This window comes from Barbus barbus, assembly GCF_936440315.1.
Source record: "Barbus barbus genome assembly, chromosome: 39".
Classification (NCBI taxonomy): domain Eukaryota; kingdom Metazoa; phylum Chordata; class Actinopteri; order Cypriniformes; family Cyprinidae; genus Barbus; species Barbus barbus.
In genome coordinates this window covers 5612277-5756455 of record NC_136717.1, presented here as the reverse complement: position 1 = coordinate 5756455, position 144179 = coordinate 5612277, and the positions used below count along the sequence as shown (strand labels likewise).

At 38.4% G+C, this 144179-nt stretch overlaps 4 protein-coding genes across 8 annotated transcripts; 3 read left to right on the top strand and 1 right to left on the bottom strand.

Moving 5' to 3' along the window:
- The first annotated feature begins 7960 nt into the window (after window positions 1-7960).
- On the top strand, window positions 7961-13763 carry LOC306858923 (uncharacterized protein). Of its 2 annotated transcripts, none has more exons than XM_079399729.1 (3): window positions 7961-8031; window positions 8474-8870; window positions 10648-13763. In XM_079399729.1, exons 2-3 carry the CDS (start codon window positions 8525-8527, stop codon window positions 11349-11351), a joined length of 1050 nt encoding a protein of 349 aa, XP_079255855.1. In that variant the 5' UTR covers window positions 7961-8031; window positions 8474-8524; the 3' UTR covers window positions 11352-13763. The 2 variants fall into 2 exon arrangements, with proteins under 2 accessions (XP_079255855.1, XP_079255856.1); XM_079399730.1 differs by having other exon boundaries at window positions 7973-8012; window positions 10648-12868.
- Window positions 13764-49353: 35590 nt separating this feature from the next.
- Window positions 49354-65976, bottom strand: LOC306858861 (zinc finger MYM-type protein 1-like). 2 transcript variants are annotated; one of them, XM_079399631.1, is made up of 5 exons: window positions 65909-65976; window positions 63576-63710; window positions 58022-59555; window positions 57841-57946; window positions 49354-50080 (listed from the first exon to the last, which is right to left on the bottom strand). In XM_079399631.1, exons 2-5 carry the CDS (start codon window positions 63658-63660, stop codon window positions 49553-49555), a joined length of 2253 nt encoding a protein of 750 aa, XP_079255757.1. In that variant the 5' UTR covers window positions 63661-63710; window positions 65909-65976; the 3' UTR covers window positions 49354-49552. The 2 variants fall into 2 exon arrangements, with proteins under 2 accessions (XP_079255757.1, XP_079255758.1); XM_079399632.1 differs by having other exon boundaries at window positions 49461-50080; window positions 58022-59272; window positions 65909-65936.
- Window positions 65977-74642: 8666 nt separating this feature from the next.
- On the top strand, window positions 74643-80924 carry LOC306858907 (uncharacterized protein). 3 transcript variants are annotated; one of them, XM_079399704.1, is made up of 3 exons: window positions 74643-74694; window positions 75196-75320; window positions 79562-80924. In XM_079399704.1, the coding sequence occupies exons 2-3, from the start codon at window positions 75197-75199 to the stop codon at window positions 80641-80643; spliced, it is 1206 nt and encodes a 401-aa protein (XP_079255830.1). In that variant the 5' UTR covers window positions 74643-74694; window position 75196; the 3' UTR covers window positions 80644-80924. The 3 variants fall into 3 exon arrangements, with proteins under 3 accessions (XP_079255830.1, XP_079255831.1, XP_079255832.1); XM_079399706.1 differs by having other exon boundaries at window positions 74676-75015; XM_079399705.1 differs by having other exon boundaries at window positions 74643-75320.
- Window positions 80925-81179: 255 nt separating this feature from the next.
- LOC306858522 (uncharacterized protein) lies at window positions 81180-100542 on the top strand (the record flags this gene model as incomplete). The annotated part of the gene is made up of 5 exons (XM_079399088.1): window positions 81180-81184; window positions 82120-82268; window positions 90836-90943; window positions 94520-94786; window positions 100538-100542. 5 exons carry the CDS (start codon window positions 81180-81182, stop codon window positions 100540-100542), a joined length of 534 nt encoding a protein of 177 aa, XP_079255214.1.
- Window positions 100543-144179: the final 43637 nt, after the last annotated feature.

Below are 144179 nucleotides of genomic sequence, written 5' to 3'. Positions count from 1 at the left end.
AACAATTCCTTTAATAAGATGTTGTAGGGGATTGGTTGATCTGGAAACTCATATTAGTATTTACAGTTATATTTTTTGTTGTTCCAGAAATCTATTCAGCAGAGGATTCTATAGCTGCATGTAGTCATGATCCCTGAGAGCTGTTGCATTGATAATGTCATCTGCCAGGTGCAGAGACTGCTGCAGCAAGGTGCTCTCTAATTTGTTCTCCACCCTGAGGGTCTTGATTGTGTAGCAGTGCATCATTGTTGTCATCTGGCACAAGTGCTGCCTCACCTGGCTCCAAAATGTCACCACTGGTGAGACAAATGTTGTGGAGAATGGTACAGCAAGCTATCACAACAGGGGCAAAATCTGGCTTCACCTCCAAAGCTTTAAAGAAGATGCTTCGCCACCTTGATTTCATGATCCCGAAGGACCTCTCAATGATGTTTCGTGCCTTTGAATGGTGGTGGTTGAATCGAGCTTGTGTTGGACTTGTGACAGGCTCTCTGTATGGAGTTATTAGGGTGATTGGGTGAGATATGCAGGGATACCCGCCATCCCCGAGGATCCAGAAATTCTCAGGTGGATACAGCTGCTGGCAAAATAGTGGGCTGTTTTTAAGAACTCTGGAATCGTGAACTGAACCTGGGTATCCTACAAAGATGTCTAAAAACTTGCCTCTGTGGTCACAAATTGCTTGGAGCTGAATTGAGTAAAATAGTTTGCGGTTGAGGTAGCACTGAGCATCTGTACTAGGTGGCTTGATTCTCACTTGGCAGCCATCAATGCTACCTACAGCATTTTTGAAGGCTGCAGGTCCGGCAAGGTGTGCAAATCCATCCCCAATCTCCTGCAATTCCTCAACATCTGGGAAACTAATTACTTGGGCTCTTTTACTCACAGTCTTATTTGCCACACGGTGAACTATGTCATGTACAGTTGACTGGGGTATGTCAAAGGCTCTGGATACGACCCGATAGGATGTTGCACTGGCCAACCAGAACACAAAAACAAGCACTTCTAGCTCAAGCCCCCAGCCATGATCATAATGGTCACGCAGGAATGTGAAGAGATTTGTCAGTGTCTGCCTTGTAAGCCTGTAGTCTGGTCTCAGATCACTAACTCCATCATAGAAAATAGATAGAACTGGGATGTGATGGTTGATGTGGCAATACTTCATGGGTGGTGGTCCAACCTAAGAAATTGTGAAATTTTCTCAATAAGTCACATGCTTCTTAATTTTGAACTCAAAACATGGAAGACTTTTATTTTTAAATGTGTATAGCTCATAAAAAAAAAAAAAAAATTAATAACTTATTATAATAATAATTATGTACTTATAGCTTTAAATGTAACTCAAACTGATACAAAATGATTGAGGTCACGTTTACCCCTTAGAGTTTATACATGTACAACTATTTAATGTTTTTAAATGAAACAAAAGTCTTTATTTTTACATTAAATGCTTGAGTTAGCCTACGTTATTATTCTGACATTTACCGGTAAGTGCAGTCCTACACAATTAGAGAGCGCTATTGAACTGTTGACCTACAAGTTTTCGGCTGTGTAAGAAAATAGTTTGTCTCAGTTCTTTTCTGGAAGCTTCTTCATTTCGTTGTTTTCTCAGTTGTATAATTTGAAGAACAATGGAAGATACTATTTCGTGAAAGCATGACATAATGAAGCAACAACTGTTCTATTTTGAGAAAAAAAAACTGGCGGGAAATACTCGTGCATGTAAGCACTGTGCGTGACACAAAGTAATCACAAACTGTCAGCATTTTTATTTTTATTTTATCAACCAGCAAAGCACACACACAAAATAAACGGCATCCCTTCCGGTGCACTCAGTGTCCGAATTCACTCACTCGTTTTCATTCACTCCTTCAAGTGAACTATATGAGTGGACTAATGTAGGGAATAGTGAATGAGGGTATAGGGGGCGATTTCGGATACAGCTCTTGTTTCATATCAGCAGTAACCTGCTCTGTCTTGTCTGTCGGTGTGTGTTTCCTCTCTGCTCTGCGATGTGTTTTTCACTGCGTGAGCTAGAGTGTAGTGTGAGTGTTTGTCAGTCATGGCTACAGTAACTATTGGTGGTTAATAAAAAATATAGCAGCCAAAAGCCTGTGAAAGATGCTTATGTGCAAAAATATAAGCCTTTTCTTTAAACGTTGCTGCTGTTTTTCTTCCGGTGACCTCAACCCATGCCTTGCTCTTTCATTGGCTGTAGCTCGTCACCACACCTGACACCACGTGATGTCGAGTCGGCCGACCGGTCCAGATATTTGGCATGCTAGATATTTGTTTGGCGTCGGCGAGGTGTCGGCGACGCGTCAGCGAGCGTCTTTGATGCATCGTTGTGTAGTTCACACATAAAGATCGCGAAGCGCCGATCACCCACAGATTTTCCCCCGATTACAGCCCGACCTGTCGGCTAGCTCATTAACTTGCAAATCGGGCTTAAAATCCTGTAGTGTGAACTAGCCTTTACCCAGTAAAGGAGCGGTTGCTGGCCATTGCTGCTAGAAGCTCGCTCTTCTGTCAGACTGGCGTAAGTGGCGGAAAGCGTAGTGGGCGTGGTCAACCTGTCACTTCAATCGAGAGTGGCCAATAGAAAAGGGCCTTTCATCCTGGTGCGTAGAGACCGCCCACTGACACACAGCTTCACTCGCAAGCAAAACGTTTCAACTCACAAACAAAAGTTTTAGACCCGCAAAAAAAGAAGGCAGGCAAGAGAGCAACATTTGTGGATTAGTGATGAAAAGTTTTTGAAGTGCACAAAGAAAAATATATATTTTTTAAAGATTTACATGCACTGCAAATTATTTTGTTTTCAATTATTTTAATTTTGAACCTTAAGAAGACTTTTTTTTGCCAACTTTTATTTTTTAATTACAAAATAATTAGTTTTGCTCTCAAATACAGAATTTTTGTTTGAATAATAAAGACAAAAATAATTCCATAAGTTAGTCAAGTCAAAACACACTACAGAAAACACTTTCAATGGTTTTAATGGTTAAAAGTTGATGGTTTGTAATGGTATTTTAGTGAAAACCAGAATTTCTGTTATGGTTTCTATTGTTTTTTCAGCAGGGCACTCTGTGCTCTCTTCACGGCATGCACATCTGAACACAGAAAAAGTGACTATAGTAATTAGTAGCAACTCGTGGTGCTGTAGGACCCAAGGCTCTACTGAGCTGAAGTACTACAACACTTGTTCACACGCAATCGCTCTCTCAGTAATGCATTCAAACAAATGTAATCTTACAGTGCTACTTCATCTGTATCCGATTTCGATTGAGCAGAAATCTGTAAGAAATGCATCGATCCGAAGGTCAAATAACTGACGAAAACGTAGTTCATCACAAACAAAATTTGCACCGCAAAAAGCAGCAATTATACCTTTTAATGCTGACAACCATGTTAGCTTTCAAAGTTTGAACACTAGTATTCCAATAAGCCACTTTAAAACTCTTTTGTTATTTTATTTTTTAATATACGTTATGAACAGAACTGTGATATTTCAAACATACTGAAATACTTTAGATGCGGAGTGGTGTGTCTGATGAGCACGGAGTGGAGCGGGAGTGGGAAATGGTGAACCCGGAGCAGAGCTGGAGCGTATCACATATTCTGCCGGACACCGCCACACAAATGTGGCTTTTTGTTAATGACTGTCCTACTACAGGATTTAACACAGAGTAACAGCTCACTACCAGTTACAAAAGACGCTGGGCCTTATTTATCAATCTAACTTAAAAACGAGCGCAGATCCATGTGCACAAATCAACTTACGACAGAGTTCACGTGTGATTCATGAAACATTCGTATGCCACCAATCTCATCGTAAGAATGCTTGGCAGAAAACAATCGTTGTTTGAATATCACGCCCCTAAAAACACCCATGTTTAGAAGCCTCGCCCCCAGAGTTCACGACACGGAGAAACGAAACTCAGCCAAAAGGAGGAAGTAATCTCATTAAAGAGAAATGGATCTTACTCCACAAACACTAATTGCAAACAATTAGACTACATTAATTTATGTACATTTACAATATTATTATATTATATTTTATACTATTAAAGTACTTGTAAGCACATTATAGCCTATTTCCCCTCGTTCAACAACAGATATTTTAAATTTAACGGTATTTAGAACAGAACAAGAATGAAAAATAAGTAGTTATAAAATGATGCATTAGGCTCACAAGCCTATCTCATTCCACAAGAATCCAAATGTTTCCACTTTTGCCATATTTGTAACATTTGGTTGCTAAACTATTATTCATTATGTAGCCTAAATAAGGCTTTATGCTTCACTCATGCTCTAATATCCGTGTAAAATCCTTCACATATGCAAACTTGTTTTTTTGGGCGCTGCACATTGATTTTTAAATGTGACTAACAACAAGCCATGGTGAAATGTTGCTCTTTTCAAACGGGGCGGATTAACGTTACACGGCGTTTCTGGTTTCGTGAATGGCGCTTCGGAAGAAGAGTTCATCCCTCCAAATGAAAATTATCAACTGAATCGTTTCACAAGGCCGTTCAAAGCTTCTTATGCCGAGTTCACACTGCACGATTTTAGCACGATTTTTCACTCGCAGACAGTTTTTGATAAATCACAGACAAATGCCCAAGATCGGAGGCAAATCGGTGCTCGTTCACGAGTGGCAATCACACAGTGTGAATTATCAAAGACGCGATCTGAGGGAATCGTCGATTGCCATGCTAAATATCTGGAGCTGTCGGCGATTCGCAATCACGCTGTGTGCAATGATTTCTGACTGAAAACTACATCGGCGATGACCTTCAGCCAATTAGAGACAAAGATATAGGGCAGAGGGAAGTTCGGGGAGGAGTTATAGACCAGAATATCAGTATTTTAATAGACTGCAAAATTATTATTTACCTCTCTCTGCAGAACACACAATACCTGTTCCCTGCATAATCAGTTTTTTTTTTTGTAGCTGGAAATCATCACACAGACAATTTGCGGGCTATATTTTTTAAATATTTCCGAGAACTCCGGTCTGACGCACGCGGGTTCTCGCGTATTTCCTTATCACTTCTCGCGTGTGTTTTGTTGTGAAAGGTAGTTTGCGGATCAGACAGAGTTGTCGGCGATTCTTCCTATTGTGAAATCGTGCAATGTGAAACCCCCTGTCGCCGATCCATCGTGTAATGTGAACACAGCAGCGACTGAATGCTACCTCAGATAGTCATGCAGTGTGAAAACAACGGCGATCTGACGAGTTTGAAAATCGTGTCAGTTAGCCAGTTCCCTAGGTAGCGAATCGCTCGATCGTGCACACGAGTTCCTGCATTGGGTCTGGGGAGGACCGTGGCTCAGTAAACACTGGGACAACTGATTAATCAATTTGTGAAACGTCACCACTGGTATGCATCAACAACAGGCAGTATATTTTGATATTATTTTTATGCTAATTGAGGTAGCCCTATAATATGAAATGTTCCATAACAAATCCAGTCAGCATCAACTGTTGTGCAGTGGATTGTGGAATGGATTTGTGCCAAAAAAAAGGTTGCAGCTTCTGTTTAATCCCAAATTTAATCAACTGATAATGATACATTGTTAATGATTTAAAAGGCATAATTTCATTTTTTTAACTTATATATTTTTTTCTCCATCAGGGTGTGGCCAAAGGTTTCATTGGTGCGCTTTGTCATCATTACAAGATTTCAGATACAGCCCCGTCAGTTCTTCCAAGGCAGCCAAACACTGGCTCATGACCAGACCGCTCCTCTGCAAGTACATACTGTGTGTAGTTTCAAGACTAGGAGATTATTGTTTTCATTCCAGGTTACATGTGCAAATGTTTAGAGTTTTTACCACAATCATAATCTGCTTTACTGTTCTCGGTGGCATCTACGCTAATATTAGTCTGTTTCATTCTTATTCCGAGGTGAATGTAGCCACCCAGTCTGTATCTGGATCAGATGGTGGACTAGCACCTAGAGATAGCCTCAACAGCCCTGAATGTCAGCTAGATGAGCTCCAGAGACAGATCCCCTCCAAAGACCTCGTTGGTCATCGGGACAAGACCACAAGAACCAGACAAGTCCTCTGCTCAATCTGACCTGTGTTGCAGCCTAGAATTAAACCACGCCGTGCTGGTTTTGTCTGGCCAGAGGAGAACTGTCCCCAGACTGTGCCTGCTTTCTCCCAAGGTTTTCTACTCAGTTTCTGTCTTTGCCACTGTTGCCTTTGGCTTGCTTATTTGGGGACACTTGGCCGATTGCACAGACATTATTGGAAGAGAGCTGAACTGGATGATGTCAACACTGAATCACCAATGAACTGACTTTAACTGGAAAAATTACTTGTTAATGTCCTCTTGCATTATTGACAAACGATTTTCCTGTTTGACACAATCAGTATTGTATAAAGCACTATGTAAATAAAGGTGATTTGATTTTATATACTGTAACACTTACATTTATGTACTATAACACCTGCTTAATTTTTTTTTTTACTTCTGCCTCATTTTAAAGATGTAATTGTGAACAGTAATACTATTTGTAACTTTGTTTGCTAATATTTTGTTCAGCTTGTTTAGTTGTTTTAGTTAATTTAGTTTTTTCTTAGTTCATTAAAGTTTAAACTGAATTTTACAGTTGTAATGTTTGTCAACTGGAGCTTTAAAGGGATAGTTCAAAAATAGTCCAAAAATGAAAATTTGCTGTTAATTTACTGCCCCTTAAGCCATTCAAGATATAGGTGACTTTTTTTTCTTCATTCATGTTTAGTTTGTATGAAACATCTTATAAATGGAGATTGTTATTAAATAAAGGCTATTATGTGTTGTAAACTGTGTTTTTAGTGATTGATAAATACTAGTTAATCAATTTTAATAATTTTGTTAAGCTATAAAAATATATGTTTATGTAGTTCCCCAGCCATTTCTTATGATGCCCAAATAATCAATCTTAGTTGAGGTAACATATAAAACACATGGAGTAAACAGTTACATTTTAATTGACATAACTTGCTGTAGTTTTCTAAATCTTTGATCAATTAAAACATTTTAGTTGAATGGAATAAAAAACTAGTTCACTAAAGGTTAAGCCAACTAATAAAAAATAATTCAGATAACACTTTGAAGTTAGAAATTGACTGAACGTTAAATTTATGTGGAACTAGTTACTAAATAATAATTGGCATCATTAGCAGTTTTTCTCTTCCAGCCTTCATGGACAATTATATATCACTTAGAAATGATTAAATACAAAAGTAATAGTAGTTATTGAGATTGATGTGGTTTGGAACTGGTAAAATGTGCTTGGAAAAAAAAATATGATCAGAATATCAACTTAAATAATTATTATGCATGCACTGTAGTATAATTAAATAATACTAAATTAACTATTCTATTCTGTTTATATAAGATATACATAGATACAATAGATAATATCTAACAGATTCTAAAACCATTGGAATTATTGTACAAACAAGCACTAAAAAATATATTTAGTTTTCACCATTGTCATATTTTAAATACGTATAACCTGCTTAGCTGGGAAAACATCTGTAAATTTAAAAATGTTTCTTTAGTTTATAAGATTATGCATGGTTTAGCTCCTCCTCTTCCTCGGGTTGATTTGATTAAATTTAATTCTATTGAAAATAAAGCTGATTGCATAATTCCACATAGAAAAACCTCGTTTGGTCAAGCTGTTTTTTCATTCAGAGCATCATATCAGTGGAATTCAATGGATGTGGATAAAACATTATTATGTATTAATTTATAAAGTTGTGTTAATTCCTTAACTGTGTATTTATTATATGAATGATTAATATAACTCTGCATTTATATAAATAAAGTTGTTCTATTATTTTCTATTACTTTTTGTTTTGCCCTTGTGTAAGGTTGTAAAGACTGTTTTGCCTGTTAGACAAAATATTACTCTTTTTATTTAATCTTTGTTTCCTGTATGTAAATACTATACAGGACTTTTATTTTGTACTGACGGTGTGACGTCATAAGGCTGCGCTGCGCTCCGGTGATTCGACAGAAGAAAGGTTTGTGTTTTAAGCATTGATGCGGTTTAAATCGATATAGAGAATTCAGTTGTTGTTTTTTTTAACAAGCGATGTAAAATGAATGAAATCTTATGTTGTGACGCTTTATCTAACGTTAATGCACATTATTTTTGTGTGTGTGACTAAAGCACCTCCACTCATCAGCGCACATGCAACGAGAACAACAAACACCTAATTACAACTTAAGCTGTTAATCATAAATGTTTTAGTGTCTAATTGATTAAATGTGATCTACAAATCATTAAACGCTTAAAAATTATGGCATTTAGATATAAATTGTGTGTAATTAATTTGTAGTGCTAGTTTTAACTCCCTTACTAGTGTGCTGACTTCTGAACTAGGGAGCTGATTGAGATGCACAGATGTAGAATTTAGTATTTATTTTTCTTGCTGATAATTATTCTCATCTTAAACATGACAGTGTCCAAACGCAGAGAAACTGGTGAGATCCACGGAACACACTGTTATAAAGATGGCGTTTATTAAAGTGGAGAGTGAAGACATGAAGATTGAAGAAACATTCAGAGTCAAACATGAAGATACTGAGGAACAAACAAAGATGGCGCTTATTAAAGTGGAGAGTGAAGACATGACGATTGAAGAAACATTCAGAGTCAAACATGAAGATATTGAGGACCAAGCAAAGATGGTGCTTATTAAAATGGAGAGTGAAGACATGAAGATTGAAGAAGTATTCAGCATGAAACAAGAAGATACTGAGGACCAAACAAAGATGGTGTTTATTAAAGAGGAGAGTGACGACTTGAGGATTGAAGAAACATTCCAAGCCAAACATGAAGATACTGAGGAACAAACAGGTCGGTTTTCATTCTCAAAGCTGAACTCACTCATTTGATTCTTATTAAAATGTCCAGCTCTGTCTACATATCTTCTTTGATGAATGTCACATGAGTGTCGTATTTAAAGTGGTTTTATTTGACATGGAGGGGGTCGTCTCATGTGGACAGACATGTTGAGATCACATGACCAGACAAATACTAATGCAGCCTTCAACCTGAGATACATTAAACTCAGTATCTACTTCTGAAATGAAAACCATTACTTATTAATTATACGACAGTATGTATCAAAAACAATGTAAGTGATCGACTTTATATTGTTCAAGTTACTGCTGCTGTCTACATTTGTGCATCATTAAAAGAGCTTTGAGGCAAAAATAACAGCCAGCAGGCACTAATTTTATAAACTGCAACTAAATAGATTTTCATTTGAATGTTTATGACTCAAATGGTTCACTAAAGAAAACATCTGTTGTGGCTTTCACATCTTCTGTAAGTAACATAAATGCTTTTCATTCAATACCTTATGGTAACTGATAACTGAGGCTTCTGTTTGAGTGCTATAATATTTTATGTTTTTCACCCTATTTTTATTTTACAAAATAATTTTGTGATCAAACGTTAATTGGCGGACCCCCAGTTGAAGACTCTTGTCTTAAAGAAAGTTGATCGTTAGCAATATGGCGAAGCACAACGGTTCTCATCTTGGTCCTTAAGTCCTAAACGCACTGCACAATTTTCGGCTGTCCCACACGAAAGATTGTCATCGTGATCGTGGCTCCTAATCGGTGGTCTTGTGTCGTACAGTGAGAGAGGTTCAAAGATGGCCGTTGTCACGGTCTTGCAACCAAAGATAGCCTACGTTACAGCACGATCATCGCACAGCGTGTTTGCTGGTACGACCCACGTTTACTGACCAACCAATAAAAATGCGGCATGAAATCAACGCAGCGTGGCGCTAAAACGTAAAACCGCTTACCTCAAGCTCTTATCCCTTCCACTTCAGCACACAAAATATACAAATGCTAAAGTGTGATTTATCATGCTCTTTTTGTTTAGCACTAGCGCATGCTGATGACGTTTTATTCATCTATAGAAACGTGCGTCGTATTGTACGAGTCAACAGGTGTCATCATCGTATGGTCTACACCAGGGGTGCCCAAACTCGGTCCTGGAGGGCCGGTGTCCTGCAGAGTTTAGCTCCAACCCCAATTAAACACACCTGAACCAGCTAATCAAGCTCTTATAAGCATACTAGAAACTTGCCAGCAGGTGTGTTGAGGTAAGTTGGAGCTAAACTCTGCAGGACACCGGCCCTCCAGGACCGAGTTTGTGCACCCCTGGTCTACACACACGTCATAGCCAAGTTTATTAGATCCATGTCGCACAGTGTGACATGCAGTGATGCTAAAATCGTGCACTGTGTTTGGGCTTTAAAGTCCCCTTTCTTGCAGAGTTTAGCTCCAGCCTTGATAAAACTCACCTGCCTTTAGCTTTCTAGTAATAAAGCTAGAACTTGATTAGCATGTACAGGTGTGTTTGATTAGGGTTGGAGCTAAACTCTGTAGAAATGGGGGTTTTGAGGGCCAGAGATGAGAACTTCAGAAACTTCCGGCTGGTGAATTGGGGCAAGTTGGAGCTAAACTCAGTAGGACAATGGCCCTCCATAGCAGGTCTGCACACCCCTGGTATAGGGTCTAGCATACATGTTGTTGGTTTTCATGCATTATATCTAAATGTTTTGACGTCTTGTGCCATTAAACTGAGGTTTTATTCATTTGTTTTTTCATCTTAGACCTGGTACTGAAAGAGGAGAAAGAAGTTCTCAATGAGACTGAAAAAGATCATCAATATGAGAATCTTCAAAAAACAGGAACTAGAAGTTTCGCTCAACGGGGAACACCTAAAGATCAATCTGGAGAGAGTTTCTCTCATAAAGTGAGTCTTGAGAGGCACATAAATATTCACACTGGAGAAAAGCCTTTCATATGCCTTCAGTGTGGAAAATGTTTCACTCTAAAAGAAAACTTCAAGAGGCATGTGAGATCTCACACTGAGGAGAAGCCTTACGCATGCCAACAGTGTGGTGTGAGTTTTGCTCAACATGGACACCTTGAAATCCACATGAAATTTCACACTGGGGAGAGCCCTTTTACTTGCCAATATTGTGGAAAATGTTTCGCTTGTAAATCAATTCTTGAGAGTCACTTAAAGATTCACACTGGAGTAAAGCGTTTTGCATGCCCTCAGTGTGGAAAATGTTTCAATCAACGAGGAAACCTGAAAGTCCACATTAGAATACACACTAGAAAGAGTGCCTTCATCTGCCAACAGTGTGGAAAGAGTTTCACTCATATAGGAAGTCTTAACGGACACATGAGAACTCACACTGGAGAAAAACCTTTCACATGCCAACAGTGTGGAGACAGTTTTGCTCACAATGGAAACCTTAAACTCCACATGAGAATCCACACTGGAGAAAAGCCTTACAGTGTGTAACAAGTTAAACTCCGTTACCTGCATACAGTGTAGACATATTTCAACATTTAATGCTGCAGCATACAACTTTTTTAGCTGAATTGACCTCGTTTTAAATTGATGAATGTCAGACTGTTATTGACCTCAACTGACTTAAACTAAATAATGACAATATTGTCTTTTAGAGCTGCTTTACAAAAGAATCTGAATCGTCTTCATAGAGTTTCCATGTTAATTCAGTTATTTTATTGTTTATCTCTGTGAAGCTGCTTTGATGCAATCCATATTTGATAAAGTTCTATAGAATAAAGGTGACTTGACACACGAGTTCACACTGGAGAGAATTATTTCACCATCCCTCAAGATCGTGATTTACTCAAGTTCTTTTCATTCTTCTCTTAGGGGTAAAGAGACGTTGAAAATACCTGAGCAGTCCACACATTTTGCTGGGAGTTGCATTTAGATGAATATGTAGTTATTTGCTGCATATTTTCTTTTCACCAACTATAAATGCATGCATCAATCAGAGTGCAAACAGTAAAAGATTTTGAGGCAGGTGCGATGTGCTCTCTATTATGGATTCAAAGAAAGGAATAAAATGTACGGTAATAAGTGTAGTGTCTTTACGTTCACACAGGCATGAACTGATTGGCACGGTCGTCTGTGAGTGACGTCACCTCCCAATACAAACCCGCCCCATAGTATAGTCCTACCCCTTACATTGATTGACAGCTTTCCATGTAGACATCACAAATTCAAATGCAAAAGGAATCGTGATTCCATTTGAGTTTTGGGTGGTTACATGCGCGACGCAGAGAGAGTGAAATAGCAGACATGGTAATTAATATTGCTTTTTAAATATGACTGGCTCATAACTTGTAAGACATGGGAAATACAGTTGCAAAATGACTTTGCTTTTCATTTTAAATTTGATAGTCACTGTGCACAAAAAACATAAACGCTAATGCAAAATTTAGCAATTGCATTTGGATTATGTCACAATTTATGCATCCACGTATGGAAAACACAATTGAAAATACAATTTGCAATTCTTTTTTGAAAATTGGCTGGAATATTGTTACATACCAAGAATTCAGGCCGTCATATAAATCAGAGGAGGAGCAACAAAGTACTAACTGTGTGTTTTGGTGGATGATTCCATTTTTTTTTTTTTTCTTCAGCATTGAACGATTATCTGTGATTCGTTTATTTTTTATGGAGTAAAAAAAATTGTGTAAATGACATCTAAGTGTGGTGATTCCATAATTGTTGCCAAGGGTTGTAATTGTTAAATAACTATTTAACAAGTGATATAATAATGTATCATCACTGCTTAGCTAAAAATGGGAAAATTCAGCATTTAAAGCACGCCATGAGGTAGGGCTGGGTGATATTGCCAGAAAAATCATGTCTGTATTTTTTGGCTGAATGGCGATATGTACGGTATATTCTTGTATTATTATTGTATTTTATTTTTTTGCTAATTGATTAAAAATAATAATTTTAGATCCTGCCCATTAAAGTCCCTATTTCAGTCCAGCACTTGTTGCCTTACTGAATACATTGAGAGCAGGACCAACTTTCATTTTTAGCAAAGTGACTTGGCTCAATAGCTGCAGCTGTTAGATGGGGAGCTAATTTTAATGCCATTCCTTCCTGAAAGGCCATTAAGTCCTTAATAGGGACCACTGAAACCTCATTGGACGGGAGATTCTCTCTCTAAACAACATCTTCAGGAATTATAAATACCTGTCCACAGCTAAGGGCGCTTTTAAGATATTTTTACCACATGTGGACATCAGGCATGAAATAAAGACTGTCTGGTGTTGCTGGATGTGGCACAGATGTTTTGGTATGGTCAACCCCAAAGGAAGCCTAATCCTGGCCTTTTTGGTCCTGGCAAATTGGTCTGCCTCAAAATGTGCCTGCAGAGTGATTTGGGTTTACTTCCCACACACAACTCTTTGTTGTCTAACCACATACTATCCATATCCCATAGTGTTTCAATGCACCATATTAGAGAACACTTTATACATAGTTAAAAGACAACCAAGAACATGACACAATTTTATATGAATTCACATCACATCAGTAACTGATGATTTGCCATTCGATCACAACTAATGAAGTTCCACAACTTGAGCTGAAAAACAAAGACTGCAACTCATCTCTCAAGACAGTTTTCTGTGTAAGCTTATATAAATGTCTAACCATTTCTCTCATCCTTTTCTCATTCTCAGTTTTAGCAAGGGGAATCAAGCCATGATACACTTAAATATGATTACCTCACAATTTTTTTTCTTATAATAGCAGCAGGGCTCAACACTAAGAGATATTAAACAAATTAAAATGTAAAATAACACTAAATAGTCTTCACTGTATAAATGAAATATAGCTACATATTAATTAGCAATAAAGCTACAAAAGTTATTCAAGAGCAGTGAGTGGTTTATTTTATTTTTAGTTGTCTTCTGTGGTTTTATTTAGCAACACTGACAGACTGCAGCAGGTATATTAGCCTGCTGTTACATTTATGTTCATTTAATACATTTTATTTCAGTTATGCTTATGGGAATATGCGGGATAAGATGCAAAACTAAAGGTCATTGCACAGGTCATTTTCGCACGTTAAAAATTAAATACGACCTCATGTTGTGTCAATCACGTTTGCACACTGCCTCCGAAACTTTTGTCCGTCAAAAATTTTTTGGATCAGGTTCAATTTTCTGCGTTTTCGTAGCATGCATTTTGATAGGATGGGGAATATGAAGAAAAATGCATACAAAAATTTCGGACTCAATGTGCACAATGTGACCTTAAGTCAGCAGTCAAATGGGTACTGGCGCATGGAGGCATACAAATTGCAAACGTGAAGAATTTTATTGTAATTTCATTTCACTTAAATTTTACATTTCACTTGTTTGGGATGGATTTTCCTAAGACAATACACTTAGCATCATCATCATCATGCTGCTGCTGCTGCTGTGCTGCTGTTTTGGCAGGCATTTTTGATTTAGTCTTAGTCTTTATCTTGAGACGAAAAAGCTTAATAGTCTTAGTCACATTTTAGTAATTTGAGTCTATCATAGTTTTAGTCTAGTTTTAGTCGACGAAAAGTCATTGCATTTTTGTCAACTTTTAGTCATTACTTTTAGTCAAACTGCAGTTACCAACATTTATTTTGGTAGCTATTTTATATGTAGTATTCAAACAAAAATAGTCATCAATTCTTCTCTCTTTAGACCAAATCAATTAAGCTTAGTTATGAGAAATTTGAATCAAGGATTGAATTTGGAAAAACTGGAATAAATTTTCATTTTTTGGTAGAAATATAAATTAAACTAATTTTTCAGATACAGTAGGTTTACTTAACAAGTATACATTTATTTAACATCTTTTGTTGGTTAATATTTATGACAGATAATTAGGAATGCTGTCCATTTAAGACGGAAGGTATGCATGTAATAGCCTACTGACATACATTCAGTTTTCACCCACCTGTTTAAGCTCACTTAAACCATAACGGACTGTATTTCCGTGAGATACTCTACATGAGAGACATTTGGACTGCTGTGTGTGTATTTGAGCACTGAGACCTGATCACGCGCTGTATGAGAACTGAAGAAGTGGAGCGTGCGCGAGAGAGAGCACTTCTATCAGTGCGTTTCCGTCTATCGCACCTTCACTGACTTTAAGTTAATCGACAATGAATTGTGACTCCTGGGAAAAACGGGACGTCTGGTCACCCACTCCCTAACCCTTCGGTTGCTGAGGCCATTGTTTCAGATCGCTAGTTCGCGTTTTGGTAGCCTATCCGTCCACCGCGGCTGCCATGCAAACGCACCTTATCCAATGACAGAGACGCACATTTTGAAAGACAAGACAATTAACTTAGCCTATAGGATGTATTTTGAATGTCCGGTAGTCCTCAAATAACATTTTAGTCCCGTCTAGTCTTGTTAATGAAGACGCGCATAGATTTCGTCATAGTTTTTATCATCAGATATTAGTTTTAGCTCGTCAACGTCTCGTCTTAGTCACAGAAAAAAGGTTCGTTGACGAATATTTTTCGTCGTCGTCTTCGTCAACGAAATTAACACTGGTATACATATATTGGGGTGGCACGGTACATGTATTCGTACCGAACCGTCACGGTACGGGCATCTCGGTTCGGTGCATGAGGCCTTACAACGAATACAGGCAATTCACCCTCAATCCAGAAGGGGGCGCCCGCAGCAATGCAACGCTGTTTGATAATCGCCAGCAGAAGAACAGCGAATGTCATGAGTTGCGCACTTGAAAACAAAGCCCACTAAACAGTGACCGTGTGCTGATTCTGAACGCGTCTCTCACATAGACTGACAAAGGAGTATACTTTAAAACTACGCATGCTCTGATTTGTGACTGCGTTTTGAGTTTGAGCTCCATCAAGTTGATTATTGTCTATTTTCTATCTTAACTATTTTATACACTATCATTTTTGTTTCTAAACGTGTGAATATATATATCAAGTCAAGTCAAGTTCAAGTTGAGCTTTATTGTCATTCCGCTACATGTGGGGACATACAGTGGAACGAAATGTCGTGCCTCGCAGGACCACGGTGCTACATAAATACAGACATACAACAATGAATGAATGAATGATGCATTTATATAGCGCTTTATTGTGTATTGCTGTACACCCAAAGCGCTTTACAATCATGTGGGGGGTCTCTCCTCAACCACCACCAGTGTGCAGCATCCACTTGGATGATGCGACGGCAGCCACAGGACAACGGCGCCAGTGCGCTCACCACACACCAGCTACAGGTGGAGAGGAGAGAGAGTGATAGAGCCAATCAAGTGTATAGGGATTATTAGGAGGCCATGATAGACAAGGGCCAGTGGAGGGAATTTGGCCAGGACACCGGGGTTACACCCCTACTCTTTACGAGAAGTGCCATGGGATTTTTAATGACCACAGAGAGTCAGGACCTCGGTTTAACGTCTCATCCGAAAGACGGTGCTTTTTGACAGTATAGTGTCCCCGTCACTATACCGGGGCGTTAGGACCCACACAGACCGCAGGGTGAGCACCCCCTGCTGGCCTCACTAACACCTCTTCCAACAGCAACCTAGTTTTCACCGGAGGTCTCCCATCCAGGTACTGACCAGGCTCAGCCCTGCTTAGCTTCAGTGGGCAACCGGTCTTGGGCTGCAGGGTGATATGGCTGTGAAGGGGTAATAATGAAGTAAAAAACACTATAAACCTATAAAAAACACTATAAACCTATACAGTATTACTCTATAGTATTTACCCTATACAAACTAAAAAATAGAAGATAAAAAATACAAACTATACGAATGCTTCACATAAATATTTGGCAGCGGCTATTTACACTAAGTGCAAATAGCATATTTTTTTAGTGACAGATGCTATTTGCACTACGTTAAAATAGCAAGATTTATACTACTTATTGCAAATAGTGGCAATTATCTGCACCTCAGTATTGTAGTACATTATAAAACAGTACGCAATAATAACGTACTGAGTGTAAATTATCATTTTAATTGAAATTTAATTAAATGGATGCCACCTTATTGGGACAATAAAGCCCTTAGACAAAAAGTCGGACACGTTTTCAAAGGACTCATAGTTGGCTCGGGCAATTCTTTTCCCCCACAGATCAATTTTCTTTATGGTTGCCTTTATTTTGTTTTGCACATGAAACATTGTTACTGCTGTCCCCTGTAGGGCTAGATTGAGTCCATTCAAGTGGCTGAAAATGTCTGCCAAGTAGGCCAATTTACAAAGCCAGTCGAAATCACAGAGGCGGTCAGCAAGTTCAAATTTGGAATCAATGAAAAATGTTCTGACCTCGTCACGTAAATGGAAGAGCCGGGTGAGCACTCTGCCACGTGAGAGCCAGCGGACCTCGGTATGTAGTAAAAGCTGGCGGTGTTCACTACTCATCTCTTCACACAAAAGGGAAAACAAAGCAGTGGACGGCTTTTAATGCAATTAACCATTCTGACAGCATCGTCCAAAACGGTCTTTAAATCCAAGGGCATTCTCTTAGCGGCTAATGCCTCTCGGTGAATGCAGCAATGTACGTGAGTGAGCAGCGGGGCCACGTCTCTGACTCGCTTCACCACTCTGCTATGACGGCCCAGCATAGCGCGAGCACCATCGGTGCTGAGTCCAACGCACTTTGTCCAGTTGATGTCATTGGAAATTATGAAATCCTTCAGAATGTCAAAAATAGCTTCCGCAGTTGCGTTTGAATGTAGAGGTCTGCAAAAAAGAAAGTTTTCCTCAATTTCTCCATCACATTCATACCTAACGAATGCGAGCAAATTCGCCATACCCACGATGTCTGTGGACTCATCGATTTGAATTGCATAAAAACGACTCGCTCGAACTCTGCAAATTAGCAACTGGTACACATTCTCGGCCATATCATTAATTCGGCGCTTAACTGTGTTGTTTGATAAAGAAATCAAGTTAAGTTGCTTAACTGCATTATTTCCCAGCATTATGCTGACCATCTGCTTAGCGGCTGGTAAAATTAAGTCTTCACCTATGGTGTGGGGCTTTCCAGATGTAGCTATCAGTCTTGATAACTCATACGATGCTGTCACAGCCTTTTCATTCACAGGTTGACTTGATCACTTTTTTATGTTGCTGGTAATCCTTCAATTTATTTTCAAAAAATTCTCGAGGCTTGCTGGCAAACGATCCATGTTTTGTTTCGAGGTGATGGCGTAACTTGCAAGGTTTCAGTGCCTCATTAGAATACATATATACATATATATATATATATATATATATATATATATATATATATATATATACACATACATACATACATGCATATACATATATATATATATATATATATATATATATATATATATATATATATATACATACACATATATATATATATATATACATATATATATACACTGAACAAAATTATAAACGCAACACTTTTGTTTTTGCCCCCATTTTTCATGAGCTGAACTCAAAGATCTAAGACTTTTTCTATGTACAACAAAGGCCTATTTCTCTCAAATATTGTTCACAAATCTGTCTAAATCTGTGTTAGTGAGCACTTCTCCTTTGCCGAGATAATCCATCCACCTCACAGGTGTGGCATATCAAGATGCTGATTAGACAGCATGATTATTGCACAGGTGTGCCTTAGGCTGGCCACAATAAAATGCCACTCTAAAATGTGCAGTTTTATCACACGGCACAATGCCACAGATGTCGCAAGTTTTGAGGGAGCGTGCAATTGGCATGCTGACTGCAGGAATGTCCACCAGAGCTGTTGCCAATGAATTGAGTGTTCATTTCTCTACCATAAGCCGTCTCCAAAGGCGTTTCTGAGAATTTGGCAGTACATCCAACCGGCCTCACAACCGCAGACCACGTGTAACCACACCAGCCCAGGACCTCCACATCCAGCATCTTCACCTCCAAGATTGTCTGAGACCAGCCACCCGGACAGCTGCTGCAACAATCGGTTTGCATAACCAAAGAATTTCTGCACAAACTGTCAGAAACCGTCTCAGGGAAGCTCATCTGCATTGCTTGTCGTCCTCATCGGGGTCTCGACCTGACTGCAGTTCGTCATCGTAACCGACTTGAGTGGACAAATGCTCACATTCGATGGCGTCTGGCACTTTGGAGAGGTGTTCTCTTCATGGATGAATCCCGGTTTTCACTGTACAGGGCAGATGGCAGACAGCGTGTATGGCGTCGTGTGGGTGAACCGTTTGCTGATGTCAACGTTGTGGATCGAGTGGCCCATGGTGGCGGTGGGGTTATAGTATGGGCAGGCGTATGTTATGGACAACAAACACAGGTGTATTTTATTGATGGCATTTTGAATGCACAGAGATACCATGACGAGATCCTGAGGCCAATTGTTGTGCCATTCATCCACGACCATCACCTCATGTTGCAGCATGATAATGCACGGCCCCATGTTGCAAGGATCTGTACACAATTCCTGGAAGCTGAAAACATCCCAGTTCTTGCATGGCCAGCATACTTACCAGACATTGAAATTATTCAATTTCCAAAAGTCAAATTTGGTGCAGAATCTTTTATTCCTTTTAACCTCCAATAAACACTGTAGTAGAGAAGTTACAGAAGCTTCTAAGCACATACAAGCAATCTCCTCACCTGACAAAGCTTCCAGATCACCGATAAACTTTGGTTTTCACATCGCCACAGCCTTCTTCAAATTCCACTAGATATTTTTAATCAGATTTAAATCTCGAGAATGAACAGGACACTCAAGAACATTCTTCAGGGTTCTTGCACCTTTTCCAAAGTCAAATTCAAGCAGTTTTCAAGCACCCTCAAGGTGAATTTTTCAAGCTTTTCCAGCACTTACAACTATGGTAAATTATATGTTTATATACATAGGCCTACTTGAGTTCTTCACTTTAAATCAAATGTTATTGTGCTTTTAAAAACCTCCTGTCTGGTTTGCATATAACTGCCCAATATAAATAGCCAACATTCAGTATATAAATAACAGAATTTTAAAAAACAAAGAATTTACAGGGAATCTGCAGGATTTTTAAAATAAAATTTAAGGCTTTTTATTTTTTAACAAATAAAATGAATATTGGGCAATGTCTATGGTAACATATTAATGACTGGTGCCATAAAATGACTGTAAAATGCATTATTTGCAATCAAATACAGGTTTTTCACAAATACAAAAAGTTTTATATAGTGGTAAACCTCACATTTCAGCCTTTTAACTATTTAAAAAAAAAAAGGAATTAGTCACAAGTATAACATATTTTCCCAATTTAAAACACACACACATCTTTCTTTGCTAATCTTCTGGATTTTTGTAGGCACATTAGAAATTTTCACATTCACATTTTTCTGAACAAAAACAGCAATTTGCCAGCAGGTGGCGCTATTGGAACGGCAAAAATACACCGGTTTCCCAAGAAACGACTGCACATGAACCAGCACTGTGCTCATTAATGCTACATTATCAAACATATGTAGGCAAGATGAAGTTAAAATGCCATCAAAACTTTTCTGAGGGCAGTTGGTTCCCTACAGAGATACTTTCATATCAAAACACCCACGCCTTTGAGATGGCCAGGCTCAAATTATGGCCAAAGCACCCAAGCCACATGTCTGAGAACCTTTCAAAAACCTTTATCATGTTTGTTGCGTTGTCTGTGGTTATGCAGACCATTTTTTTGTTGATCCCCCATTCTTCCAGCATATTCTTAAATCACGATGTTGTGAGCGGAGTCATCTTCTGGGAAGAATGGAGTTTCGAGGCAGTTTGATTCCAGTTGCCAGTCTGGGGTGAGGTAATGGATAGTGAAGCTTACGCAGGCTTGACCACCACTGCTTTCACTAATCCAGAGGTCAGTAGTTGCAGCAAACCATGTTCCTTGAGCTAATTGTTTTTACCACAGCAGCTTTGACCTGGTTGTACAGGTTTGGCATTTCGGTTTTGAAAATCAATAAATAAACGCAATCTGCGATAACGTCACAATCGTGTTGCATTGTGGTCTATGGAGCAGCCAGAAGTGTGCATTTGAAGCAGACTCGCTCCCTCTGTCAAAATCGAGGGGTCGAGGGTCTGTCCATTTAAACTTCCCTCATCCATTTCGCGAAGTGGATCGCACTTCAAAATGGTAGCGGGGATTCCCCCAAAGGGAAGTGCTTAGGGAAGTTTGCGAGTGCGTGTCTAAAAGTGGAGTGGAACGCAGCCCATCAACTAAATGAGCCCCAGAGACAGATTCCCTCTGAAGACCTCATCACCTTGACCTCATCAGTACAAGACCACAGTAACCAGATGAGTCCTCCGCACAATCTGACTTGTGCTATAGCCTGGAATTAAATCAAACCATGCTGGTTTCGTCTGGTCAGAGGAGAACTGGCCCCCCAACTGAGCCTGGTTTCACCCAAAGTTTTTTTTTTCTCCATTTCTGTCACTGATGGATAAAGATGCACTGATATCAAATTTCTCTGCCGATACAATGCCGATTATTCAGAATGATATCTGCCGAAAAAAATCTCTCCTAACTGATGCTGTTAACTACACAGGGAACCCTATTATTTGGCACATTTCTATAATATTAAAGGTTAAAATCAACAACACAGAGCTATTATATTCAACTGCTGTTTATTTTCAGATATCATAATTACACTCAAATAAATTTAAATGTTTGTTTACAACTCATTTGCACAGCCTTCATAAATACCTGACTATTTATTTATTCAAACACACATATAAAAAAGCTCCTCTTTAGTGTTGTTTTCTAGCTAATTAATAAACTGAACAGCGGAGGTAAATTCCACGTTAAGTTATATACTGGGGTCTACTACATTTTAGTAAGGTATTACGTACATTCTTCTGAACAATAGAAATATATTGCTGCCGCGATGTCTACAATTGAAACCCAAACTTTTATTTTGACGGGTTGACGTGAATACCTTTCTGTGTGTATATGATATGATGATAGTTTTACTCAAATGAAACGGTCAAATGCTCATGAAGTGACTCTCAGAGCAGTTCTGGATATGTTGTTCTGTATTTATGTCCTAGTTAGTGAGGCAGCAGACGCTAATATCACCACAAGCCTCTCGCACGCTTCTGTATGAGTAGCAAAAAAAAAACACGCGTCTGCACCATACATTAACACAGAGACAGGCAGAAGTCATATTTAAATAGTTGTTTTTGCGGCTTAATATTTACAAATACTAGTGGGAGTGGGCTCACTTGTGTGTGTGCGTGCATCGGGGCGGAATTCTGCTGTGTGCATACAGAGTGCGCCAATGTAATGTAACGTTAGAGACAGAAATAACATGCCTTCGTATAAATAAGACAAATAACATAAGGCTATTTAGTTTGTTTAATAAAAGAACAAGGTATAGACCTGTTCTATTGGAAAGGTAACTTTAAATTACTTATGTTGTGCTCTGGCGCTATAGAGAAAATAAAATGAACTTGACCTTCAAGGGGGGGTGGGGGGTGCTGTTGGGAGGGAGGGCGGGCCGCCCTCCTAAGATAATGGCAGGGGAAACACTTTATATTTTTTAACATACCTTCTGATGTTCATTCATGTTTATTTTGCACTATAATTTATTAAACTGGAAGAGACTCGTGCTCAGAATTTTAAAGAACAAAGAATTTACAGGGAGTCTGCAGGATTTTTTAAATAAAATTTAAGGCTTTTTAAGACCTGAACAAATAAAATGAATATTGTATCAGTGGAGTATCTTGTATAAGTCTCTATGCTTGTGCTCGCTGTACCGCCCAGCTCTCCTGCGTCTCCGGTGGGGCCATCCAGCTCTCCTACGTCTCTGCTGGTCCTGTCCAGCTCTCCTGCGTCTCCGCTGGTCCCATCCAGCTCAGCTCCTCAAGAGCGCCCCCAAATGTCTGCGCTTCCAGAGCGCCCTCCAGTGCCGGCTCTTCGCACGTGCCCTCCTGCGTCTCTGCTGGTTCCGTCCAGCTCCGTGCTGCAAGAGCACCCGACAGAGTCCGCGCTGCAAGAGCGCCCCACAAAGCCTGCTCCGCAGTGGTTCCCAGGGGGGGACTTCCCCAATAAAATTTTTTTGGGGGGGGGTAATAGGGTCACGGCCTGTGTGGCCAGGCCAAGGCCACAGAACCCCTCAGGCGGCCCGAAAAAGTAAGGCCGTGGCCCCCCGAGTCCCCTGACCCGCCATGGCCCCCCGAGTCCCCTGGTCCACCATGGCTGCCGGAACGGGCCCCGCTCTGGAGGCAGGTAGCCCTGATCCCTGGAGGCCTCCAGAGCGCCCACTGAATGGTGTATGGCGTGGGGACACACCTTTTGGAGGGGGGCATAATGTCAGTCCTGTGTCTTGTTTCCCCCTCCTCCTGTGTCTCTATTTTGCCTTCCTGTCCCTGTCATTATTAGTTAATTAGTCCTGAGCCCCGTTTGATTAGTCCACACCTGTTCCTTGTTGATTTCCTAGTGTTTATAAGCCCTGTGTTTCCCTGCCCGTGTCCGGTATTGAAAGTCATATGTGTTCGTCTCTCCCCCAAGCTCCTTGTCTATCTGTTGAGTTCAAATAAAGGAATATTTGGAATATCCTGTTCTCCTCGTCCCGTGTTTCCGAGAGGGATCTGACAAACGCGTCAATAAAATGAAGTGTAACTCAGCAAATACTCGACACACAGACATGAGAGTTATATCTATAGAAAGCTTGAAGTGTCTTTTTTCAAATGAAGTCATATCGAAAACAAATATTCTGTGATGAAGTAATCTGTATAAAACCAACACGATGTTCAGTCTGTCCCGTCTAACTCATTATTTTTAATGGGATCCCGCCCCCTCGTGTTCACATGTAAATAACCACGTGATCCGCGTGCGCTTGGAGACGCCCAACATAAACAAAGAGTCAGGAGTGAAGAATTCATCGCTGTTATACTGTTCGTTTCTGGAAGAAGACGCGCTGAGTAAAGGCTGGATTTCCCTCAAAATAAGAACAAGAGTTCATCAAGTAGAGAAAATCGATATAAGTAATGTTTATGTTTTGCATTAGTTAACGTGTTATTGTGACATAAACTTGAACACATTACTAGTTGGGTTTTTCCCAAACTACAACACGATGAATGCTACACATCTAAAAAAGTTTAGACCATGTTTATTATTAATAATCTGTTCACAAATATATTTTAATAGCATGCTAAACGATAACAATTAGTTCTCAGATATAAAATATATTTTTTATAGTACGAAATACATCCTTTTATAGTACAAAGCATGCGTGAGTCTATGACTGCAGAATCATAGTTGGGTTTTCCCAAACTATAATTCCTGACTAAAATGTTTGAAATCCAGTAAAATATTTTGAATATGATGGGCAATTCATTATTTAAATTTCATGCTTTTTTATAAAACAATAAAAGTAATATGAAAGTACATTGTAACATGATGAATGCTACGAGTCTAAGTATGTTTAGAACATGTTTACGATTAATAGCCTACTCTGTTCAAAAATAGATTTTAATAGCGTGCTAAACAATAGTAATTAGTTTCTCAAAAATAAAACTTTTTTTTTAACGATAATACAAAGCATGCATGAGTCTATGGCTACAAAACCTATATATATATATATATATATATATACAGATGCTCCTGATATAAACATGTATTTTTTTGGTAGTTTGTATTTTATTGAATCAGATACCTGCACCACAGATGACCTGCTGACTTTCAGTCTCTTCCAACTGTTTTCCTCTGAGAGCGCTGCACCAACATCAGAAGTTCAACTACACTGATATTCTATGGTAAAACATGATCCTTGACTACTGATAATGTTTTTTTCTTCTTGAATCCATGGAAAGTAGCAGAAACACTTAAATAACACGTATATATCAGGTATGATTTATTTGTTTCACTTGTTGAACAGAATCTGTTGCAGGAATGACTCAAAGTCTGTTCACATCTCTGTTCACATCAGTGTACTGTAACATTTGAACATTTCTCCATGTATCTTTAACGTCGCTTGCTGTTGTCTATTGGATGGACAACAACGTTCGAAAGGGGGGGGGGGGGGGGGTTATGTAACATTTGGACCAATCAGACACACAAATAATCTTTTATGCCCCCTCACCTAACCAAAAGGCCAACTATGAGGGTCTGTGGACCCTTCCCCCCAAAATGCATCTAACACCTAAGAAGGCAGAACAGGTCTCTGGTTCCATGGCAACCCATCTGATAAGACTTGTTTTATTGCTCAAAGGAATGCGGGAACTCACTTCTTTGCCCTTTAGGAAAGAGAAATGGAATCTTCTTTAATTAATTCATAGAAAAACCTTTCTTGGAATGAACACACATATCTTCAGGGCATTGTGTATATTATTAATCTTCTTGTATATGTTTTTGTGTATTGTACACCATTTTATGCATGCTTATGATAGATCACTGGTTAATATCACTCTAGCTGTATCATGTTTAGTCTCTATCAATTCGTCTTCGGATGATCTAATTGAGAGTGAATATTACATGTTGATACTAGTGCTGGGCAACGATTAAATATTTTAATCGCGATTAATCGCATGATCTTCTGCGATTAATCACGATTAATCGCAGCATGCGCCAAATTCAATAATGAAATCAAAAGTAGAGTATTGTGTAACTTTATTCTTTCAAAGTTCTGCTGTATGAACAAAAGTGCAATAACATTTGGTTTGTCAAAACTTTAAACAGATAAAGGGCTTTTTTACAGCAGTTAAAAGTTAACAGTTAACATTTCTTGTAAATCTTAACTTTAACATTAATGTAATCAAATTAAATATAACATTAACGTATAAATAAAACATTAAAACAAAGTTTTTAGTTTGTAAAAAAATAATCTATAGTTCTCCCACATGCTGCATCCAATGTAGCCTGCCGAAGCCTTCCTTCAGTGTTTGTTTGGGTGGGTGATTTGCTGGCATCAACGGTGTGCATTGCATTTAAGTGATACTTCAGACTCGAAGTACTCCGATGATAAGAAAATTCAGCTTTGCAGTGGTTACAAATAGCTTTAGTTCTATCAACTCCACCGTGTGTTAGAGGTTTAAAATAAAAATGTCCATTTAAGATTTCGGTACCTTTTTCCATTTTTCTGTCCGCACCTGATATTTTCTGTTTCGCGCTGTAGCTCTCTTAGGCACACAACAAATGATTTCCTTGGTTGAGACGCGTGATGACGCTCATCCCAAGCAGCCAGTAGCATACTGATAAACATCCCACCCCAGCTGTGACCCAGTAAGTTAACGCGCGATAAACTAATTGTCGGCGTTAATTAATTAATGCGTTAACGCGATAAAAACGCGTTAACTTGCCCAGCACTAGTTGATACCTATGCAACATATTAGTGTCCTAAGAATCTTTAGAAGTTTGTGCATTAACCCAGGCGAATTACCTATGCAAATTACCATGTTCAGAGACAAAGGGTCGTAAAATTTTCCCTCCAAAAATCCAGGACTCCATTGGGTATTTGACACCCCAGAGGTGGGACCTCTATTGCAGATAAAGGTCCCACTTCAGAGATGCCCGACAGTCTGCGGTTTTGTTAGATCCTAAGAGGATGTGAGCTAGAACTTTTTCTGACCCTCTAAGTTTTTGTGCCAGGCCTTTGCGGCCTTGTCTTTCCATTCAACCAAGCTCCTTGGACCTCAGCAGATCTCTTTCTTAGCTCTTTTCCCATTCAATACTTGGAAGAGCATTTCTACCTTCAGAACATCTTTGGAATTCATCACTCTTCAACCCGGAAGAATGTGATCAGGATGTGCATTGATGACGAGCATATCCCCATCATCGCACCTTCTGAAACTGATTACTGTATAGAATGGAAGGATGCCAGATGGAGGGGTAGTACGAGCCATAACCACCACCACAGCTGTTAAACAAATTATTCAAATTTTTTTGGTCATCTTTATTTCCTAATACAAAAGCAAAAGTTATTCTTTTTACTTTTAGATTTTTAGAAATCTTCCAATACTTGAGCATCTCCTCTTCATCTGTCAGTGGTGCTGGTGCAGGTTCTCCCTCGGCCTTCTTGCTGTCGACAAGTCAGTAGTTAATTTTATTACTCTAATTAAAAAATGTAACCGGTTGGATTAGAGAATATTTAATTATGTGAAAAGAGTGTTTTAGACTATGTGGAAAAAGCTGCAGCGCATTGAAATAGATACTGAATGATATTTAATGTCAAATGTCTGTAAAGTCATTTAGCCCACACCCATGAACCTTTCATGTTTAAAGCTTTACCTGGATTGAATTGTGTTTTTATACTTCATTTTTAGCTGCTGCCACATTCTTGTTTCTTTTTCTGTCTTTTTCCTTTTTTTTGTGGCCACGAGATACCATTCAAATGAATATTTGTTCAATAATTTACAGTTTTCACCTCTGATATTATAACAGTTATAGGCAGTTATTAAGAATTAATGTTACGCATTGATGGAAGTATGGGCGCTGACGCCATGGTGAATCGTAATTTCGGCGCTCCGCTGATCATAGTCGTGGTGCACGCGCTTAACTCAGAGTCAACCTACTCAGAGTTGAGTAAACTAACTCAGAGTAAGTCAATTCAGAGTTCAAGTTTAAACTCCCGAGTTGGTTGAACCTCCTTATTGAAACGGGCCCCTGCTGACTAGGATACAGGTTGAATTAAAGGAATGATTTTCAGAGCTATCTAAAACCCAAAGCTATCAATACAGATGTGAGATGAGCTTTATATCTAGTCTTATATCTGAATGTAAGCAAATGTGCTTTCATGATTATGAACATTTGTGATATTCTCAATCAAGGGTATATTTCAGCATCGTGGTCTTCAAATTACAGGATTGGAAAAAATGTGCAGATTAATATTAAATTTGTGGTTGCAGAGTGATTAAACTGCTTAATTTATTAACTGAAACTTTGTCAAATATTCATCATATTCCATCTAGTTTCTCCCCAGAACATAAAGGCAATAAATCAAATTTCATCATTATTTGGTTAAAGGGGATTTCATTAAAGGGCCATGACTGTAAAGGATTACATTGATGGTTGGTTTGAAAGATCTGATTTTGACTGTCTGAATGGAAATATTTCATTAAAATTGTTCAAATAATTTATTCTAAATGTAAATGAAATGTGATTTACATTTCTCCAGATTATCTGTACATTGCACATTATCTGTACAATAACATCGTTTGTGTCTAATTTTCTAATTTTTTTTTGACAAGGTTGGAAAATAACTTGGTTATGTATTTAAAATACAAAAGATGAGTAACTGTATTTTATTACAGTTACATTTGACAGTTTTCTCGAAAAAAAAATGTAATTGCTTATTTAATTGCATATGCTTATCCTAACCAAACAGTTCAACTTTATTGCAAAATGAAGCACTGCATTTTTTGTCTTGTAATGCATTTATTAAAAGTAAATATTAACGTAAAAAATAGATGTGTTCTGTATTGATTATAAAACATATTATGGGTTATAGATGCACAAATTCACTAATGAAAATATATGTTTTTTGTAAAGTTCTTCAACAGGGATATATAGTGCTATAATACATATATACGCTTTTTTTTTAAACGGTTAGTTCCATTCCTTGATTCTGATTGGTCAGCAGCTGTGTTTTATTCATGATACAGCACAGCTATGACCGCTTCACCCAACGGTTCTATGTATCACTGAGCAACACCCTTAGAAACATCAATAATATAATGTCAAAACTGTTCCATATATTTTGTATTTCAGTGAAATTAACTGCTTGTTATTAATTTATTGACGTATGAGTGATCCCTGCTGGCGTTGTGTTGCATCCACACATGCCGTCAAAGTTCCGACCAAAGAAACTTTTAACACCTGAAGCCGTAAGAACCCTAAACAGACTTCCTAAGAGCATCATCACGTCACAGAGAAGCCAACTCTACGCAACGCAACTACAGCTACAGCAGCCAACCCGCAGTCGCGGGCTTCCCTCACCCATCGACTCAGAGCAAGTAACAACTATCTTCATACCTTACTAAGCTGGTGGTCTTAATCTTTAAAAGTACAGATAGTAAGGTTGTCTGCTCTTGATCTGCCCCTGGTAGACCTTTTGAAACAGCAAATAGTGCTATACTTTTAACTTTCTTCAAATCCTATAACGTGTATGTGTGTGTGTGTGTTTTGTTTTATTTATCTTAGTATGTATTGTAGAGTAACAGTTCGCAAATAAACTCGTTTCATTTATAAAGAAATATTTTGTCTTCTGTTGTGTAATATTCAGGTCAAATTTTGCCCAGAGCTCAAAATTTACCCAACCAATTCTTTTATTATTGTCGTAATATCAATTAATCAAATCAATATATTAAAAATATATTAAAATGAGTTAATTCGTTACAATGCCCTTCCCCCCATCAGGCGGAAATATTACTGTATTTATTCGTTTTCTGTTTCAGGTATGATGATATTGTGGCGAGTATCCCGATTCCAGATCAGCGTCGCCCTGGAAACGCCGCTTCCTCACTGATTACACAACAACAACACCTGTGCGTGATGAGTGTCGCACCTGGAGCTCGTTCCCACCGGCCATAAAAGCCAGGAGAAGGGGCACACGAACTGAGTTGCAACCGAGCTCCAGGTGGAACTAATGCTTGTTTCTCCGTCTTTAACACTGGCTTCCAGTTACATTTAGGATTGATCTTAAAGTACTTTTACTCGTTGATAGATCACTCAATGGCCCAGGACCTAAATACATTGCTGATATGCTCACTGAATATAAACCGAACAGACCACTCAGATCATTAGGATCGAGTCCGTTAGAAACACCAAGGGTTCACAATTTAAAAGTTTTTAAATTCCTTGTTTTATAGTTGCGATTGTTTTTTTATGATTATTTTACTTCCTTTTATGTAAAGCAATTTGAATTACCGTTGTGTATGAAATATGCTAAATAAATAAACTTGCCTTGCCTAAACTAGCTAGAAGGCTGGTCAGCTAGCTGAAGCTCTACCTATATTTATTATTATTATTGAGAACATTATATACACAAAGAAGGTAGTTCGACCTGTATTCTGCTACTGTGATTCTGTGACTAACGTTACCACGGGGAAAGAAAAAAAATCTTCGGTCTGTCCAATGATTGTAAACAGCCATTTGGTCGGTCAGACTGAAGATATTTTAGAGGTAATGCTACCAAAAATATTTAAGACCCATCGAATCTGAATTTAAGACATTCAAACTTTTTAAGGCCTTTTATTAGGAAAAAGTTATTTAGCCCTGGAAGCTTCATTTTGTTTTTTAGGCATTCAGATATATATTTAAACATTACAAAATCTTTATTTTTTAAGAATTTGAGCGTTTTAAGTTGTATTTTTTTCTTGATTTATATAATTCAGGGTTGTAAGTTGAGCAGCAACAACAATACCACAATGAACTATAACTATTTATTTTGAGAACAAACTGAAAATGGTAATAAACAGGGAAAAAATAAGAATAGTAATAATAATAATAAATCAGTGAATAATATGAATACACAGGAAATAAAAAAAAGTTACGAATATGAAACATTCATAACAATGAGCCTCGTGCATCCTTGCATATTTAGCAGAGGACAACTATGGCAAGATGTTCTTTGCAGGAATTTATTTATTTTTTGTTAAGAATATGACTGTGAACAATATGAATAAACATTCATAACGATGCCTTACGCATCCTTACAAATTTGGCTGATAACAGTAATAGTAGCAAGTGATTTGCAAGCAAAAGTTGCCTGTGAGTATGAGACCTTTTAAATCAGTCATGTAAGCTAATGAGTTTAACTGAGTTTAATCAGTGGTCACAGGGAGAAGGCCCATCAGTTGAGGAGGATGAGGAGACTGTGTCTGTATGTTCAAGGAGGCCTGAGGTAGTCACAGGTTCCATGCGATACTGTATTGAATATTAAAAAGTGTACTTGTGTGATAAAATGATCATAATGTGTTTTCAGGATGCTGACACTGTTCTAGAGCCCTCTCAGTCTGGGACCACATGTGACAAAGTGAGTATTAAGAAATGAAAACAATGTGACGAGTATTCAATGAAATAACTTAAATCTATGTTGCTACAGAACCCAGAAAACATAAAAGGAGTGTATTAACGCTACCTCCTTAAACAAATGGAAGCGATTGATATCGACATCCAGTATAAAAAACTGAAGATGAGGAAGTTGGAGCTGGAAATTCAACAGCTACAGAAAAATGCAAATAGAACTACCATTTTTAAAAAAGGAAAATAAAAAAAAAACCATAACCTTTTTGATCACTTTCCACAACATTTATTTGTGTGTTTTCACCCCTAACAGGCAGATTCACTCTGAATAAAGACAAATCACATTAAATACTTTGACTTCTGTGTGTTTGTTCAACTAAGGAGAAAGTTGAGGGGCCAGTGGAAAATTTTAAAGGCTACACATGGTTTAGACCATATTAAGCAAAATAATTATGTGTCTCGTATAAGTCTGCCTGTTTCGTTTTCTTCCAATACTGCTTCATTGCCCCAGTCTTCCTCTTCAACAATCCTTGGTTGCCTCTCTCTCCTCAGACAAGCAATGTTATGGAGCACTACACAAGCAACTACAATGTCACATGCCCTAGGTGGAGTCACTCTGAGGTGCTTCAGGCACTGGAACCTTGACTTTATCAGCCCAAATGCCATCTCTATACGACCTCTTGTGCGTGCATGGGCAACATTGTAGTTGTGCAATGGGCAATGTTGGCTGTGCCTCTGTCTGGGGCTCCTGATAGGGAGTCAAGAGGTAAGGCAGGCATGGGTATCCCTTGTCTCCCAGCTTTGTGGCCAGGGAATGTGATGAACACATTGAGTAGTCTTTTTAAAGAAAGGTACACAGTTCGTACAGAGCGGCAAACTGATGCTTTGCTGATATTCTCTGCATCTCCAACTGTGTACAAAAATGTTCCACTGGCAAAAAAGCGACGTGCAATGCACACCGTCTGTGGGACTGTGAGCACTCTGTTGCGGCGTGTATTATTTGCAATGTGTGGGCTTAGTAATCTACAAATATATGCAATCCCATCTCTTGAGAACCTATATCGCTCATACAGGTAGCTGTCATTAAAAGCCAATGGGTCTGAGCTGTCCCTGAAAGTTCTCTCTCTTTGAAATGCCCTCCGCAAGACTATAGCTCCCTCATCCACCACCTCATCTATGAAAGGACACGCCATGGTTAAGTTTGGAAACGAGTTCAGCTCCCTATTTATATACTTTTAATTAATTAATTAATTACTAAACTCACCAATTAAACACACAAGTTTTGAACATTTCTTAGTGTATTTATACCTTATAATTTCTTACATTTATTAGTAAAGTACATTTCCTTATTTATTTATTTTTTATTAATAGTGGTTAAGTAAAATAAAATGACATCGAATTACCAGCAGGTGAGTATAAATGGTATGTTCGTTAAGCCTGAACTCAGACTTAGCCTGACAGTTAGCCTGCCCCCGGACCAGGTTAATTTGCCAGCATAAGTTGCCAGGGTAACTGAGTTTGAACTTTTTTAAGTTTGATTTATGAAACCGAATCTACCAAAAATAAGCCTGACTAACCGAAATAAGCCTGGCTTATACTCTAATCTCGGTTTATGGAACAGCCCCCAGATGTCTTTAGCATGAGCACATGCAAACCTTGTTGGTCCTGGTGTTGTTTACATGATGTTTTCTTTGTTGAGTCTCCCTGGTGTCTGGGGAGTGGATGGCTCCATTTTTGGACTGGAAATTGATTTTTCTGGGCCCTCTTCCTCTGAATCTTCATCTGTGGCTTGATAGAGTTGTTCAATCTCAGGGATGTCCTCTGTTTCAAAGTCCTCCTCAAAGGCGTCATCTGGTTTAGAGACTGCCTGGTCTATGTCTTCTTCATTTGATTCAAAAAGTAAATCCAGGGTCTCAGTTAGAGTGAATGTCCTCTCCATTGTGCTGCTGCAGAATGAACTGTGAGCAGTCATACTGAGCAGCTTTACATAAAAAGCTGCTTTGATTTTATTATCTCCCACACATGAAAGAGATTAAGTCTTTGATCTGTGTGTGGAGGTGTGGCTAGTGGTTTGCATTTAAAAATAAAAAAAAATGCTGTTACAATGAAAAAAATGCTGTGTGTGTGTTCTGAATGTGGCAGATTTTTATTAAAAAACAAAGCAAAATGGTGTTACAGTTTCAAAAATGCTGCTATATGTGCCAGAAATATATATTTTGACAATTTTAAAAAATCTCCATTTCACATTCATTCCTTTGCGGGTCAAATTAGCCCGCAAGGTAAGGACTTGTAACTATATTTTTTACAAACATAACTCATCAAATCCATTTTTTTTGTGTGTGTGTGTGTGTAGTCCAGGTTCAAGTGTAACAAAAGTCATGAAGTCTTATACCATAACGATTAACACATTTAAATAAAAAAAATTATCGAAAATCAATTTCGGGTCAAAATGACCCGAAGAGCGGATGAGAAGACATTTTAAGTGAAGTGAAGTGACATACTGCCAAGTATGGTGACCCATACTCGGAATTCGTGCTCTGCATTTAACCCATCCAACGTGCACACACACAGCAGTGAACACACACACACCGTGAACATACACCCGGAGCAGTGGGCAGCCATTTATGCTGCGGCGCCCGGGGAGCAGTTGGGGGTTCGGTGCCTTGCTCAAGGGCACCTCAGTCGTGGTATTGAGGGTGGAGAGAGTGCTGGACATTCACTTCCCCCACCTACAATCCCTGCCGGCCCGAGACTCAAACCCACAACCTTTGGATTACGAGTCAAACTCTCTAACCATTAGGCCACTGCTTTTAAAGGACCTGCAGTGTCACATTTCCCCCATGCTGGCCAGGAGCATTCACAATTGATGACAACATGGTTACTTCTGGTATGAAACAAAATCTCAGCTTTATTAATTTTTTAAGAAATTAAAACAATAAATACCATTTTGTGGCCCTTTAATGTGTCGTGACAGATTGCTGAAGTATCTCAGTTCCACCGCCACATGATCACCTTTCATATTTCTTAAAGCACGAAATAAACATGAATGAACATCAGTAGGTATTTTATTTCAACTGTTGAAAGACGTCAATACACAGTTTTTCAAGTTCAAGTCAATTGACGGTAATGTAATCTCCTGTCTGGTTGCATGCTGTCCAATAATGTTCCTTCCCCTCCTTCAAAACCATGCAGGGTGTCTCTGCCATCAAACTCGAATATATTCTGCAAAAAGATGTTTTGAGTATGTATTCCGTGAGAATCACTTTATCTGTAGGAGTATGCAGTATTACTGTAAATTGCAGCACTAGAGTAAATAACACTTCATTGGATTACACTTACCTGCACATACTGCATACGCTGATTCTTGACCTGCTCTGAATTTCTTTCAGAAGGCACCCTATATGCCTGTTTCATTCAAAGCCATTTATGCTAATCTTAAGTGATTCTTATCTGAATATCTCTTAATGTAATGGCATTATTAGCAATGTTTCTTGCTCCTCCATCAAAAGATGTTTTCTGCCTCTCCCACACAGTCGCCTCTCAGTTGTGCAAAAATACAGTACCTCCACCGAGCAACAAATCAGTTTGACAGTTAGGAGTTTAAGGGTGTACAGCGTGATACAATGTTGTATACAGAACAACAATTGTTCTTTTATCTAAATTTGAACTGTATATGCAAGTAGTATACAGGAAAAACTGTAGATTGCTAGACAATGTCTTTGGCAAATTTCAGGTACCTGTTTTCTTCTCTAAATGTTGGAATGATAGATGCGACTGTGAAATGGCTCACATTCAGCTGAACTCGTTTTAAACTAGCGTTGCTCAAATTTAATCAGGCACAAATATTCTTTGTCCTCTTCTTCTTGCTCTCTGTCTCCCAACTCTTTCACCATTGTTAGGATCCATTGTCCAAAGCACATGATCATCTTAACTATATATTATGTAAGGAATAATTGACGACAATAATTGAGTGGCTGTTACAACTCGGGTGTGCATTATTTTTCTAATAATTCAACGGACTGAAGTCAATTATTCCACTTATACTACGGTTGCCACACCTCAAGACATTGAACTTTAGGAACTACACTAACTATGGTGATGCAGATCTTCTTCCGAGGTGGTATTCCTTCGAGCATCCACGCTGTTGGAACCCTTCCGCATCGTCAGCAGGGATCTCAGGGTCAACAGGTGTTTCGCCCCTTAACCAGAACACCTGAGTGGGGCAGCGAAGACTGACTTGCCTTCACCTGCAGAAGGGTTCCAACTGTGGGCTCTCTTCAGCCACAGCCATCTTGAGCTGGACTCGGCTGCTGCAGCTATGTCCCTGGTGGCTTTCTTCAGCCGTTTAGGCTCCAGGCCCACCCTCTGGAGGAAGTAGCGCACTGATTTGGCTGGGAACCCGTGGCAGCCGACTTCAGGGTAACTGGTTGCATGCCACCCCTTTACAACTGCTTCGTCGACCAAGTCCTGGTAACTTGGCTTTTTTCAGTTGGTGGGACGTGGCTAGCCTCTCTTCTCAGGGCACCGTGAGCTCAGCAACTATGATGGTTTTTGTGCTCCTGGATAGCAGGATCATGTCTGGTTGGAGGGAGGTCACTCCCACATCCTGTGGGAAGACAAGCTTCCTCTTCAGGTCCACTCTCAACTCCCAGTCAGAGGCTCATTGCAAGGAAGAGGGTGGGTTCTTGGCCACCATGCCGGTCTTATGAGCCTTGTCTCCTTCCCTCACAAAGGTTATGGCTTCGGGCGAATGGGCCTGCTTGTTATTGGCTTTAACTCGCTGTTGTTCCACCCATTTGGCGATTTCCTTGAGGACCTTATCGTGCCACCATCTGTACCGCCCTTCTGCCAATGCCTTTGGACAACCAGTCAGGATGTGGTTCAGTGTACAGGAGACTGTTCCACATTGGTTGCATGATGGGTCTTCCTCTCCGCCCCAGATCTTTATGTTTCTTGGTGTTGGCAGCAGGTCAGTCACCGAGCGCAGGAGAAAGTTCAACCTCCCTTGGCCGATCTGCCACAGTTCCTTCCACGACAGCGGTCGCTCCTGTGCCTGGGCCCACTGTGTTCATCGACCCCGAGAGGCAAGTCCAATCGCTTTGACCTGGTGCTCCTCCTCTGCTGCCACACGGACTCTTTGCACCACAAGGCCTCTTCTGGCTCTGGTATCAGCCCTGCTCCACCTCTTCTCACTCTAGTGTCCAAGGCCCAGGTGTCCCTGGCATATCACACCCACAATTTCCTGGTGTTTCCAGTGAGATTCTGCTTCCATCACGACTTGCTGGGGCTTCCACTTTCTGCCGCATTTGATGCTCTTGCTCGTGTGTCTTACTTCCCGTCTTCAGACGAGAGGAGTGTACTGACTGCCCTTGCCTTGATGGCTTTAAACTCCTCGACCACCGATGAGACTGGCAAGGGAAGCTTGGAGGTCTTGCTGTACAGGTTGATTGGGCTGAATGATGGGGGGACTCCCAGCCATTTCCACAAGAACTTGCTGCACAGTCTTTCCATTCCTTCCACCTGCGACACGGGAAAGTCGTAAAGTAGGAAGGGCCATTGCAGCTGGGGTATGATGCCATACTGAAAGCACCAGACTTTAAACCTTCCGAGTAGTTGGCTGTGCTGTTGAAGATGTTTCCTGTTAGCTTCCCCTTCAAGATACTGAGGCTCCTGGACTTTTCCGGTTTAAACTGCAGGCGTGACCATGTTGCCATCTTTTCCAATGAGCTCAAGATCCACTGTGTCCCCTGGATAGATGGAGTCATCAGAGTTATGCCGTCCATGAAAGCTCGACAAGCGGGATGTCTCGTGCCGTCGTCTGCTTTCGGGCCTCTGCACTGCACTTTAGGAACAGATTCATAGCCGTTATGAACAGGGCCACGGAAATCGTGCATCCTGCCATAATGCCCTTCTCGAGCCTTTGCCAATTGGTGGTGACGCTTCCCACGGTGAACCTCATCTGCAGTGCATCCATGTGTGCCATTACAAGCTCAACTACCTCTGATGGAACTCGGTAGTGATCCAATGCCTTTCGGATCAGCTGGTGTGGGACGCTTGGGTAGGCTTTGGCGAGGTCCAGCCAAACAACAGAGTGTGTTTTTGTTACTCTTGGCTTCATTGATGAGCTGGCTAATCACTGCTGTATGCTCCAGGCAGCTGGAATATCCCGGTACTCCTCCTTTTTGGACACTGGGATCGATGAACTCGTTGGCAAGCAGGTATGTTGTTTGCCTTTTGGCGATGATGGACCAGAAGATTTTTCCCTCTACCTCGAGCAGGGAAATCTCCTGGAACTGGTAGAGTCTTGTGGAATTTAGCTCTTTTGGCACAAAGCAGCCCTCAGCGAGAGTCCAGAGCCCGGGTTCCAGCTTCTTCTTCCACAGTGTCCGTAGGAGCTTTGAGAGCCTCTTCAGCAGCAGTGGGCAACATTTATAGATTTTATAGGTGGTGCTTGATGGACCTGGGGCTGATCCTGCCCGTGCTTTTGTCACCACTGCCCTCACTTCATCCATGGTGAAGTCTGCCATGTTAAAAGGGGTGTGTGATGTAAGAATCGGCAATTGGAAAGGACATTCACCCAGAGGAATACCTCTGGAGGAGTCTCCGTGTGCAGCCGCCACACTGTTTTCTATTTCCTCCTTTGCACATGACAGGGTCCCACCCTTGGGCTTTCCTAGTAGGTCTGCTGTGAATTGGAAAGGGTTGTTAAAAAAGGCTTTCCTCTTTCGGCGTTTCTCCTGTGTGGTCTCAGCTCTCCGAAGCTGGTTTAGCCTTTTCCGCGTCTCTGTGCTGATCTCATCTAGGGCCGCTCTTTCCTCGTCGCTTGTTTCCCGCCACCGTCTCTTGAGTGCCTTTAATTCTTCTCGCAGCTCTTTGATCTGCCGCTGTCTCCTGCTAGGTCCTGCTGGTGACCTGGGAGTCTTGCCTTCTTTTGTGCTAATGTGTTGTGGCACGCCTGGTACACAACTTCAACCATGATCTTGATCTTTTTGGCTGCATTTCCTTTCAGTGTGTTTTCCAGGATGGTATTTAGATCGTTATCCAGTTGGGCCCATCTGCAGTCTGCTGCTGGTGGTAAATTCAAGCATGGTTTCCTCTCGAAGTCTTTCGGACTTTCAGGTTCATCGACTCTTCCTACGCTGAGCAGGGAGGTCTGGGGCACTGTGATTTGCCTCCTGGCCCTCCTCCACCGACTGATGAACACTCTTAACAAACTTAGAGAGGTTACTCTGCGTAAGTTCAGGTGCTCTGCATTGCTGACTCTGCTCTTTGCACTTGGACTTGCCTTGGTGGATTTTAACACCACGCTCGTTCTTGAAAAGCTGTCCGCAGATGTTGTATCTTCTTTTGGCTTTGGCCTTCTGTCTTTCCACATTCATTCTCATAGTCCTTTTTCCATTGTCTGGGTCTTGGACCACTGATCCGTCCGATGGCAGATTACCCCCCCCCCTCCCTCCTTGGTCCGCCTGGGGGTATTCTCTTTGTTCAGAACTCAGCTTTTTGTGCAGTGCTTCGTGGTGCTAGCCCTAACACTATTGCGTGCCATCTTTCCGAGCTGTCGTCCGTTCTTTCACGGATGAGATTATATGTCAAGGCATTCGTCCGTTTTTTTCTACTTAAATCGCTATTGTGAGTAGGATTATTTCTTCCGCATCTCATCTAATGCCTCCCTTGCTAATTCCAAAACGTAATTTTAAACCGTAACGTAGGCTTGAGCCGTTGATAGCAGACTAATGCAGTTAATAACTAAGTTAATGAGAGGAAAGAGAGAAAGAGAGATTACCTCCGAGTCTGTGCGTCTCTCAAAAGTGTTCAGCAACAATGTCTCTAGTTATTGTGAAACTTAGTTAATTTTCTTGTTACCTCGCTTGTGAGAAGTCATGTACTTTTTAAGTTGTGGAACTACTTTATTGATAAAATTGTCAGAGTAGCGCTAACAACATTAGCGTATAGGTTAACGTGTGTGCAAACTGTCTGTGAGGGAGAGAGAGCGGGAAAGACAGAGTATGCATGCTTTCCGTTCATAATAAAGCGTAATTTTGTGGCAAAACGAATATAAGCTGTCGTTTATATCCTTTTGTTTACTATAATTATTTGTTTGGCCAGTGTCGTTGTGGGTTTTGGTTCTTTTGCTGTTTTAGGCTGTATATAGGACATTTGAAATAATGCAAATCATTTGGCAAAGTGATATGGACATGTAATGCGGTGCCTGGAACTACGTTTGCCTTGCGTTTCCCTGAAAATAATTGCACACCTTAGAACATTCGTCAGCCAATCAGATTCAAGCATTCAACGGCCCTGTAGTATAAATTATATTATCTTGGGTTTCTGATGGGTGTGTCATCAATTTTGCTACTTGCTGTTAACATGCGTGTTCAGCTCATGATGACTAGAGTTAATTATATTATGCGTTTGCATTTTCTAAAGGCAATTGCATTTTTCAAGCTAGGTAATTAGTTACGGTATAGCTGGGGACTACTTTCAGGCGCTACGTAATATCCTTGCACCTGCTGCACCCATGGTACGGCAGCAAAGTTCCTTGATTATTACGCCGGAATGAGAGTATAGTTCCTAGACATATCGACCTAGAAAACACAACTTTTCATTTTCTGCCAGTCTTAGTACATGATGTAACTACAGAAGAGTCAAGATTTAAATAAGAAAAATATCGAAACTCTTTGGTCATTTTTGAGAGAGATGCTAAAGGTCCAATCAGATTCAATGATCTATGCTAAGCTACGCTAAAAGTGTTACCGCCAGACCCAGAGATCGGCTGAATGGATTTGAAAACGGTAAAACTCAACTGTTTAACTCTAGGGAGTTTGAAAATGAGCCCATTTTCAAAAAAAGTGGAGTATTCCTTTAAACTTTATTTCACTGACAGAACTACAATGAAAGTGATTTTCAGTTGTTTCATTGACCAACTTATTGTTTTTTGTATATTAACATATTTTGTAACACTCCAAAAAATTTAAATAGAAGCAAAATAAAAAGACTTTAGAATATCCCAGTTTTGAAACATTCCACAATAAGCAGGTTAACTTGTAATAGGTGAGGGCATTATGGTTGGGTAAAAAAAACAACAACAGGACAGCCATCCACCACAGTCTCAGTCTTTGTAAGCAAAGATGGGTCGTGGCCCACAACTTGGTGACTTCATGAGAAAATTGTAATACCATACTAAAATATCATTTCTAAATGCTAAATTTAAAACAAAGTAGGTCTTTCACCATCTACTGTACCTAATACTGTGAAAAACCTAAGGACATTTGGAGAAATCTCAGTCCGTATAGGGATAGGCTGGGAACATTTGTTGAATGTGTGTAACCTTGAGCCCAGAGAATGTACAGCATGAGAAACCATCATGGTACTGTGTTAATTATAGCTATGATGCTAAATATCCTAAACATGGGCTTGGGAGTACTTTAGAATACTATAGTCTGCCACTGCATCAAGAAAGGCAACCCTGAATCTCTGGTATGCTACGCAATGGGCGACTTGCATATGTGCGAGGTACCTTTTGAGGGAGAGGTTTAAATTGGGATTGTACAGATAGATGCTGCCATCAAAATGGCAACTTTTCCTGGAAAGGCCATGAACATTAGAGTGATACAATGCCAGGCTTCATTCTGAATGTGTAATAACAACATGGTTTCATAAACACATATAACAAACAATAAGGAAGACACACAATAGCTTATGCTCGGTTTACACTGCACAATTCTATTCACGATTTTCACTCATTGACAGTTTTGTCTCATTTTTCCAGAATGGTGTTTCAGGTCTTTTTGATATGTGAAAGGCTGTTCTCCAGGCTAACCTTAAGGCTGTGCTTTGTTTTTCATCTCTTTGCGTGCTTATTAAGGGTTACTTTTTTTCTGACGCTCTTTCTTGATCACATAAATGTCTTCTCATCAGTGTGAATGTTCATGTGATCATTAAGATTTACTTTTGTTGTGAAACTCTTTCCAACTCTTTTTTTTACCACCTTCTCTCCGGTGTGAATTCTCATGTGTCTGTTAAAGCTTCCTTGCTGAGTGAAACCGATTCCACACTGAGGGCATTTGTAAGGCTTCTCACCAGTGTGGACGCTCATGTGGCTTTTAAGGGTCCCTTTTACATTGAAACATTTTCCGCATTGTTGGCAGGTGAAAGGCTTTTCTCCAGTGTGAGTCCTCATGTGAACTTTAAGGTTTCTGTGTTCAATAAAATGTTTCCCACACTGTTGGCAGGTGAAAGGCCTCTCTCCAGTGTGAATCCTCATGTGGGCGTTAAGGTGTCCTTGTTGAGTAAAACTCTTTCCACACTGTTGGCAGATAAAAGGCTTCTCTCTAATGTGAATCATCATGTGGATGTTAAGGTTTCCTTTTTGAGTGAAACTCTTTCCACACTGTTGGCAGATGAAAGGCTTCTCTCCAGAATGAATTCTCATGTGGGCAATGAGAGTTTGTTTATGTGTAAAACCCCTTTCACAATGAGGGCAGGTGTAAGCCTGCTCTCCAGTGTGAATTCTCATGTGGCTTTTAAGGCTTTCTTTTCGAATGAAACTATTTCCACACAGTTTGCAGGTAAAAGGTTTTTCTCCGGTGTGAATTCGCAAGTGCCTATTAAGGCTTGATTTTCGATTGAAACTGTTTCCACACAGATTGCAGATGTAAGACTTCTCTCCGGTGTGAATCCTCATGTGGACTTCAAGGTTTCCTTGTTGATCAAAACTTATTCCACACTGTTGGCAGGTGAAATGACTTCTAGTTCCGGTCTTATGAGCTCTTTTCTGTGAGCACGTCTTTTCAATCTGTGGGCAACTAGATGACTTTTGTCCAGTTATGAAATCATTATGTTTCTTATACTGATCTTTATCTTGTATTTCATTTGGTTCTTCACTTTCCTCTTTCAACAGCATCAGGTCTAGGGGCAAAAAGAGACAAATACAAGTTAACCCTTGTATAAAAACAACAGTAGAACAGAAAGCAACAATGGCCTAAATCTGCTATTTATGTCTAAAACAGGGGTGTCAAACTCAGCTTGTGGAAGGTCACAGTTCTGCAGAGTTTAGATCCAACCTGCTCTTACATACCTACCTTTAGTTTTTAAATAATGAAGACCTTGATTCAGGTGTGTTCAAGTAGAGTTGGTGCTAAACTCTGCAAATAAATTTGACATCCCTGGTCTAACAATGTTAGAAAAACACTGGGTAACACTTTAGGCCTCGTTTTGTGTCATATCGGCAGTACTTTCAGATGGATCTGGCATTTTGGGAGCCTGAAACCGCTTTTTTTTTTAAATAAGGTCTGAAAATTACACCTTTGCATTTTTGTGTGTACAGCCAATCCATATATTTTGCAATGTCAGCACCCCACATCTTAACCCTAGCTACTGAACCTATTAGCTTTACTAACTTTACTAGCTTTTCTTGTTGTGTTGGGTTTGTATACAGTGTGCAAGTTTTAATTACAGAATTACAGCATACTGGTCTGGCATGTATACTACATCGGTTTGAGAGGTTTCATGTGTACACAGATATTTATTGAGATGACGCTGTGTTTACAGAAGAATGAGGAAAATAAAAGATTGGATAGGGAAAGAACTGGCTTCGTGAGGATGAGGCCCTTAGTATAGCGACCAATTCTCACTATTTACTTGTTGCTTATTAGCATGCAAATTATTAACATATTGGCTTTTTTAGTACATATAAAGAGGAGTTTATTAGGAGGCCCATTGTAGCACGGAAGCTGTGTTCTATCTCTCTCCTAGAACTATTAGATATTCAACAACATAGGCAAACTCTTGTCTCTCTTTCTTCATTACAAAAAGGTTAGTAAAATGGTCATGTGTCAAGAAAAATGAGTAATTCACATTCTTTACTGTTCAATTAATGTATTTCAATTAGAGACTTATTTAATTAGTAATGTCAGAATAGCTGTCATGTAATAATTCACTTGTGTTTTACAATTTTACATTGACTTTAAAATACTTATATGTACCACTTCAATGTATGAATGGTTTGTTTTACATTTGCAGTAGGAAAATGGTAACTTTAGCCTGATAGCACTGAAAGCGAACGTCCCACCCTCCCTGCAAATCGCCATCCAAAGCCATGCCCTCTGAACGCATGAACGCAAACCGATCAGACGGTCAGAGACAACATTACTACAATACATCTTGTGTTATTCACCAGTGAGAAAACTTTATGGTACAGTTAATAAAAGTACTACAATACCAGGAAGGAGGATCAGGTTATTGATGTTTGCCTGCCATCTGCACAGCGTACGTGAACGTATCCTGTCTGCATGAACCGAGTGCACAGCGGTATTCAAATACATGTTGACAGGCAGGTAGGGAAGTCAATCAAAATGCTCGGAACAATAAAAATAAAGGCGACTTGACAGTCATTGTCAGAAAAGTCTGTTCCAGACAAATTGGATAGCACAGTCAGAAATAACAGAGTATTTAAGGAACTGACTGAAAAATTAGCTGAGCCTGGGTATCAACGAGGCTATGCAACAAACTTAAAAAAGCCAAAAAAGATTACAAAGCTGTGAAAGATCAGCAGGCAGATTGACAGACCTGTCCTTTTTTTTTAAAATATATATTTTGGACCCAGTTCTTAAAGATCGTCCAAGTGTCGAACCTACCATACTTGTTGACACTGCTGCCGACTTGTGTCCTGAGAATACAGAGGAACCTGATGACATACTGCCCAGCAAAAACGCCAGTTCCATTCAATCCAAGTATTTGACATGAAACTCCTGCTATCAGGACAGGTATCTCAAAGCAGGGTTCCCACGGGTCATGGAATTTCTGGAATATCATGGAATTTTAAAAGGTCTATTCCAGACATTGAAAGTCAGGGAATTTTATATATTTTTTGTCCAAGCCATGGAATATCAGGGATTTTTGTTTGTCAACTCCATTCAGTACTTGCGCGCTGTGACCCGTGTAAACAGCGTGTACAGACAGCAGCATCTCGGACACGCGCGAGCCCTGAATTGAGTTTCTCACAGCATCTTTCTTGCGCCTGAATGGACAAATATATACAAAAGTATAAAAATGCCCCTCTTGGCAAGTAACTTTGTAGCTTTAACAATGATTAATCTATATTTAATTAGTCTGTAAACGGCCATTAACAGAGGCCAGAGATGCTGAAGACGGACACAAAGAGGAGAAAATACCACATCAGGCAGAACAAGATTCAAAATGTGCGAAATATAGGAATCCTAAACATTGAATTTTATTTGAATGTGTTTCTGAGGGGAACTGGATGTTTTCAGAAAAGTTTACATGGCGTTTTCTTTTCATCTTGCCTCTGTATAATGCATTTAAATGAGTGTTAATACGGGCAGCACTGCTGTGTTTATAGTGGTAACCAAGGAAACGCTTTATCACTGTTCCATAAGCGCCACCTGCTGTCAAAGAGTTCAATTGTGTCTCATTCAGCTCTGTTTCTGTTTCACGTAGCATAATTTCACAAAGCTAAAGTCACACCATTCTGTTTCTTCAGATTTTGAAATTATGCAGTCTAAAATAAATTAAAAACATTGCATTTTTTTTTTTTTTTTTGATTGATTCATGATTAAAATGCAGTGGTTGCCTTGCCACTAATTTCAAATGGCAATGCAAAATCAAGTTGCAACACAGAGTGAAGAATATGCAAATGTTATTTTATAAGTAATTATTCAATTTCTGTACCTGAACACCTACAAACATAAAAACTTAAGCAAAATTTCATTTCTATCTTTGTGCTATATATTTAATTTAGCTATTACTTGCAATTTGATCATTTGTTCTTATTTATCTTTAATGATGTTTGAACTTATATATATACTTTTCTTTTTTTTTTGCTGTGGTATTAACATTGAAATCGAGATTTGTAAAAACAAAATTGGTATCTAAAATATTGGTGTCATAAGTTTATTTATTAGAATACAAAAATCAAAGTTGATAACAGCAACTATTTTATTTTATTTATTTATTTTTTGTGGCAAGGCTAGTGAAAATATTAACAGGGCAAGTAATAATTTTAACCACTGAAAAAATCCTTAGCATTGAGCCCTGGGCTATTTTTTCAGCACCATCTTATTCCCTTCCCACTCGTAAACTGGCTATCACTATGTCAAATGCAGTCACCAGGCCACCAGGCTGTACCAGTTAACAAAGGCAAATATGCCAGAAAATTAACATTTTTGGGAGCTTTGAGAGATCTCAACGCATTGCAAATAGAAAAAACACCTGCAAATTAAGAAAACAATTTCCTCAATTTTACAACGCACACGCTGCAAATGCTCACAACACAACCAAAAAAAAGAAGAAAGAAACGCACTGCAAATAGAAAAAAAACGCCTGCAAATTAAGAAAACAACTTTCGTCAATTTGACAACACACACTCTGCAAATGCTCACAGCACAACCAAACAAAGAAACGCACGGCATATCAAATTTATTTGGTTGTATTGTGAGCATTTGCAGTGTTTCTTTATTTGTTTGTGTTGTGAGCATTTGCACCACCTGCTGTCAAACTGATGATGTTTTCTTGATTTGCTGGTGCTTTTTCTATTTGCATGTGTTTTCTGAAGTTGCAGCGTGTTGAGCTCTCTCGGCCACTGTAGCTTTGGCTACCAAATGACCTCTTCAAAGACTGAGTTTAAAAAAAAAAAAGTGTAAAAAATATAAAAGAGCATTTAATGGTAAAAACAACAACAAAAATAAGGCTCAGCACAACAGCGGCTTGTTTTTCCATTAATTATAGGTCATGGAAATTCAGCTTTTTAGTCAGTAAAAGTCAGGGAATTGGGAATTTGACATTTGACTTAGAGTGGGAACCCTGTCAAAGGTACTGTATATAATATAAAAGGTATTTGACATGAACCCCCTGTGATCAGGGCAGGTATTTGAAGTAAATGGCTTTTCCCCAACTGTGCATGATTGGTGACCTATCCAGATTCTCAAATAGGCCACGCCTGCCTGATGATGCAGTTTCGATTACGCTGTTCTAAAACTCCTGGGAAAAAAGTGCATCCCGTTGTCAATAGCCACTCACATCAACCATTGGCTCTGCACCTTTTTACCTAAATTCACTACTTCAGACTAGGTATGTCAACCATTAATTGATGATTCACTAATTGTTGTTAAGAAATGTAATTGAATATGATGGTCGATTAAGCTATTTAATTTTGGGGTGCATGTGGCTCATGCACAAAACATGTGGATGTAAAAACTGGGGATTAAAAATGACAAGAAAATAAACCATGCAAAATTAGAGGGTGAAACGGAAATAAACCATAAATATTATTAAGTTCGTGGAAATTTGTGACTAACTGGCAAAACAGAACACAAAGCCGCGTAGCCTATGGCTTTAATGAATACGCTCGAACAGCATAAATCCAAAAGCATGGTCGCGATGAAACATTTGCCTGCTATACCTACATTTGGGATCATTTTATTTTAAATGGCAATAATGTCAATTGCAATCATTTGGATTGTGTTTTAAAATACAACAACGAGCAAGCACCATGAAACCATATAGGCTAAAAGGCACATTCAGCGGTCTCTGTGACAGGATATGACCCAACAAAGTAAAATCCCAAAACGTAACAGTGTAGTGTTGTCTACACTGTAATTGTCGCAATTGTCGTGGGTTATAAAGCATTCAGAATTCCTAATGATTGACTTAAACCTATATAATATTATAGATTTGGCATATATCTGTTTCTGTAGAATGACCATACGTACCATTTTTCCCAGACACGTACTGGCCAGGATTGCCTAAAATATCTAGGTTTTGGCTTTGTTTGTGTGTGGTGTATGACATCGGTTCTTTATGTTTTTGAAACGCTCTCGAGATACTTTGAATCAAAGCAATATAAAAATCCTGGTCAGGACATGTCCGGGAAGAATGGCATGCATGGTCACCCTAATTTCCGCATAGTCATGACTGATGAAGTGTTATGTTATTGAACAAGTCCTTACAACTTGAAGTTTCATGATGCATTATAAAACTTAATTTAACTTTACATTAATGTAATATAGTCATTAACTTTATAATGTATGTTATTAAAATGTGTGTTTAAATTGTTTTATGGATACTAAGTTCATACCTGTCAACTGTGTTGCTCATGTCAACTGTGTTATGTGTGGTTTTTATGTTATAAATCTTTTAAATGTGAACTAAACCGTCAGACAAAAAGATGGGGATATCTCTGGAGATGGATGTCTTTGGTAAGGATGGCGAATAACGCTAAATTCAGCATACTTTGGATTTATGTTGAAGAAAGTTTCATCCTTCATGATAGCATCTCACAGAACGCCCATTATGATGCCCCAAATTCATATTTTCAAATCAGTTAGACGGATAACATCAAAAACTGGTGAATAGACTCAAAACCTTCAAACAAATGTGTTATCAAACATGTGGTACTTCATTCATGTTTCATTTGACACAGCATTTGTCTGTAACACAGCTGACAAAATAATGAAAAGTAAATTTTCATAAACATATTTAAAAAGTTATTAGAGCTTAAGCTTGCTAAATAATTAATTTAGCACATTAAGGGGATATATTATTCAACCACCTAGTTTATTTATCAAAAAAGAATACTAATTTTCTGACTTTCTTGGCTGACCTGAAATGTACCCCAAAATATAGAATCACTCGTAAGCACGTCAGACGTTTTTGCAGAAAACAAGCTGAACATCTTTGCAGAAACAAGCTTGTGTCATTGCAAAGTGCAAGTCAAGCGGAAAAAAACAATATACTGCTATACGTACCTCTGAGTTTTGAAAGTAGCAGAGACAAAACAAAAAGTAAAGTAGTGGAGATGGCAGCACGGAATAAAGCCGCATATTCCAGCTTCCTGCGTTTCTGCCGCTACCTCACAAGACGAAATATACAGCGCAACCGCGATGGCAAGACAACATCTGTATTGCAAACTGTATTGCTGTTACTGTTGTTTTTAGCGTAGGCGTAACAAGGCAATGGCATCACCATAGAAACCAATGCACATTCAGTTAAAAAATAAAGAGCGTTTATGGACGCACAAATCGGATATGAACAGTTGCGATATGCTGTGTGGACAGTCAGTTATTCAAATCAGATTCCATCCGGATATTCACAAAATTGGATTTGGGCTGACAGTCTGAAAGAGACTGTACGACATTCACGTTACATGATTACCTATCTGATATTTACCTAGAGAACATGACTAGCGCTACTTTCATAACCGCTGGCCAAAATCAAAAACGAAACTAAAATTAAAACATTTTTGAGAGCAAGGGGGCCTTATGGTGTTTCGGGGGCCCTACGCAGCTTACGTATTCTGCGTATAGGGAGGATCGGCTCTGATTTCTGTAATTTATTCTTACCTACATTAGTTAACGTGTTATTGTCACATAAACCTGTACGAATTTTACTATTTGGGCTTTTCCTGAACATCTTGCCAAACTGAAATGTATTGTTTAACTTTTAAGTTTTTGTTATTCAGATATTTTGCAGAGTATTTCTATTTGTTAACCAAAGAAGGTTAAATTTTTTATAAAAAAAATTAAGTATTACAGTTGTTTTAAAGCTAAAAGGCTAAACTATTCTATGTTTGACTTTAAGATGTAGCTTAGTTAGCAATTTGAATAATGAAGTTACTTGTTGAGAAAGTTACTTTTCAGACAGAGTAATTAGTAAAGTAATTTAAATACAATATTGATGAAGTATCACAATGTTCTGATATAGTTCACCACGTCTTTTAGGACTTGATCACTATCATACTCTGCTTATTGAGCACCGCTACAGCCGTGCATCATAAAACATGATTTAATTGAAATTAAACAATTTCAACTAATCTATATGTGAAAGTGCTGAAGCCGCCGCCATTTCACATTCTCTGTTTCACTGGCGTTAACGCCGCCCCTGGTGTAACCACGGCATCATGTAGTTGCCACACCCCCCTGACTTTTACATGGTTTCGACTAGGTCCTGTAGACCTGCGCTGTGTTTACCAAGAGCGGGAAATATCATTGCCACTCTCATTACGGCTCTGAATGTGAAACTTGACATACTTAGTCGAGCCAGGCTCATCGCTGTGACACGGCGGGATTTTATACGTTCCCATAGCAATGTAGAGTGACCGAATTGAAGGGGAACGCTCTCAGTTACTCACCTAACATCGTTCCCCGAAATGAGGGAACGAGACATTGCTCTTATTGCCATGTCACCGAGCTCAGGATCTTAGAATGCCAAGTTGCTTCAGTCAAAGATTCTGAATGAATGCCGTACAAGCACTGCCTTATATAGAGTGGGATTCCCGCTCATATTTCACGCGCTTGAACGCCATTGGCCAGTTTCACTGGCCTGATTCAATAAGGCTTCAGTAGTATTCGAGGAAAAGGTATTTCCCATAGCAATATCTCATTTGTTCCCCAAAAAATCCTGAACACGAAAATGGTGAAAACCTGTTTAACTCAGTGGCAGCTGGTGCTAAAAATTTTTGGAGGGGCGCAAACAAACTGAAAAATTAAACTGTTAGTAATGCAGGACTGTAAATAGCCATTTATTAGGTTATTATGTATCATTACTGCTAGATAAAATATTGAAAATGTTAATGTTAAAGTCAACTGCAATAAATGTACCATAAATCACTGAATTTGATTTCAATGTGGGTTTATTATCAGTAATTAAGTAATAAAGGTAATCATAAAACACACAATGTAAAGTTGCCTAATCACTGGCCAGTTGCACTATTTGAAAATAAATTTTGCTCTCCTTTCTTTCTGGTTTGCAAATTTCTCTATGACCTTCTGGTTGAAATCAGTCATTTCAGTCACCAGTCTCTTTTCCATTGACAGCATGGCCAATGCATTCAGCCTCTCCTGGGTCATGCTATTTCTCAAAAAAGTCTTAATCCTTTTCAAGGTTGAGAAGCACCTTTCAGCTTCTGCTGTGGTCATGGGTGTGGTGATGAGGATCTTTAGGAGAGTGAAAGTCTCTGAAAAGACTTCTTCAAGATTGTTTTCCACAAACAGCTGGAGTAGGTCCACAGCACCACGACAGATTCGGAACTCCTCCTTGCAGTAGATGAGACTAAGCTCTGTCTTTAGCATACTCCCTTTGAGCATTGGATAGGCCTTCAAAGTCCTGCTCAGTGCCTCTTCAGGAAACGCCACTGTGTACTGTTCAAACCTGTCTGCTTGCATCAAGGTGGCACTTACAAGGTGGTTTGTGAAGGAGAACCGTTCCATGGTGTGTAGGAGTATGGTATCACAGACCTACAGAGTGAAAGGATAAAAACAAAAATTATGTGGTGATGATAAAACTGGTCATTTTAAATGTTGCAGTTGAAATCGAGATTTTAAGTTGTAAAGGGAGACCAGTTTCAGTGTTTGAATCCATAATTTCCCAGAACTTCATACACATGGACAAGACATTCTGAGTAAACATGTCAAGATGCTTAGGGCACTAACAGTAATTTTTTAAATATCAGCCATTTATATTAATCGGATTCAGAGATGAAGGCCGTAATACTACTGTTGTCCACTAAAGGGAACCAAACAATAACAAATCCTTTTAGATCACAATTTAAAGACTTTGTAAATGGTTAAAAAGATTAACTTGTAGGTAAGTTGTGGAGTGTTACAAGCTGTTTGTGCATATATAAGATCTGTAAAGTTGCAAAGATTAAAGTCTCAAACCCAGAGATATTCTTTATAAAAGTTAAGACTCTGCCACGCCCTCCTAAAACGGCTCATTCAAACACGCCCCCACATGTCTGCGTCACGGTGTTGGAAGATTTGCATAACACCACCCAAACGTATACTTAATGAAAGAAGGCTTAACTTTTATTCTCGCTGTAGTATTGTTTTTGCTGCCACCATGTCGTGGTGACGCTGTGCGTTTCGTTGTGAAACCGAAAGTACTTTGTTTGGCCTTACAAATAAGTACACAACTAGAAATCAGTGGTCTAAGTTATATTTACAACACTGTTCCAAAACAGTACAACGCAAATATTAGAGTGTGTGCAGCGCATTTTACGCAAAGGACTATTTCCAGATCCTGGGAGAGAGTAGCCTACAATGTGAACATTATGAATGGCTGTGACGTGAACACTCTAAAGTGGGGCAATTCCAACATCACAAGGACAGTCTGATGCTTCTGACTTACAGCCTGTAAGTACGTTTCGATATTTAAAGAATTTGCTACCGACTATTCAAACACGAGTTTTGAGCTGTGTAGAGCGGGGCGGACTGGTCATCTGGACGTTCTGGAGAAGTCCAGAACGGCCGTCCATCCAGCGGCCATCGGCTTGGTACTGACCCTGGCTGGTTCATCATCAAAGAAAAAGTGTCAGATTAAGTAGATTAATAATTTGAAAATTAAAATTTACACTCACTCAATGCGTTAGTATTGCATACTGTTTTATAATGTATTGCAATACTGAGGTGCAGATAATTGCCACTATTTGCAATAAGTAGTAAAAATAGAGATATTGAGTTAGAAAATACAGTAAATGAAGTCGTCTATAAGGTGATTAGTCTGATTAACATGGCACAGACACAAAGAGACTTATACTCAAATTGAAGAATTCTGTTGTTTCAGGTTTCTAGATTCTAGGTTTATGTTTATCATATACACATTTTGCGTTCTGCTCTTTTTATGTAGTTTTCAAGTATTTTAGTTTATACAATAATATATATTTATTTCAATCCCATGCTGAAAAAAAAAAACAGCACAATTTGTAATGGTTTTACTGATTTATAATGAGAATTGTATTGGTTTTAATGGAAACTGTAATGGTGTCTGTTGGTCTCAACTGGTAACTGATCGTTTAAAAACAAAACAAAAAAAAACACTAAATCCTAGGCCATTTCTTAATATGCGTTCTTGTCTGTACTTGCGGACTTGTGAAACGTCATCAGTCGTTGCCCAAATACTGTTCCAGTTCAAAGTTCACATCAAGCCAAGTACAGTTCAAATCCCCGGATGTGTTCTTGCTCTGCCCCTTTTATCAAGGATGCATCCAGAGGTGACTTGTGCGAACTTGAGACAGCCAGGATGCATTTCGTACCAATCAGCGAGCTTTAATGGCAGAGGGCAAAACCTGCAAATTTTTCAAAATATTACTAGGCGCGTTTCCATTACCCTTCAAATTGTGCAAATTGAAATTGAAAATACATGTCAATTTCGCAAAAATCAAATCAAATCAAATCAAATCAAATCACTTTTATTGTCACATCACCACAGCACGTGTGCCTTCGTGAGTGAAATTCTTGAGAGCGTGCTCCAGACACTGCAGAAACAATTTACATATAGACAATTTACATATAAACAATTTACATATAGACATTACCATACATACGTACAGACTTATACAGATGGCAATGTGTAATATACACATACATATACTCAGTACACATAGTGTACTATTAGACAGACATACAGTTACCGATACACATTATACACAGTATGTAGTACACATTCTACGTTATATACACACAGTAATATGCGAAGATGCAGCAGATTATATATAAACCGGGTGTGCAATGTCATGGATGTGCATTGGATGGTATCCAGTGCTGGCAAAAAGATTGTTGTATTAGTGCAGTAGTGTACTGGTAGTCCAGTTTGAACTGTATTGGAATTAAAGTGCAGTGCGTGGTATATTGTAAAGTGGGAGTGTGCTGTAGGGTGTATTAGTTTTTACTGTTCATTAGCCTGATAGCCTGAGGAAAAAAGCTATCCCTCAGTCGGCTAGTGCGGGATCGGATGCTGCGGAGACGTCTTCCTGAGGGCAGCAGAGAGAGCAGTCTGTGGGACGGGTGGCTGGAGTCATTGATGATCCTCCGGGCTTTCTTTATACACCGCCTGGTGTAGATGTCCTGGAGGGAGGGAAGCTCACCTCCAACAATGTGACGGGCAGTTCGCACGACCCTTTGCAGAGCTTTGCGGTTGCCAGCAGTGCTGTTTCCAAACCAGGCGGTGATGCAGCCTGTCAGGATGCTCTCCACAGTGCAGGTGTAGAATGATCTGAGGATGCTGGGGCTCATTCCAAACTTCCTCAGCCGTCTCAGGAAGAAGAGGCGTTGGTGTGTCTTCTTCAGCACTGCATCTGTATGAGCGGACCATGTGAGATCCTCAGTGATGTGAACACCGAGGAATTTGAAGCTGTTTACTCGCTCCACAGGTGTCATGTCGATGGTGATGGGTGTGTGTTCTCTGCTCTGTCTCCTGAAATCCACCACCAGCTCCTTGGTCTTGTCGATGTTGAGTGAGAGGTGGTTCTCTTGACACCACTTAGTCAGGGTTCTCACCTCCTCTCTGTAGGCCGTCTCATCGTTGTCAGTGATCAGGCCTATCACCGTTGTGTCGTCAGCAAACTTGACGATGACGTTGGAGCTGTGTGTTGCTGTACAGTCGTGTGTGTACAGGGAGTACAGGAGTGGGCTGAGGACGCAGCCCTGAGGAGCACCAGTGTTGAGGGTCAGCGGGGATGAAGTGTTGTTGCCCATTCTGACCACCTGACATCTGCCTGTCAGGAAGTCCAGGATCCAGCTGCACAGAGATCCGTTTAGTCCCAGAGTCTGGAGCTTCTCAACCAGTGTGGCAGGCACTATGGTATTGAATGCTGAGCTGTAGTCCACAAACAGCATTCTCACATAGGTGTTCTTATTTTCCAGGTGGGAGAGAGCAGTGTGCAGGGTGAAGGCAATAGCGTCGTCTGTGGAACGGTTTCTGCGATATGCGAATTGTAGGGGATCCAGTGAGTCAGGCAGCACAGAGCAGATGTAGTCTCTGATGAGTTTCTCAAAGCATTTGCTGAAGATGGGTGTCAGAGCAATGGGCCTCCAGTCATTCAAGCATGTGATTTTATTTTTCTTTGGTATGGGCACAATGGTGGATTTTTTGAAGCATGCGGGAACCACAGACAGAGAGAGGGAAAGGTTAAAAATGTCTGTGAAAACCCCGGCCAGTTGGAATGCGCATGCTCGGAGCACACGGCCTGGGATGCCATCGGGACCCACAGCCTTGCGGATGTTCACCCGTCGGAAGGATCGGGTTACATCTGCGACAGAAAAGGAAAGTGCGCTCGCCTCTTCTGCTACAGCCGCGGGAGCGCGCTCTGTGTGGGCGGTGTTGTGAGCCTCGAAACGAGCATAAAAGTGATTAAGTTCGTCCGGTACAGAGGCGGCAATGTTCACAGTAGCTGGTTTATTCCCTCTGAAATCTGTGATGTTATTGATACCCTGCCACATGCTTCTTGCGTTGTTGGTTTTGAATTGTTCTTCAACTTTGTTTTTATATTGTCGTTTGGCAGCTTTGATTGATTTCCTGAGATCATAACTGGCTTGTTTGTGATCGTCAGAGTTTCCGGATTTAAAGGCAGATGTCCGCGCTGACAAGGCTGCTCGAACATCGCTGTTAATCCACGGTTTTTGGTTGGGGTAGATGCGGATTGTTTTTGTCGGTACTACATCCTCTACACACTTCCTGATGAAACACGTTACAGTATCTGAGTACGCCTCTATGTCGTCATCAGACGCTGCCCGGAACATGTCCCAGTCCACGTGATCAAAACAGTCCTGTAGTATAGCGTCTGATTGGTCCGACCAGCATTGAATTGTCCTGAGGGCGGGTGCTTCTCGTTTCAGTTTCTGCCTATAAGCAGGCAGGAGCAGAACGGAAGAGTGGTCCGATTTGCCGAAAGGTGGGCGGGGGAGCGATTTGTAGGCGTCCCGGAATGGAGAGTAGCAGTGATCAAGTACACGATCACCACGCGTGTTGATGGTGATGTGTTGGAAGTATTTTGGAGCTATTGTTCTGAAGTTGGCTTTGTTGAAGTCCCCCGTAACAATAAACGCTGCATCTGGGTACGCGGTTTCCTGCTCACTTATATTCCCGTACAGTTCCTTGAGTGCCTGGTCTGTGTTGGCTTGAGGGGGAATGTAAACAGCTGTGATTATGATCGCTGTAAATTCCCTCGGTAGCCAGAATGGTCGACACAGAAGCATATGAAATTCCAGATCAGGGGAGCAGGAGGATTTAATAGAGTGTAGGTTCCGTTCATCACACCACGAGTTGTTGATAAATAAACAGACGCCCCCACCTCTGCTTTTCCCTGTGAGCTCTTTCGTTCTGTCCGAGCGGTGCACGGAGAACCCCGTAAGCTCGATGGCTGAGTCTGGAACCACTGCAGACATCCAGGTTTCTGTGAGGCAAATAATGCAGCAGTCCCTTGTTTCCCGTTGGTATGAGATGCGTGCCCGCAGTTCACAGAGTTTGTTGTCCAGTGACTGAACGTTAGCCAGCAAAATAGTTGGGAGAGGAGGTCGGAGGGGACGGCGTCTGAGTCTGACAAGGACGCCGGCTCTCTTCCCCCTTTTCCGGCGGCGTTTCCTCGGTCGCGATCGTGCGGCCCAGACAAAGGGCTCTGATGCGGTGTCTGTAAACAAGGCGCCGGCGTTCAGGAACTCAAAGTCCGGTTTGCGTTGCGCGACGAAGGAACCAATGTTCAAAAGCGTGTGTCTATCGTAGACAGTTATACTGACAACATCTAACACGTGAAACAACAAAATAACAAATAAAACATAAGAAACATAAGAAAAACTGCAGAGTTTTCTTGGAGCTCGCAACACGGCTGCCATGCTCGGCGCCATCTTGGTAAAAAAGGAATAATTCGCAAAACTGCAATGGAAACGTTTTTTTTTTTAGCAATTACAGGTCACATGGTGTATGTAAAATGTCATATGATCAGTCTTCAATGTACTATAACCACCAAGAAACACTTAATACGTGGCCGCTCTCAAGTATAAGGGGCTTTGCCTGCCATTCATGCTTAGACAATTTACACTGCAGACATCTGCGGCGCAGTTTGACTCTGAAACGGCCACCGGAGTTGATCTCAGCCACTCTAGTCTATGCTTGTGTTTATATGAGCCGCGCCATGCCGCACACGTTTCTGAAGCAGCTCTGCGCACTGCTTTTGTAAAGATACATGCATGTACCTCCTTCGATTAAATATAGCCAAAATCTGTCAAAATCCCATCAAATTCCGGTGCCATGACTTATCGCAAGAGGAAAAAATTTAGTTTTTGTCGCATAACATCTGTTAATGGAAACGCGGTCGTCATTTCGCAATACTTTTTTATCTACATTTATAAAATATCGCCAAAGTTTTTTCGCAAATCTGTAATGGAAACGCGCTTACTGTTATTGTGTCATGAAATACCGTTCTAAGAGTATTTCAGGCGAGAATGTAGTTGTTTAAAACTTAAATCTGAGGTTTATTTATAAAGATAGCGCCTATTTGAAAAAAATATTTTCGCCGATTTCGGAGACGTGAGCTCCACGCTATCACCGGGCGCTCAGTGCTCATGTATCCGGCGAGAGCAGTCTCACCTCGGCTAGTCCTTCTGACATCTGCCGCTGGCTCTGATGTGTCTGTAGTGTAGAGGGCTGCATTGGGATTGGGTCCCGCGGGACCCAACGCAAATCTCGCGGGAGCGGGCGGTTTGAACTTTGCTGCGGGCGGGAATGGGCGGCTAAAAAAAAACACTGCGGGATCGGGAGGTAGCGTAGCGACATGATGTCATTGTCAACAAAATCAAAGTACTTGAAGTCTAAAGAAACGCGCGGTAGCCTAAGCGGGACGGGAGAAGACACAAAATCAATGCATCTCTATTATCGTGCGGGAATAAATTCTCAGAGTTTTGCGGGTGCAGGCGGGAGTGGACATGCATATTGCGGGTGGGAGTGTAACACACACGTTGCGGGAGCGGGCGGTAATGGTCAGAAATTCGGCGGGCGCGGGCGGGATGAAGAAAACAGTCCCGCGTAGGGCTCTACTGTAGTGGTTAAACATGAGGTAAAATTCGTTATGGGTAAATTTAACAGGCAATCTTTATTTCTTCCAGGTCATATCATTTTGGCTGAGCACAAATTTATGTTTCATAAATTATTTATTTATTAATCCTAACAGTGATTACTTTGTTAATGTGACTGAATTGTTTGCTTTTGTCTTTATTTCCTATTACATACGTCTCTTATACTTTTATAATGGCTATTATTGTTCATTAAAACTGACATTTAACAAAAAAGGCAGAGTTGTGCTTGTAATATGTCCCAAAACACACTGCAGGAAACCATTATTTAATTGTTTTAATGGTTAAAAGTTGATAGTTTGTAATGTTTGTAATGATATTTGTAGTGGAAATCATTAGAATTTCTGTGATGGTTTCTATTGTTTTTGTCAGCAGGGTCACCATGGGTTTTGTGATGTTATTTGCCATAGATGCGACAGGATTGCTGCAATATTGAGATATAGCGCCTGTTTGTACTGTAGTTGTGGTGGGTCTATTTGGGAGAAAATCCAGGGCCGTTTTTCACGCCCAGTCCGTCCCTGGTGTAGAGTAGTGCTTGTTTGGCGTTTCTACGATCACAAATGCAGACATGGTGTTATGTTTACGTGGCGCGCAACTCAATGCATAAAAAGACCATATCAGTAATTATAATCTGTAAATATGTACTCACTGAATGCAACAAATGCCTCGTTTATAGTGGGTTTTATTGTTTTAGTCTCGTCACGGCATCACAACATGTGGGACGTAACGTTTCCGTCACGCGCTTGAGGTATTCGTGAAGACGCTGTGTGTTTCGTTGTGAAACAAAGTACTTTGTTTGGCCTTACAGATAAGTACACAACTAGAAATCAGTGGTCTAAGTTATATAGTGCTTGATGGTTGATATATATACCTCAAACCATGTAAACACATTGCATTAGACCAAATACACAAAATAATATTCTTTTTAGCAACATCATATGACCCCTTTAAGGATCTACTCTTTACTACAGTATTTAAGCTAAAATATCATAAAATCATCAAAGACATGAGAACACATTTACAAAAAACCATAGAGGGTAAATGAAACAAATATTAGCGACAAGTTAAACAGCATTATGTTCTTTTTGATAGCTTCCTCTGATAACTTTTCTATGAAATACTGCAGAGTAACATGGACTGCAATAAAAACTCACCTCTGCTGCAATGCGTTCATGGGCCTCTGGACTCTGGAGCGCCCGCCGCCTCTTCAGTTGAGAACCACCTTCACTGCTTTGCTCAACCAGGGAATGGAGAGAATTTCTACAAAGGTGTAAGAAAATGTATGAGTAATAATAATAATAATAACAAATACAAAAGGAGGAATACAGCTGCTACCTGATCTTCTGTATGTCCTGCTGGAACTGCTGGATGCTCCCCCTAATGTGGACTGAATCGATGTCTTTCTTCTGGAGTTTGGCATAGAGGAGGTCCACATGCGGCATGATGTTGTGGAAAAGTTTCAGAAAAAACTTGAAATCCTTATCCTCCAGCAGCATGGCAAAGGCTCCTGCCTCTCTGACAGTAACAGGGTCAAAGTCACCTGAGTCTCGTATAGTTTGAAAACAGCGGATGAGGTCCTCTCTGTGCTCAAACACTGTATTGATGCCACGGCTGTGGAAGTTCCATCTGACACTGCTTGATGTTGGTAGTCTATGGGCGACTACTTTATCAAGAACAGCTGTGCACTTGGGTGATCTCGAATAAAAGCTGGCAAATCCTCCCAGGTCAGAAAAAAAAATTCTCACTTTGGGTATGTGAGAAGTGGCCTGTTGCATTATTAGATTGAGTTGATGTGCATAACAGTGGATGTAATGGGCATTTGGGTACACATCTTGTATCTTCCTTTGAACACCTGCAGTTGCACCCCTCATCACGCTGGCTCCATCATACGCTTGGGAGATGAGTTTACTCTTCTGATCCTCTGGAAGGATGACAGCAAGACGCTCTTTTAGTGCTGTAGCAATGGAATCAGCTGTAGTTGAATGCAGAGGCATAAGCTCAAAAAACCTCTCCTGTACGTTGCTCTTGGCATCAATGTAGCGCAGCACAAGCACAAGTTGGCACTGTGTGGCAATATCGGTGGTCTCATCTGCCTGGATTGACAGAAAATCGCTGCTCCGTGCTTCTTGGATTATGTGCTCCCTCACAACAGACAACATACAGTCCAACAGCTCGTTCTGCACGGTTTTCAAAGATCCCTTAAACACAGTGGCATTCTTAAGGTGCTCTTTCAAAACTCCATCAAGAGAAGCAACAAAATCGACCAAGCCACGGAATATCCCAGGATTGTCTGACGTCTCGCTCTCGCCATGACCACGTAAAGCCAGCTCAAAAGCACCACAAAATTTCACACAGTCTATTATTCTAGACAGGATGTGTCGATTTTTTGTGACCTCTTCATTGTGCTTTCTAATGCCAATCCTGTAGCCTTCATCTAGCTGTTCAGCAATGCTAAGCTTCCCAAAACACTGGAGCCTCATAGCGCTGTCAAGATGGCTACGGCTACTTTCATGTCGCTTGCACTTTTCAGAGAGATGTTTTAAGTCGCAAATCCCCCTTGTTGTCCACGACGTTTCGGTGCCAGGACTTTGAAACAGTAAACAGGGAAAACAATAAAAGGCTTGACTCACATCGCATCCAGCTAGCCAACTCCGTTTCCCATACAAGGTGGTGGAAAAGCACCGAGTGTAAGCTCGACCACGATGACTTGACTGCTGCTGAATTTGCAAGTTGGGTCGATCTGGTCCAAGCTCTTTTATCCTTTTTTTTTCTTCATCCGAACGCCTTGTGAAGGGGTTTTGTTGCAAAGATAAAACTGAATTTTCTTTCATTTCGAGATATTTCGCTTGCTCTGCACCCCGAGGATAATCTGAAACACGCCAATTAGAGCTCAGCCTGAAATCACATGCTTTTTAAAAGTTTACAGACCTAATAGACACCCATTAGTCTGGCGCCCGCACACACACACATATATGAACGAAATACAGTTTTTATATATATTTTTTTTTAATAAATGATATGACTAACAGTGGAATAGTATGACTATTTTATTTTGTTATTAATTTGCGATATATATTTAACTATTTTTTAACATGTTAAAGTAGCTTTCTTCTTTAGCAAACTTTGGGGGGCGGCGCCACTGATTGACCGGCCGCCACTGGTTTAACTCCACAATTAAGTACTACATAGTTCACTATCTTCGTAACATTTTTCAGCAATGCATTTCTAACATTTACAATGTGTAATTCTCAGAATTGGCTTTACACAGACTTACACAGTGCAAGAAAATAGAGCACTTTATGTACATTATGGAAGTGTACTTTTTTTAACCTGGGAATGCCTATTTGTTTCTTTCTAACATTTGTTCTACTGTTGTTGTTGTTGTTTTGCATCCGTTCTTATTTTTAATAACAAAGATAAAATAAAAAAAAATTGATATTATGGTTATCTATATAGTAATTTATGGGTCATTGACGTATAAGGATTTTCGACAAGCAAAGTTTAAAATACAAAAAATAATATATTTTGTAGTTGTTCAAACATTAAGAAGGTTGTGTACTCATTAATTCATATAAAAAATTTTAATTAAGTGATTTTAGTGTTTTTTCATCTAGATGAATCAGCCGTAGCCTTAAAAAAAGTCATGTGGTGGGACCATGATTTATATTCAAATTAATTAATTTTCTTAACATGCTTAACATTTTTTTTTAGATGTTCTCAGCAATTGAAGTGTTTAGAAACAAAGTATTTGCATTTCTTTTGACTTTTTGTACATAATGATCTCTTATTTTTGTTCTATAATTTCAGAGTTGTCTTCTTAATTGTAGTTAGCGGACTGATTTTTTTCTGTAAATTGCATAAAACTGAAAAAAATATTTTTGAAATACCATTCATTTAAGCATACTATAGCAGTGATTCATATTTCAGCCACAGAAATTAGATAATTTATTTTTAATTTAATACAGTTATTGCTGTCATTGGCCGCACCACATGATGAGTGGTCGCTCCAAATGACACAAAGACCTTATATCATTAAAAATCTATTTAAAGAAACGTTTGAAAAGTCCAGCATATGGCATTAACTGCAGTAATTTTTTTAGACCCAGTTATTTCTAAACTTTGCCCAACATTGGCTGCTCAATTGACCCATCGCCGGGAGTTTGATTAACAAGCAATCTGAGCAATCATAATGCCAAATCTGCCATTTTTGTCCGACAAACAAAACAGACAGGAGTGTAGATTAACGTCGGTGGACTTTAACTTGAAAAATACTTGTTTATTGACATCTTTTAACAGTTGAAACAAGATACCTTCTGATGTTCATTCATGTTTATTTTGTGCTATAACTAGTAAGAGATGATCGATCACATGCCGCTTGAACTGAGGTGCTACAGCAATCTGTCACGACACATTAAAGAGCCACAAAACAGTATTTGTTGTTTGAATTTCTTTTTAAAAAATTACAAAATTAGAACTCTGAGTTGTTTAATACCAAAAGTACCCTGCTCTGTCTTGTATGTTGGCAATACCAAAAGTACCCTGCTCTGTCTTGTATGTTGGCGTGTTGTCAGTGTCTTCTTTGCTCCGTGATGTATTTTTCACTGCATGAGAACATGATGTGTGGCCTAAGTGCCATGGTTTGTCGAATGCTTTGTCTGACGTAGCAACAGTAACTGAGGGTGGGTCTTTGCTAAGTTTGTGCTTGACTGCAGGGTCAGAATTAACATGCTGCCTATGGTGAGCATTTATTTTACTTTGTTTGGCAGTGGAATCTGATTAAAATAGTTATTAATAAATTACTAATAAATGCATAATTACCAAACTAAAATTAGATGCTCTAAATTCCTATTTTTTGCATTTTTTCTCATTTTGTACAAAGATTACATATAAAGTGCATAAAAATCCAAATTATATTAAAACAAAGTATTTTGTGTATATAAACCATTAATTGAATATAAAAGCACAAAAACTGTGAATCTGGGACATATATCTATAATGGAAAACACTCTGCAGTGGTCGCACCACATGATATTTTCAAATTCAGTCAACATTTACAAGCACAGAATTAGCCACCTAAACAGAACAAGCTAGCTTCCCATGAAAGGTCACCATGAAATTTATAATAAAAATAAATGCTTGTAGAAATAACTTAATATTCATTGTTTTTTTGAGGTCATACTACATGATATCCAAATGTGGTAACTACATACCAGTCATTAAAAAGGTTATTTTTTTCCAAATTTGAAAGAGTTACAAACCTGCTTGATGCTTCTATGGGTAACTTGGCAAATTGTTATATGATGCAACGTCCTATCTTTGAATGGATTTCAACATAAAAGTACCAAAATGGAAGTTTCTTGATGGTCGCACCACATGATATTTCATAAAATGGAGATTATCGGACAAAGTTTGTTTGAATATTATGATGGAAATATAAATACAAATGCTTTGCAATTTTATATAGGATTACAAAACACTTTGGAAAACATGCCAAATAGTGCATAAAATTTATTCGAATAAATTTAGGCTAATTTCAAAGATGTTTCCAAAACAACAGTTATGGCCAGACGGTCGCACCACATGATGTTTTGACACTTTCAATAAAAGAAAAATGACAAAGAACTAGTGTTTTTTGAAAGAAATTAAGTTGGTACATATGTGGGAGAGGTACTTCTTATATATGGTATCTTTTTTATGCATTTAAACCAATTTTTAACTGAAAAAATACAATCGGACAGAAAATGTAGGCGTCACGTCACTGACCCTTATATTAAGAAAGGAAGTGGAGGAAATAAAACATTGCTATGTGATTTTGCTTTGGAACCATCAGAAAACTTCAACTTTAGTCAACTTCAAATTTTTGTCCGATTCCAAAAAATCATATATCATTTAGAAGGTATTTTAATGGAGAATGACAATAAATAAGAAAAAATATGTAAATACAATTTGTTTTAGAAAATTTGCTCATTGTGACTCATTTTACCAGCACAGGTCACATAAGCCACTGCAATAGACACAATTTGCAGTATTAAGGTTAACGATTAATCAATAAATTGATTGTTAATTTAAACGATGAGCAATCTTGGAAATGATAAAAAATTGGTTTCCCTATTTCATACTTGTGTGGCCTCTTGAAGCTTCTGTTCTGCAAGTGAATGACACATAGTTGTGCCATCCCAAAGAGACACTAAGGCCCGGTTTCACAGACAGGGCTTAAACTAAGCCAGAATTAGGCCATAGTTCAATTAGGACATTTAAGTAATTCTTATCAACGTACTTAGAAAAAAAAAAAAAACATGCTGGTGTGCATCTTGAGGCAAAACAAAGGCACTGTTATATTTTAAGATCAGTCTGAGCAAGCCTTATCTGTGAAACCGGGGGTATATCACTTTCATGGACCTTTACCTTGAATGTTCTTTGCTGATGGAATGACCTGCCTATCTCAACTCAAGCAGGTGAGACTGAGACTTTAAACATTTTTAAGAAAAGGCTAAAAAGTGTGATAGTCTAACTAGACTTTTCAAAGAACTTGCTCTTTTGCAGGTTTGATTGCTTCTATTATTCTTATTTGTAAGTCACTTTGGACAAAAACGTCTGCTAAATAATTAAATGTAATGTAGGCCTAAATTTAATATTTTTCTTACACAGTATAAGTGGGTTTGAAAAGGTTCCCAAATAGAGATCAAATTTTGAAAGTCTGCCAGTGCTCAATTCAGAGAGCCAAGACTAGGTGATTGCAGAGCAGATTTTGACTGGCAGAGAGACTTCCTAATGTGATCAAGACAATGCAGGATGCAGCGTGGGATGTCAGTTACTCTGGGATGTCTGGGAGGTAAATGTTTTTATAAGGATTAAATTATTAACTTCAGCTTTGAGAATAAAAACCAACCTGTTTGTTCCTCGGTATCTTCTTGTTTCACTGTGAATACTTCTTCAATCCTCATGTCTTCACTCTCCTCTTTAATAAATGCCATCTTTATAATCGTGTGTCACATGGATCTCAGTTTCTTCAGCAGGAGTTCTTCTGTGTTTGGACATTTTGAAATGTTTAAGATGACAATTAATAACAGAAAGAAAAATACATTTAAACTCTGATACCGCTTTTCCACTGAGGCTGGTGCCGGTGCTCGGCCAAGAGTGGCAGTCGTTCAGAATAAGCTCGCGTTTTTGTGAGCAAAGCTGTCTAGTACGTCAGCGCTTCTCAAAGTCTGGACTCAATCCGGACCCACCTCCATTTTGTATTTCAAGAGCACTAATTGTGTGTAAGGGATTAAAAGTGTGGATTTCCTACTTTGATAAACGCCTGTTAAACTTGTAAATCATTTGTTTAGTTTTTTTATGTCTTTGTGGACATGGTCCGAAATGAAAGCGAAGACGACATTTTTTTGTTATCACTTAGATATGGCCATTTGTAGCAGCGTCCAATGTTTTCCATACATTGATTTATTTGTGGCAGCCCGTCACTATATCCAAACTGACCGGCACAAATAGATTTTCCAAAAGGCTTATATATACTTTGTTGAATAAACATGAGCACTGCACGTTTCAAAATCAAAATGCGGTGCAGGTGTCTTTATATGAATGTATCTTTCAAAAGAACCAAACGTCTTCAGAAAAGCTCGGTGTCATTTTCATTTCGTCTTTCATGAGCACAGTGCTTATTTGATTACAGCCGTTACCATGGAAACCACTGTTTCTGTGCTCCAAAAGCGCCTCCTGCTGGCAGAGAATGAATTCGCATTTGCAAGTCTATGGGAAACACTGGAGTCTCTCAGCAAACAAAAACAAAAAGCTTCAGAACTGTTTTGAGAAGGTATTATTACTATGAATTAGGCTACTACTACTTTTAGCCAAAAAAAACGGCATCATATATTGGCTGATTTCTAAATATCGCCATGGGCCTGAGAAAAACCCATATCGGTCGACCTCTATTGCTGGCACTTAAATTAATAGTTTTGCCACGTTTGCACTTGTTATTAATGTATTTTGAATGCAAAAGGCACTTTATTTTTAAAAAATAAATTGGTGTTGATTTGATGCTTTATTAAAAACAAGTTTTGTAACTTTTTTGTAACTAATTGCTCCGGTCCGGACCTTTGACACTGATGAAAATTCAGATTTGGACCATTGAATATAGACTTAGAGAACCCCTGGTCTACGTCACCAACATGTGAACGGAAACTACTGTGGAAACTAATCTCTTCTGCTGACTACTGCTGAACTAGTCTCGCATAGCCAGACCTTCAGACTGACGGCTGAAGGTCTGGAATCCATGGCAGCTTTCATTGGCCAAGGCCCGCCCATGAGGCCGTTTGACCGACATGCCAAACAACCAATCACAGTTCGTTTCGTTCAGCGTCACGTTTCAGGGAGTGGAAATGTTGCCACAGTAACAGACCGGTCTGTATAACTCTCGGACGTATTTTAAAGATTCTATGCTGTGAACTTTAAATATTTCACATACTTTTGAAAATCCAGCGTTTAGTTGATTCTGATAAGCGCTCGTCGTCACAGTTGTAAACACGACGACTTTCTTCTTTGTGGGGGGGGTTTGGCGTCACGGCCTCTTTGTTTCCTGACGGAACGTTAAAGAATGTGACGCAAACGTCTCCCGGAAATCCTGTAGAATTCAACCAATTAGACGACGACTTCTAAACTCCTGAAGTGTGCCATACGCATCAGACGTTCAACCAGTGGTCCATGTGGAAAAGCGGTTTAAATCAGCTCCCTAGTTCAGCGCACTGGTAAGGGAGTCAGTCGGAGTGAGAGTTAATGGCCTGATATGACAAAAACACTCAAAATAGCGCTAAAAATGAATAAAAATAAAACAAAGAGACACTTCATATAGCCATTTATGATTTACATTGAGTATTGATTTGTAGACTGCATTCAGTTTGTGTTTGTTGTTGTCATTGCATTCCACTGTTTTGAGCAGCTGGTGTATCATTTGATTCAGTTGACTCGTAATTTCAACAAGCTCCGTTTTTCCATCACTACTTGACTGAATTCGTGTTTATGATAAACAGAGTCAAATGAGACGCACCTTTTCTGTTGCTCATAAGTAGATGCGCCTTACAAGCACAAAGTATCGTTTATTATTGTTAGATAAAGCAAATATATTGAAGCATTCAATGATTTCATTTCACAGTTGCTGCAATAACAACAAGATTAGCTAAATGGTTCATATCTATTTAGAGCCTTTGCATGCTTTAAAACACAAACCTTTCTTCCTCCGAATCACAACAGAAGCAGGAGCGAAGCGCAGACCCGTGACGTCATGCCACAAAATCAAAATAAAAGTCCCGTATAGCTGCCCTCTAAAATCAAAAACGTGCAAAGACAATTACATGCAAATAATATAAATGATAAAAGTAGACAGGAACAGAGTTTATTTCTTGATAAAAAAAATTATATTTGAATGCATATAATTATATTTGAATGCATATTTCATGTGCTGAAAATATTAGGAGCTTCCCATGAAAGAGAGTGATTTTCGGTTTGAAAGACAAAACTGCTGGGTGCAGAATATTTGCCTTGTGAGTTTGTTTTATGCAACATTTTATAGGTATGCTTGGGCTGTTGGTAAAAACATTAGTAATGCTTTTCCCAAAATCTCTCTCTCTATATGTATTTTTATTTCTCATGTGTGCATACTGCAGCTGCACATTAAATGTAAAATCATCGTTTTGCTTAAAAATTATAATTGCAATTAATAACCACTTCTTACTCTCTTCCAATTATATTCTTTAAAAAAAATAATAATAATAAATCGCCCCTTTTAGACTTCTAGATTCTAGTTGTATCTGAGATACAACTATTTGGGAATCTGAGGGTGCAAAAAAAATATAAATACTGAGAAAATCGCCTTTAAAGTTTAAGTTCTTAGCAATTAATATTACTAATCAAAAATTAAGCACACTTTTTCACAACTTGGCTTATTAATTGGATTACCTTCTGTTGTGTTTCTTTAAAAACTCTGCTGTTTTATTTTATTTTGGAATTTGTCTTCATCATTTTTGGGACTATGTTACAAACTGCAGAGCGTTTAGAACAGAAGATTTACTGCAGAACCTCAAGTGAAATCTTTAAATCTTTAAAAATGAAGAGAAAAGCATTGTATTGCTGCCACAGTTCAGTTCAGTATTTTAAAGAGCCTGCAAGTCATCGTTCAAGAGTTCCCCAGCTAACAGGGAACGTTTCCAGTATAGTAGACCTATACCTTTCTTGTGGTCTTTGTTTAATTGACATGGATGCAGCTTTATTTCTTCTTACCTCTTAAGTTTAACTTGTTAAGAAATAAAATATGCTGTTAAACAAGAACTAATAACTTTTATTCTATTACACCCCCCCCCATATTGTCCTAATGACAAATTTATGATTGGTTTACTACACACACCTCTGCAATAATTCATCATCATGTATTTTATGAACAAAATGTCATTTCTAAGCACAGAATATGGCAGAATATATTGCCTTATTTTATCTTATTTTATATATAGGCTACTGTAAAGGTTATGTCAATAACTACTGCATTATTCATATCTTATTGTTATAAGAACGTTTCCTGAACATTGTGAATGGATCGTCAGGTTTTGTTCACCACGGGCTTTATTCAATTTTTTTTTTTTGGGCGCTGAAGTGGACAGGACAGTGGAGATTGACAGAAAAGCGTTGGATGGAGATAGGGTAACAGGAACAACAAAGGACGTTGAGTCTGGATTTGAACACCGGTCAGCCGTCTACATGGGGAAGTCGTGGCCTAATGGTTAGAGAGTTGGACTCGTAATCCAAAGGTTGCGGGTTCGAGTTTCCGGCAGGGATTGTAGGTGGGGGGAGTGAATGTAACCGAAATTCACCGAACCCCCAACTGCTCTCTGGGTGTTGCAGCATAAATGGTCTCCACTGCTCCGGGTGTGTGTTCACTGCAGTGTGTGTGCACGTTGGATGGGTTAAATGAATTCCGAGTATGGGTCACCATACTTGGCCGTATGTCACTTCACTTCACTTCACTACATATGTTTGTTTGCTAACCACTAGGCCACCACAGCCACATTAGCCGTGTTTCCACTGTCGGGCCAAAAGCAAGTGTGCTAGTGTAGGGGCTTCATCGGGCCTTGGTCCAAAGTAAGCCTGGTTTTGAAGACTGGTTAGGAGCAAAGTTTGAGTCAGGAGAGGCTCAACACTACTGCTCATTTTCCAACATTAGGCTAACAAAAAATATTTAAAACAATTTCCAGTTGAAAACTCAACTTTCAGACACCAGCGAGTGTTTGAAATACAGTTACTTCCGATGGGGATTCTGATCACCACACAAGCCAGAAATATATTAATATGACATGCAAAACATTGACATTATAACTCATGTTTTCTGTTTGCTCTGGCAACAACTTTTGAAATATAAAGGCCATTAATGTCTTACGAACATTTATTTGACTGTAAATTTCATCAAAGAAAATAATGCAGATTTAATACAGAATACTAATACTTTGTTTCGTTTCTATAGATGCTACAATCTAAGGCATCACTTCAGCCCGAAGCAGAGACTTGTGGAAAAGAAGACACACAGAACACACTTAATTAGTTGTTTTATATATATAGTGTTTGAATATATAAAATGTGGAAAAGTAAGATATCAGTTATGCTATTGTTTTCATTTAGATGTACTGTATGTTACAGTGCGCTTGTCAAAAGGAAGAGAAATTAAATATGAATTAAAATGATCAAATATATTAAAAGATCAAAAAGTGGCAATAAGTCTTGTTAGTCCTGGCCCAAGCTCTGCATCTGCAGGAGATTGGTGAGGTGGGTACTTTAGGATAGCTTTTTTCCTCATCAGCAATCCCCACAGTAAACGAGGATCCTCTTGATCCACTGATCAATTGTTCCAGAGACCAAGTGTATTTTCCCTCCAGGTAGCCAGGAACAAATGGGATCGTTCAAACCCACTCGAAAAAAGTCTTTGAGCACCACATCATTAAGGGCCACCAAATTCACAAAAGTCCTCAACATAATCTTCTACAGCCCAGTCCCTTGATGAAGGCTGAGGAGGCGAGAAATTGCTGGGTTCATTGGGGGGCGTTTTTAAGTTAAGTTCTTCAGCCATATTCTTTTTGATTTGTCGTCTTTTGGGAGGCGGTGCAAACTGTACCATCATTGGTAGGAACACTGGACACTGTCTCTTAGCAGATACTGGCCGCCGCTTCACATAGCCTTCAAACAGATACCTCAACTAGTGACCAGAGTCAAAGAAGGTATCAAATCCAGTCTGGGAGATCAGAAATTCATCTCTGTAACGGCTGGCATATGGTCAGATTGCACATTGAGGTCTTACCTAGGAGTAACAGCTCATGTTTGCAACTTCAGCTAATGAATACACTCTGAAGTCCTTCCTCCTTGACTGCAGAAGATTCAAAGGGTTGACAACATTGTAGCTGCATTTGATTAAATATTGGAAGAATACAATATACAAGTGATAAGGTAGAATTTATAATCACAGATAACGCATCTATCATGAAAAAAGCTTTTAAAGTTGTGATGGCAGAAGACCACTCCGATGATAGCGAGGTTGCAAGCTAGCAAAAACTCCACTTGCTACACTGTAAAAAATATCCGTGTATTAACAGTTGTATGACCGTAAATTTGACCAGAAATTGTCCGTAGGCCGTGATTCACATGTGTTTTTCCGTCTATTTACATTTTCGCTTTGCATTATGGGATCTTGATCTCGATACTTCTGGTGGCCGTTACAGGACAACGCTTTATTCACCTGTTTGAGCAGCAAGTCTTTTTATGAAACATTATCACTGTTTAAAAGAGATATTGTCTTTGTTGGTCATGTGAAATACTATACGGAGTTCACGTGAATATTCGTTAACTAGTGTTCACAACACCACTTGGTTTGGGAGATTAAAGGACTGATGATTTTTTCCATAAGTTTACAAACTGAGAAGCTTTCTGAGTGATTATTTTTTGTAAAGTTACTTATGCCAACAGCCCCAATGTTTGTGGCAGTTGGTGAGTGTCTGTGAATATACAGTTTTATTGTCAGTAATTTGTTTTCATCTAACATTAGGCGGGAACTTCAAACTTGAACATCCCCCTCTGTGTCTCTCTTCAAGCTCCACGTTGAGTTGAAAAGGTAACGTAAATATTCAAATGGAAATTTAAAATGAACGTTTTCTTGCTTTAATATGTATACAATAACCGTTTAAGTTCGTAACTATTGTCTAGTGACGTTAGTTTGGTCGAGTCGAGACGGCTGTGTTAATGGTGTTGTGTAAAGGCTCTTTTTAAATATAATTTGTGGTTTGTGTTCTTGTTTGCATACTGAATTTTGTCATTTGACTGAGGAACAACACTAATCCAACGTTCACGTTCGTAATGACGCTAAACAGCTGTAAGCAGGTCTGTCATTTGTGTGTGTGGCCGTGTAACATAACGCTGTTAGGGAAGGAGACAAAACGAGGCTGTAAAAAAAACTATGTATTTAAGCAGTTTAGCTTAAAGTTGTGCTTTACATTCTTTTCTATGTGCTGAACATCATGTACCCGAAGGGAGCAGCCCTGACTCTGGAGTTTTTCCAAAGGTATATTTTGACAATGTTCCTTGTCCAGTTTAAAGTATACTTCATTTTGCAATGCAAAGTGGCATTATAATTTTTGTTTTGTTTTTGTCTTACAGCCAAAGAAGTAGCATCTGGAGAGGACCGAACCAATACAACATGACTGCTGTAGAGAGGCATCCCGTAGTGTTTCATTACAGCAATGGTGCTTTGATGCAATAGTGATCGCATTCTGCATTGACAGTGTTCTTTTTCTTATGACCAATATACCTTCAGGATTACACATTAGACAGACAGCACACCCATGAGCAGGACTCTGACCTTTCTACGTCAATATGACAGTTGCTCTCTGAATGCCTTTTTAAAGGTACCTTTTTGTGTATTTTCAATTTAACCAAGAATTTAAACAAGGCTTCACTCAACATAACCCTCCGTTAGGCTCTGTTATGTCTTAGTTCTGTGTCTAAAATGTACAATAATTTTGTACTTAAGAAACCTCATGTTGATCTGCACTCTATTCCTGAACTGTATTGTGTTTTTGCTTGACCCATGAAATTGGTCATTTTCAAGTTTATGTTCATATCCCAACTGTTAAGGATGTTATGAAGTTTCATGTTATTTAAATTTTTTTAAATAAAACAATGACTTTTTTTTTTTGGCATATCCTATGGTCAATAAGTTAATAATAAAAACACTGTTTTTCTCACAGAGTATTTTGTTTGTTTTTTAAAAGGTCACTGTAGGTACACAGTTAACTACAAATAAATGTAATTGTTTGCTGGTGGTATAATATTGAACAATTTTGTTTTAGAAATGTTTGTTTTTATTAATTACAGGACAAAGTCTGGGTAATGAGATGCCAGTATATATGTTATTTTATGGATTTAGTTAATATTTGCAGTTTTTATACTGTACGTGTGCAATACCCTATTTAATAATGGATACCCTATTAAATAATAGTAAATGTCCTGTTTTTTTATTGTAGGTATACCATTAAAACACAAAAAAAAGTGTTGTTGTTTTTTTATTGTGGGCAAATTGTCAATTAACAGAAAATGTTTTTTTTTTTTTTTTTACGGTACAAAGTTTGGGTAATGAGCTGCCAGTACTTTTTCCATTTTTTTACGGAATATTTTTTTTTTACAGTGTAGCATAAATGCTTAGACAATGAAATAATGATTAAAAGACCTTTAAATAACCCAGCGTGTAATCAGTAAGAAATCGTCTCTATATCTGAAGAAGTTTTTGGTCAAAACCAAATTGGCTAATGTTTTGATACAAGTAACACTAGGAGTTTTATTATGATGTAAGTCACTAAGGAAGAAATCCATTGCCTCAATCCCTCCTACATGTGGAATATTAGTGTATAAAGACTCGACATCGAATGTTACAAACAATGTTTCATCAGGTAAATCAATAGTTTTTAAAGTTTTTATCTATTTTTATCGATAGAGTCTTTTACAAAGGAGGGTAATGTAAATACAACTGGTTTTAGAAAAAAATCCACAAATGTTGACATTTTTTCAGTAAGAGACCCAATACCAGATATAATCGGTCTTCCTGGAGGATTAATAAGGTCTTTATGTATTTTAGGAAGTATATAGATAACTGGTGTAACTGGGTAATCAACATTCATAAAATCAAGCTCCTGTTTAGTAATCTCACCAGCTTTTACAAACTCCTGAAGGATTTCCTGAATTTCTCCCTTAAAAACATTGGTAGGGTCAGTACTCATTTTTGTATAAAAAGCATTATCACTTAGTTGTCTTACTACTTCTAGATCATAGCTAACAAAGTTCATAATTACAATAGAGCCACCCTTATCTGCTGGTTTAACTATGACAGTTTTATCTTTTCTCAAATCCGATAAAGCACTTCGTTCAACTTGAGTTAAGTTATTAAAAACTTTATACTCATGTTTGTTAGAAAAAGCCTCCCGTACATCCCCGTCTACAAGTCGACAGAACGTTTCTAATGAGGCATTTCTGTTCTTAAAGGGGACAAAGGACGATTTACCTCAGAACTTTGTAGGAATTTTCGTCATTTCAGAAGGGGTAGATTGAACGGGGAGAGAAGCATCTTCAACACTGCAAGAGCTATTCAAAATCTCCACAATAGGTGTATTACCAAAAAATCATTTAACACGTAAAGTCTTAAAAAAAACTTTTGAAGGTCCACATAGGTGTTGAATTCATCATAATTGGTTGTGGGAGCGAAATAAATAATAAATACATGCACAAATAAATAAATTAATTCATTTATTAATAAATACAGATATAGACATAAAGCAATAATGCAAATAAACATGTAACTACTGTATATACAAACACTATACACTCATACACACATTTAGGTATACAAACACCTACAAGGTCTTGTTCTTTCAGCCTAATGATGGCTTGCTTCACTGATAGTGACAGCTCTTTGGATCTCATCTTGACAGTTGACAGCAACAGATTCCAAATGCAAATAGCACACTTGAAATGAACTCTGGACCTTTTATCTGCTCATTGTAATTGGGATAATGAGGGAATAACACACACCTGGCCATGGAACAGCTGAGAAGCCAATTGTCCCATTACTTTTGGTCCCTTAACAAGTGGGAGGCACATATGCAAACTGTTGTAATTCCTACACCGTTCACCTGATTTGGATGTAAATACCCTCAAATTAAAGCTGACAGTCTGCAGTTAAAGCACATCTTGTTCGTTTCATTTGATATCCATTGTGGTGGTGTATAGAGGCAAAAATGTTAGAATTGTGTCGATGTCCCAATATTTATGGACCTGACTGTATATTAACAGTTGAAATGTTGTGTTTTGAGTTGGGTATTAACAGTGCTATGAAATAATATTTATGATTTAGTGCTGTATAAATAAAACTGAATTGAATTAACCATAAATGCAGATCTGCTTGATTGTGATTTTATTGATTGTCAACAAAATGGGGCCATTCAAAACCTTTATAAAGTCCTCCTTCCTCTGTAAACTATCTTCTAATGGCTGACACAACACAAGCACCATAGGCCCAGCGGACAACTTGTCTGTATGCTGTCATTATTGATTGTGTTATACCAATGGCATCAAAAAGTGTTACTTATAGGTAGTCATGACCTAAATAGAGTTAACTTAATAGAGAATCAAAATTATTTAGACTGTTTTCATATTAAAATCTTTAACAATGTATTTATACATGTATACAAGTATTTAGCTTAGAGTAATAAATGATTTCTGCCCTAAAACATGTGTCTGCTGGCCTGGAGAGGTCTATGCTTTCCTCGCATTTCCAACACAAGCACCTATGAATAAAAAACGTGTTTATCTCTCTCCTGCGGTGATAATAAACCACTATCACGTAACGTTAGTGTCGGATATTAACGAGTGTGACACGCCTGATCAACGCTTATTAGTTTCTATTACTGGTAGTATCAATACTAGCATTGCTATTAGCTAGCGTGTGTATATCTGTAAGCTAACACTGATCTCTCACCAAACACCTGCCCTGTTCTCCTCACATCAACTCAATTTGTCTCCTCTGACCGTTGTTCTGTCTAATCCTGGCCTGTCCTGCTCTCTTGGCTGCATAGCAGGCTCATCATTTTATCTGTGGTCCGTCATACGAGTGTAAATACACAGCGTCCGAACTGTCTGCGATCCATTGTTTTCCTGTGGTTTAAATGGACCGCTCTGCCTTTTGATGCGTCACTTCCGGTTTTGGCCTGTTTGAGATACGGATGTAAAATTCTCTCACAAAAACGACTCCAGAAGCCTTAATAGCGTATTTTAAAGTATAGTTGAAAGAAAATCTAGTTCCTACAGTACTCTTCTATACATCGACTCACTGGAGTCTCTAACCTGCAATATGCCCTTAAACTGTTTATTTAATGAAGTATGTGACCCCTGCTGGCGTTATGTTGCAACTTTCTCATCTTTAATTTTGAGACCCCGCCCTTCCCCGTCTAAAAAACAGTTTTCATGCAGAGATATTGAAACAAGCTGTTGTGGTAAAGCAATAATCAAAAAACAAATAATGCAAGAATGGCAACATCAGTGGGAAATATGAAACATGTATTCAATATAGCCACAAATGGGGGAAAGAAGGTATTCAGGTGGGACTAGAAGAGAGGAAAGCATATTAGCCAGACTTAGAATAGCTAGGACACAATGAACTAAGAAGTACAAAGAAGTAATGGCCAAGCATCCAACAGGTCTTTGTGATTGGTGTGGAGAAAGTGAAAGAGATCACAAGCTGCTTTGTTTAAATTCTTAGAAAACACGGGTTTAAATAATAGTGTTTTTTATTTTTTTGTTGTCTCCCTCTTGATCCTCTGAGCAGAGGAAGTTATATATGAGGAGCTGGAGAAGGAATAAGACTTTTATTTTGGGCTGGCGATCTGACGTCATAAGGCTGCGACTCGCTCCACTGTCTGGGATTAGGCTGAAGAAAGGTTTGTGTTTTAAAGTGTTTTAATCGATTCAAAGCATTCAGTCTATTTTACAGTCTTCACAAGAAGTGTAAAATTAAATAAATATCGAATGTAACATACCTTATCTAAGTTTAATGCGCGTTATTTTTGTGAGTGCGTCTCATTTCGCTGCTTATATCAGTTTATCATAAACATGACTTCAGTCACTGGACTCGAGACTACTGGACAGTTTACCTGAACTTTTACAAACTCCGAGTCAGTTAACGTTAACTTCATTTTAAAAACCAAATACTTGATGATTCAGGGATTCAAAGCATGCAACGACAACAAACACTAACAAACGTAACTATTACAAATAAATCACAAAGTGTCTAATCGATTAAATGTGACCTGCAAATTATTCAACGCCAAATATAAACCATAAATACCTGAACTTTAAAATGAAATCGTGTTTTATTAATCTGCAGTGAACTAACTGACTGAGATGCACTCAGAGATTGTTTTTCTCTGTTACTTAAACAGGATGGTGTCCAAACACAGAAAATTCAGTTCTATTATAAAGATGGTGTTTATTAAAGAAGAGAGTGAAGATGTGAAGATTGAAGAAGCATTCAGGGTGAAACAGGAAGATACCGAGGAACAAACAGGTTGGTTTTCTTTCTCTTGTGGCAGTGAAACAGTCAAGTTTACATGATTTAGGAAATTAATTTACATTTTAATTAAAAATATATATATAACAAACATGATAAATGTAACCAGTTAAAGAAAAACAGCTTGTTTCTAATTTCATAATTCATATTCTAAGGTTTCAGAAATTGCATTCTCAACGAGAACATCGCAGACTTCAGCCCGATTCGATCAGTAATTGTTTCTCATGGATGTCTGCAAAAATAAATTTACATATCACCTCAGTGATAAAACTCATGGATCCGGACGGTGATTTATTCACAGTGGATCCTGCGAGCCAGAGCCACATGATTGTCTGCTGTAAATAAAATTAATTTTATTTACAAATTTATTCTTATTATTCTAAGCATATTTTATAATGTATAATCCTATTTATTATTTAATTATCTAAATCTTCTGTTTAAAAATAGGAAAATATGGACTATAGTTGTATATAATTATACGCGATATATATGTTTATAATACACATTTTAGAATTGTATTGCATACCTGCTGCTGCCATAATAGAGACCCATTTCGAATGTTTACGTGCTTTTCTTCTCTTTCTGCTCTCACTCGCTGTGCTGGAGCAGTTATGAAGTATTGTTCTTTTAAATACTCTCCAGCATTTCAGAAATAAATACAGTGGGTACGGAAAGTATTCAGACCCCCTTAAATTTTTCACTCTTTGTTATATTGCGGCCATTTGCTAAAATCATTTAAGTTCATTTGTTTTCCTCATTAATGTACACACAGCACCCCATATTGACAGAAAAACACAGAATTGTTGAAATTTTTGCAGATTTATTAAAAAAGAAAAACTGAAATATCACATGGTCCTAAGTATTCAGACCCTTTGTTGTGACACTCATATATTTAACTCAGATGCTGTCCATTTCTTCGGATCATCCTTGAGATGGTTCTACACCTTCATTTGAGTCCAGCTGTGTTTGATTATACTGACTGGACTTGATTAGGGAAGCCACACACCTGTCTATATAAGACCTTACAGCTCACAGTGCATGTCAGAGCAAATGAGAATCATGAGGTCAAAGGAACTGCCTGAAGAGCTCAGAGACAGAATTGTGGCAAGGCACAGATCTGGCCAAGGTTACAAAAAAATTTCTGCTGCACTTAAGGTTCCTAAGAGTACAGTGGCCTCCATAATCCTTAAATGGAAGACGTTTGGGATGACCGGAACCCTTCTTAGAGCTGGCCGTCCGGCCAAACTGAGCTATCGGGGGAGAAGAGCCTTGGTGGGAGAGGTAAAGAAGAACCCAAAGATCACTGTGGCTGACCTCCAGAGATGCAGTCGGGAGATGGGAGAAAGTTGTAGAAAGTCAACCATCACTGCAGCCCTCCACCAGTCGGGGCTTTATGGCAGAGTGGCCCGACGGAAGCCTCTCCTCAGTGCAAGACGCAAAAAACACCTGAAGGTGTTTTCTCACAAGATGGTGAGAAATAAGATTCTCTGGTCTGATGAGACCAAGATAGAACTTTTTGGCCTTAATTATTTTCGATTCCAATCTAACTTTTGAACCACATGTTCAAAGCACTGTTAAAACATCTTTTTTTCATCTTAGAAATATTGCGAGACTACGTCCAATGTTGTCCTTTCCTGTTGCTGAGAGGTTGATTAACACTTTTGTGTTTACCCGGATTGATTATTGTAATGCCTTGTTGGCTGGGGTGTCAAAAGCTACCCTAAACAAATTGCAGGTAGTGCAAAACTCGGCTGCTAGAATTCTTACTAGAACTAGGATGAGAGATCATATTACACCGGTCTTGGAGTCTTTGCATTGGCTTCCTGTTAGTTTTAGGGTTGATTTTAAAATTTTGATGCTCACTTACAAGGCTTTACATGGGTTGGCACCACAATATTTGTCTGAGCTTTTAATTCCTTATACTCCAACACGTGACCTTCGCTCATCTGAAACTGGTCTTCTTAGTGTTCCTTTAACCCGTTTAAGATTGATGGGCGATAGGGCTTTTTCTTCATTAGCTCCAAAACTGTGGAATTCTTTACCTATTGAGATAAGGCAAGCTAAAACTCTTAGCACTTTTAAATCTCGCCTTAAAACTCATTTTTTTAGGGTAGCTTTTAATTAAACATTTGTATTACTCTAAAGAGTAATGTATTATTTTTATATTGTGTTATTTGTAGTGTTTTTGTTTTTGATCTTTTTATTGTGTATGGTTTTATCTGTTGTTGTAAAGTGCTTTGAGATCTCCATTTAAAGGCGCTATAGAAAATAAAGTTTATTATTATTATTATTATTATTATTAATTCTAAGCGGTATGTGTGGAGAAAACCAGGCACTGCTCATCACCTGTCCAATACAGTCCCAACAGTGAAGCATGGTGGTGGCAGCATCATGCTGTGGGGGTGTTTTTCAGCTGCAGGGACAGGACGACTGGTTGCAATCGAGGGAAAGATGAATGCGGCCAAGTACAGGGATATCCTGGACGAAAACCTTCTCCAGAGTGCTCAGGACCTCAGACTGGGCCTAAGGTTTACCTTCCAACAAGACAATGACCCTAAGCACACAGCTAAAATAATGAAGGAGTGGCTTCACAACAACTCCGTGACTGTTCTTGAATGGCCCAGCCAGAGCCCTGACTTAAACCCAATTGAGCATCTTGAGAGACCTAAAAATGGCTGTCCACCAACGTTTACCATCCAACCTGACAGAACTGGAGAGGATCTGCAAGGAGGAATGGCAGAGGATCCCCAAATCCAGGTGTGAAAAACTTGTTGCATCTTTCCCAAAAAGACTCATGGCTGTATTAGATCAAAAGGGTGCTTCTACTAAATACTGAGCAAAGGGTCTGAATACTTAGGACCATGTGATATTTAAGTTTTTCTTTTTTAATAAATCTGCAAAAATGTCAACAATTCTGTGTTTTTCTGTCAATATGGGGTGCTGTGTGCACATTGAGGAAAAAAATGAACTTAAATGATTTTAGCAAATGGCTGCAATATAACAGTGAAAAATTTAACGGGGTCTGAATACTTTCCGTACCCACTGTATGTATGCAAATTACACTGAAGTACAACAGTTACCATACGGTGTTCAAAAAAGGTTAAACACTGAATTTTGAATCAATTTCTCGTAAACTCAGATGTGGATTCGGACGGCAATTAAATTACCACACGACCTTGGTGTTTGTCAAAAAACAGTAGGTAATTCAGCCGGGGATTTTTACGGGGGTGGTAAGAGAAAAACACCAACGTCCTGGATTCGGACGGCAATTAAATCGCCAACTACATATGTAGTTGTATGAGACAGCTCAGCTTTGGCTTAAAAGAGTTCAAAAATATTTATCAATCATGACTTAACTGGGAAAAATAGAGCAGACACTGGACATGGATGAAGCTTTCTAGAGTGCATGTGTCATTCGCGCACAACTTCAAATGGAGTATACTTTGAAAGGCTACGCATTCGACTGTACGCATACGCTAGTGTACGCGTAGAAAAATGAAGTATATTTAGGCCTTAAGGCCATGAGCTTTTTTTGCACAGGTGTACTAACACTTCCTTTTTATTCTTTGCTACATGAATCAGTGACTCTCTAAAACACATCACCCACTTGTGGACACTTGGGTGACAACCACTAGTTTGTCAAAGCAATATATACCAGGGGTGTCTAAGCCTGCTCTGGGGGGATGGTGTCTTACAGAATTTAGCTCCAATTTGCCCCAATTTCACACCTGCCAGAAGTTTAAACTCTATACTCTGGCCCTTAAACCCTCCTTTCCTGCAGAGTTTAGCTCCCAACCTTTATCATTTAATTTGCGTTTTTGTTGTTTACATGGAGACGGCAAAGACATCATTTTCAAAACCTTGCACTTTGAAACCCTTTTTCAAATGCTTGTGTTTTCAGACCCCCAAAATCAGGTTGTCGTGTAAATGAACAGCCAAAATTCAGAGACCGGGGTAGCTGCAACCTGGAGCACTGGGCGTGCCAAAAGGTGAATCGGGAAAACAGAAACTACCCCAGCACCCTGACAGACAGCTTTGTTTACCAATTATAAAGACTACCTTTCTGCACTCCCATGCCAAACGTCATGCCCATTGCTCCAGCCTGCAGTTAATCCCTACTTGGAGAATTCAGGAAAAGTTTTTTTTAAGTTGAGAACAATGTCATATAAACATTCTAAATGTATTTTCTTGTGCCATTAAACTGCTATTAACTTTTATTTGCTTGTTTTTTCACTTAGGCCTAATGGCATTGAAAGAGGAGGAAGAAGTACTTCATGAAACTGAAGAGGAAGATCAATATGAGGATCTTCAAAAGACAGGAACTAGAGGTTATTTTGCTCGTTTAAGTCAACAAGAAAATTTTAAAGTCCACATGAGAATTCCCACTGGAAAAACACCTTACACATGCTCTCAGTGTGGAAAAAGTTTCACTCTTAAAATAGGTTTTAAAAGGCACATGAGAATTCATACTGGTGAAAAGCCTTACACATGCCCTCAGTGTGGAAGAAGTTTCTGTCAAAATGGAAACCTTAAAGTCCACATGAGAATGCACACTGGGAAGAGCTATTTCACCTGCCAACAGTGTGGGAAGAGTTTCACTCGTAAAGCAAGTCATGACAAACACACAAGAATTCACACTGGAGAAAAGCCATACACCTGCTCTCAGTGTGGAGAGAGTTTTGCTCAACGTGAAAACCTTACTGGTCACATGAGACTTCACACCAGAGAGAATCCTTACTTATGCCATCAGTGTGGAAAACGTTTCAGTCAACATAGAAACCTTTCAGCCCATATGAGAATCCACACTGGAAAAAAGCCTTTCACCTGTGAACTGTGTGGAAAAAGTTTCACTCGTAAATTAGGTCTTAAAAGGCACATGAGAATACACACTGGAGAAAGTCCCTACACCTGCCAATTTTGTGGAAGGAGTTTCACTCAAAAAGGAACCCTTAACAGGCACATGGGAATTCACACTGGGGCTAAGCCTTTTTCCTGCCAACTGTGCAGAAAAACCTTCACTCGTAAAATAGGTCTTAAAAGGCACATGGGAATTCACACCGGAGAAAAGCCTTATGAATGCTCTCAATGTGGAAAAAGTTTCATTCAACATGGAAACCTGACAGTCCACATGAGAATACACAATGGAGAGAGTCCCTTCTCCTGCCTACAATGTGGAAAAAGTTTCAATCATAAAGGAAGCCTTAACAGGCACACGAGAACTCACACTGGAGAGAGGCCTTACGAATGTGTTCATTGTGGAAAGACTTTCGATCAACATGGAAACCTTAATGTCCATATGAAAATTCACACTAGGGCCTGAAAATAAAATATGGGAGTGTTTACTTGCTGATCGGTCTTACTCACACAACCATAGCAAAAAAGTGCTTGAATATCGTGAAGAACATTACATTTCTTGTTGATTTAGTTTAAAAACTGCTGATGTTTTTAACTGGAGAAATACTGTGCCATGAACGATATAGTCTTTTCCATGGATTTACTATAGTAACACTAACTGCACCATGGTATTGTGGCAGAAATATATATGGAAATGTATTATGTTAATATGGACATTTATTGATGTATTAAAGTCCCCCTGTAGTGAATCAAGTTTGTTGTTGTTTATTTGTCTAGTTTTTTTTATAATTATGATCTTTACCTTTTTTTTATAATTTAACCACATTTCACATTGTGTTTTTTTGACAATTTTGCACGGTTGCAAAGCATACAGAAAGTAGTTACGAAAGTAAAGCTATGTAAACAACATATAGTCAGTTTGAAATGGTAAAAGACATTCACGTACTTGATCAGAGGGTTTATTACTTTAGTCTATTCCTAATACACTCCAATTCCACTTGTATGGGGTAAGCAAAATAGTCTTGTTTTCTGTTTGAAATAAGATTATTTTGCTTGTTTCACTTCATTTTGACTTATTTTTGCAGAAAACAAGACAATCATTTTTACTTGTCTAGAAAATCCTTCTTGATTTAAGAATTTTTAGATATTTTGCCTGGAAACAAGACAAAAAATGTAAGTAAGAAAAGCATTTTTTGTTTGTCTATGTATTTAAGTTAGGCTCCCTCACAGACACTCTTGGTAAGGTCACCGCATTTCACATATTACTTTCAGTACATCATTGTACAACATATATATACATTTAACCACTGAATACTAGCTTATATGTAAATATATCTGGATGTAAATTTCTATGCACTATACATGAGGGCTTTTATTTTGGTCTGACGATGTGAGGTCATAAAGCTGCGCCGCGCTCCTGCGTCTGTGCTTCTGCTGAAGAAAGGTTTGTTTTTAAAGCTTTTATAGTGTTTAAATTGATACAAAGCATTTATTGTACAGTCTTTACAAGCGAATTAAATATTATTAATGTAATGTCTTTGTCATGCTTATCTTTACGTGCGTTATTTTTGTGTGAATAAAATGCATCCACGCATGAGTAACAGAAAAAGTCGCTTTTAATATTAACCATGGTCTTATAGTAAAAGTGTTTTTCTTTTTGTGGCATATTACCATTTGTATATCCAGTTTTACAACAAATAACATGGTTAAAATTATGTAGCAAAACCGTGGTTTATTTGTGGTTACCTTAGTTTAACTATAACCTAGTTAATGAAAACATCTTTGATTTGCATATAAGTCAAATTTATTTTTTTTAAAGGTAATTAAAGTCCATTAACCCTAACTCTGACTGACTCCCTTACTAGTGCACTGACTACTAAGCTAGGGAGCTGATTAAGACACATTTATTTTTCTGTCTGATACTTATTCTCATCTTAAACAGGACAAAGTGTCCAAACCCACAGAAAAAACTCCTGGTGAAGCAACTGACATCCACGATTAAAAAGATGCTGTTTATTAAAGAGGAGAGTGAAGAAATGAAGATCGAAGAGACATTCAGAGTGAAACGAGAAGATACTGAGGAACAAACAGGTTGGTTTTCGTTCTGAAAGCTTGATGATTATTCAAATGGCCAGCTCTACAGAAATGAATGATAGTTTTGAAGAAAGGGCTGTGGTGAGCAAGTAAAACGGCCAGCAGGCATTCATGATTTCAGTTGAATGTTTGCGACTCAAATGGTTCACTTTCGCATCTTTTCTAAAGCCCAGTTGTAAATATAGCATCAGAAGTTGATCTAGTAGAAAACACGTACATACTTCATTACAGATGCAATATTTGCTAGACGGTTCAGACTATTTCATTCAATATTTATGTACTGCGTAATACAGTGCATAAAGTTCTATTTAAATACCAATAAAGTTTATTTTGATGACACAATATAACATTGATATTGGCTTTACTGTAATAAAAACAGATTTCATCATGTAATTCAGTTTTACTTTCCCTGCAGCACAGCATCTAATAAATGACTTTCCTGCTTGTGCGGAAGATGTAATTCACTTTTCTGACCATCGATGCACACGATGGCGGACAGTGCTAATATTGTCGACCTGATTTTGGCGAAGCCACTTAGAATTAAACAGCAGGGCAGATTAACACCTAAGATTGATTTAGTGCAAAAGATAGGGAGAAGTAACAGGTCTTTTCAGCTCTCCTGGTATGACAAAGTTAGCTGGCTGACTGGAAGTGCTGTGACAAAGAAAATGTACTGCTGGCCATGCCTCTTGATGAAACCATCTCACGGATGCGTTGTTTGGTCAAAGGTGGGGTTTGGAGATCTGTCTAACTTTGACAGGGCATATAAAAGGCATGAAAAGAGCAATGAACACTGGAAAAGACGCCTAGTTGGTACGACAGGGTCACAGAGCATTTTCTTGAAAAGGAACGTAGAGCAGAATTTACGTATAAATAAATGGACAATTTTTACGATGTAGGCCGAAAATGAGCTTCCACTCTTCGAAAGACCAGCAGCCGCCACTGCTACCAAGCGGAGGCATGGTAGTAACACAAATGTCAATTTCAATCTGGATTCAGTATTAATTATTTTTCTTAGTATTTTTTAAAGACTTTTCTTGGGTTAAATTCAGGTAATGCTTGCATTCATTAAAACTCAATGGTGTGCGCTTATGAGCATCGTTAAAAAAAAACAAAAAAAAACATTAGAATGTGAGTTATTAACATTTTGTAAATTTAATATTTAAGCAAATCTAGTGCTTGGTCATGTCTAATGCTGTCATTTGATGGAAAAAAGTTAACTAATCGCTCATTTTTCTGAAATTAATCATGATTAAAAATGTTAAAGTTAGGTGGGATTAAATATACTTTTATATTGCAATAATTTCACATTCAATCGTCAAATTTCTGTACAAACAACATAAAGACAGCACTAATTTATTTAATGGCATCTTTTTTTATGCCTGAAGGCCAGTATCACTGATACCAATACTACTGATGGCTCTATAAAATCGTTTTTCCCGCTAATATTTAACCATTGACTATAGCCAGTCAACATTACAGTACAATTGAGAGCTATCAATTTGAATAATTATTAGACTTTAAAAATAAACATAAACCTATTATAATGTCATACCTGCGCCCTTCAGCAGACATATACAATTGAATAATGTTTTCAAACATTAAATTCTAAATTAAATATAGATCAATCCTTAAAGCTGAAGAAAGCTGGAAAAAAGTGGAGGGATAAGAGCTTGAGGTAAGCAGTTTTATGTTTTAGCGCCACGCTGCGTTGATTTCATGTCACATTTTTATTGGTTGGTCAGTAAACGTGGATCGTACCAGCAAACACACTGTGCGATGATCGTGCTGTATCGTAGGCTATCTTTGGTCGCAAGACCGTGACAACGGCCATCTTCGAACCTCTCACTGTACGACACACAGGACCACCGATTAGGAGCCATGATTGTTTCATGATGGCAATTTTTCATCTGGGACAGCCAAAAATTCTGCAGTGTGTTTAGGGCTTAAAACTAGACAAAAAGTTAAGACTTATGAAAATGATTTATGGCTTAAGAGCTGCAGCTGCTGAACGTGATGCGGATCTGACATGCATCGTATTTTGTCTCAACTCTCTTTACCTTTTCTGGCCCACTTCAGTGCCCGGTTGCATAAATCACCTTAAGTACTATTTGTTGCTGTGTTTTGTTTACTTTTGTATTTTGGTATATGTTTTAATTTTGTACAGCACATGTGTTTGTGACTCGTTATTACGATGAATCTGCTATGTACTGCATTTATATTATGCACGTTTTGATGTATACTGCTAACACAAATTTAGCAAATACATTCCTTATAAGCTTTCCATTGAACAGCAATCTATCGTCGATGCTTGAGACTTAGACCTTCAGAATGATATATAGCTTGTCAAGATTAATTTTACATTTTGTTTTACATCTCGCAACATTGACACTGGCATTGAACTGAATCGGATCAACACTAAACTGATTCAAAATGAATAACCACATTGGTGTCTTTTTGTAGAATTTTTTTTAAGCTGAATTGGCCTTATTTTAAATTGAATGACATCACACTGTTATTGATCTGAACCGACTGTGTATCTGAACTAAAGTGTTTCCATAATTGATCGTTTTTTCTCAGCTCTATAGAAATTAAGGTGACTTGACTGACTTTACTTTTCATGGAAATTCTAAATACTAATCTGACTTTATCAACACTGACAATTCAAACAACCTCCTGTTGTTAATATAAGGTTGTCAAAAGTATGACAACAAGTAATGGAAGTAGTAAAATAAAAATATAGATACAGTATATATATTAGAGGTGTAACTGTACACAAACATGACAGTTCGATATGCAACTTGGTTTTGACATCATGTTTTTTTTAATGTTTTCGATACAGCAGGGGGAAAAACAATTTTTTTTTTAAAGGTGCCATAGAATGGAAAACTGTATTTACCTTGGCATACTTGAATAATAAGTGTTCTGTACATGGAAATGACATACTGTGAGCCTCAAACACCATAGTTTCCTCCTCCTTATGTAAATCTCGTGAATGCAAAAGACCACTGAAAAATAGGCGAATCAGAACATAAAACCGACTGTGACGTTACAGTCGGGCAGAGGTGGGTAGTAACGAGTTACATTTACTTCGTTACATTTACTTGAGTACATTTTTTGGGTAACTAATACTTTTAGAGTATATTTTAAAATTGGTACTTTTACTCTTACTCAAGTATATTTTTAGAGAAAAAACGGTACTTTTACTTCGTTACTGTGGGCGACTCTCCTCTCGTTACTGTATCTTAATGCAATACAAGTTAAAAATGCTTCAGTTTATTCCAAACGTGCCGTCTACTTTTCTCTGGGCAATGAACGATGCCGAATGATTCATTCTTTTGAATCGATTCTGTTTAAAGGCTTTATCAAACCAGTTGGCAAACCAGTGAATCGGTTCGCGAATCAGTTTGACTGATTCGTTCAGTTCCCTGCCGCACGCGCTGAGTCTCTGAAGCGGTTCTCACTCAGATAACAGAGAGTTTAAGAACATCATCAAGAGCAATGAAGACGTGGCTTTGGATCTACAGCCAGTTGAAAGCAAATCTGCAAAGGCTTGTTTGCTAGAGCTATATGAAGATCTTTTATTAGATGAACACTGCGTGTGCTGTCTACTGTTCCACAGGTATAGGCCACGATACCACTATGACATCACCAGTTTGTTGTACATGTACCTTACATTAAATACAATGTATAATTTATACATTAAATAAGCTGTCACAGAGTATGAAATGAACACCCGCGGAACCCGCATTAGCTCTGTGCAGCGGCGCGCGGCCTGTTCTAGACACAATTAATATTCATATTTTTACAATATTTACGCTTGCAAAAATATAGGCTACATTTGTTACATTTTGCAGAACAGAAGATCCGTCAATATGCATTTGTTTCGTTATGTTCAGAGGTTTCAGTGTCAGAGGTTATAGGATAATACATAATTAATTTACTTTAAAATAAAATTTAATTCAGTGATGCAAATCAGAATTTTCATCAGCTGTTACTCCAGTTTTCGGAGTCATATGATCCTTCAGAAATCATTGTAATATATCGATTTATTACCAGTTTTGGAAACAGTTTTGCTGCTTAATATTTTTTGGAACCTGTGCCATTTTGTTCAGTGTTCTTTGATGAATAGAAAGCTAAAAAGAGCAGCACTGATAATAAATCAACATGATTTCTGAAGGATTATGTGACTCTGAAGACTGGGGTAAAGGCTGATGAAAATTCTGATTTGCATCACTGAAATAAATTACATTAAAATATATATATATATATATATATATATATATATATATATATATATTATATTTGAACGGAAGTGTGTGTCTGTGTGTGTGTATACACATACACATTACATAAATGTAATCTATATATCTAAATAAAAATAGACTATTTTCAGTACCTATATGATCCAAAGTAACTAGTAACTAACTACTTGAGTAGTTTTTTTATCCGGTACTTTTTTACTCTTACTCAAGTAACTATTCAGACTATTACTTTTACTTGAGTAAATATTTCTAGAAGTACTTTTACTTTTACTTGAGTACAGTTTTTGGGTACTCTACCCACCTCTGCAGTCGGGATCACAAATAGTTACGCCCCCAACATTTGCATATACCCGCCCATGTTGAAACATTTTGAAATACCCACCAGCCGAACCATCAGAAGTTCTTCAGGTATTGTGAAGAAACAAGCGAGGACAACAGCGAAAATGGCAGATCATGGAAATAAATGTTATGTTCCAGGCTGTGCAGGGGATGTGATGTGATGTGCAGGGATGGGTTGGTGTCTGTATTCAGAAAGGCACGGAAAGCAAATAATGCGAGCCACTAAAGGCACATAGTTAGCTTCTTGCTAGCCGTAGCCTGTTACAGTACATAAGATAAGGAGAGGCGACTGAGGATGATGGCGCTACAGATCCTGAGCACCACTGACAAGCATCTGATCTTGTAAAATGTGTGGTATGTACTGCCGCACCATAGTATAAACAGAGTACATGCAATCGCGAATCTCAAAAGTGAAAGTGAAACTAAAAATCTATCGTGCATTCGAAAGCAGTTTCAATGCCCAGCATATTAATAGCAGCTCCCTGATGCCCGCATTTTATTTACAGTATAATTACCCAAAAATATAACTGCGAGAAATTATTGAAATATATATTTTCCCTGTGTTTCCTTCCTGCTGTGTGAGCTACTGAAATTAGCCTCATTGTGAAACAGCCAATCAGATCAGAGCTCAACAGTATTACCCATGACCCTTCTACATAAGCCAATAACAGACCATTTCATTCTAGGGAGAAATCCTAGGGTTGTAAATAGACATGTAAAACCTTTTCTGGAGAATTTTTGCCCTTACCTAAGCCACATACCTTCTATGTAGATATCAGAGAACAATTTAAAATATTGTATCAATGCATACCATGGCACCTTTAAAATGAATTTTCTTTCTTTATCCATTTCACACGAGTTTAAAATATTCCAGCAAATATTTTGTTCTAAACATTTATGCTCTAAACTAAAGGTTGCATATAACAACAGAGCCCAAACCTAAATTTAATTACTAATTATTTTTAACCATAAATCAACACTCAATGTAAATTGTACATAATGCAGTTTTTAAATTCATTTCTAAATTTTAAAAATTCTATTTGTTGTTGAAATAGATGAACACAGTGGCTAAACATACATTAAAAGTAAAATATGAGTATATATTTCGAGAAATGCTCTTAATTTCTCTAGCAAACTAACAAGCTGTGAACACTGATGACTTGCCGAGATAAATTAAATGCTATGTGACATGCTGTTTTACTGATGCCTTTCCACGGTTGAAACACTTATTGAGCGATTGTATGAGGCATGAGATGTTTATTTCCCGTTAAAACTAGTAGTAAGGAGGGGATGATCGCACTCTGTCATTTGAACTGAGGCGTTTATACAGTGATCTGTCACACCACATCACAGAGCGCCAAAATGACATTTATTTTTTGAATTTCCTGGGGAAATTTCACATAATTTGAAAGATGAGACAGTATCAACAGTAACAATATATAAAAATGGAAGTTTCCAATTGAAGTTCCACTTGTGCAGTGGTTAAAACATTGCAGTATTTGTTTGGTATACTTGTGTACTGAACCAAAATGAAAACTAAAAGACTTCACATGAAATCACATGAGCCAATATTTTATTCAAAATAGAACATAGAGAACATAACAAATATTTAAATGGAGAAATTTTTATCTACTAAGTGAGCTCATTTCAAATTTGATGCCTGTTACAGGTCTCTAAAACATTGGCACGGGGCAACAAAGGGCTGAAAATATCATACATTTTGAAAAGATTCAGCTGGGAAAACTACTAGCAACTAATTAAGTTAATTGACATCAGGTCTGTAACATGATTAGCTATAAAAGGGATGTCTTAGAGAAGCAGAGTCTCACAGAAGTAAAGATGGGTCTCCAATCTGTCAAAGAGTGCATAGAAAGATTGTGTAAAAACAATGTTCCTCAACGTCAAATTGCAGGCTTTTTTTTTTTTAACTGGGTATGCGCTGAGTAATAAGATTATTACTCAGCCCCCCCCCAGCTTTTAGACCACACTCAAAGAGGGATCACGGATAACAAGTTAGAAACACCGTGGCAGGTGTCGATTGAAAAGTATTTCCTATCTTATTTGTAAATAAAATTCATCTCCAAATCCTTCTATCATTTCAGGTTTATCCATTGTTATTTGAATGCTAGAAAAAAAAAGCTGGTTTTCCAAGTAAAAACCATAAAAAATTACACGTAGTTACGTTTTGATACGTAATATTCAGAGGGTGGGGAGATGGGGGGATTCCCCCGGTCTATGTCTCTGCATCAACTGTTTTTTTTTATTCCCAGTGAATAGGAGATTTAGGAATTTAAAATGGGGGGATATCATTATGAAATAAATGTTTTTCTCTGCTATCGTAAAGGGATTCATCAGCTGTATTCTCGGAAGAATAAAGAGTGATGTAGAAATCCCTAAATTGTCATGAAGATGTGTATATATACACATATATATTATATATTTGTAGTACTCTCTTGACAGTGAATGAGAGAGACAGAGACAAGAGTTAGTGGTTGCCCAAGCGGTCCTCTTTGTTGTCTTTAATAAACATTAACATATAAATACTCAAATCAAATCACAGTAAACAAATAAATATATAATCATATATACAGAAATGTTGTAGATCTTCCACACATCTGGATTTACTCATAAATATCTCAGATCAACTACTCAGGTAAGTATTTCAGGTAGTACACAAATGACTCCGATAAACTTCTCTGAAACGGGTATTAAAATGACACAATTACACAAATGATCAATTTAAACAAATTATTAACACATTAAAGCATGTAAACTGTAGTTTGGCATTGACTTTTGATAAATGTAACTAACCTTGACAGTGAATGAGAGAGACAGAGACAAGAGTTAGTGGTTGCCCAAGCGGTCCTCTTTGTTGTCTGAGGATGCGCTGCAGTTGTCACGGTAACTCTACTCTCTCTCTCAACTGCCACCAGAATTCGGAAAATGCAGCTGGACTGTCCAGTGCAAACTCATTATAACACATTAAATTAATTTAAATTAAACTTATATACACATGTAAATAGACATAGACATACATAAATACATAACAAAATATATACAAATAATTTAATATTTTTATGACTCAAACCCAAACAATTTTTACCGCTACATACAATTTTTACCGCGTAAATCCCGGGGGGGATGGAGGGGAGTCAGGTGTGTGGCTGCCGCTCAGTTAATGTTGAACTCCAGTAAGTAGGGTACTTTATTCACTTTAAATAAAGCGATTCTCTTTAATGTAGTTGATGCAGACTCGTTCATAAATTAGTTGCGGCAAAAATGCTGATTACCGATGTAATTTTCCATGAATCTGCTATATTAGCGATTAAAATATTACTTATCTAGTTAACATTGCTTGTTGCATAGTGCACTGCAACTTATGGGGGTTTTCCACTGACTGGTACCAACTCGGTTCAGTTCGGTTCTGCTTTGTTTCGGACCTACAGTTTTCCACTACAACTGGCTACAGTCGTGTTTAAATTTTATTGTATGTTGATGGCTTGACTGTAAACAACATAAACAATGCAATAAATAGTTTTGAAGAAAAATCTGCTTTGTCATTGAACCTGAGAAAAACTTTGAATATAACCATAATGTAGTCTCCATGCTACAATAATAATGATAGAAGCAAAGTTTTTCACTGTGGGGACATATCTTTATAAGTACAATTTGACTGTAGAGATCTGATCTCATTATCATCCAGTCTGTCTGGAATGACATGAAGAAACAGAACAAACTGAGACAGACTAAATCCAGAAGAACTGTGGCAACGTCTCCAAGATGCTTCCAAAGACCTACAGTTTATGTCATTCCAGACAGGCTGGATGATAATGAGATCAGATCAGATATTAATCTCTTATTTACATCATGTGTATGCTTTTTTTCTTGTTATATTGTGAAGATCTGCAAGATTAATTTGGATTTGTTTTACTTTGTGATAATTATTCTAATCTTAAACAGGACAAATTCTGCAAATACCCAGAATGGTGTTTATTAAAGAGGAGAGTGAAGACATGAGGATTGAAGAAGCATTCAGAGTCAAACAAGAAGATACTCTGGAACAAAAAGGTTAGTTTTCATTCTCAAATCTGAACTGTTTTGTCCTGTATATTTTCTCAATTAATTTGCCACTGCCATGTGTTTTCGTACCCTGTCTGCCATCCTGCATCTTTCTCTCCTTCCGTTGTTGAAAGGATTTCATTTTTATTGATTGATTCATTATTATGTTTTTCTTCAATTGCTCTTAAAAGGCCATTTTCTACTCTTATTTTAATGCTCTGATTTAAACATCTCATTTAAAGACTTGTCTCATTCAATTCTTCAATGTTAATGGCCATTGCTAGGACTGAGTGGCATCTTTGCATATGAGATAAGTGACTATATGTGGAGTTCTTTTGAAAACATACGCTTTTACAGCTGCAACGATTAATCACAGAAAGCTGTCTGTATGCAGTACATCTTGCCTTGTTGTAATGCTTACTTATGCAATAATCGTAGACTATAATCTGACGGCAACAGTCACTTTCACCCAAATAGGGGCTGCCCCCAATAGTGGACTAGTCAACAAGAAGAGGCTTAGTTGAAGTTTTATTAGTCATTCACAGAGAAAAAGATGGTCCAAGTCCATGATGGACAGATTGTTAACGGCTAGTCCTTGAGGTAATTACGCTGTATCAGCCAGGAAATCCAAACGTTGACTTATCGTTCTTCGACCTCAAATGTAGCTAATCATTCTAAAGTAAAACACGCAAGTAGTAGAAACTTTACATTTCCTCCGACATTAACCTAAATAAATGGCATTTTTCCACAACATATAATCATTGCTGTTAATAGTGTTCACTGTTTGTTTGAATGCATGTCATTAACTAACTGCATGATTTTTACTGTAGATTTCTGCCATATGGACATCACCTTGACATTCACCACTGATAATCTACTCCTAAATATAATATAAAAACTTTCCTATTCTGTGAAACTGCTTTGCAATGATTTTTTATTGTGAAAAGCGCTATACAAATAAATCTGAATTGAATTGAAGGGTAGATCATTTTTTGATCATACAGATAAGAGCAAGACATTCGAAACTGTCAAGAATCTACTTTTACTTGTATACACCCTCAATATCAACAAAATGTTGTGCTTTTGTAAAATAAAGAAAACACACAGGATGTGCTTCCTGTTGTCTCGGTCTCCGTGACCAAAACGTCCACAAGGTTAAAAATTTTATAAAATTTCATTGTTGATTCTTGTTAAGTTATGCATAATAGTGTTGTATGATTAATATGGCATGCAAATTTGACAATTTTTTGTTACAGCTAAACTTACAAATGTGGACAATGGGACTTAGCTTTGTTGAAAATGTAAAAATGATAGCAAAATATGTAACTGAATACATAGTTTGGGAAGAATTTGTTAAAAACATTGCATGTGTGATAAATAACTTTACATTGATTTTTATTCGTTGAAAATATTAAAATCTTAGCAAAAAATGTAGTTTAGAATGAATGTTAGAAAACATCAATTTACAATAGTTTACAACAGTATAAATTGACATTGCATGTGTGATTCATTTTTATTTGTTGAAAATGTAAAAATTTTAGTAAAAATTTAACTGTGAAAATTTAGTTTAGAAAGAATTTGTTAGAAAACATCAATTTACAATAGTTTACAACAGTATAAATTGACATTGCATGTGTGATAATTTTACATTCATTTTTATTTGTTGAAAATGTAAAAATGTTAGTAAATATTTAACTGTGAAAATTTAGTTTAGAAAGAATTTGTTAGAAAACATCAATTTACAATAGTTTACAATGATATAAATTGACATTGCATGTGTGATAACTTTACATAGATTTTTATTCGCTGAAAATTTAAACGTTAGCAAAAATGTAGTTTAGAAAGAATTTGTTAGAAAACATCAATTTACAATAGTTTACAACAGTGTAAATTGACATTGCATGTGTGATAAATTAAATTGATTTTTTTTTCGTCGAAAATGTAAAAATGTTAGAAAAAATGTAACTGTGAAAAGTAGTTGGACACATTTTGTTAGAAAACATCAATTTGCAATAGTTTGCAACAGTATAAATTGACATTGCATGTGTGATAAATAACGTTATATTGATTTTTATTAATTGAAAATGTAAAAATGTTAGCAAAAAAAAAGTAACTGAAAAGGTTGTTTGGGAAGAATTTGAAGAAGTTGACAGTTATATATGCACTACACTAACAGTGATGTGATAGTTTCAGTCATAATTCTTGTTGACTTGGTATTTTCTTTGTGTTTTACTTATTGTCATTATGGTGAGCACCACATGATAATTTTAAAATAAAACTTTTTTTTTTTTTTTATAATGTTTTCAGTGTGCTTATTGCCTTCCAAATAATTGGGGAAGTTAAGAATAAAATTAATTGGGCAATTTTGTTTCCCTGGTAGTCAGGAGGATATGGTAATGTGACTGCATTGATTTTTTTTTTCTGACCATAACAACAAGTTAAACATGTGAGTGGATACAGTTCTGCAACTAATTTATTTGCAATGTTTACTAATGTTAAAGGATTCAAGACCTGATTGCTTTTACATCGAATTGAATGAAAATAGCTTAATCTAAAAGAACAACGAACACCAGCAAGTAGAAATAATGCTCAGAATGCTTGTGGATTGAATTCTGTTGGGTTATTAGAAATATCAATAACTCATTTTCGACCAAACACAAAGTTCTGGTCTTTTGCCTTTGCAAGGCAGTATAGAAGTGCAGAGGATGGATTCAGTGACTGCAGAGTAGAACTGTATCAGCAGCTCCTGTGGCAGGTTGAACTTCCTCAGCTGGTGAAGGAAGTACAGCTGGGCCTTCTTGACAATGAAGTCAATCCCACTTAAAGGGATAGTTCACCCAAAAATGAAAATTTGATGTTTATCTGCTTACCCCAAGGGCATCCAAGACATAGGTGACTTTGTTTCTTCAGTAGAACACACACAAAGATTTTTAACTCAAATCGTTGCAGTCTGTCATAATGTCAGTCAATGGTACTCACGGCTTTGAGAGGAAAAAAAAAAAACATACACAGACAAAACCAAAATAAACCCTGCGGCTCGTTGAGGTCTGCAGACACGAAACGACCGGTCTGCTGGAGGTGGTTATGAAATGCCCAGGGGATTGTACACTGCTGTACACTCCGTAACGCCATCCCAGAACAACCCTCTGAGGTGAAATGGTTTTGTGAATTGCACATTTATGTGTGTACGGGGGGGTGGCTTGGCATGTAAAATCTACACGCCAATACTTATCGGTGTTTTCTCTTAAACTCACAAATGATTGAGGCTCCCAAGTTAGACCCCTAATGTCATCACGACATAACTCGTAGTGACCAACAGATGGGGAATAGGTTTTATTGGGTCAAGGTTTTTCATAATGGGTTTGATAACTGCTAGCTTGAGAGGTATTTGTGACATTTCCTAAAGAAAGCAAAGAGTTAGAATAACAAAGAGAAGAATATCACAGGCAACACCTCTTTCAGTAGCTTAGTGGTTAGTGTTAGTTTGATTGCTTAGTTTTGATGCTATACATCTAAATGTGTTGATGTCTGTTAATTTGTGCCATTAAAATGAGGTTAACTTGTATTGGTCTTCTTTTGCTTTAGATCTGATGCCAATGAAAGAGGAGAGTCAACAACTGAATGAAATTGAAGACAAAGTTCAGTATGAGAAATATCATGATTTCATAACTGGAGAAAATTTGTTTAGTTGCCCGCAGATTAAAATGGCCAGACTAAAAAATGATCAAGAGACAGAATCTGCAAGTCATGTCGCCTGCAAACATTGTGGAAAACGTTTCACTAAAAAAGGACATCTTGAAGACCACATGAAAATTCACACGGGGGAAAAGCCTTACACCTGCCAACAATGTGGTAAGAGATTCATTTATAAGGAAAGCCTTAAAAGGCACTCTAGAGTTCACACTGGAGAGAAACCTTATACCTGCAAACTGTGTGGAAAGGGTTTCGTTCAAAATGGAAGCCTTAAAAGCCACATGACAATTCATACTGGAGAGAAACCTCACACCTGCCCTCAGTGTGGAAAGGGTTTTACACAAAACAAGACTCTTAATGCCCACATGAAGATTCACACAGGAGAGAAACCTTTTATTTGCCAACACTGTGGAAAAAGTTTCAATAAAAATGGAACCCTTAAAAGGCACATTGGAATTCATACTGGAGAGAAACCTTATACCTGCAAACTGTGTGGAAATAGTTTCATTCAAAAAGGAGGACTTAAAAGCCACATGAGAATTCATACCGGAGAGAAGCCTTACACATGCGCTCGGTGTGGAAGGAGTTTCACACGTAATCAAACTCTTAATGCCCACATGAGAATTCACACTAGTGAGAACTATTTCATCTAACAGTGTGGAAAGAGTTTATATAAACAAGGAAATCTCAAACGCCACATGTCAATTCAGACTGGAGAGAAAGATTTTGCCTGCCAACAGTGTGAAAATAGTTTCACATGTAAAATATCCCTTAATAACTACACAAGGATTCACACGAGAGGACAATTTTATATGTCGTTGGTGTGGAAGGAGTTTCACAGTCAGGAAACAATGTAAGAATCATGTAATAACTCACATTAGTGAAAAGCATTTCATAAGGGAACAAACTTGCTCAGACAGCAAATTTTGGGATTCACATAAGAATTCGCAGTAAACGGAAGCCTTTCAAAGAAAACAACGCATACGGTGGCACACTAACAAGAAGATTTTCACTTGTCTTGAAGGTCATCAAGTACTCTACTCACCCTCAAGTTGTTCCAATCCTGAATGAGTTACTGTCTTTGATTTATCACTCCCTCATTGATTATACATAAGAACACGTGCTGATTTCTCATCTTAACCCTTTAGGCGCCAGGGTTTTTTGGAAAAAATGCTGGATTTTGACATCAAGATTTCAAAAGCTTGTGGCTTGAAATGGCTTAAAGATAGAGATCTACTGTAAATTAGAAAAATGTTGGGCATGACCGAAAGTTTATGTGGGGTGTAAATATACTCATCTAATTTGCATATTATGACGTCATCAGGGGCGGCACTCTTGAATTTCATAATATTTAGGAAATAGTAGATATTGAATTGATGTTTGATTTTTTTTGTTTGTTTTTGTCTTTTTCTCCTCATCCACAAATAATCAGAAAAGAGGAAACCAACAATAAAACAGGAGAAAGTAATAAATTATTACTATATTACTATACTATATAGTAGTAAAACGCATGTGAACAGTAGCCTACTTTTTGATCAGTTCATCAGTAATATTCAGGAAATAATAGATATTGAATGGATGTTTGAACTTATTTGCATGTTGTTGTTGTTTTTTTGGCTTTTTATCCTCATTCCAAATGATCAGGAAAAGAGGAAATCAACAGTAAAACAGGAGAAAGTAGCAAATTATTACTATATTACTGTGCCATAGTAAAATACATGTGCCTATTTTTGGATCAGTTGACCAGCTATCTGTCCAATCAGGTATCTATGTGACAGTTTATAGTTCTTGAGAGTATGGTACCTCTCATTGCATGGCACAGCGCACAGACCTGCCCCACACTGACTGCACCTGTACTGTCTGCCGGCAGCCCTTAGAGCGCGCGCGATCAGAACAAACAGCGCAATCTGGCCGATCATCAGAGAGAAACAGCTCTCCTATGGACACTAAGACCACGTCCACCCCTGCCACCCCCATCCCCATCGGGCAAAGTGTTGAAATGATCACTTGTTTGTGCTTTGTGAACGATCGCGCCTTGCGCAGCGGCACCATTGCGCGGAAAAGATGTACCGGGAGAAGCGCGATCATTAGACGACCGATCGTCATTTCCAAAAGGCAAATATTTCCCTTCAGAGTCAGAATCGGCGAATGACATTTGCAACACATCCTCACAGTACAACTTTTTATTAGCCGTTTGGCGATTTTCTCTCACAAATCTCACAATTTACTCAGACGCTATGAACTGAATTGCTTCCGCATCAATGACACGATAGCTCACTTACTCTGCTATTTCCTCAAACAATTTTGGTCTAGAATCGAAGTACTACATGTCTGCCATCTAGTGGAAGGGAATACAAATGAGCCATTACACCAGATTAGGAACTACAGCCCATTTCATGAAGTATGAGGTCTTGTCGCAATTTTGCGACTTTGGCGCTTAGAGGGTTAAGACTGGTGTCCTTTAAAATGCTACACAGAAACTGAAGAGTGTTGGGGTGGCGTATTTGAAATGGCGAATCTCTGTGTAGTAGAAAAAGTTTGCGAATTGTTACATTGTGTGGAGTGATTAATTTTTTTCTTAAGTTTTTGTATGTTTATTTATCATCTTTTTTTTTTTAATCAATCTTTTGAATTGACCCAATATTTTTTCATTTATTTGAAAGTGTTTTGCCCTTTGATTTCACTATAAATAGTGTAAATATTACTGTAGGGAGTAGGGATTGCGTGCATTTTCATTTCCAATTATTACTTTTCTCCTGTGTGTGGTATAAACAGGAAGTCAGGGAAGTCCACTTCAATGTATTTTCTTTACTTTTCACCTAGGTCAGGTAGTGGTTGTGGATTTAGTCCGTTGCATCTTTTGTTTGTTTTGGCTTTGTCCAGTCTTGAAATGATTGTCATATTTGAGTGGTGTAACGGAAAAAAACAGAACACAGTTTACCAGTATGTTTAAAAAATAGATCTATTAAATAATCTATTCATTATAAATAATACAACAAGAAAAAATAAAAATAAAAAAGAATGCCTGTTTTCTGATAAAAAAATTTGTAAAACGTGTATCGGGTTGGTTGAGACCGAGGTATGTAAATGTGTAACTATATTTAAATATCTGATGGCTCAGTACGTGCAATGTATCTTTATTCCTCGAGGTGGCGCTGTTTGTGATTCACAATGATGACGTGATGTTTCACTCATAATTACCGTGGGCATAAAACTAAATAATATTATCAGCAAAAATTGAATTGGTTTGAATGGCTTTACTGCAGAGCAATCAATTCAATTCAATTCAATATTGCTTTATTGGCATGACTGTACAAAATACAATATTGCCAAAGCTTGAAATATAATAACAATGAAAATATTGAAATAACAGAATAAAAACATTATAACAATATAAACTTAAATAAACATTTTAACAAATTAGAACTTGTGTGAACATTTCATACCACAGTGTTTAACATATAAACACACACAGGCTGAGGGTAACTGTGGTAGACAGTAGGGAAACACACTGAGGTCAGACATAATACATACATTACACACGTTCACCTGCTGTCTCTCAGACTGTGGCACGTCCACACGTATCTCGCAGCCAGTGCTGCTGTCTGTCCCTCTCCTAGTATTATCTTTATTTGTTCCTCTTCAGTCATGTCTGTAAAATTCTTTATGATGTTTGTGAATTTGTTGATGTATATGTCTCTGATTGATTTAAATTGGTAACAGTGAAGTAGGAAGTGTGTCTCTGTCTCGATCTCTCCTGTCTCACAGTGAACACACACTCTTTGCTCTCTGGGTAACCAGCTCTTTCTGTGTCTGCCGGTCTCGATGGCTAGTCTGTGCTCACTGAGCCTGTACTTGGTCAGGATCTGTCTCTGCTTTGTGTCTTTGACACTCTGGAGATATTCTTCTAATTCATAATTTAATTTTATAGTTCGATAAAGTTGTAATTTACTTTGTGTTTTGGTTTCGTGATCCCAATGTTCCAGATATATATGTTTATATTGTTTGATAATCTGATTTATTTTGATGTTTGGGTGAGAAGCAGTGCTGGTCTGAGACTGGTTAGTGTTAGTAGAGTTAGTCAGGCTAGTAAGTCTCAGAACCAGCTGACTGAGTGGACTCTTTTCGGGGTTCAGTTCTTGGGTTTGTAGTGCTTTACAATGTAGTGATTCTGTGGGACTTGATTTTAGATGCATCCAGAATTTGAGCGATCTTTTTTGTATATTTATAATCAATGGGAAACGGCCTAATTCTGCCCTACATGCATTATTGGGTGTTCTTCTTTGTAATTTTAGGATCATTTTGCAGAATTCTGTGTGTAGGGCTTCTGTTGGATGCCTGTCCCATCTAGTGTAGCTCTGATCACTGAGTGGACCCCAAACCTCACTTCCATACAGCGCTATGGGCTGAATTACACTATCAAAGATTTTACACCAAATTGGAAGCGGTATTTCAATATTTTGGAATTTTTTCTTGATTGCATATAGAGCTCTTCGAGCTTTATCTTTGAGAGCATTCACTGCCATACTGAAACTCCCCGATGCAGTGACGATCAGGCCGAGGTATGTGTACTGCATCGTGTGTTCTAGAGGTGTGCTGCCTAGATTAAACTGGTATCTGTGTTCCTGACATCTGGGCTTTTTCTGAAAGACCATAATGTTGGTCTTTTTGAGGTTTACTGCCAGGGCCCAGTTCTGGCAGTAGTTCTCTAGCAGGTCTAGGTGTTGCTGTAGTCCCTGTGGGGTGGATGACAGCAGCACTAGATCATCTGCGTACAGCAAAAGCTTGATATTTTTGTCTTGTAGAGTGAGTCCAGGGGCTGTAGACTGTTCCAGCTGCACCGCTAATTCATTAATGTAGATGTTGAACAGTGTTGGACTCAGGCTACAGCCCTGCCGTACTCCTCTCTTCTGGGAGAAGAATTCTGTATGTTTGTTGCCAATTCGTATTGCACATTTGTTGCTTGAATACATTGATTTAATAATGTCATAAACTTTACCCCCTACACCACTTTGTAAAAGTTTGTAATATAATCCGTCATGCCAAATTGAATCAAATGCTTTTTTTAAATCGACAAAGCATGCAAATATTTTTCCGTGTTTAGTCTGTTTTACGTGTTTATTGATTAGGGTGTGTAGGGTGTAAATGTGGTCAGTAGTTCTATAATTAGGAAGAAAGCCAATCTGGCTAGGACTCAGGACACTGTGTTCGTTAAGGAAGTTTACTATTCTAGTGTTTAAAATACTGCTAAATAACTTCCCCAGATTACTGCTCACACAAATGCCTCTGAAATTATTAGGGTCCAATTTGTCTCCACTCTTGTGAATAGGGGTAATAAGTCCCTGGCTCCAGATGTCAGGAGAACAGCCTGAACTAAGTACAAGGTTGAATAATTTGAGCACAGCTGTCTGAAGCTCAGGTGTGCTGTGTTTCAGCATTTCACCCAGAATGCTGTCAGGGCCACAAGATTTCTTACATTTTTGGCTTTTGAGTTTTTTCATCAATTCTTCATGTGTAATTGGGAAGTCGAGAGGGTTTTGATTATTTTTAATTATGTTTTCATAAGTTTGTAGACTTTGTTTGATCTGATCAGAATTGTTAAGGAGTTGTTTTGGAGGGATTTCTTTATATAAATTTTCAAAATGTTTTGTCCAAATGCTTCCATCTTGTATTGGCAAGTCTTGAGGTTTTGTTGTGCTCAGATTGTTCCACATATCCCAGAACTGATTATGATTTATTGAATGTTCTATTTCTTGTAAACTTTTGGTCAGATGGTGTTTCTTTTTTGCTCTGATTGTGTCTTTGTATTGTTTTAATTTTGAACAGTATTCAGTTCTTATGTCAGCGTTGTTTGGTTCTTTATGTTTCATATTTGATAATTTTCTAAGTTCTTTTCTTAATGTTTTGCAGTCTGAGTCAAACCATTTTTCATCTTTTGATGTATTTTTACTAAATTTTTTTCTTTTCTTTTTCAACTCAGTTTTGCAAGCTGCTTTTTTATATATGTAATTTATTTCATTTATAGCCAAATTAACACCATCTTTAGTTGTTTCAAATGTTTTGTTAATAAATGTAGTGATTAGATTTTTAATCTCTTCAGAATCGAGGGCTTGAATAAATTTGTCTGTGCTGTCTGAAGCCCATCTGTATCCTGGTTGGATTTGATACATTTGACAGGTTTTGGGTATGTTTTGTGTTAGTGAGTGATGTGTTTTAATATAAATGTTAATTTGGTTATGGTCAGAAAGTGGAGTTTGTTGTCTGACAGTGAATGCACTGAAGGAGGAGGGGTCCATGTCAGTGATGGTATAGTCCACTACACTAGCTCCAAGACCTGAACAACACGTGAACCTCCCTAAAGAGTCCCCTCTGATCCTGCCATTAAGTATGTACAGGCCTGAGGCTCGGCAGAGCTGCACTAATTCTCTACCGTTTTTATTTACGGTTTGGTCAAGATTGTTTCTTGATGGGAGGTTTTTTGTGAGACTCAGGGGGTTTTGGCCAAAGACATGTTCATTGCCCTTTGGATCTATGTTATCAGGTTCAGATCCAGTTCTTGCGTTAAAGTCTCCACACAGCAGCACGTTTCCCTGGGCCTGGAAACGGCTGATCTCTGTGTGGATGTTGTTCAGATATTCCTCATCATAGTAAGGGGATTCTGCTGGAGGAATGTAGATGGCACAAAGATAAGTGTCAGTGCTTGAAATGCCAATTCGATTGTTTAGTTTTAACCAGCAATGAAATTTACTTAGTGTAATAATAGAAATGTGTTTGGCCAGAGCTTCCCTGTACCACACCAAAATTCCTCCCGAGTCTCGTCCACGGTGTACTGTACTTAATTTAACTGAGGGTACAATTACTTCATAGTAGCCTGAGGGACAGTAGGTAAGCGCATCCTTTCGACACCAGGTTTCAGTGAGAACGATAATGTCAGCATCTTTGTTATTTTTCAGAAAAATTGGGTCTGTGCTTTTAGGACCAAAATTCGAAGAATGAAGACCCTGAATATTCCAACAACTTATATGAAATGAACGCATTAGTATTGTAGTAATATTAAAGATAAACCTATTTGGTAAGACAGAGAGAAAATAACCTGTGATAATGTATATGTAGACAATTTACATCTAGTGCACTTTTTTTTTCTTTTTTTTTTTATATATTAGTGCACTGTTTGTGTATATTGTCCTTATCTGTTGAGGAGCTGGTTGCACAGTGTCTGCAGCATCTCTCTGATCTGGCTCAGTTCACTGGCAGGTGTGGAGGTGCTGGGTGGAGCAGGGGGTCGGGCTGCAGCTTCAGCATAGCTCTGTGCTCTCGGCTGTGGGGGCTTCTCTTGGTGTGGGGTGGTTTTTGGTTTCTTCTTTCTTACGGGGGTTTGATGGGCAGCAGGTGGATGTGAAGTTGGTGACTGCCGGTTTACAGATGTGTAGGGAGCCATTGGTGGGTGTGGTGCACGACGTGCGGTGTTTGTCCAGGCGATGTCTGTCCTCACCGGGGCTGGAGGGGGATGTCTGGGCATGTAGGGGTGAATGGGCCGGTGGTATAATGGAGTTGGTAGCAGGGGTCTCGGTGATGCTGGACTGCGGCCCAGGGCTGCATCTTTTAGTGTCTTTGCAAAAATACGGACTCCGTCTTTGTGTAGGTGAAGTCCATCGTACAGATGTTGGAGGCCGATGTGGTGGTGGTGGGCCAGGTGTACATTAGGGAGCGCAGAACAGCCACGGGAGATTTCAGCATTGATGCTGTAGATGATGTGTGGTGGTGTGTCGTGTCTTGGGAGAAGCATGGAGATTATGATTCGGGATTCTGGGAACTTTTTGCTGGTGATTTCTGCCATTTTCCTCACTGCATCAGAGGTATTGTTGCGCAGCGAGTGAAGGTCATTAGTCCCAGTGTGGATGATAATACACGAGAGGTGTCCTGTGAAGTCTCTGATGATCTGGTGAGCGTGGCCTGTTGCGCTACATCGCTTTGCAGTGACTTTTTGGTGTGGAAAGAGTTTCTGGGGGTCCAGGAATTTTCCATTTGAGTCCATGAGGAGGAGAACATCTGGATCAGGTTCTGGAGGCTGGGCAGGTGAGGCCTGTGTTGCTGCAGGTGTCTGTGTGTTTGTCGTAGTCATGGATTCTGTGTTTGTGTAGTTTGGTTTGTTTGGAGCTGTATTGTAGTGAAGTATATTGTCTTTTGTGTTTTTCTGTAACTGTTCTTTCATTTCTTGCAGCTGTCTGGAAAAGTTCACTTCCTTTTTCTCTGTGTCCTCCTCTAGTTTGCATAACTGTAAGCGAAGAGTTTGGTTTTCTTCTTGAAGTTCTCCGAGAGCTCTTGTAAGTCCAGCGATGGAGGAGCTGGTGTTTTTCTTCAGCTGCTGGAGTTCATCTTTGAGCTCCTGGATGTAAATGTTTGTGTTGTGTGTGTCTGAGAGTTTGGCCTGAGTGTGTTCTCTGAATTCAGTGAAGTCCAGTTCTATTAGGGCTAAACTGTCTCTCAGCTGACGTTCGGATGGTGAAGGTGAAGGATTCACTGGGCCTTCTTCCTCAGAGTCTGTGCAGGTCACATGGGTCTCCTCTCTCTCCTTCTCTACTCTGGCTTTTAGCAGGGGGAACATCTCCTCAAATGAGTTCAGGCTTGCTTCATTGCCTTGCAGTAAGAAGGTGCCTTTAGTATAGTATGTTATAGTGAGAATGGGGTTGTCTGTGTCTAGCATTTCATCTTCACAAATAGTTAATCTTCCACCTCGGCCAATTCCTTCTTTAAAAACATGCTTGTATTCCTCACAGATGGTCAGTTTCCAAGCATTAATCATAGTGGTGTGGAAAATGAAGTTGTTCTTGATTCTTTTCCCATTGAGCTGAATATAGTCAGCGTACAGAACATCAGGATTGTCTCTGAGAGTTTTCTCTTTGTGTTTTTTTCGTGCCTGTACACTTCTGTACACAATCACTGTACACAATGAAATATAAATGTCACTGTCATTTGATGCTGGATGTGGTGAATAAGCTGCCAGTGATCAAAATATTGATTTTTGAAGTCATTGAAAAGGACAGTTTTGAGATCGTGAATATGAGCCAGATGCTGAATTTACTGTGGAAGTGTGCTCTTACAATTATCAAGTTTCTATCCAGTTTTTGCGCCGTTTTGTTATCGACAAAGAGAATATGCGTAAAAAAAAAACTTTGCGAAAATTGCTGTCTACAGCCTGTTTCCATCCAACTGGCCTTTTAACAATAAAATGGTGTATATGATGACGTCATCCCTAAAAAATGAATTGTCGCATAAGTTTTGGTGTATCGCAAAAAATAAATTGCCCTTGAGCTGTTTCCATACATAATTTCACCTATTGTGTAAATTATAGGCTATAGGCTAGTGCCATTTTATTGACAATGCAGCCTGTTCATTGTCATAATAAAATACAGTCAGCCAAACATATTGAAAAAACATTCGATTTTATTTCCCCTCGCTCCACAACAAATCCTTTAAATTTAACGATAGAAAGAACTCAGAACAAAACAAGAATAAAAATAGTTAACAATAAGCTAATTCTGTCATGTGACACCACATTTATTTGCGTTAAAGGCCCTTTTCTCAACAAAAAGTGTTTCCAAACTAATTTTTGTGACATTTTGAAGTATCAATATAGAATTTATGCTCTAAAGTTAAACAGAAAAAGATCATATATATCTATATCATAAATATTTTAAAGCGCTAAATATTTTTAAAAACTCCTTGGATGGAAAGCTGGTTAATGTCAGCAACAGTAAAATCATCTGCTCAATTTGAACCGTTCTAAGTTTCAAAAGGCAAGGAAATATTGTAATTGTTCTCTTCTGTAATTGTTCTTAAAATATCAAGAGTTTTTTGATATTGCAGCAATTAGAGATCCATCCCAAAAATGTAATGGTTAGGGAAACATTCATGCATTTTAGGGTTAATAATCTGAAATTGTGACATATCTGCTAAATGTTTAAGGTAATTTAATCAGAGACTGGTTCCCAGATCATAGTTAAAAAGAAAGGGAGGCTGGGCTTTTGCAGTAGTCGTCCCCAAATTGTGGAATAGCCTACCTTTGCCTATTAGGATAATATCTAAAGAATCTTTGTTTAATGCTAGACCTAAAACCCACCTTCTACAGAAAACTTATGCGAGTTGCCTTGAGCTTGGTCTTCCTCCATATGTACTGTCTTTCTAGTTTGTTTTTTATTGTTTTTATTTTGGTTTTACAATTGTTGTACAGCACAATGGTCAACGACATTGCTTTATTGTGCTATATAAATAAAACTAACTTAACCCATTTATTTATATGTTACCTCCCTGACCCTAGACATATGACCCTAGTCATAACAAATGTTCAAACACCATCTCTCATCGTCCACACAAGTGTTCTAATGATGTGCTTGGCCAGTTTTACCCTGTTTTCCTGAGAAATAAACCAATGACCTTAGATTATTTTTGGCCATTATTGTGTTGAAAGAGTGCCCAGTGACCTAGAGCATGCAGTGAAGGTAGTATCTTCTCTTTTAGTATTTCACAGTACATCTGTGCATTCATGATGCCATCTATGAAACAACTCCCTGACACCTGCTGCACTCATGCAGCCCCACACCAGCACACTGCCACCACCATGCTTTACTGTTGGTACCATGCATTTTTCACTGTACTCCTCATCCTCGCAACGTCATTCAGTTTGGAACCTATCAGAGCCAAAAACATTCATCTTTGTCTCACCACTCCAAGTATAAACTCCCAGTAGTCTTCACCTTTGTCAACATGAGCCCAGGCAAATTTTAGATGGGCTTTTTTTGTGTATGTGCTTCCGCAGTGGCTTGCTTTGTGGACGCAGTTTTGCATGCTACTCCTCTGCAGTGTACGTTGTATGGTGTCACAGGAAACACTCACCCCAGTTTGACTTTCTTATGATTTAGCCAACTGTGCTGAACGTGCATGGTGATTTTCTTCAAGTTCTCTTATCACAAAACACTCTTGATGGGGTGTTAACTTCCATCGACTGCTTGGATATCTCAGTGAGTCTATCCTTTTTGAACGTTTGGATCACTTTCACAAAAATATTCAAACTTATTAGTAATGATTTACTAATTTTCTTATAACCATGACTTTTTTTGGTTATTATTATTTTCTTTCTCAGGTCTTGTGAAGTTTCTTTTCCATGTGGTGCCATTTCATCAGAATTACTGTATATGGGAGTGGATTTTCTCTCTTAAATATGATTATTGGAATTGGCCACCTGTGTGATTCGACTCATCTGCTGGTGAATTCCTGTTAATTACAATTTTATTTTTAGATTTTCTTCTAACACATTCATTGTGGTGTACAAATTTTTGCACCACAATCTTAAATTATTTTGTTAAAATAGTTCCACTTTTGGTACTGACTAATTTAATTTATTCATTGTATGGGATCCCATAGAAAGCATTAATTTAAAAGTGAGATGGGTCTTTTTCTGAGAGGTGCAATATTCCCTCTAAGCTGCGTGCGTGTCATGCACAGTATGCAAAAATGAGTTGGGAAAGCCATTTTTAAATCCCCCAAAATAATAACCCCTTTCTCAGATCAAGCCATTCTCAGATTCTTGGCTGTGTGATGTAGTTCTGCACAGGCTGCTCCCACAATTGTTGATTGACACTAGCGTTTTACCTTAGACCTGCCCTGAGTGAGCTGCCAACAGTCTGCCGTTGTTTTAAAACCAGAGCAGGTGCATACAAGATTGGCTCCAAAGCGATTGAGGTGCTTTGCTGTTGGATGTAATACTGAACATAAGCAGTTGTCATTTACTCCCAACATCTGAGCCGCTGAAGACGCAGTGGAAACATAATGCGTCTATGTTTGTGCAAATCGTTCGTGATCCAGCTTCACCTACAGAAGAAGTGAGGATAAGTTTTTTTTATGAATCTTTGCAAATCACCTTTCCTAATAATGTGCTATTTAACAAGTTTACAGTCTCATAAGAACAGCTCATCACCTCACGGAAGAGAGAAATGGGGTGAACTGTAGCTCATTAGCATTTAAAGGGACATGCAGTGAAAGTTTGCCGCCTTTTATTCCTGTCAACATGGAGTTCCATTATTTCTTATGCGTGCTATTTTTATGTAAAGTGTTGCTCTTAAATATATAAATATTTTTAAAAGCGTATCTGGGCAGAAACTACATCTTTACCTCAGACCTCGCATGCGTTTTCTTCATGTCAGTTGCGGCAAGCTCAAAATGACCACGCGAAAGACCTGCAAGGTGTGGGATTTTTTTTAATTAGAAGGAGATGGAAAAGTTGTGTAGACTGTGTAATGTCAAATTGGCTTACAATAACTCTACTGGAGCGATGCGTAATCTTATTCAATACAGGCAAGCATGCGTTAGCTTGGAGGCTAGCCAAAGCCAGCAATGTCAATCTTTCATACATCGCTGCGGTCCGTGATCCCATCGGCGTGATCTATTCTTCTAAATGAAGACCCACTTCAGTGGTGATGCGGGATTTCCAGGCTCTTTTCGAAACTGTCTGCTTGCTGGTAGTTATCTCTCTGCGTGCCTGTGACTTCAGTTCCTGCCGAGCGCGGTTTAATTTTTTTTCAAGTGAAGAATCACCTCTAGTCCCGTCTTTCGCCAGACCTCATTAACGTGTTAAATTCACTGAACAAATGCGCATGGTCTGAGTAAGTAAAACGAGCATTCTTTTGTTTTTAGACAATATAGCCAACATGAAGTACATTTTTAAAAGCCATTTTAATGCTATTCCTTGATAAACGGTCCTTGATAACATATTAATATGTTGGCTAACTTTATATGAAAATGAAGAATTCTGTCAGTCGATTGATCGATTTTCCATTGCTGCATTGCTCCAGCCGATCTGAATAAATAAGCTATGCACTGATTTATGTTGAGTGTATGCTCTTTCTTTTTAACGATTATTTAAGAGTATTTCAAGTGTAGGCTGTTATATAGACATGCACATTTTTTTTTCTTTTGCCATTTTTTGGGGGTTTCTAGCTTTTAGACTAGTCGGATACAAAACTTCCATTTAAACGACAGTCAAATTAGTCGTAGCGCATATCCCTACCTCAGACCCCAGAGGGTTAAATATTTTGATATGTATTCTTTTTAAAACTTTTTATTTTAACTTGTTATTTAAAATGCTTTAAATTTAACGTTAAAATTATGGTAATTTGAATTATAAAATCATCGGGTTTTTTTCTCTCGTGTAATCGACTATTGTTTTCAGTGTCAACTAGTAGGAGCTGCACCGTTTAGTCGACTAGTCGACTAGACCCGCACATCCCTAGTCTGAGGTGATTTTGGGGCCCTTGAGATGTTTTGACATGCCCTGATATTTGTGCTTTTTTTCAGCTACTTGTAACATACTATTGACCAACATGTATTTTTTTTGTATTCAGCACAAACTATGCTACAACAATGTGACCAAGATGGATGTACATGTTTGCATTTGTTAGAAAAAAAATATTATGCGTGGTTAGTAAGTTTTGGGGAAAATAATGTAGCTGCAATAAGGCCATAAAAGCCACACTAAATCGTCCTGAATAAGACTTTTGTGTAATCAGTCTTCTAGGCTAGAATATTTACTTCACAATTATGTGAAAATCATTCAGCTTAGTCATTCACAGAAAACAATATATTGATTTAAATTTTTAAAGACATGTTTTGTGATCGAAGGCCTATATGCGAGGGAGTGGTAATGGCCTTGAATATTAAGTGATTCACCTGAGAGACAAAAGGACCCTCCCCTAAAGGCTGCTAATGGCCCATCAGTGTGACTGTGACTGAGGCAGGTAAGACTGAAGTGAGGAGTGTGAGGAGACTGAATTTTTTTTTTTTTATTATTTGTATTTTATTTACAACACAGTATAATCAAAACATACATAATGAAGGTCAAAGACACATTATATAAAGATTTCGCCAGTGGGTCAATATCACTGTAGGGTGCCTTTTGTCGTCGTTCCAAAATGACATAGCATTCATTTGTAGTTAATATTGCTAAAAACTAAAATGAATGGGGGGAGGGGTATATATCAGTGAGATTGAGGATGTAATTATATTTTTTATTATTATTATATAATTTTTTCATAAGCCTGTTTAGGAACGGGACATCATACCTTTCAGAAAATATAATTGGAATCTTAATTTTGCAATGAAAACGTATTTAACAGAAATACAGTCCCGGCGCCATGGGGGGGGCCTGGCCCGCCCTGTGAGTCACTAGTGCCCGCCCTGGACGAGCCTGCTGAGTAAAGAAAACGCTGTACTATTCAAACATCAGTTATTATTTATTTACCCTTGCATTGAGATCTGTTTCCACCAGGCTGTGCGCGGGCAGCGCGGCGCGTCAATCTGAAAGGAGGCGGAGTTACGAGCTTTCGCTGAGATCTTGAGGATCCAATGGCGTTACGAAGTTTTACTGACAAGCTCTTTTTAAATGATTGGCATTGGTTAAACATTTTAAAACCCTCTAATTTAAAATAATAATGACGAATTATAATAGAGATATGAATTATGGATCATTTTTCACAGCACACCTGACTGGGCTAAGGTATGGCAACTGCCTGATACTCTGCCATATGGAAACGCAGCCCCTGCTCCCTTCACCTCCATGTCCCACCAACCACCAGTCCTTGCTTGTTTGCACAATCTTTTTTTTTTTAATCAATAGGCTACTGTTATCAAGTTATCGTTTTGTATTATATAACTCCGGAATAAAAATAAAAATGTGTTTGGTCTGGGTTTTTTTTAATAATAATTTTAAACGTATTTGAGTGGTTTGTAGATAGTGAGCGCGGAAATTTTTGGTTGTTTGCTAAGCATAGCTCTACCACTTAAATTTTTTTTTTTTAAATGCTGAACGATCTCGTGTGGCAGTGCTATGGATATACGTCGTTTCTTTAATCAAAAACCACCAAAGTTGGCAGGAGAGGGCAGCAGCGATGTAACGTTAGGCGAAAACCCTGGGTGTCGCAGTTCTCAAGACAGGGATTCAACGCCCGACAGCTGTGCAGAGGCCAACCGTTCCAGTTGCCAAGGCCTCAAGCAAGGGCCGTCACAGGTGGTAGCACCAGGGGACCTCGGAGTTGAGAAACCCAACCAAGTAATCTTAAAAAACTTTCCTGCACGTGTTTTCTCAGGCAAAAAAAGATCATTCAACAGCTCCTGGTATAGTAGGAGAGACTGGCTGGAGTACTCTATTCATGCAGATGCTGCATTCTGCTACCCATGCAGAACGTTTCGAGCGCCCTCCTCTGCCACAGACACCACATTTACGATTATTGGATTTTGCGACTGGAAGCATGCAGTGGAAACTGGGAAAGGACTTAATAAACATTCAGCGTCAAAAGAACACCAGACTTGTGAAGCTATGTGGAGGGACAAGGAGAGACGGATTCAGACCGGTAAAGAAATCACAACTTTAATCAATGCAGAACATTTGGAACGCAATAGATACTACTTATCATCAATAATCGATGTTGTCGAGTTCCTTGCAGTGAACCAGCTACCTTTTAGAGGTGACCATGATGCTTTTGATTGTATGTCTGAAGATGGATGCGGATTATTTTTGTCCTTATTTGAATATACTTTGAGGAAAGATGCTGTGTTGGCCAAGATAGCGCAGACTATCCCACACAATGCTAGGTATACTAGCCATGACATTCAAAACGGTTTGATAGAGATTATGAGTACTTTGGTCACGGAGCACATAGTGAAAGAGGTTGGCGAGTCATTTTATACGATAAAAGTGGATGGAACTCGAGACCCGACAGGAAGAGAGAATATTGCGATAGTTGTGCGTTTTGTGAATGAACTGAATGAGCCAACTGAACGTCTTCTGACAATTGCCACCGCTGACCAGGGAGACGCAGAAACACTGACTGACACGATCATTGAAGAATTATCAAAAGCAGGACTGAGTTCTGGGAAAATTATCAGTCAGATGTATGACGGCGCCTCCCTGATGTCAGGTAAACATGGAGGGGTGCAAAAACGTCTCCAACAAAAAATGCACCGAGATATACCCTATGTCCACTGTTTCAACCACCAATTACATTTGGTGGTCACCCATGCTTTGGCAGCAGAGCAGGCCTTGGTGGACTTTTTCTCTGTGTAACATGCTCTACAAATTCTGCAGAAAGCCTACCGTTGCCATTCTCTACAAGGGAGAGAAATTGAAGCGCCTCCTAGACCAACGCTGGACTGGTCATTTTGGCACGGTCACCATTATTCTGAGATCATTTGATGACCTATCCACACTGCTCCGAGAAATCAACAGCAGCCCAGCCTATGGAGCAGATGTGCGAGTTGAAGCAGCAGGTTTACTACGGGCCATGTCTGAACCCAGCTTTAGGTTCATTGCCGAGATGGTATACAAAATCTTATCGTATCTCGACCCCCCTAAGCTGATGCTACAGGCAGAAGACATGGATCTGTTAACAGGTGTGCAACTAGTAAATTCAGCATGTACTATTGTATATTTTTGTTTACTCACTATAACATTATCTTATTCAAAATGATAGACATGTTTAAAAATGTAATCCATGCACTGTTCTATGCAAACATGTACTAGTCTATGCAAAAGTGTGATATCCTACTGTACTGGATGTCTGAATACTGATAAATGGTCTTAGAGTGCCATCTACTGGTCATACTGAGTATAAAATGTTTTGAGGGATATGCGACGGTCAAGGGTGCAGGTGTTGCCTGTGAACTTAGAATAACCCGAGGAACTTTGGGTGACTTCCAGAATATGACAAATACGTGTAAACAACTGTGATGAATGTCTTCTGGGAGCACTGCCAACCAATGGGAGTAGAAGAAGAACTTTTACTTTTTAAAAAATGGCGAATATGAAAAATGACCAGGTGGACTAGTAATTAAAAGTGGACAAGGCCAAATAAGAAAAACAGGAACTACCAAATATGGGCAATAAAAAGCATATATATACTGTACTGACACTCACAGAACTCAGACGCAGTTTGATGTGGCGGCTGTGTTCTCGGCTTTGTTATCTTGTCATAATAAAGTCTTTTCTTTCACATTTGAAACTCTGCTGTTTTTGAGCCTTTCTGATTGCACCAACTGAGATCCAGACAAGTACTACTCCGTCGTGCCACGACAGTACGTGTATTGAAAATCTCCGTTCTGAGACAGATTTTGTAACACTCTTGAAGCGTTGCAAGGATGCAACAACAGAGCCTGTGCCCAATAAGAGACGACGCACACTAAACACATCCTTCGCTATGTATGCAGTTGAGGAAAGAATTATATATAAAGATCTCAGCGATGAAACAGAGCTACGCAGGATGTATTTCAGTTGTATCGATGCAGTTTGTGGGGAAATGAAGGAACGCTTTGGGGAACGCAATTGTGTGCTGATGGATGCGCTCAGATCTCTGGACCCAGAGGATTCTACTTTCTTGGATATGTCCAAAGTGAAACCTTTACTGGACCTTACTAATACACCCATTGTGGAATCTGAATACACAGTGGCTCACCAATTCCTAAGCATGCAAATGAAGGACTCATTTCCAGCCGACGGGGGTAAACGGACACTGAAAAAAGTTCTCCAACACTTTCAGAAACCTCTCGAAGCAATGCCAAGCGTGATGACGGCGCTCAAACATGCTTTGACCTTTGGTGCAAGCACGGCACTCTGTGAGAACTCTTTTTCCACATTAAAGAACGTCCTTACAGAGCATCGCCTTAGCATGCTTCATCGACGCAAGGCCAATTTAATCAAGTTGGCATTTGAAAAGGACCTAACCAAAAAGTTCCGGGATGAGTGGAAGGACATTGTTTTAAGAAGATTCCACTCATTCGCACAACGTCGCCTACCGCTCTACTAATGTGATGAGTAGGCTAAGCCTATTTTATTTTAGGCAGGTCCTTGTCGACATTTGTGAAAAATTTAATAAAACACATGATATGGTTATATACAACAGAAAATAGCACTTTGAGTAGACCTAGTTTTATATTATTATTTGTTTAAACTTGTTGGAGTAGTGAGTTGCTTATATTTGATTATTTTATAAAGTCCCTGCCTTTTAAAAAAACAAATTGTAACACAAAGATATAGGCTGTAACAATGAATACATAAATAAAATGTGTCAGTGCTTGACATTGTGACAATTGTGTTGTATATAATTGATTATGAAGCAATATTCTCATCAGAGTTCAGTCAGCTTTGACATGTTTAAATATGCATATTTGTGATATTTTTACCTTTATAAAGGGCATTTTCCCCTTATATTTTTAAATATATGCTTCATCTTTCATTTTAAATTCTTAATTTTGAGCATTAAATTAGAATAAGACACTATAGGCATGTTACCAATCAAATTTAATAATTTACACTAAATGATTTACATTAAATAATGTTATGAGATTGTTTTAAATATTTTTTTGAATATACAAATAAAACATGTTGGAAAGAATGACACTTTTAAACAAACTAAACTGCCAGTAGGTGGCGGCAGGTGATAAGCAGTCTTATTAAGCGAGTCATCGAATCATTCAAACGATTCGTTCAAATGGCAGATTCATCAAGAATGAGGCAGTTGTTTATGAATGGGTCATTGAATCTTTGGCTCAACCGATTCGTTCAAAACGCTGAATCATTCAGTAATGAAAACACGGTTGAGTTGCTGTGAAATGAGGCGAGAGGTTATGGTTCTGCTGTGATCTTTGAACTATTTTCGCTGCTGAAACAACAAAAACAGTCAATATTGCGTCTAAAATGTAAGTGACTTAATATTAATTACTTGTTTAGTGAACTGTCATATGAAATCAGTGTCACATTTTCAGTCGTGATGGTATTCAGCACTCTTGGTCGTGTGGTGTTGCTTAACTGTATCATGTTATAAAAACTCCACATTTCTACATTTTACCGCAGTATGTTAACTGAGTTTAACTCACTTTGTGTTTGCTGCGCTCATTTGTTTCTATTTCTTCTCGATATGCACTATCGATCGCCATTTAGACGAAATCATGAAGAATCATTATCTCGTTTTGGTGATTGTTATTGGCGTTTTAATTAGGCTAGGCTACTTGTCCGGTCGGGCAAGTAAAATTCTCTTTCAGTTGGCCTTTTAAAAAATCCACTTGTCCCGGATAAGCAGACAAGCATTGATGTCGAGCCCTGCGATGTGTTTAGACCGCTTCAGTACGCTAGGTCCAATCTTTACGAGTTTTTTTGTCCGTTTAATTCATAATTAATGATATTATGCATTGTAATGAGGTTTATCTCATTCGTGCCCCCCTGAAAAAATGAAATGCCCGTCCGTGAATTTGTGTCTGGCGCCGGGTCTGCAGTAATATATATGTCCATGACAGGGTGGACATATCTTATGATTTATGCTTCAGATAATGGCCCATAATTATCTAAACAAATGTGTGGGAGCTCAGCTAATATGTTTCTATAGTACTTGAGTCTACTATTTATGACGTGACATAAAACCCAAATTTTTGAGTATTGTGAGGGTTGAAAGGCACTCTATGGTGATATTGACCCCAATAGAAAAGGCTGGCCTTCATATGTTCTGCAGGTTGTAGTTTATGACAGATGCTGGTAAGACATTCCTTAAGCACATTAAACTTGTTTTCTGTATGTTTTATTTAGCTCAGTTGATAAGAAGCAGGTTTGAATAAAAATTATGCAAAGTTCAAAAGGTTTGATTAAAAATAATGCAAAGTTGTTTTTTCTAGATTCCAGAGTATCAGCTGCAAAATGCAGTGCACATGTTGCGAACGTTCATCGTAGGTCTGACCTCTTTCAAAGCGCTCACCTGCCCCCAAAGATTTGCTACAGTTTGACGTTTCAAAACAATTTTATCACTGCTATACCCAAGACAAATTGTGGCTAGATCACTGTACACACTCGATTTGTCTTACACAACTTAAGAAATCATGACTTAAATCTAACTTAATTTAAACCAACATAATCCATGAAAACATGTTTTTAATTCATAATAACTTAAGCTTTAGTACAAAATGTCATGAGAAATACACACTAGCGCTTGTCTAAATACAACTCGAATTCCGGAAATGTCGGGACGTTTTTTAAATTTGAATAAAATGAAAACAAAAAGACTTTCAAATCACGAGCCAATATTTAATTCACAATAGAACATAGAGAACATAACAAATGTTTAAACTGATAAAGTTTACACTTTTATCCACTAAATGAGCTCATTTCAAATTTGATGCCTGCTACAAGTCTCAAAAAAGTTGGCACGGGGGCAACAAAGGGCTGAAAACGCAAGAAATGTTTAAAAGATTCAGCAGGGAGAACATCTAGCAACTAATTAAGTTAATTGACATCAGGTCTGTAACATGATTAACTATAAAAGGGATGTCTTAGAGAGGCTGAGTCTCTCAGAAGTAAAGATGGGCAGAGGCTCTCCAATCTGTGAAAGAGTGCATAAAAAGATTGTGCAATACTTTAAAAACAACGTTCCTCAACATTAAATTGCAAAGGCTTTGCAAATTTCATCATCTTCAGTGCACAACATCAAAAGATTCAGAGAAACTGGAGAAATCTCTGTTTTGTAGTAAAAGAGGCCGGGTGCTGAACTGCAGTTCAGATCTTTCACCTATAATAATCACAAAATAATATTTCATACTAGTATACTTTTAACAAAACTGTGCCTACTAAAGTTCCAAATTTGGTATCAGGGTGCCTGTACTAGGAACAACAATCTGTCTGCATATATGTGTATGGTTGAGGTAGTGTGTGATTGTGTGTACATATGTGTTTGCATGAATGAATGAATGTGTGTGTGTGTGTGTGTGTGTGTGTGAGTGATTGTGTGCATGCATGTCTGTTTGAATGTATATGTTTTTGGATGTATGAATATCAATGTGTTAATGCAAATGTAACAATGAACTTGTACATATGTAACATGTAAACAGTTAAAACATTTCAATTTTAAAACTTGTTCTTTGTTAATTCTGTTTGGTAAACATTCGTAATAATTTTTCTCTTACATGTAAACTTTTGAACTCTTCTTATGTTATTCTAATCTAGATCTTGAATTGTGTAATCAGCCTGTGAATATTCAGGCTGGGGATGTGGGTAGGGATACTGGGGCTGTACATATAAATAAATAAAGATATTGGTGCTAAGGGGGGTTTGCCAATGTGGATCTGCCTGTGAAGTGTGAAGGAGAATACCTCTTACAGTGCGCTTCCATTACAGCATCAAATCTGCGCTCAGTGCCGCTGGCAACGCTACAATGCCACTGCTTTTAGGCGTGTCAAATTTAGGGCAGAGCACACCACTAAAAACAGTGTTTACACCCTGTTTGCATTTCATCTTCCTCTTTTGGAGTTGATCGGTTGCTTCTGTCTGTTGTGCTGCTGAGAGGTTTGCGATTGTAGCTCCACTTTTTTATTGAATCTTTACCTTACTTTCACTCTCTGTTGTACGGAAGTTCTAAGCGGCCATGCATTATTATAATTTTTCTGTCTTGTTTTCTTGTGATCACGACATAACGAGTTGTTTTGTCGTTATCACGACTTAATTTTCTCGTGATCTCGACATAACGAAAGTTGTTTTGTCGTTATCACGACTTAATTTTCTCGTGATCTCGACATAACGAAAGTTGTTTTGTCGTTATCACGACTTAATTTTCTCGTGATCTCGACATAACGAAAGTTGTTTTGTCGTTATCACGACTTAATTTTCTCGTTATCTCGACATAACGAAAGTTGTTGATCTCAACGTAAAAACCGTTTTCTCACGACGTAATTGTAGCTATCGTGAGAAAATCAGGGTCGCTATATTGTCTTCGACGATAAAGTTGCAGACCCGACAGCCTCCTTCTCAAGTGTCGAACACTTATGTGTAAGTCGTCAATCACTGACAGACACAGAGCTATTTCAGTTTGAGCGAGTCCCTGATCAAAGTAAAAGCGAATACGATCATCCATGAAGCTGCGATGATGCTGCTTCTATAGCATTTTCTCATGCCGAATACACAGAGAAAATTAAGTCGTGATCACGAGAAAACAAGACAGAAAAATTATAATAATGCATGGCCGCTTAGAACTTCCGTACTGTTGTTTAAAGTGATAATATATAACTTAATTCCCACCATATTTCTGGTATTATCTATCTAACTAATTTGATCGTTCGCTTTTAAAACCCCAAGTGCAGCACGTTAGCATTCGTTAGCCGGTTAGCTTGTTAATCGCGTTTCAATTCGCGCCTATTATTATTATTTTTTTTCTCGCTCCGTTTTCATTTCTCTCTCGCTCCATTTTTCATGAGTTCATCAAACAACAGTGGTAAGTGAAAATAGAGACACCAATAGAGACAGCCACCATAGTCCAATGTTTACCGGGAGCCAGAGCACCTGACATCTTGGCAAATTTAAAAGTGCTGGCTAATGCTAAACGTAAATTCAGTAAGATTGTTATCCACGTCGGCGCTAATGATGTTCAACTTCGCCAGTCGGAGATCACTAAAAATAATCTTAAAGAGGTGTGTGAACTTGCAAGTACGATGTCAGACACTGTAATATGCTCTGGTCTGCTCCCTGCTTACCGTGGTGATGAGATTCATAGCAGACTGTCATCAATGGCTGGATGTCTAAGTGGTGCCCGCAGAATAACATAGACTTTATAGACAATTGGATGAGTTTTTGGGGCAGACCTGACCTGTTGAAAAGAGATGGTCTTCATCTCTCCTGGGGTGGTGGCACTCTTCTCTCTAGAAATATGGCACATAGTCTTAGAGTTCGTACTTGACTAACTGGGGCCCAGGTCAGGAAGTAGACAGACTGGCTAAACCGACCGTCTGCTAGCCGCCTTACGCCACAGAAGTCAGTTAATTCTCAGCACATAGAGACTCTTTCACCTAGATATCACACTATAGAGACTGTGTCTGTTCTCCGAACTAGAAAATACAGAAAACGTCCAAACCAAATTAAGAGTAAGAATTTAATTGATGTTCAACCAATAAAAAATGTTTACTTTAATATTACTTTAAATGAGTCTACCCCCCAAGATTACTGATATAAAAATGAGCCACGTCCAAAAGGTAAAGGGGGAGGTGTTGCTACAATTTATAGCAATATTCTCAGTATTTCTCAGAGGGCAGGCTTTAAGTATAACTCGTTTGAAGTTGTGGTGCTGTGTATAACATTATCTAGAGAAACACGTGTTAGTGATTAAATCCCCTATGATGTTTGCACTGGCTGCTGTATACAGGCCACCAGGGCACCATACAGACTTTATTAAAGAATTTGCTGATTTTCTATCTGAGTTAGTACTGGCTGCAGATAAAGTCTTAATTGTTGGCGATTTTAATATCCATGTCGATAATGAAAAAGATGCATTAGGATCAGCATTCATAGACAATCTGAACTCTATTGGGGTTAGACAACATGCTTTAGAACCTACTCATTGTCGAAATCATACTCTAGATTTAATACTGTCACATGGAATTGATATTAGTGGTGTTGAAATTCTGCAACAAAGCAATGATATCTCGGATCATTATCTAGTCTTGTGTAAACTCCATATAGCTAAAACTGTAAATTCTACTCCTTGTTACAAGTATGGTAGAACCATCACCTCTACCACAAAAGATTGCTTTGTAAGTAATCTTCCTGATTTATCTCAATTCCTCAAAATATCCAACAGCACAGAAAAACTTGAGGTAACAAATTATGGACTCTCTCTTTTCTAGCACTTTAGATACAGTTGCTCCTTTACGCTTAAGGAAGATCAAAGAAAACAGTCTGACTCCGTGGTATAATGAGCACACTCGCACCCTAAAGAGAGCAGCCCGGAAAATGGAGCGCAGCTGGAGGAAAACAAAACTAGAGGTATTTCGCATAGCTTTGCGGGGAAAGTACCCTATCCTTCAGAAAAGCATTAAAAACTGCTAGATCTGATTACTTTTCATCTCTTCTAGAAGAAAACAAACATAACTCCTGGTATGTATTCAATACAGTCACTAAATTAACGAAAAATAAAGCATCAACAGGTGTTGGCATTTCCCAAGAGCACAGCAGTATTATGAACTACTTTACTTCCAAGATCTATTCTATCAGAGATAAAATTGTAACCACGCAGTCGTCAGCTACAGTATAGCATCAGATCAGAACAACATGTATGTTAGACCCTATTCCATCTAAACTACTAAAAGAGCTGCTTCCAAGTCATAGATCCTCTTTTGGCTATTATTAATTCATCGTCATTAGGATATGTCTCCAAAACCTTCAAATTGGCTGTTATTAAGCCTCTCATTAAAAAAACACAACTTGACCCCAAAGATCTAGTTAATTACAGACAGATCTCAAATCTCCCTTTTCTGTCAAAGATACTAAAAAACGTAGTATGCTCACAATTATATTCCTTCTTAGAGAAAAGTGGTATCTGTGAGGAATTCCAGTCAGGATTTAGACTGTATCATAGTACTGAGACTGCTCTCATTAGAGTTACAAATGACCTGCTTCTATCATCTGATTGTGGTTGTCTCTTTATTAGTTCTACTGGCTCTTAGCGCTGCGTTCGACACTATCGACCACAACATTCTTTTACATAGACTAGAACACTTTGTTGGCATTAGTGGAAGTGCCTTAGCATGGTTCAAATCGTACTTATCGGACCGCCATCAGTTCGTAGCAGTGAATGAAGAGGTATCATACCGATCACAAGTGCAGTATGGAGTACCTCAAGGCTCAGTACTAGGGCTGTTACTTTTCAGACTTTACTTGTTACCCTTGGGAGATATTATCAGGAGACATGGTGTTAGCTTTCACTGTTATGCTGATGATACTCAGCTCTATATTTCTTCACGGCCTGGTGAAACACGCCAAATTGAGAAACTAATGGAATGCATAGTCGATATGAAAAACTGGATGATGAGTAACTTCTTACTGCTAAATTCTGAAAAAACAGAGGTGTTAATTATCGGACCTAAAAACCCCACATGTAATAACCTAGAACACTATCTAACACTTGACGGCTGCTCTGTCAATTCTTCTTCATCAGTTAGGAACCTAGGTGTGCTGTTTGATAGCAATTTTTCATTTGAAAGCCATGTTTCTAGCATCTGTAAAACTGCGTTTTTCCATCTCAAAAACATCTAAATTGCGACCTATGCTTTCAATGTCAAATGCAGAAATGCTAATTCATGCATTTATGACCTCAAGGTTAGACTATTGTAATGCTTTACTGGGTGGTTGTTCTGCACGCTTGATCAACAAACTACAGTTGGTCCAAAATGCAACAGCTAGAGTCCTTACTAGAACCAGGAAGTATGACCATATTAGGCCGGTTCTGTCAACACTGCACTGGCTCCCTATCAAACATCATATAGATTTTAAAATCTTGTTAATTACTTACAAAGCCCTGAATGGCTTATCTCCTCAGTACTTGAGCGAGCTCTTATCACATTATAGTCCTCCACGTCTGCTGCGTTCTCAAAACTCTGGCCGTTCTATAATAATATATAATACCTAGAATATCAAAATTGACTGCAGGCGGCAGATCCTTTTCCTATTTAGCACCCAAACTCTGGAACAATCTACCTAACCCTGTTCGGGAGGCAGACACACTCTGTCAGTTTAAATCTAGATTAAAGACACGTCTTTAACCTGGCTTACCCGACTGAGCCTGGTTTCTCTCAAGGTTTTTTTTTTCTGTCACATTTTTGGTTCCTTGCCACTGTTGCCTCTGGCTTGCTCAGTTGGGGACACTTAATTTCTAGCGATTATCGTCAATTTGATTTCACAGATACTATTTAAACTAAACTGAGCTAGACAATGACATCTCTGAATTCAATAATGAAATGCCTTTAACTAAAAATTGAGTGTTTAATCTTATCATCATACATTACTGACACTCTATCCTCCAATTTGATACTGTTAAGTGCTTTGACACAATCTGTATTGTTAAAAGCGCTATATAAATAAAGGTGACTTCACTTTTCACAGCAATTGGTTGTCGCCTGACATTTTTTGCTCTATTTGCATAAAGTCGAGGAATGCCCAAACTTTTTGATGCTCTCAATGCTTTATCTGTGCCGTTTTCAATCCCATAATGCACTGCGCAAGCATTTAAGCTCAACTTCCATAGGAATTAATCGAAAACACTTGCTCCGCTGTGCTCGCTATGTGGCAGTGGAAACGCACTGTTAGCCCTTCAAAGATCTGGCCAATTAAATGTTCTAGAGCGTGAATTTTGCTCAATAAATGTGAAATCAATCTCTTGTCGTGCTGTCTGTTCTGTTCTTGCTGTTGCGTTATCCACCTGTTCTGGTATTCCTGCATTTCTTGAAGGAAAGCCTGCTGATCAGCAGACCAAGTCTTCAGCGCTCTCTCATGATCACAAACTTCAAACTCCCTGTCCGTAACAGACTTAGCATTGAACGATTTTTTGGATCAACCCCTCAAGAATGTCAGACTTCAGTTTTACATCAGGTATAAGCAGTGTTCCATTATCTCTAAAGTCACTATTGGCCTGATCAATTTGAATTCCGCATCATACGAAAAACATGGAATGCAAAATGTATCAGGCCATGAAGATCGTCTGGTGGTGGACTCTGAAGAGGAGAGCATGACGGTGTTGGAAGAACAGGACAAGGAAAGTTCAGAATGTCATGGAGAATCCGAAGAGGAGAACATGATGGTGTCGAAAGAACAGCATGAGGAACGTTTAGTAGTAACAACATTCAGAGGTGTGGAGTCAGGCAAGTGAATTACTTTGATCGTGGCTTTGTCGTCTATTGAAGTCGAGTTCATATACTGGTTATTAAGAAGTGTGTCCATGAACTGCAATCGAAAAGGGTTTTGTATTTTACATTGTCTCCTTATGTTCTCCAGTTCGGCCACATTTTCAGGCAAGCCGGATGGTAAAACCACTCTCTTGCAGCTATCCTTCCCTAAAATTACTTGAAGAACCATTACTCGAATGATATTTACAAAATAAAATGTTCTTAAAAACAAATACTTTTTTCTAGTTTCTATTCTGTTATAAGTTTCTACTTCTTACCTTAGCAACAGACAAATCTTTCCAACCAAGTAGTCTGCCAAGGGGCATTCATCAGCTAATTCACTGACTTCGACAAGACTAAGTGCTTGTGTAGGGTACTGACTCGGTTCGTAAGCTCTGAAGTGTTCTCTATTCCATCCACAAAGTTCTGAAACATCTGATGCAAAACATAAATTTGCTCAATTTGCCCGAATTCAGGTAATCCGCATTCAGAATCATTAACTAAAATCATTCCTGTCCTATAGTTAATGTCATTTTTGGTGATGTGAATTTCAGAGATGAGGATATCTCTGCCTTACATGGACAATCTCATGCTAAAATATTAACTGGGACTGCAGATGCATTTGAAACATCAAGCTCTGACTTGTTAAGACTTGGCAAAGTCACCTGGTACCCAATCATTAGCTGATGTTTTGTAGCTAGTGAAAGTTGGGCATTTTTAAAGCAGCTGGTATGCCTCATGACCAGTTTGAAGAAGCTGTGCTTTGCTGAAGAACCTGATGGTCCAATATCCCACAAGAGGACCAAACAACCTGATTATTTACGGATAATGCTCCAAGTAGTGGTGTTCTGGCAGCAATCTCTCTTCAGGAAACAATTCCTGATATCTTTGTCTGTGCTCCGATTTTTTACTTTCTAGGTAAGCAATGGACTCGTCATTGTGAACTGGAGCAACCACAAGTTCTACGATATCTTTCAAGTCCAAGAGAATCCGCCATGCAGGCTCATGTTCAGGAATGCGAGGACTAATTAGAATTGGATGGAAACGTAACAAGCTCCAGTTCTCGTGAGCATGACCTCCTATGGTTTTTCTGCTTGAGAGATTTTGAGGCAAAACATGGGGCTTAGTAGACTTATCACTCCATTTGTATGGGAAATTTCAAATTGATTTGTTGATTTCATTCAGGGTAACATACTTTTTCAGCGTCATTATGCTTATAAAGCAAAAAGAAAAAAAAAGTGAGTTAGGATACGTTCAAACTGCAGGTAAATGTGGCCCACATCTTGCTCACATGTGACTGAGGAGCAACTAGATTAAAGAGCTTAAAATACAGGTACGCAAGTTAACAGGTTAAGGTATCAGTTTTGATGTTAATATTTATCATATTGTTGAACTTGATAGTATTTTCTCTCTTGTTATTTCACAGGGTGCTTCAAAAAAGACAGAGAAAGCCAGTGTATTGTGCCCTGTGATCATTATTTTAGGATGCACTCCATTAACAACTGCATCAGGCACACTGTTGACTCCCCCTGGACCTTCTTCAAATTTGCTTGCCTCAGAGTCTTCCTCAGTGGTAGCTGCCCCAAGTTCCTCTCTACTGCCTCCTCATGAAAAGGAGACTAGGGGTAATGATGGCAAAAAAGGTATCTTTTCTAAGTAACATTCAAAATTCACTAGGACTGCATGATTGCGTCAAAAATGTATATTCTGATGATGTTTCCAACAGGATTTTGTGAGACTGTGGTGGGCATAAGTTGGTAACACTTTCTATGAAGCCCATATTTATAATACATTATTTACATTTTAGTCATTTAGCAGACGTTTTTATCCAAAGCGACTTACAAATGAGGACAATAGAGTGAGGGAACTATGACATCAGAACCTGGAAGATTAATTCGCCGCGGGTTTCTTCAAGATTTTCCAAAGGGGTTTTTCAATTTATGAGTAAAATAAAGCCTGTGGTAAACATAACTTAACAATATGTTTACGTTTTGTTCTACAATGTAAACTGCACAGACTCACAGCCCAAACGTTCTTATCTAGTCACTTATATGTTATGTCACACGGTTATGTTTACCACAGGCTTTATTTTATTCATAAATTGAAAAACCCCATTATAAAACTCCATTATTATTATTAGGGCTGGGTAAACAAATATCGATATCGAGATATTAATCGATTCTCATTTTTACGGAACGTTATCGATTCTTAAATCCCAAGAATTGATTAGTCTAGCCTGTTTTCAGGTAATGTTTGGAAAGTTGAAGGGCACTTCCCATCCAGTATATCGCAATCAATGAACAGAAATTAATCTTTTCATACAAGTTTAAATAGATTTTTACCTTTTATGGGCATTTTTATTTTTAATAAAGCCATTTTTTTCTAAAAGTGTGCATCTTTTGACTCAAATTGTTACATTTAATCAGTCAATTAGAATAATAAGACATTTAGGCTGTTACCAAACAATTGAAACCAGTATCATCAAAATTAATCTTTGCAGAAGTTGCATCTGACGTGGCATTTAGATGTATTTGCATACTATTTAATTCAGCTCAGAGGGACATGGAGTACTTTAACCTGCAGAAACAATGCATAATGTTTTGATATTTTAAACATCAAACATTGAATACTGATACTTGAAATTATTTAAAAAATAAAAAGATACTTTAAAAGTGAAATTAAAATCACCAGTAGGTGGCAGCAAGTCACTATTAACAAGTGAGTCATTGCGACTGAACCGAATCATTTAAACGATTGATTCATTCAGGAACGAAACAACATCGTCATGTTGCTCAGAGACGCAAAACAGTGCTGTGGCTGTTTGAAATTATTTTTGGTTGGCGAAATAGAGCAAAAACAGGCAATATGGTGTCTAAAACGTAAGTGTCTTAATATTAACTTACTGATTTTATACAACAGTTCAATAAACAGTATCACATTTGTAATCATGCTTATTTTTTAAGAAAAAACACGGCACTATTCGTGTGATTTTAAGTAACTATATGAAATGATATACATACATCTTCTGCCCCCATATCTTGAATTTTGTGATCTTTTTTAACGCATTTTAATAGGCAGTGAAAGAACACTTTCTAAATGAGCATCTGCACTGTTTAACCCACTAGACTGTTTTGTTTGGTATTTGCAAAATACTCGATAATGTCAAATTGCATATCGTTAAAACAACAATTGCGATATTATCGCAGACGATATATATCGCACACCCCTAACTTCAGTATATCTTCAGCACTACTTTCACAAAGTTAAAAGTATGCATTAAGTAATGCAAAATGCATTAAGTACAAAATTAGTTCTTCCAATTTAGCAGACTTTAGTATACAAAAAATACAAATGCAGGGATTTTTTATTAAGTACATTAATATGTTACTTTGTGCATTGAGCTGATCACTACCTCATTAAAGCATTGGACTGAAAACTAACTCTTCTGACAGTTTAAATAAAGACTGCTCTTTGAGCTGTATGTCAATTTAAACAGACTGACAAGCTCTCTTTGCACTACACTCATTATATCTGCACTGTTTTGTTTATTTCCCTGGTTTGCACTATCTGCCATGTGCCTGTCACCTTTATGTTCCTGTTGAGTTCTTGTTTGCCCTTATTTGGTTTGGTTCCTGTTCTCATTAGTTAATCACCTTCATTGTGTTCACCCTTGTTATCTGCCTTAATTTAATTCCTATTCAGTGTTAATTTTGGCAGGCATTTTTGATTTACTCTTAGTCTTTATCTTGAGACGAAAATGCTTAATAGTCACATTTTAGTCATTGAAGTCTTTCATAGTTTTAGTCGACGAAAAGTCATTGCATTTTTGTCAACCTTTAGTCATATCTTTTTAGACAAACTGCAGTTACCAACATTTATTTGGGTAGCTATATTATATGTAGTCTTCAAACAAAAATAGTAATTAATTCTTCTCTCTTTAGACCAAATCAAGGATTGAATTTGGAAAAACTGGAATAAATTTTCATTTTTTGGTAAAGATACAAATTAGGGATGTGCGATTATATATCGTCTGTGATAATATCGTAATTGTTGTTTTAAAGATGTGCAATTTGACAATATTGAGTATTTTGCAAAAACCAAACAAAACACCTACGAAGTGCACGCTTACATTAGCCCACATGATGATGAAGCGGGTTAAACAGTGCACGCGCGCTGCATGATTCAGTCTATTAAAATGCATTAAGAATGATCGTAAAATTCAAGATATGGGGGCAGAAAATGTATACGTTTCATATAGTTAAAAATCACAGTAAGAGTGACGTTTTTTCTTAAAAAATAAGCATGATTACAAATGTGACATTGATTTTATACAACAATTCAATAACCAATAAGTTAATATTAAGAGACGTACGTTTTAGACGCCATTTTACCTGTTTTTTTCTCCATTTCGCCAACAAAAAATAATTCCAAACAGCCACAGCACTGTTTTGCGTCTCTGAGCAACATGACGAGGCTTCGTTCCTGAATAAATCAACCGTTAAATGATTCTGTTCAGTCATGACTCACTTATTACCAGTGACTTTCTGCCACCTACTGGCGGTTTTAATTTCACATTTAAAGTCTATTTTCATTTTTAAAATAATTTTAAATATCAGTATTCAATGTTTTATGTTTAAAATGTAAAAAAAAATAAAATAAATGCATTTGTAACTGGTTACATCTAAATGCCACTTCAGATTCAACTTCTGCAAAGATTAATTTTGATTATACTGGTTTCATTTGTTTGGTAACAGCCTAAACGTGTATTATCTTAATTGACTGATTAAATGTAACAATTTACCTCAAAAGATGTACACTTTTAGAAAAAAAAATGCTTTGCTTTATCAAAGGTAAAAATCTATTTAAACTTAAATGAAAAGATGAATTTATCACTGATGTGAACTGACCACACAGAATATGAAGAATATCAAAAACTGCAGCTGTCCACGGTAGACAGATATCAGCACAATAACACATTTGCAAAATATCGTTTAATTATTGTTATCGTAAAAATCCCCAAAAAATTTATTAAATTAAATTACCACACGACCTTGGTGTTTGTCCAAAATACAGTAGGTAATTCGGCTGGGGATTTTTACAGGGGTGGTAAGAGAAAAACACCAACGTCCTGGATTCGGACGGCAATTAAATCACCAACTACCCCTGTATATGGTGAATGGTGGAGATTTGTGTTTATTGAACAACATTTTTCCTGGTTTCCACATCAGTGGCATTTGTTCTGATATCAGTAGCTTTAACAGAATTCTGCGCTGAATTTGAATGCTTCTCACAAGACTCTACAGAGATGTTATCGATTGTGCGGTGAATTCGACTACTTTCTTCTTTGTATCTCCCAGTGCTGTGTATAACGGTGTCGCGTGATCGAGCAGATAAACGGTCTGCGCTGCGTAGCCCAAACGAGTAGCACAGATTCGTTCCGCTTTAGGTTCGTTTGTCCAATGTAGCTCTTGTAAATCGGGCATGATGAGAACGCAAGGCTGTTCATTCCATTTTTCAAACTGAGATGAGAAACAACCTTTCTTTTGACTGAATGCACATTGCGATGACGCCACTAAGCCCAAAATCTGCAGCAATTACGAAAATTTTCGAGTTCTTGCGAAAATTGTGGAGTTTGTGTGCTTGATTTTGCAATAAATTCGGCCATCGCAGAATCGCGAAATCCTGGTGGGACTGGTATATTTTTATATTCTATTTATTTATATTTTCTTTTCCTTCTTTTTAGTGTTATCTGTAAGCACCAAGATTCTGAGAGTAATGTAATTTCAATTCTCTGTATGTGCCGTACATGTGGCAAAATTGACAAAGCAGACTTTGGCTTTAGACTTAAATCTAAATGATTTTGTAGTATACTTAGCATGAAATATATTATATAATATATTTAATATAATATATTTACAGTTTAGTATATTTTCTCTAGGGAAACAAAACATTACTGAGTGCACCTTTTAAATCTGTTGTTTATCTATTATTGTTTAATCACTGTTTTTAGGTGAAAATCGGCCCCAACACATCGATCACAGCAGACCAGTTTACCCATATAAAATGGACCGAGCCAAAAAAAGCCATAAAAGACCTATTAATTGCAGTGTTTGGAAGAGAAACCATTTCAATGCACTGTTACATAGGAAAAGGTTCAAATGCTTTCAAGAATAAGGCAGCAAAGCCTCAACTGGACAGTCTTAAAGTTTCTGACATCATTTGTAAGTAATTTATTTTTCTAAAAGTTAAGTTTCGGCAGTACTGCCATATTTTAAGATATTGAAAAGAAGAAGATACACATATATTTTAGGAATTTTAACTTTTTTTTTTAACTGCTATCTCGTGTTCGTTCCTAACAGAAACGGTTGTTCTGACTGGTTTGCCTAATTGATCAATCCTGCATTGAGAGAGGTTAGGACTGCTCTACCTTATTAACATATTGACACATAAATAAATAAATGTAAAAATACATAAATGTAGAAAGACATAAATAAATGGAATATAACACATGGTACAAAAATAGTACAATTAAAAATGACACTTTTGACAATTTATTCATGTATGTATTTATTTATTTCAGCATTTAAATATTTATTTGTTCATTTATGTATTTATTAATTTATTTATACTTAAGTCATTTCTCTTCCTCCATATCGATGTGCAATACCATTCTTAAATAATTAGTATGGTATGTAAACTTAAGTTACGTTTCTTTATCTTACAGGCTACATCAAAACTAAATTCAGCACAGAACCACGTTTAATTAAGAAGGCCATCTCTGAGAAATGTGCAGATGAATGCAAGCTATCAAAAAGGCACCAAAGCAATTGTGTGTGAGGCATTGATTGGTTCAGGATGCGTTTTAGATGTTTGTTTAAATAAATATATATTTGTGCTGTCAAACGATTAATCGCGATTAACGATTTATTTACATGTGTGTGTACTGTGTATATTTATTATGTGTATATATAAATACACATCTGTATACATTTAAGAAAAATTTTATGTTTATATATTAAATATTTATAAATAATATACATTACATGAATTAACGTGTGTAAATGCATGCAAATATTTTCAAAATATATACATGCATGTGTGTGTATTCATATATAATAAATATACATAGTATGCACACATTATGTTAACAAAAACTTTTATTTTGGATGCAATTAATCGTTTGTGTGTGTGTGTGTACATATATATATATATATATATATATATATATATATATATATATATATATATATATATATATGTATATGTATGTATGTGGGGGGTGGGGGCTAAATAACACCTAGGGCATCAGCAGGGGGTGGCAAGGAGTGATCCCTGCCATCGCTCCGCCACCAGGAGATGTACTGGGGTTAAAGGAGCGAAACATCCATGACTGGTGGTCCCCAGCTGATGAATCGTTTATGCCCAGAGAGGTGCTCAGAGGAGCACATCTGCACAAAAGGCACCGGTGGAGGTGCTTCAGGCAGCAATGCCCAGCAGGTCGACAATCAGCCTGCATTTCAATAAATATATATATATAATGTTGTTTTGTCTTTTTGTTAAAGCCTGTAATAAATATAATCTAGTGAATATTAAAAGAAAATAAATAAAAATAAACTAGTAGTGAAAATTCAATAATAAAGTAATTCAAGTTATGAAGGTAGAAAGAAATAAAAATATAAATAAAACAACAGAACACTATCGATTTGTTGATTTGTCTTTTATTTAATCAATCCATTTTCAGTGCCTTAGAATTTTTTTTTTTGCACTAATGCTGTGTGCTGCACAAATCCTCTCCCATGTTGTTTATAATGTTACTACAGGTTGCACAACATACAATGAACAATTTCTACATCAAGGTGAGTTTAAGCAAACTGGAATTACTATTTGTTAGTAATAATAATAATAATAAATTCCCATATAGACATAAACAGGCACCCATTCAAATCCAATAGGATTGATCCTACAGGATATTTATGTCTTGTCCTATAAGACTATGCCTATCAGAATCCTATAGGAACGGTTCCAACAGGATATTTATGTCTTGTCCTATAGGACTATTCCTATCGCAATGGTTCCAAAATACAATAGAAATTCCAATTGGAATCCTATACAAATTTCCTATTGGAATCCTATAGGATTTTTTGACAAGGGAAACTACTCCAGTACAGATACCTTTGGTGTGAGAGACCCGGGTTCGAATCCACTGTGAGACACCAATGTGTCCCTGAGCAAGACACTTAACCCCTAGTTGCTCCAGAGGCGTGCGACCTCTGACATATATAGCAATTGTAAGTCGCTTTGGATAAAAGCGTCAGCTAAATGAATAAATGTAAATGTAATTGTTTTGTCAATGAAAATATAAAGACAAAGCAGAACTGTTAAACGCTTAACACAGTGGCATTTCATTTCTTAATGCATTTTTTTAACGAATTGGGGAACCATTTGGCACGTTGAACCATTGGCCATAGGCGTGTTGGATTTGAAGTGATTTATCACAACTTTGCAAATTTATTAAAAAGGAAACACTGAAAAAAAAATTAGATTGCAAAAGTCTTCATGCTTTAACACTTGAAATTTAGATCAGGAGCCTTTCATGCATCCATGATTTCACTGGATCGTCTTTGAGATGTTTCTATACTCCGACTGGAGTTAACCTGTGTCAAATTCAGTTGATTGGACATGATTTGAAAAGTCACACACAGCTGTCTATACAAAGTTTAACAGCTGAAATGGATGTCAGAGGAAAAACTAAACTCTGAGGTCAAAGGAATGGCCTGCAGAGCTGAGAGACAGGATAGTGTTTAGACCGATCTGGGGAAGACTACCAAAAAAATTCTGCTGTGTTGAAGGTTCACAGGAGAATTTGGCCTCCATAATCCTTAAAGGATGAAGTTTGAAACAATCGGGACTCTTCCTAGATCTAGCCTCCTATCCAAACTGAGCAATCGAAGGAGAAGGGTCTTGTTTAGAGAGGTGATCAAGACACTGATGGTCACTCTGGTTGAGCTCCATGATCTTATATGGAGATGGGAGAAACTTACAGAAGGACAAACATCACTGCAGCACTCCACCAATCTGGGCTTGATGGCAAACTCGAGCTTCTCCTCAGTAAAGATACATGAAACTCATGGAATTTACAATAATACACCCAAATAACTCTGAGTATGAAAAAAAAGATTCTCTGGTCTGATGAACCTCAATTCCTTATTCATGTCTGAGGGAAACCAAGCACCGCTTATCACCTGCATAATACCATGCCAACAGTGAAGCATGGTGGTGGCAACATCATGCCCTGGGGGTGTTTTTTAGCAGAGGGACTGGGGAAGTGATCAGAGAAGACAGAAAGCTGAATGCAGCTAAATACAGAGATATCCATAATGAAAACCTGGTTCAGAGCGCTCAGAACCTTAGACTGAGCTGAAAGTTCTCCTTCCAACATGACAATCACCCTACACACACACAACCAAGACAATGCAGGAGTGGCTTGGGACGACTCTATAAACGTCCTCGAGTGGCCCAGCCAGAGCTGGGACTTATAGACATCAGCTGTCCACTGATGGTCCCCAGCCAACCTGACAGAGCTTGAGATAATCTAAAGAGAAGGCAAAAAATCAAAACAAATGCAGATGTACAAAGCTGTGCATCATACCCAAAAAGACCTGAGGCTGTAAACTAAGCTTTGCGTTAAGGGTCTAAAGCATGGGTCTTCAACCGGGGGTCCGCGACTCCTAGGGGGTCCGCGGCAGTACTGCAGGGGGTCCGCTAATTAATGTTGGATCATTAATCATTTTTAATACAAATAAACATCAAAGATAAAATATTTAAATTTAAAAATATTACAATTATTACATTAACAGCTTTAATAAAACCCTTGCATCCATGTGCAGTGACGTGGATGTACCATAAGTCAACGTAGACTGAGCGCGCCAAAAAAGAAAAAAAAAAAAACTAGGAGCGCGCTAATTTGAAAACGCTAATGGCTAATATTGTATATAAACAGCCAGCCTCTCTGCAGTCTTCCACCAGGTCTGCATACTTGGCATGCTTCCGCTCGTTGGCAGCCTCCATTCCCTCCTCCCATGGGACAGTGAGCTCCACCAACAAGATGGTCTTGCATGGCTCTGACCACATGATCAGTTTCTAGGATCTCCCTGGGGAATTGGAGCTGCCTCCCCAGGTCGACCCTCATGTTCCACTCACTGCCAGATGAGAGGACTCTTGATGTTGTTCTCTGGTGAGGGTGGTTGATGTTTTCTCCGGCCCTTGCAAACAGGATGGGACGTCTCATTGGCACAGAAGGTCTACTATTAGCCTCCTGTCTACATGACTCTGCCACCTCTGCTAGCTTCCTCAATACCAGATTGTGTCACCTTGGGACAATGCTGTCTTGCAGCCCAACAGGATATGCTGGAGGCTTGCATTGCTGGTACTGCAAAGGGGGCAGAGTTCTTCAGTGCCGAACTACTGGTGGAGGTTTCTGGGACAAGGTAAGTTTTCATGGATCGCTTTTTAATATCTACACCCCGAGTAACGTTAAGTGACTCATCTGCCTCTTCAGAAAATCCAGATGTGGACGCTAATAAACCGGCTGCAGAAGCCCCGGCCAAACGCAAACGAGATAAGTCCAGAAAGTACTCAGAAGCCTATCTAAAGCTTGGATTTACTTATAAGGACACGGGCGGCATTGAATTGCCAGTGTGTGTTATTTGTTCAGCTGTACTGTCAAACGAAAGCATGAAACCATTGAAGCTGCAGCGTCATTTGGAGACAAACCATGGTCATCTGCGTGACAAACCACTGGAATACTTTCAGGCTAACCTCAAATCTTTCAAAGGGCAACAGACAATAATGAGAAAATCAGCTAAAGTTGGTGAGCTTGCTTTGAAAGCGTCATATCAGGTGGCTCTTAGGATTGCTCAGTGCAAAAAACCATATCAAATCGCAGAAGATCTGATATTGCCTGCCGCCACTGATATGTGCAAAACAATGTTTGGAAATGACGACTGTGTAAATAAACTGAAAACCATTCTGTTGTCAGATATGTGCTGTGGACTCATTGCATGTTGCATAGAGAGTCTCTGGCTGCGAAACAACTGAGTGGAGAATTGTCCGACGTTATGGATTCTGTTGTAAAGGCTGTTAATTTTATCAAGAGGAGTGCTTTGCAAACGCGCCTGTTCGCTTCTCTGTGTGCTGCAGCGGGAGAAGAACATACAATGCTGCTTTATCATTCTGAGCTGCGTTGGCTTTCTCGTGGATTAGTATTGTCGCGTGTGTTTGAGTTACGCGCATCTATTCACAAGTTTTTACTTAAACATTGCACAGAGCTGGCTGCAAAGTTCAGTGACAATACATGGCTCACTAAATTGGCTTATCTGGCAGATGTTGAACAGACTTAACACTTCTATGCAGGGCCGCAATGCACATGCCATTCAGCTTTATGACAAGATAGATGCGTTATTGAAGAAAATGAAAAGATGGAGAGAGAGCGAGTCAAGGAGGGAATTTTTTCCATGTTTCCACCTGTGGATGACCTGGGTGCTTCTGCTGTGCTTTCGCCTCAACTGACAGATATAATTGTTGCGCACTTAGAGGCACTCGAGGGGCAGTTTGGAAAGTACTTTTCTGAAGCGGAGTCCTGGCGAAAGGACAAGACATGCATACAGTTTCCATTTCAAAACAATGCATCGGATGGATCAAATTTGACAGTGACAGAGAAGGATCAACTGATTGATTTAAGCACTGACAGTACTTACAGAAACATATATGAGACAACCCCTCTCGCCCAGTTCTGGATCTCCTGCCAGAAAGACTTTCCTCAACTGGCAACAAAGGCAATGATGAGCATTTTACCTTTTGCCACAACCTATCTTTGTGAAAGTGCATTCTCCTCCCTATCCTACCTGAAAAGCAAAGTCTGACATGATACTCTGCCTAGCAACATCGATATCCCCCAGAATAGACAGCCTTCGTGCAATTCACCAGGGTCAGTCATCTCATTAAAGACGTCTTAAAGTTAAAACTGAAGGTCAGGTACTGTACATGTATAATTATCCACCTGACAGTAATATTAAATGAAAAGTTGTATTCAAATTAAGACTGAAGTTCATGTAAATGTATAATTTTCCACCTGACTGTAAAAGGAAAATGTATGAAACTGCAGATAATTAAGACAACTGTGAACAACTTAATAAATTGTGATTTTAATTGCAAAATATTTTTGTCACGATGCATAAATCTTTTTGAAAGATTTGAAAATATACAGACAATGATGCATGTACAACAACAACATAGTTCTAACTGTCTTAAAATAATATAACTAGCGTAATATGATTGGTTTCTATTAATATCAGAGGCTATGTTTCACACATTTTATATCAGGGGGTCCCTGCCCCATGTCTCTATCACCTAAGGGGTCCTTGACTGGAAAAACATTGAAGACCCCTGGTCTAAAGACTTGTGCAATGTAATTTTTTCAGTGTTTCCTTTTTAATAAATTTGCAAAGTTGTGATAAATCTGATTTTTGCTTTGTCATTACGGTGAGTGGGGTGTAGATTTATGTGGGGGAAAAAGTAATTATATATGTATATATTATAATTATATTTAATTACAGTCAAACTGTTGTATAAATGCAATGTCACTCTCGTACTTGAGTGATACTGGCTCTATATCAGCATGGCTGTGACTAGGCCAGAGGCACGAGGCCGAGTGACGGAGGAAATCACAGCTGCTGATATAGAGCCGGTATCGCTTGAGTACGAGAGTGATATTGCGTTTATACCCCTAGCCCTCTATTCCTATTGCTTTATAATGAAAAGTATCTTTATGAATATATAGTGAGTTTGTAACACATGCTTCTATTTTTTTCAGTGTTGCTTCTCCAGTTACCTACAAAGAAGCAAATGGGCCATCAACATCAAACTCAACACCACCTCAGTGGGGCCGTGGTCGCAGCCGTAGCCATGGGCGAAGCCATAGCTGTGGGTGCATTCATGGCCATGAGGAATCGCGTAGCCCCTCACCAGTATCACATGATGGAACACTGAGGCAGATCCTGATATAGTGCCCGATATTCCAAGGTTTACTCCTAAAAGAATAACTGGAGTGCAGCCTCCACTCACATTTGGAAAAAAGTCTCCACTTGATATTTTCAGTCAATATTTTGACATAAACATCTTCTGTGCAAACACAAACAAGAATGCGGTGAGAAATCTGGAGAGGTATAGGAAATTCACATGGGCTGATGTATACCCTGAAGTAATGAAGTACATGGGTGTGATGATCAGCCAAAAGTGAGGGATTCCTGGAGGAAGAAGACTTTGTTTCATGTTCCCTTTCCTGCTACTGTGATGTCCAGGGATAATTTCTTAGCAATCTCCATATCAGTGATCCAATGGAAGATGCAGAGAATGACAAGAAAAGGGGCACAGAGGAATATGACTGTGTCCACAGAGTGCAACCACTCTTGGTAGGGTTGGGCGATATGGCCTAAGAAAAAAATCCCATATTTTTTGTACAAAAAAATCTGATTTACGATTTAAATAATTTTATTTTCTCCCTACTTAAAATCAATCTGCCAATGACAAAAAAAAATGTTCAAAACAAGTTTTAACTTCATTTTGTTTTGATTTTCCCATCTGGGATTTGATCTGGGGCCCGTTTCAGAAAGGAGGTTAAGTGAAAACTCTGAGTATGTTAACCCTGAAATGAGGGAAACTCTGGGTTTTCGGTTTCAGAATGGGAGGTATGTTAAACCTGAGAAAGCAGAGTAAGTCAAGCCCGTTTCTGAAAGAGAGGTAACTTATACTCAGAGTCAGTTACCATGGCAACTTACTCTGTGAACCTAACCTGGTCGGGAGTAGGTTTTCTTCGGGAAACCCAGAGTTTCTTTCGGTCTCCTCCCATTTTTTAAAGAGGAAGTGGTATTTAAACACCCCATTCATTATTTCGGTACATTCATTCATTGCGCACATTTCAGTCACGCAGAGCGCATCAAATTAAGTGAATGAAATGGCATGTCCTTTTATGGACGATCCTGTGGATGAAGAGGCTGCATTAATCCGTAGGGAGTTACATTTACGTCGGGAGAGGATTTTGAGGCCCAGAGTGGATTTTTTGTCATATCCATATTCAATTTTATTTGAGCGGTACCGTTTTTCTTTACAGTCAATAAGATACATCCATAATCTCATCCATCCTTACATCAGAAACCTCAGCCATCGCGGCCGTGCTCTTACATCCGAGCAGATGCTTTGCATTGCATTACGTTTCTTTGCAAATGGTAGTTTTCTGTATAACATCGGGGATGCAGAACATATTAGTAAGGCTACTGTTTGCAGAGTTGTAAGGAAAGTGTGCCTCGCTCTCAAGCGCTTTCTGAGAATTTTTGTGCTGTTTCCTGGGCACAAACCCGTGAGAGCCATCAAAGAGGAGTTTCACAGGATTGCAGGTCAATGATGTATAAATCTGTTTAAATGAGGCTAACCTGATAAATGGCGTTCAGTTAAGAGCATCTTGCTGCGACCCCTGGAAGTAAACTAATAGGCTAATTAGAATTACTTTTAGGATTTCCGAATGTGGTTGGATGCATTGATGGCACACATATTCCCATCATTGCACCTTCTGAAAATGAAGTAGACTATGTCAACAGGAGGTCCATCCACAGTATTAATGTGCAGGTACACTGACAGCCTATTGTTTCTAATGGTCAAAGACTACATCACAATACTATAACATGTCTCATTCTTTGCACTGTCAAGATCATATGTGATGCTGCACATCTCATTACAAATGTGGAGGCCAAGTGGCCCGGTTCTGTTCATGACTCACGAATGTATCGTGAGTCGACCCTGAGCAACAGACTGGAAAGGGGTAAGTAAATGCACGTATTTCAATGTATGCACTACACACTTACAGGGGAACTTCTATGCAGCCCTAAACCAATGTGAACTTACTTACAGGAGAGATTGATGGCTTTCTGCTGGGAGATAGGGGTTACCCATGCCGACCAACACTGATTACCCCTTACCCAGAACCTGAACCAGGCCCCCAGCGCCGCTTCAATGTGGCACACTGCAGGACGAGAGCCCGTGTGGAGATGACCATAGGCCTGTTGAAAGCACGTTTCCAGTGCCTACGTTACCTCAGGGTAACCCCTGAAAGGGCCTGCGACATTATTGTGGCATGTGTTGTTCTCCATAATATTGCCATAATTAGAGGGGAGCAACACCCTGCCCTACAAATACAAGACCCAGAGGAAGAGCCCATCAACCCGGCAGATTTCCAGGATGGAAGGGTAGTCCGGGATATGATATGCTGCAATGTCTTCTCAGATTAATATACATTATATCCACCACCACAGCTAACCACAAAATAAAATAAAAATTAATAAACACAAATGCACAGCAATTTATATGGTGTTCTTTATTTCCTACACATTCAAAAAAAAAAAAAAAAATGATGTTAATTTTTTTCAATACTTCTTAGAATTCACCTGTGTGACCATGCACTCACCTCTAGCTTTTGCTTGAGAATCTCGATTTCTAGATCTGCCTTTTGGATCTGGCGGTCCAAGTATACAAGTTCTTTGCTGTTTTTTTCTATCTTTTTAATAAGAAGAAGTCTATATAACTCCTTAACTGGCAACTGAAAATACAGTAGATTACAGTTACATCATGTAGTTAATTCTACTGAATTAAACTGGCATTTACTGAAAATCACTGAACTGTGTTCATCTGTGCACCAGAAGTTGATGGACCCTCCTCCTGCTGTTCTTCCACACTCTGGGGGAGAGAGATAAGAATGTAATTTTATACTTGGATATAAAACTTAGATTCTATAGGCTACTCCACAAATAATAAGGTGAAGAAATGTGAATGTGTAGATTGTTTGATAGACACATACTACTACACATACTGTAGCAGAAAATGTTTCTTCATCCCCATCGTCCTGTGAAGATGAGCGTTTGAGTACACTTTATAACACTATTTGTCATAATTTCTGGTGTATTGAGTAGGCTGCTTACAACTGCCTGTGGTTCTGTTGGGACAGGAGGCTCCAAAAGACCAACGAAAAATAAATCCCAAAGTAAAAAAAAATGGAAATATCACAAATAGTCTATATAAAAATACAACCTCTTACATTTTATGAAGGCACTTAAATCTTCTGGAGTGACTGGCTCTGATGAAGTCCCTCCAGGAATTCCCTCAGCCATTGGCCTTCCAGCATTCAGGCTCAGGGCCATCTCCTCTGCATTTGTCAGAGGTGGTGGTGCAGGTCCTCCCCCCGTTTTGCGACCCTCTGCCTTCTTTCTGTTGGCTGAGTAGTCAAATGAGAAAGAACATTTAGACCTATGTCAAAAATGCTGATGCACTGCTAGACACTGGATGCTATTTAGTTATTTAATATGTCAAATGTTTGTAAAGTCAGGTAGACTACAACCATGATATGCTCAAGCCTTACCTGATTGAATTATGTTTTTATATTTAATTTTCAGCTGCTGCCATGTTCTTTTAACACCTGCAGGATTGCACCTGCATGAAAATTTTAATTAGGTTGAATAACATACTGTTCTTCCAGTGTCACCTCTGATATTATAACAGTTGTGCAAGTTACTTGTATTACTAACTACAAATGACATCTTCAACAGTGTAATTAGATTAATGTAATAATTACTATCTCTAGAAAGTATTGGTCTACTTATTACTAATTACTTTCTAAAGCCCATATCAACCTCAACCACTTGAAAAATACAAGGAGAGACAAGAAACTGCACTTTTATTGCTTTCAAATAAACATTATACAATTACATGAATTATTCTTGAAAAAATATATCCTTTAAAATTTGATGTTAAAGCCACTATTTGTTTTATAGAGAATTGCTTTATAGCCTATGCAGCATTTAATGCAATTACATCAGATTTTACTTTCAATTACGGAGTAATCCCTTTAATTAAATTACAGTTTTTAGATTACTTAGTAATAATTACACACAACACTGTATAATGTAATTTATCACGTGTAACGGGTTACAATAACACTAATTCAAATGTAAACTTACGCATTGACTCGAGCAGCTATTTTCTCCCAAGCTAACTCTCTGTCCTTTGCCGCTGCAGCCGTGTTGCTTTTTTTTTTAAATATATGTTCGTACTCTCCATATGCTTGCATAAGCACATCCAGTTCTGCTGGTGAAAAATATGAAGACCTCTTTTTGTCTGGCGCCGTTGCCATGGTGACTCATAATATCTGCACTCCATTGATAATGGCTTTTTATAGTTGCGGTGCACGCGCTTAACTCAGAGTCAGTCAACTCAAGAGTTGATTGAACTAACTCATTTCAGCTGTTCTGTAACCGAAAACTCAAGAGTTTCCCATCTCAGGGTAAGTCAACTCAGAGTTCAAGTTTTAACTCAGAGTTGGTTGAACCTCCTTATTGAAACAGGCCCCTGGATTTCCCCCTTGGGGTTAAAGTGCAATTAGAAACAACAAGCCAAGATGGCAGGCCCCGCAACATAACATAAAACATAAAATGATGTGACCCTTTTTGATAAGTTTTCTTTAAACGCAAGTTTAACATCTTGCTATTCAGTAGATAGGAGTTAGTTCTGATAAAGTGCAAACAAAACATTCAACAGCATTAAATATCAGTGACTGTTGGTTGTTTTTTGGCGGGACGATGACGAATGGTTTGCAGATCCTCAGCACCACTGACAAACATCTGATCTTGTAAAATGTGTGTTAAGTACTGCTACTGTGTTAAGTTGTGTTGTGTTAAGTAGCTTCAACCCTGAGTTTGATCAGGGTTGAAGCTAAACTCTGCAGCAGATTGGACCTCCAGGGAAAGATTTGAGGAGGTCTGAGCTCATTCGGAATTACGGGAGCCCAGAAGGGAGTGTCGGCGGATGTTAAAGAGAAAACCGATTTTCATTCAAACACATTGACGTAAACTACACATTCGAGTTAATCGATAAAATTGATTTATCGCCCAGCCCTAACTCTTGGACATTACGAGGAAGAGGTGCATGTCTATTTACCACCGTAGACAGCACATTTCTGTTGATGAGAGGATGATTGCCACCAAAGCCAGGATATCCCTCAAGCAATATATGAAGGCCAAGCCTACTAAGTGGGGCAAAAAACTTTTTTGTGTTAGCTGATGTCAACAGCTACACCATTAGCTTCAAAATCTACACCAGGAAGATAAAATTTGCATCTGGGAAAGTTCTGTCTTTTGATGTTGTCACATCATTGGTGAACCGAGACTACCTGGGGTCAGGCTGTCATTTACTATGACAATTTCTACACAAGCCTCTCCTCTTTCAACATCTGAACCAGCTGGGATTTGGTGCATGTGGAACTTATCGAGAAGGAAGAGTTGGTGTTCCCTCAATCAAACAAAATGCCCTGAACAAAAGGTCACCAAGAGGCTCCATTTGCTGGATCAGAGATGATGTCCTTTTGTTTGTGAATTGGATGGACACAAGGGAGGTCTTCATGTGCAAAACTGTCCACACAGTGTACAGCGGGGAGACCGTGCTAAGGTGGCAGACGACAGAGGATGGGCGAAAAGAGAGGGCCCCTGTTCCCAGGCCTCTGACCAGATGCTTGGAACAAATTCGGTGCACCGTAAAACACGGAAGTGGTACATGACAATTTTACAGCACTTCCTGGACATTGCAGTGGCCAAAGAGCTGTGTGCCATCCACCATGACACAGGAATGTGATGTGGAACTATGGCTGCAGTTAGAGAACTGCTTCAGAGAGCACCACATTTAAATGACTGGATTGAAGGATCCAAAAACTGAACTGGGGTAAAAAAAAAAAAAAACGGCTCCCGAGTGAAAACTGTGCAATCCAGTGTCCCAAAAAGACTTGTATATATGTATTATAGTTCATTTTTCAAGATTGAGGCATTAGATTATTTCGTTCATGAGTTTTCTGATTTTTTCTAAATAAAAAGCAGAAAAATTTCTTCCCATTGAATTTTTGTGTGTGTCTATTTACAAACTCACCACTCACAATAATGTACAATAACTGTAATTTCTTTAAAGCCAGTAATTTACTTTAAAAAAAGACACCTTGCAAACGGTCTAATTTTTACTGTGGTTGTCTGGGCAGGTATGTTTGTGTAATATCAGCATGACTTGTTCAACCTTGCAACAAAGAGCAGAAATATACCATTTCGAAAGCACTAGGTTGGATTATGAACCTCAAACCTTCCAGACCAGACTGTGAAGTCATTGTGGTAAGAAAACAAGACATTTCAAATGACGGTATAGCTTTTTCTTCTCATGAAGTGAGACAATATCTAACAATGTTTCATCAGTGGTGCTTGCCTAAAGCAAACCATCACTATTGTAATCTGCCATACTAGTTTTTTTTTTTATTGGTTTGGTAATATTTTAATAAGTAAGGTGTACATTTTCCAAACTCTTTCAAAACTGATCACACTTGTAACACCACTATTCATTCTTTCAAAACCTGATCTCATGATTTCATTGTAGTTGCAAATATTTTCATTCCACATAATCATTGTTTTAGAGCACAAGATCATTGTGCTATGTATCGAGAACATTTGGTTTAATCACCAAAACACAACAGTAAGATCTTTTTTCAACTAAGTTCTTTTAACTATTAGTTCATTCAGTAGCAAACAATAGGTTTCAAATCACCCTCTGTGCTGAATGAATGTTATTGTACTGTAAAACTGTATACACAGCCATCACAGCGAATGTTACACTTGCGTTCAGACAAACTAACAAATTGGGTTGAGGAAAGGAGAGTATGGGGGAAAGTATAGGGTCTTGAATCGAGGATGTGCTTGAAACCATTCCCAAACCAGCTGTACATGGTGGAAGCTGACATTTTCCCACACAATAACAGAGATGACATCTTCACCCTGCCAGGCCTGCTCAAGCTCATTTAGAAAGGCTGTCAGGTGTTCAGTGTTGTATGATCCTAGAACTGGTCTATGGCCTACCACACCATCTTCAGATATAGCTGCATACATTGAGACGTTTCCCCCACGTTGTCCAGGCACTTGGATGTTTGCCCTTTGGCCAATAAGGTTTCGTCCACGGCGTATGGTTTTTGCCAGACTGAAACCAGCCTCATCAACAAAAATATACTTATGATGATTCATAGCAGCATCCAGCTCCATCACTCTCTAAGATAATAATTTGGTTAGATCTTTTACAAATAATAGTTGACATTTTTAGTCAGTACTGTAAATTGCATGTCATACAGTACACCAATTTAGTGTTGTACCTGAATATATTCTGAACACAGTTGTTTCACCCAGGTATTGTTTCTCCCAAAAGGCACCAGGTAAATTTGTTTCATAGAAATCTTGTGCTTCTTCAATTTTGAAAGGGGGCCAAGGGAGTGGGGACTGTCCCGATCTCTTTCTAGGGGACCTACAAAATTAGAAATTAAATTGAAATCTAAAATCTGTTAAAATTAGTGCTGTCTGTCAATCGATTACAAAAATAATTAATCACATCTTTCTGTAATTAATCATGACTAATCACATATTTATATTGTCATAATTTCACATTGAACCTCCAAATTAATGTGGAAACAACAAAGATAGTATATTTTAAATGTTTTAATGACATCTTTTTACATCAGGCCTACTGCTGGGTTAAATGAAAATGGGTTTTTAGATTAAAATCGCACACAATATGACAACACAAGCAACAGATAATAAAAGATTAAACAATTATTACACCAGTTCAGAAAAAAACAGCCTATACAGTTAAACCAAATTCTTTTGAAAAGCTTGTTTAAGAACAAATTCAAGATTTTGTTAAATTTGGTCATGTTTTTCACCCAAGGACGAAGTTAAACGAGTCAAACCAAGTCAGCTTCCTAACCCAACAGTCTCAACCGAGCATTTGGAGTGAAACAATTACCAGCGTGTTTTATACATGTAGGCTATAAATGAGCACACAGTGTATGTTTTTGCTAAATCTTTTGCAAATACAAGATTGTTGTTAGGTCACACATACCATGTAATATTAGAATAGGTACCTCTTAGTTTCAAAATACTTACCATTGAAGTAATTTATAATTTTACAGGTTATTACCCCTTTATTCCCCAAACTTAGCATGGTATTCCCTTACACCTACACGGAGGTACTGAATAAGTACACTATAATTACAAAAAAGTTACATTGTTTCAACATTTGAAACATACTAATTTTCTGACCTGCATATGTGGCAACAGGAAAGACATCACCCGTTCATATTTCCACTCCTTGACAGTACCACCAGCAGAACCCCTAGGCATTTTCTATTGCTTTTTGCTCCTTACAAAGGCGTCTCTTAGCATCCTCCATCGCCGCTTGCATTCACTCACTGAAATAGAAAGTGCATGTATAAATAGTGTATGTTTTGTTTGCACATTCCTTGGCACAGGGGAAAGTTTCAGCAGCGTAGCATTCCAATCTAGGCTCGGGATAAGCACCATGGCTGAATCTGTGGACATGACATGCAGAGCAATTGAGCGGAAAATGATGGCATCACAGTTACAAATCCTATATTGTCTCAAAATTTTGGGAGAAATGGAATTTTCCAAATTACATAGGAGCAACTGATGGAAAATACAGCTCCATTGTGTCACCAGCACATTCAGGGAGCTTGTATTTTAATTACAAGGGAACATTCTCTATTGTCATCCTCGCACTGGCTGATGCTGAGTACCCATTGACTTTTCTACAAGTGGATGACTTTTGAAGAACAAGCGATTTTATAGTGAGTTTATAGTGGTTCAGCAACTTGGACGAGCAATGGAGGCCAAAAAATTGTTTGTGCCTGCAGACTACCCTTTGCCAGGGTCTGGGGCGCAAGGGCCAATGCCATACACCATGGTGAGAGATGCGGCATTTACCAAATATGGCACTTCAGAAACAAAGATTTGAAAACTTACCATCGACACCAACAGACGAGGAAACCGCTTTCCATGCCTTTTCCTTCACATTCAAATCTTTGTACAAGAAATTCTGAGAAAAATTTATTTCCACCTCCATGATGAGACAAGTGTCACCAGCACTTGTCCACAAGTCCATGTCACATTGTTTTTGAGTAGTTTTATGTCCACCAGCCTGTCACATGATTGCCTGCTGAGATGCGAGTGTCTCTATCTCCCCCTCTCCCTCCAACGGTATAAAAAGTATTTCTGTTCGCATTATGCAATGTTATGCACTACTGTTTATTTTTTTCTTTGTTTCTTCATCTGTTTAGTTATTTAATTTAGTATCTGTATAAAGTATTACACTTTAATTTTGCATATATTATGAAATTACTCAAATTTTGTGTCAATCCATGTTCATTTTGCCCACAAACAATCTGCTGTTCTTGCAGCACAGCAAAAATTAACTTGGTGCGGAAACGATCGCTACACTGCTGCAGACGCACCGGTACTGGAATGAAATGCCACACTGCAACTGCGTGCAGTGTGAACGCTCGAATACGTTAACATTGGTGCAGAAAACAAATATTCACCGCATACGCACTGCAAACAGAGTATGTGTGAAACAGGCATAACAATAATAAAGTTTCCATCCAGATTTTGCGCTGTTTTGTTATCGACAAAGAGATATGCGTTAAAAAAAACTTTGCGAAATTTGCTGTCTACAGCCTGTTTCCATCCAACTGGCCTTTTACCGAAAAAATGGTGTACGTTATGACGTCATCCCTAAAAAAACGAATTGTCGCATAAGTTTTGGTGTATCGCAAAAAAAATGTTGCCCTTGAGCTGTTTCCATACATAATTTATCCTATTGCGTAAATTATAGGCTAGGCTAGCTGTTCTTTATCCAT

Bases quoted from the DNA above. Each gene is read 5' to 3' on its own strand.
- LOC306858923 (XM_079399729.1), top strand. From the start codon at position 8,525: ATGGCGTTTATTAAAGTGGAGAGTGAAGACATGAAGATTGAAGAAACA. The intron at 8,871-10,647 runs GTCGGTTTTCAT...TTTTCATCTTAG, and splicing joins AGATACTGAGGAACAAACAG to ACCTGGTACTGAAAGAGGAG.
- LOC306858861 (XM_079399631.1), bottom strand. From the start codon at position 63,660: ATGGCATTTATTAAAGAGGAGAGTGAAGACATGAGGATTGAAGAAGTA. The intron at 59,556-63,575 runs GTTGGTTTTTAT...GGCGTGTTTCAG, and splicing joins AGATACCGAGGAACAAACAG to ATTATCCTCGGGGTGCAGAG. The intron at 57,947-58,021 runs GTAGCAGCTGTA...ACACCTTTGTAG, and splicing joins CAGGACATACAGAAGATCAG to AAATTCTCTCCATTCCCTGG.
- LOC306858907 (XM_079399705.1), top strand. From the start codon at position 75,158: ATGCACTCAGAGATTGTTTTTCTCTGTTACTTAAACAGGATGGTGTCC. The intron at 75,321-79,561 runs GTTGGTTTTCTT...TTTTTCACTTAG, and splicing joins AGATACCGAGGAACAAACAG to GCCTAATGGCATTGAAAGAG.